At 55.1% G+C, this 118454-nt stretch overlaps 1 protein-coding gene, 2 long non-coding RNA genes and 3 other non-coding genes across 9 annotated transcripts; 1 reads left to right on the top strand and 5 right to left on the bottom strand.

Annotated features, from left to right (window-relative positions):
• The first annotated feature begins 14664 nt into the window (after positions 1–14664).
• UBE3A (ubiquitin protein ligase E3A) lies at positions 14665–73804 on the top strand. 4 transcript variants are annotated; one of them, XM_036232071.1, is made up of 15 exons: positions 14665–14909; positions 31907–31970; positions 33526–33645; positions 34663–34746; positions 36545–36589; positions 47738–48042; positions 51499–52751; positions 59485–59629; positions 61493–61698; positions 62147–62311; positions 63081–63236; positions 63317–63390; positions 70316–70459; positions 70960–72096; positions 72186–73804. In XM_036232071.1, exons 3-14 carry the CDS (start codon positions 33626–33628, stop codon positions 71078–71080), a joined length of 2718 nt encoding a protein of 905 aa, XP_036087964.1. In that variant the 5' UTR covers positions 14665–14909; positions 31907–31970; positions 33526–33625; the 3' UTR covers positions 71081–72096; positions 72186–73804. The 4 variants fall into 4 exon arrangements, with proteins under 4 accessions (XP_036087964.1, XP_016010351.2, XP_016010352.2 ...); XM_016154865.2 differs by lacking the exons at positions 34663–34746; positions 72186–73804 and having other exon boundaries at positions 70960–71719; XM_016154866.2 differs by lacking the exons at positions 33526–33645; positions 34663–34746; positions 72186–73804 and having other exon boundaries at positions 70960–71719.
• LOC118611415 lies at positions 61800–71041 on the bottom strand. Its single transcript, XR_004954386.1, has 2 exons — positions 70936–71041; positions 61800–68843 (listed from the first exon to the last, which is right to left on the bottom strand). It is a non-coding gene; the product is annotated as an uncharacterized LOC118611415 (long non-coding RNA).
• A 13694-nt stretch (positions 73805–87498) lies between the features above and the next one.
• Positions 87499–87617, bottom strand: LOC118611497. Its single transcript, XR_004954481.1, has one exon. It is a non-coding gene; the product is annotated as a 5S ribosomal RNA (ribosomal RNA).
• Positions 87618–90528: 2911 nt separating this feature from the next.
• LOC118611570 lies at positions 90529–90595 on the bottom strand. Its single transcript, XR_004954526.1, has one exon. It is a non-coding gene; the product is annotated as a small nucleolar RNA SNORD109A (small nucleolar RNA).
• Positions 90596–91996: 1401 nt separating this feature from the next.
• On the bottom strand, positions 91997–97637 carry LOC107515752. Its single transcript, XR_001598088.2, has 2 exons — positions 93130–97637; positions 91997–92942 (listed from the first exon to the last, which is right to left on the bottom strand). It is a non-coding gene; the product is annotated as an uncharacterized LOC107515752 (long non-coding RNA).
• LOC118611532 lies at positions 96078–96157 on the bottom strand. Its single transcript, XR_004954493.1, has one exon. It is a non-coding gene; the product is annotated as a small nucleolar RNA SNORD115 (small nucleolar RNA).
• Positions 97638–118454: the final 20817 nt, after the last annotated feature.

Below are 118454 nucleotides of genomic sequence, written 5' to 3'. Positions count from 1 at the left end.
TCCAGTCTGTCCAGCCTCAGGGGGCAGGTGGCATCAGTCTGACACCCTCGCGCTAACGAGGTGCCGAGCGTGCCCTGCCCCACTGAGTCCCTGGTTACTTGGTGAGAAGCCCGTGGGAGCGGACTCCAGCCGGGCCCTCAGCCTCGCCCAGCTGCGGCAAGGGCGGGAACGCACAGGGGGCCATCAGGGCCACCGCACTCCACACTCGCGGAACCGCGGGCGTCTGACTCCGACGTGAGCGCCCTCCCCGGTGCGCGGCGTGGGCCTGACAGGCTCCAGGGCAGACGCCTGCTGGGTCCAGACCAGACAGTGTTCCCAGCGCGGGAACGGCCAGGAGAGTGCATCCCCGGCCCCCACCTCCTCCCGTCCCCGCGGATCTCGCCTGGCCTTGTCCCAGCTGTGACCACCGAAGGCAGCGGAAGCCCTGCTTGGAACGTCCAAGTCCAGGGATGAGGCGGGAGCAGGCGCTTCTGCAGAGGTGACCTCCCGCCGGCCTGGCGCACGCCGCGGGACCAGGAGCAAACGACGCTGCTGTCCGCAGCCGCCTGCCACCTAGTTCTGCCCAGCGTCCGGCTCTGCACCTCACGCCTCCAGACCTCGGCCAGCATGGCCTGCGCTGGCTCCAGCAACACGCATCGTGGTGCACCTGACGCCTCCCCAGCAAGCCAGCCCTCGGCCCGGGCCGTCTGCCCGTCAGCGGCACCATCGTCCACCAGCCGCCCGAGACCATGGACTCAGGCCCCCGCCTCTCATACTTAAATGACAAAACCACTTAAGGCTTTGGAATACAAGTCCTAAAGCCAAAAACAGGAGTCGTATTGCTCCGGGGAGCTGGAGGGTTGGGGGGTGCAGCCCCCCCTTTCTGTATCAGCTCTGGTCCCAATTCTGTTTTCCTGTCTGACATTGTGTCGACCCCTCCGTCTCAACCTTGGGCTGAGAAGAAGCCGCTGTAACTGTCACGCTGCCGGCTTGATGGCCGGGTCTTTCCCATACGCCCCGGTGACCACCGCGAGAGTGTCTGTCCTCATGCCGTGATGCTGGCCCCGTCCACCTCCCTTTCACACCATCGAACCAATCGCCCCCAAAGTATCACCTCACTTTTTACTCTAGCAGCAAGAAAACAAAGACAATAAAAAGAAGGAAAGAAGAAAGAAAAGAAAGAAAGAAAGAGAGAGAGAGAAGGAAGGAAGGAAGGAAGGAAGGAAGGAAGGAAGGAAGGAAGGAAGGAAGAAAAAGAAAGAAAGAAAGAAAAAGAAAGAGAGAAAGCTGCAGTATCTTTTATTGCCAACAGGATGGAATCACCCTCGCCGTCCTGGGGCCCCCCCTCCCTAAGGCCTTCCACCTGCTGCACCCCCCGACCCCTGCTTTTGGTTTTAGTACTTGTCTTCCGAAGCCTTAAGTGGTTTTATCATCTAAGTCTCATCTCTCCAAAAGGCTTTCAAGACCCTTGAGGCTCAGGGCTGCAGCCTGCCGCGCGCCGCACCCCCCCCCCGCCCCCCCGCGACTCTCAGGCACTGCGCGGCGCCGCCCGACGTGGGGCCCGCGTGCCTCCTGGGGGCCGGCGCCTTCACACAAACGCTTTTTCTTTAAAAGGATGAACAATAACATCTTTTCCAGAGCAAAAATGGCCTCGTGATAAAGCTCCGGGTGGGGAGGGGAGCGCTGAGCGGGTCCTGTTTTAGAAAAGACGTGCGGACAGCGACCTCTGCTGGCAGGAGCGGAAGCGTCGCGCGGGGGCCGCGGGGGGCCGCGGGGGGCCGGCGGCGCGGACGTCGGTGTCCCTCCCGCGCGTCACTCTCGGGCCGGCCAAGGGGCCCGTGAGACGCCCGCACAGCCGCCCCCCCGAACCCCCCGCCACGCGGCGTCTGCGCCGGACGCGGCCTCGTCCCGCGGTGGCGTCTGCTTCGCGCCCCTGCGGGCCGAGCCTGCTGGCACCTCGCGCAGCTCCGCGGTCAGGGGGCGACGCCTGTCCCCGACTCCAAGCCCCTGGCAGAGCTGCAAACGACGCCCCGGGAGCACAGCGCCGTCCCTCCACGCCCGCACCCCCACCCCACGTCGAGGGGCCCCCAGCGCCGTCCCTCCACGCCCGCACCCCCACCCCACGTCGAGGGGCCCCCAGCGCCGTCCCTCCACGCCCGCGCCCCCCACCGCACGCCGGGGCCCACGTCGAGGGGCCCCCCAGCGCCTTCCCTCCACGCCCGCACCCCCCACCCCCCATCGAGGGGCCCCCAGCGCCGTCCCTCCACGCCCGCACCCCCACCGCACGTCGAGGGGCCCCCAGCGCCGTCCCTCCACGCCCGCACCCCGCACCCCACGCCGGGGCCCACATCGAGGGGCCCCCGCGGCACCCCACTCCCGGAGCCGCGCGGGGGGTTGCGGGGCAGCAGACGCGGGGTGCAGGGTGCGGACAGCGCCCCTGCGGCTTCCTGCGGCCCCGGGAAGCAGGGCTGTGCCGGGCCCCGCGCGGACCACGGTGCTGGCGGCGCTGGGAAGGCGGCGCCGAAGCCTCCCGCGCCCCGGCCCCCCACCCACGACCACCCCCACGGCCCCCGGGCTTGGGCCCGTCTTCCTGTCTCTGCCTGAGTCCGCATCTCCGGCCACGTCCTCCAGGCCCCAGGCACCTCGCCGCACCCCTGGATGCAGTGCGCCTGCGCCAGGCCCTGGGGACGCACGCTGCGCCCCGCCGCTAGCCCTCCGAAAGGCGGCCCGGCCCAGCCAGCCACAGCGCCCCGTCCTCGACGCCACTCACGGCCCCCGTCACTGGACCCTGGAGAAGTGACATCGCGGGCCTCGACGCGCGCCGACTCCTCTGCCTCTGGGTCCAGCCTAACGTCCCCTGCCCGCGGGCCGCACGCCTGCGCCTCGCCCCCCGCGCCCATGAGCCTGCCCCCAGTTCCACGTCTCACTGGGAAGACGGAGCCTCACACTCTCTTCAGCCGGAAGATGCTCGCCACAGCAGAGGACACGCCCCAAGAGCATCCGTGAGGGCTTGGGCGCCGGAAGCCACGCCTCCACGGATAACCCGCAGGGAAGCTTTAGGGAATGCGGGGGGCCGCCAAGGGGACAGGGGACAGGACAGACGCTGGGATGCGCGGAGCCCCCGTGTCTGAGTGGGACTCACATGCCGTCCAACAGATGGCAGCAGCAACACAGCGTTTTCAAATGGGCACCTGGAAGTCCGAAGCTCTGAAAAGAATCGGTGGAAGGAGATGCAAGATCTTGCTGTCTTCATCAAACGCCAAGTCGGCCAACCCTCCTTCTCGTGGAGCGTGGCATGAAGACAGACCACAGCCACGCGGGCATGCTGCAGAAGGTCGCCTGACAACCCTGATGGCACATCGCAGCTAACGAGGTCGCGTGGTTCGTCTTTTGTAGGAAGGGTTCTCGCCCTATCAGAGGGTTATTCCTGTCTGCCGAATGTAGCCGGCTTCCGCGACCGCTTGAGCAGAGCTTGCTTCCCACGCGTCCGCGTTCCTGGAGGAAAGGAATTCCTTGGCCGCGGCCAGCTGTTCACACGCCGCTTCCTTCTCGGAGCTTACTACGCTTTCGAGCGTCGCTTCAGGTTTCCGGCCTGAGAAAACACACTGAGAGCCAGCAGCTCCCTCCGCTCGGGGTCACGTTAGTATGACTTTCATAATAACCGACTTAGGACTTAAGTTGCAGGAAAGTCAGGTAGATAATGCGATGTGTCTCACTGTAATTGTAAGCCGGAGTCTTGCAATTGGAGTCCCCCGCCCCCCCATTTTCGTTCCCTTTTCCGGAGTTCGCTCTATTTCTATCCGTGACTCTCTGCACGTCCGGCACCCTCACGCAGGGAAAGGGCGCCCACGCCCCCCGCGAGGAGGAAGTTTTCTGCCTCAGCAGATGGTGTCCTGGGTGGCCGCTCAGGGGCCTCACAGGGCCTCCCGGATGTTCTACGTTTTCAGTGGAAACACAGCGCCACCCGCCACACGCCCTGGAACCGGGAGCTCGAGGTGAGTGAGCGCGAGGTGAGTGAGCTCGGGGGGGAGGCCCTGGCTGCGCCGGTGCCCCGCGGGCCGGCAGGGCGAGGTGCTGCGGTTACGAGTGATACCCCAGGGTCTGTCGTTTCCGGCCGTGCGCACGGTTTCTCACTAAGCTCCCAAGTCCGGACGTGAACACTCGCGAAGGTGCCGGAGCTGCCGGCTCCCTAAGGGAGCTGGGAACTGAGGACCGGAAACATCTGGGACCCGCGGCAGTACACGGTCCAGGGGGTGGGCTGCTGTACTCCTCTCGAAACCCTAAAAAGTTGGTTTGAAATATGAATGATGAATGTGAAGAACCTACACAAAAGCCAGACAAGGATGCACCAGGAAGACCCGACCTTGGGTTTGAACCCCGCCTGCCGCTCGCGGGCTGACTTCAGGTGGCCTTCTGGGCCTCGGCTCCCCCCCTCACTCCTGAGCAGCAGACCCTTCCTGGCGCCATGACCACGCACGCGGTCACCAGTGCCATTCCAGGTCCAGCACGGCCCGTACAAATGTCCCCTCCCAGGAGAGAGGCGCTTCACGGGCGGGGTCCAGAGCAAACCAAAAGTACAAAGACCCTTGTTTGAAATGCCTAAGAGGGTGACCCCTGAGCACTAGGCAGGGCCAAGCCGGGGTCCGAGGGTTGGGAGGAGAGGGGGCCTCCGTGGAGGGGAGAGGGACTGGGGTTCGACTCAGTCCCCAGGGGCCGATGATGTATGACGTCTATGGAACGGAGCCTCCACGAAGCCCCAGAAGGCTGGGGCTCGCAGAGTTTCCGGGCTGGGGAGCCAGTAGGCTTCCACTCGCCACCTTGCCAGACCCCGACTCCACAGGGACGGGGACAGGGACTCCTGTTCTTCTCTTCATCCGGCTGTTGACTCCTATCCGAGTTCTCAGAGTCGCTCTAGTAGACGAATCCAGGGCAGAGAGAAGGGTTCGTCAGACTCCCTGACCTGCAGCGGCCTGGTCAGCCGCCTGGGGACAGCCTGGACTTGAGGCTGGTGTCCGAAGTGGGGAGGGGGCAGACCGCGAGACTCACGACGCCGTCCGCTATCGCCGGACAGTGACGGGGAGAGCCGAGCTGCAGGACGCCCGGCCGGCGCTGGAGGACTGTGGGCCCCAAACGGGCCTCGGAAGCTCCCACGAGCGGCTCCGCGCGGAGCGTGGGGCTGCGCAGCCCTCAGCGCGAGGACGCTGGACGGTCCTGTGGAGGAGGGCGCGGCGCGCGAGCTAAAGGGCCCGGGGACACTTCCCTCCCCCCCCTCGCCCCCTCACCCTCTCTCTCCACGTTTAGTTTCTGTTTGTTTATTTCTGGAATTGATAACCTTGCTGTTGTAGAGTTTTGCGTTCGCAGTAGAACTGGGCAGGAAGTCCTGAGAACTCCCGCATCCCCCCCGCCGCCCCTCACGGCGTCCCCCACCCTGACGCCCATGGGTGACATGTGAGGCACCACCCAGGCTCCGGCGCCCCACGTCCGCCGTTCACGCCGGGGCTCGAGCACTCTCAGCCCGAGCACCCCGCCCCCTTCCTGTCTCCACCATGCGGCCCTTTCCGGAGCATGGCAGCTGGCCTGGTCCGGCCTGCGGCCGCGGGCGTCACCCCTCGTCGCTGCATCGCGGGCGCTCCACGCCTGTCCCCGGCCCGGCAGCTCCTCCGTGCGGTGAACGGTGCGGGCCCCACCCCCAGCCCCGCAGAAACGTCCCGTTCTCCGCACAGGTGACACGGAGTGCTGGAGGCTGAGCCAAGGCCAGCCGAACCCACTCAACATCACCTCGCACAGCCCGCGGGTTCCAGAAGCCAAGTGGAGCCCACACAGGATAAACCCCAGGAAATCCCTGCCGGGGACCAAGGGAAGATCTTGAAAGACGCTAACAAGAGATGGCAGGCTACCTGCAGGGGGAAGACTCCGGTGGCGGGGCCTTCCTGCCTCGAACAGCCAGGAAAGGGCGGCCGCACATTTGTCATGTATGGAAAGGAAAAGTTCGGTCACAACATCAGGGAGCACTGTCCTCCAGGGACGAAAGGGAAGTAAAGACATTCTCAGACGGAAAAAAGAAAAGAAAAGAAAAGAAAAAAGAAAAGAAAAGAAAAGAAAAAAGAAAAGAAAAGAAAAGAAAAAAAGAAAGAAAGAAAGGAAAGGAAGGAAAGGAAGGAAGGAAGGAAGGAAGGAAGGAAGGGAAGGAAGAAAAGAAAGAAAGAAAGAAAGAAAGAAAGAAAGAAAGAAAGAAAGAAAGAAAGAAAGAAAGAAAAGAAAGAAAGAAAGAAAAGAAAGAAAGAAAGAGTTGCTAGCAGACCTCCCCTTGAAAACTGGCTGACGCCACTTGTCCGACAGGACGGGACGGATGAAAGAGGGAGCCCTGGTGAATCAGAAAGTTGGGGACGGGGGAAAAACGGAGCCACGGGACACACAACTGGCCGTCCTCCTCCTCGGGGCTCGGCAAATCGAGTTTTTAAATCATCACTCAAGCCCGACGATGGAAGCAAAAATGTTCCCACCACCGGGAGCTCCAGCCAGCGACACCCGCAGGGAGAAAGCAGAGGCCGGGGGCGGGGGCGGTGCGACCCCCACCCCTGCAAGTCGCCAGGTGCGACACCAGCGGGTAAGGACGTGGGAGCCACATTTACGCCGCGATGGCCGAAGTCACCACGAAATGTTTTTCCAAAGAAATACACTCTCAAACACGACACGTAGATCGAAATGAAATCCAAAAAAAACATTGTGCAAGTAACGGAAGGCCTAGGAAACGAGAGACCCAGAGCAGACGGGAAACTGCCAGCGGCGGGGCAGACCTAAGGCCAGCGCGTCTTTCCCTTCGGCGAATAGTTTAGACCCAGCGCTAGAGAGACAGGGCTTGGCGGAGCGGATGAGCGCGGCCTGAGCCCTCGCGAGCCGTCCCGAAGAGACTCGCTTCAGACGCCACGACCCCGGGGGCCTGCTCGCCGGCTCGCCCCGACCGTGGACACGGCCTGGCGATTCGCGGAACAAATCGGAGATACACACGGACTTGCACGGAGCGCCAGAGAGCTGCGCCGAGTGGCAGAGCCAGTCCACGTGTCACATGCGGTGCGATGTCACCGACGCGACAGTTCTGCAGTGACCACGTTCTGGAAATGGAGCCAGTGGCCGCCGGGCCGAGGCGGGGACGGTCGGGGACAGGCGGCGGGTGGAGGCGGGGCTGAGCCCAGGGAGCATGGCCGGCTGCCCCCCGCGACGGCGGCCTGCGCGGGCCTTCGGGGCCGCCGGCTTCTCCCCGGGCCGCAGGAAGCCACATCCGTGATCAGCCACAAACAGGTCGGGTCGGTGACGGGGGACATGAGGCCGAGGCGCAGGGCTGCGTGTGAGCAGCACGGCACCGTCACTATTAACTGCCCCTCTGCACATGGCGGTTTGTCCCACCCCCTAACCAGGGCACCGTCCCCTGCTGCAGGGTGGACGCCGGCACCCCAGGGACACGGGCTTCTCCGGGACGGGGAGGGGCCACCGCCCCTTCGCGGCATCGCCCCCCGGGCAGCAAGGTGACCCTCCCGTCGCACAGCCCCCGTCCTCTAAGCCGCCCGTGCTCCTGGCCCTGCCTCGCCTTTCGGGCATCGCTCACGGGTCTGCCCGGGCCGGACCCCGTGGCCAGTCGCCTCGGCTCCCCGGGCTCTGCAGGACCCTCCCGCGCTGCGGTTCCGGCCCGCTGCCCTTTTCCTGTCCAAGAATTTCGGCAGGAAGTCACCAAGGTGTGCTGTATTGAGTCCCGGTCTGTCACGTGGTCAAGGGCTCCCAGAGACGGGGGCCGCTTTCTGTGCCTCCCGGGCCCTCCCGGGCTCACCTCGCTTTGCCTCCACCTAGAGGCTCGCCCTGGCCCCTGGCGTCCACCCCACCCCGTCGCCACCTGCAGCCCCGGCCAGGCTCCCCCGACCCCCAGGCCTTGGGGGGACGGTCCCCGCCTCCCTCCCGGCTGTGATGAGCAGCGCCCCCCGGCGCCCCCCATTACCACCGAAGCCGCCTCCGGCCTCGCTGCCTGCCTGCCACTGCCCGAGTCCCCAGGCCCGCCCACCTGTGTCGCTGGCCCTGGGCCGGGCCTCATCTCCCGGCCACGATCCTGGCTGCCTCACCTTTCTGGTGACTTTGGCCCCCTCTCCCCTGCTACTCAGGCCCTCACTGCAGACCCCGGGTGTGTGAGCTACCTGGAGCTCCCCCGCCCATCAGCTCCCCGCCCCCGCCCCAGCATGAATGCCCTTGTCCAGCACGGGCTCCGAGTCCGTCCCAGGGCCCGGCCTGCGCCCCGGCCTGCGCCCCGGCCCTGTCCCTTGTTCCCGGCCGTCTCAGGGCATCGCCGTCCAGGCAGCTGTTCGGAAAGGCAGGTCCGGAGCACCCGGGGCGGAACCCAGCGCCGTCCCCAAGCTCACTCTTCACCATGCCCATGCTTCCGTTCCCACCCCAGACCCGGGAGCTTCGCCGCGGCCTTCCCCGGGGGTCCCTGAGGTGCCACTGGGCTGTCCCCCACCAGCCCCGAGCTGTGAAACACACGTTTCAAAGCCTTGAAACGACGGGGCGCGAATCCACACGATCACTCCCAGCCATACCTCTCCCTCTGGTGCCTAGTTTGCTGTCACAAAACCGCGGCTTTGTGCAGCTCCTCCGGGCCATCTGGACAGCACGGGGGGCCTGCGGCCAGCTCGGAATTTGGAGCTGGACTTCTGAACTCGGAGCAGTGGGGGATGGGGTCGGGGGAAAGACCAGCAAGGTTCCTGGCCCCAGGCAGCAGCCAAAGCCGGCACCTAAGGTAGAAGCCCGCTCCTGAGATGCCCCTGCCCCAGGAGGTCAGGACACGGTCCCTACCCTCGGCCCACCGATGCACGGAGGTCTGTGACGGCCCTAAAAAGGTGAGCAAACTGGGGATATCCGTGTGTCTTTTCCTGGGGTGGGGCCAGGGGTTTGTAGTTTCATTAGTTCTGTTCCTTAAAAGCCGGAGGCACCCTGGAACGGAGGGCGGGGGGCGGGGGCTGGAACCCGCCAGGCGCGAGGACCCAGGGCGTCTGCGCTCTCCAGCCTGTCGGGGCGCCCCTCTCCACGCGCCCTGCGCAGCACACTGACCCTGGCCCAGCCAGCGAAGAGCCGGGCACAGACCGAGGCGGCTCGGGCTCCGCAGGACGTGGCCCGGCTGAGCGACGCGGAAGCAGCTGCGGGGCACAGGACGCCCACCGTCCACGAGGGACTTTGCACCTCGCTCCGGCAAGTGCACGCACACCACCCCCGATTTCCTTGTGCGCGACAGGATACGGAAAAAGCGCGTGCAAGTCTCACGCTGATAGGACGTACCGTGCACTATTATTTCAGTCTTCCAGAAATGTTTCAGAACAAAGAACCAAAGCCGTAGTTTTGTCATAGCCCGTCCTTTTTTTTTTCTTTTTAATAATTTTAGGTTTATTTTTAAACCACTCGAGTGGTGACTGGCGTGGAAAGAGCTGTGCACATCCGCTGACCACGACGCGGAGCGTGGGCATGAGTAACGCCGGCGGCACCACCGTCGTCGCCGGCCGCGGACGCCCCGTGGCCTCCCGACGCCGCGCCCGCCCCTTTACCATCGTCGCTGTCGATGTCGCTGCTGCATTTCTGGCGTGGTAACAGCACCAAACATGAGACCTCCTCTCTGGGCGAGCTCTGAGGCACAGCGCTGTGGGCCAGGGGCACCACGCCGTCCCCCCAAACTCGTTCACCTCGCATGACCGGAAGTCTGAGGCCCTTTTCCCTGACGAGCTCAGGGCAGCTCTCCTCCTCTCCAGTTTCACTCTGTCACTAAACATTAGCGTCTGAAAGTCACCAGCGGCTGCACGCAGGCTTCGGAATGAGGAGGAGGCCGTGCTCCTGATACCTGGCTCTGCACCGAGGGTTTCTTGCTGAGCAGGTCTGCCCGCCTCGCCAGCACCCGGGGCTGTCCCCCCCGTGAAGAACTCTCCCTGGCCTGCTTCATCGACACACCCCTGCTGCAGACGCGAGACGCCCCCCGAGCGCACTTGTCCACTGCACCCCAACTCCAGCTTACTGGGTGACCGCAAGCCTTCTTGGGGACCAACACATTCGGGTCCAAACGTTTTTACTGTCAGTATTGTGCTCCTGGAAACCACAAGCCTCGCTACATGGAGAGCTGAACAGTGTCCCTGGGGCGTTATTATTAGGAGTCAGCTCCGAAATCTATAGATAACACGTGGGTGTTTGAGAGGGAGCGTGAGTTCATTTTCCACTACAACTCCGATTCCTTAGCAACACCATTTCCAAGTATTTCCCACCAGCACGATCTGGGAAGCAAAAGGCATTCGGAGCGATTTCCTAAGGTCTCACTTCTCAGCAGAGAGAAGTGACAGCAATGCACGTGCTTTGCTGGTAAGTGTACTACGTGATGTGAACACCCCACCTTATAACTGGGATTTCCACTTGGAATCATTTCGCAACAGAAGTTTTAGACAAAAACAGTTCTTTGGTAAAATGAAACAGGAAAATCACGTGACTCTAGAGCCGCCCGTCCAGTTTGGCAGCCGCTCACAGGGCAGGCGCGGCTCCCTCGGGGAGCTCCTCCGCACTGCCCCCAAGCCTCCGCCTGAACGTCACCTTGCGATGAGCCCGCCTCTTGCCACCGCATGAGGCACCTGCCGCGGCATGCTCTCCTCTTCGCCTCGATTTCTGCTCTCCCCATAGGGTTCTGCCACATCCATTCTGTCGGTTTTCAGAAACGCCACGAGGACAGGCTCGCTGGCCGCGTTCCTGGCACCCAGACCACGCTGTGGCGCCAGCCTACCCACTGGACAGGCACCGCACAGGGGAAGGCAGGCCTCGGTGGCCCCTGGGGCCAGCCTGGTTATTTTTCCCACTTCGCTGACGAGGAGATGGAGAGACTGGCCGAAGGTTCAGCGGGAGGCCCTGCATCTGGCGCGGCGCATCTGGGGTTTGCACACGTGGGGTCTGCGCAGTGGAAAGCAGCTCACCTTGCTACCGCGCAGACCCCAGATGCGCCACGCGCCAGACGCAGGGCCTCCCGCTGAACCTTCGGCCAGTCTCTCCATCTCCTCATGTGGCAGGCAGCGTGTGTCCGGCCGGCGAGCCCACTCCCGTGGGCGACACGGGGCCTGCGTCCTCGGGGCCAGCCGGCCAGCAGTCTCATCTGCCAGGGCTGCAGGAGCACCTCAAATTTAACTCTACCCAAACCCAGCTCCCGATCTCCTGCAACCTGCTCCTCCCCACAACTGTCCCTGTCTCAGAAGCCGGGGACGGGGGACATATCCAGCAGCTCTGTTTTAGACACGCTGCACGTGAGCTGCCTGCAGAACGTCCGGGACGCATTTCCAAGGAGGGGTCGAGGGCGCGCGTCGGAGAGTCTGAGCGAGGTCAGCGGCGATTCAAACCGGACCCCCGAGGGGAATCAGGGATGAAGCCGGACGCACGTGGACGGGCGGCACGGTGGGCAGAGCGCCGAGGCGCACACAGCACTCTGCAAAGCCGCCTGGAGGCGCAGCGCGCGAGCCCGAGCCCGGGGAGAGGCGCGGCTGGGCGGTGCGCAAGGCTGCAGGTCGTCGAGGCCACCCCCGCCGAGCCTCGGACGGGGCAGGCGCGCGGGAGGCGGGGCGCACGCGCAGCTCTCAGCGGCGCGGGAGGGACTCGCGAGCAGACGGCGGCCGCGCGGCTCATCTAAGCAGAAGGGACGAGGTCAGTAGAGGGAGGATTTACGAGCGGGAGCGGGGGAGACTGAGGGGTCGGCCTTGAGAAAACTACCCACCCCCCCCAAAAAAAATATAGCCGCAGAAAGGCAGGGTGGCTCATGCTTCCCGACCGGAGCAGGAGGGGCGCCGACGTCGGGCGGCGCACGGGGACGGGAGCAGGTGGCGATGCCACCCAGTGCCACCGGTGACGCGCTGTCACCGGCACCTCCCGACGGCCAGGCGACGTCCGCCATGGAGCCGCGTGTGCGTCCAGCCCCTCTTACGCTGAACGCTTAGTCTCTTACGACAGCCGAGTGTGTGACATTTTGAGGCCACCCGAAGTGGCAGCAGTAACTTCCATCCCACATCTGATCCTTTTCCATACTCAGGCTGTTCCTGATCCGAGGGGAACACAAAACTGTGTTTTTGCATTTTGAGTTCTCTGTTGTGACTCCTACCGACAAGAAACCTTAAGCACCAAAACAGCCCTGTCGAAAAACCAACTTCATTGGCAATTTAGGGCAAAATGTTTCATTAAAAGACAAAAAACAAGTTTATGCATTTTAGAAGGCACATTCTTAGTAGGTACTCCCACAGTCACTGCAGTGTTGGGTTATTCTGAGTGTCCACGGGTTTACAGGTGTGACTTCCTCTCGGACTGTGAGTTAAGGGCGGCGACAGGGACTGTGGGTCTTCCACCCTCTCTCAAAACCTGGAGCCGCTCAAGGTTAGTAGTCAAAGTTCAAAGTCTGCTCAAGGAATTAATGCATTATGCTAAAAAAGATCAAACTGCTTTCACTTTATGCTTGAAATGAGGAAATTATTACAAACAAGTGGGTTTCGTTTTGACTAGAATAGTCCAAAAATTTTACTTACTTAGTAAATACTAAGTAGTTTTTCTGGGGAAACATACCTGAAGAAAAACATGAGTCTAATTTTTGAGAAAAAAAATTATTCGTAGACGCCGATATACATGGAACACTATTAATTAGTATTCTAAGGGTTCCCGACAATATCCGTGCTAATTTTTACCAGCAAACATTTCGAAATTTAAAAATGGATAAGAGCAAAGAGCACAGCAGGCTCTCAAATCAGGTGTTGACACTGGTGCCTCACGCAAGAACACCTAGTTAATACTAGTGGACTATGGGACTCAGTAATCTCTTCAGATGCCAAGGAGACTGGGATCCTCCTTGGTCTCAGAAAAGAACTGGGTAGTCATTCTGACATTTAACTAAGCAGATTTTACTCATTTTTAGTCTTTAATATTTTTGGAACACAGGGATTTCTGCCACATTTTGTTATACCAGGATATTATAAAATTACACTTCATTTACTCAACTTTCACTTGAGAGGAAGTAGAATAGCTAAAAGTATCTTCGTGCGAGATATTGTGGTAACATTCTGCTTTAATTACTTTAAGTCTTTAAAGGTTTTCATTCTCATTTTATTTTGATAATATGTAAAGATAAATCTTTCAAAGACTTCTAAATCATCTCTTTCATAAAATATAACTGCAAATAGTTTCCAAATGAGGATCTGTAATGGTGGGAAATTAAAAAAAAAAAAAGGGTAAGGAACTGAGTTAAAATTGGACATGATACTGTCATTCATCATCGGTGGTCCTAGATAAAGTTAAATTCCAGGAGCTGGTTAAGTTTTTTATAGTCGGTTATAGTTGAGAAGCAGTATACATATATATATAGCCACGACCATATAAAAAGGGTATTCTAAGAGTGACAGCTAACTACGTTGGTATCTACGATTTTTTATAAAAAGTTTGAAAACCATACGGACGGGATCTCAAATAGTATTCCATTGGCTCCTGAGCGAAGCTGCAAGCTGTTAAGACTATGAATTGTTAATGATTCCACTATAGCTTTGCTAGTCAGAGTGGCAGAATCATTAAAAAAAAAAACCAGAAAAACCTTTTTTTTAAAATGGTGACTTTGGCACTAAATAGGAAGTCGCATGGCTTTAAGCGGGCTTCTCCGTCATACGGACCAAAATCAGCCTCCGTCCTGCTGGGGTCAACCGAGAGGCCACTTTCCCTTTAAGTGCCACCGGGAGGCCGTCAAAGCTGCAGGAGGTGCGCTTTTACCTTCCTGCAAACTAGTGACACGTGTGCTGGCAGGAGCCTGGGCAGGTGACCTTGGTGCCCCGAACGCGGGCCCGCACTCTCGGGCTGCGTCTGCGGGCTTTACAGAGGCGGCTCGGGGCGCAAGGGGGTCGGGGTCGGAGCCCTAGCATCCGGAGGCTTCGGCCCCGCCGCGGGGCTCAGGGCCACCCGAGACCCCTCTAGTACTTTCGATCCCCCACAGCACTGGGAGCGTCCAACATTCGGCACGTTCCTCGGTTGGGTGGACCGGGGGATTCCCCCGCACTCGTGGGAACCCCAGGGGATTCCCCACAGGGCACTCCGTTCTTTCCGCCAGGCCGCAGACGGCGGGGGCGCCATGGAGGCGCTGCGCCCTCGGCTCGGCCCCAAGATGGCGGCAGCCCCTGGCGGGCCTCTGCGGGGCCGCGAGTCACTTCCCCTTCCCAGCGGCCCCCGCGCGGGCGACGACGGCGCGCGGGCGGGGGGCGGGGCCGGCGTGGGGGGCGGGGCCGAGCGTGGCGTCTCCCGCCCGCGGCCCGGCCCCGCCCCGCGCGCTGCGTGCTGGCCCGGCGCCCTCGGCAGGCGCGCTGCCTGCCGGGATACTCGGCCCGCCCCGCCAGTCGTCCCGGCTTGCGCCGCGGCCGCGAGATCCGCGTTTTTCCCAAGATGGTGGCCCTGGGCTCGGGGTGACTGCAGGAGACGACAGAGCCCGAATCGCCCTCGCCGGCGCCCCGACGCACCGCCCCCCGCCCCGGCTCGCGCACCCCGCCGCCGCCGGCCTGCGCGTCACCTCTGCCGACCCGGCGCTCTCGGCCGCGGGCGGCGGCGCCTCCGTCGGCTCGTCGGCGCCGCGCTCGGAGCGGCTCGCAGCCCGGCCCGGCCCGGCGGCCCGCGGCCCCCCGGCGCGGACAGGCGGCGGCGCAGCGGCGGCCGGCCACGAGCGCGGGGTCTTGTGCGGCCCCGGCGCGCCCCTCCCCGGCCTCGGTCCCCGGAGAAGGAGGCGCGGGTCCCGCATGAGCCCCGGCGGTGGCGGCAGCGAAAGGGAACGAGGCGGTGGCGGGCGGAGGCGGCGGGCGAGGGCGACGACGACCAGTGAGGCGGCCGCTGCTGCGAGGGCCGCAGCCCAGGCACGGGGGCGACCACAGGTCAGTGTGGCCGAACGCGGGCCCTGCCCGGGGCGCCGGCACCTCCTCCCTCGTCCCCTGGGCCGCCCGGCCGCCCTCCGCGGCCGGCTCCAGCCCGCGCAGCGCCGCCCCCGCCCCGCCGGGCGAGCGCCCGGGGGCGCGTGGTGCGGACGGGCCGGTGCCAGGAGCAGGCCTCTGGTGGCCGCGGCTGCTGCCGCCGTAACTGTCAGTCCTGGCTGGGCGCCGCAGGGGCCGTGCTGTCGCCCGAGGGGACGCGAGCAGGCCCGGCGGAGGGCGTGCTCGGAGCCCGGAGCCGGGCTCGCAGCGCCGGCCTGGGCCCCGCGCCGGCTGGGCTGACCTCTGCCCGCCCGGCGCAGCGTGTCCTCGCCGTTTTCCAGGTTTGGGCCCTCTCGGTGCAGAAATGGCCAGACGTGGGCTCCGGTGGGTTGGAGTTTGGGGCGTGACCGGTTCAGAGCAAGGGCGGATGGAGTTTTAAATGATTGCCGGGGGTTTGCCAGAGGCCCTGTTCGGTGCAAACCTGCAGACAATTGGCTCCCCCCCCCCCTTTTCAGTTGAAAGGACTTTCGTCGTCGGGGTATGGTTTTTCTTGATAAAGTCAGAAGTGAATGTGCAGGTACTTTAGTCCAAAAAATTGCTTAAAGTAATTTTAATATAGACGCTGTTTGATAAAGCTTAGAATTCTCTAAAGATAATTTAGTCAGTGGAATTTTAAAGACGTCCAGTGGGCATGCTAAAATGTAAACTAATGGTATATATTAACAGTCCAAAGTCACCCTCAATCCTGAAGAAACCTGAATATGACCCATAATTTTGAGTCATTGTACTGTCTGCAATATTGAGAGAGGCAGCAGGTTATTTCCAGATTTGTGTGTATAGGGGAGTGAGGGCCTGAAATGGAAATGACCTGAAGTTTAGAAGTACAGCTGTAAAGAATTAGGTTTCAGAGACACAGGAGGTACCCAATAAATCTTGTTGAATGAATTGGACAGGCTGGAAGAGAAGTGTTTACCCCCACACCCTTAATTGAAGGGATTATTTTATAAACCAGGTAAAAGAGTTTAGAGTTTAGGAGGATGAAAAGAAAGTTTTGTCCTGCATATAGCGGAAATAACTTTGGAATTGTAAATCCTGCTTGTAAATCTGAGCTACTTATCACATTTTTAATGAAATGAATGTAAAACTAATGATGATGCTGATAAACCCAGAGGATGACCAGATGCCCTGTGAGAATAACAGTCGTGACACAACAAAATAAGTAGGATTCAAGAAACGATGACTCTGTTCACGCAATTGGAAGGCCTGGGAAAGGCCCAGTGTGTGGGTGGTGCGTGAGCTCCCTCTGGGCATTGCTGGGCATCTCAGGTGCTCACGTCACGCCCGCGATACTAACTGTGCTGTGCCGGTTGCTTTTCGGGGGCTTGGTGAGCTGCTTTTATTTTATGACAAATTCCGTACTTTTTTTAGTGGCTTAAAAAGTAACTTTCTAGTCAGAAGTGTGAGGACCACACATTCTCTCCCACCGTCCAGTCCATTTGACAAGGTTTAACGGGCCTTTGACATGTTATATTTAATCAGTCGTGTTACTTAAACTCCTGAGTCATTTCTAAATGACCCCTCATCTCCAAAAAAAAAAAAAAAAAAAGAAAAAATCCTCTGTCCCCTCAAAATAACCTGGAATAATCTATACTGTTTCTCTCAATAGGCAGTCAGTGGAATGATACGTAACTATGGCTCATATCTAAATTTCTCAGCCCAAGCACTTGAAATGATATTTTCTAGTGTCTGTTTTTAAAACGATCACTGGTTATGTTCGTCAGTCACGTTGCGCTTTTGTTTAGACCTGTCCTCGTGTAGGAACTTTAGGTATATGTGCAGCCATGAAAATTAGTTTTCTGGTTTTTATGAGTGAAGGCAAATTTTCAAGTGATTTTTCAAATAAAATACTTGGATAAAGCCATAGCTGCTCATTTCATGATTCAGGACAGTTTTTGGCTGATTTTGATAGTGCTCGCTGCAAATATCATGAAAATATACAAATGAGAGACAAGTTGTTTGTTATGTGTAGCGAAAATAGCTTTGGAATAGATCCTGCGTTTAATTCTGGCCTTGCTCTAGTCGTCTGACCCTTGACAAGTTATTCGATGTTGGTGACCTGCAGTTGTGTCATCTGTAAAGTGGGACAGTGAATCCAGTTCAGAGTGGCGAGGCTCAGAGTCCACGTGGGCACTTGATCAGTGTTGCCTTCGACGCCGAGTCGTCCTGCCCAGCTTTCCGGGAGCGCGCGAGAAAACTTAGCACAGCGGCTGCTAGCACATTGTCCTTGACGCTACTTTTTTCTCCCCAGCTGGGAACTCAGTCTCTTTAGGGGCAAGCGTTGGCAAGAGAGTGTGTTACTGGAGTGTGGCTGAACTGGTGACCAGCACCTCAGAACGTGGCCGGGCAGCACGTGCTGGGTGCCTGCTGTGGTTACCACAGTGAGCTGCGCTAGGTGTGGGGGCTGCAGAGGCGAGAACCCTGTCTCTGTCCTTTGGACTCTCAGAGCCTGCTGGCTTTCTCTACATAACTCCGTTTTCTGGGAAGCTTTGTCACCTAGTGGAGCCTCACTGCCCCGTGCCCTTCCAGGCCTAGGGCGGCTCCGAGGACACAGCCCCGCCCGCCACCCCTGCCCCATGGAGCGCTGTCGTAACCCTTCCTTGTACACCCATCTGGCACGTGCCAGATACTTCATATCACCCGGCGTGTGGCACATGGCGCGTGTGTGTGTGCGCACGTGTGTGAAATTAAAAATAAATTTCATAGTTGCCTGTAAATACCCAGATTTTTTTCCAAGGTGTTTACCCTCTGTCTTCTGGTGTAGACTCACGGAAGTTTTAAACCCAAGCGGGGCTGCCCTGGAGGTCAGTTACTCCATCCACTGCACACGTGTGGAAGTTGAGGTGCTTCTTAGTGACTCGGGGGGCAGAGCCAGAGCCAGGCTGCGTCTCTGGGCTCTAGATCAGGACCCCTCAGACCCCGCGGCAGCAGGGGCGTGGGTGACACTTTGTGACACCCTCCACCCCGCGTGTTTGGAGGTGGAGACCGCTCCGTGTACTGTTGCTGGCAGGCACCCTCATGAGGGTCCTCGGTGGGCCTTTTCCGACCATGACAGTTAGTGCAGGAAATAGGCCTCTTCTAACAAATAAAGTAAAACGACAGTAAATAGAAACAGTGTCAATCTGCCTCACTTACAGCCTACGTCCCAAACCCGAGATGTGCTCGCAATTCAGTGTTTAAATGAAATCACCTGCTAATAAACACGTAACAAGTTTTTTTTTGCCAGCTTTCCTTTTCATTTAGTCTCAGAAACTTCACCTGTAGAGCTCTGACCTAAGTTGTCTTTAACAAGCAGGTACCGTTGCAGATAGGTCGAGACGCTGCTGAGGGTGAGGCGTAGCTGGGGATGAAGTGAAGCCAGGCCTTTTTCTAGAATAGCGCTGCTCGCACCTGAGCTTTAGCTGGCAGTTATTACTGTTTGATTCTGAGCCCCATGACTGTGAGCTCCCTGAGACCGTGCACACAGTTCGAAGTGCCTCGGAGTCTCGACAGTTCAGTGGATGGAAGCCACCGAGAGCCACCAGCGAGCGGGGGCGGGCGCTGCCGGTGGCATCCGCCTCCCTCTCCGGCCCCCAGCGGGTCCTGAGCAGGGCAGCGAGCTTTCCGAGCCTTGGTCCTCTTGCTCCTGTCGCCGAGGTGTTGTGGCTTTGTCTGTTGCAGAGGGTTGTTTTCCAAATGCTGTCGTTCTCGAAAAAAATGGCCTGATACTGACTGAGCGACTTACCCAAGAAGACCAGGTTGGTTGGCGGTGGACAGGTGATCGGAACCTCGGCGTGCCTTCACGCTTTCTCCACGGACGTTTTTAACCTTCTCATAGAAAAGCGTTCTGAGAGATACGTAGTGTGTGAATTTATTTTAAATCTGGTACTGACATTTGAAACGCACAGTAGACCTTAGTAGCTCGTGACGCGTTGTTCAGTATTATTTACCCAAAGTCAGATCCCTTCTGTGCTTCTTAGTGACTTTTGACCTCCCCTGTTAACTTGAGAGATGACAGTGAGTCATGGGCTGACCTGAGAGGGAAAGAGGTTCCGGAGATGCAGAGTCTGAGAAGAGATCGGGGCGCGGCTCCCTGCGGGGAACCTACTGGACCCTTGGGAGCCGCAGGTGCAGGCTGCAGAGGAGCATCGCGCGTGGGCCCGTATGGACGTCAGGCCTGTGCCACACAAGAGGGCCTGGGGGGGGTGCATGAGCCCCGAATGTGTGGGGGCAGGTGGGAGGGAGCTCTTGGCTGGCCAGAGCGGAGTCGGGCGTGGCCGGTGGCCCTGAGCAGCTCCGTGTGCCCCAGGAGGCCATCTCCTGCCCCTGCCCCGCGGGCCTGTGGCTCTCTGTTAGTTCACGTGTGTGCGCTCCCCACGGGAGACGGCGCTGCACGCGGAGGCCGCCGCCGGGGCCAGGCGGGGTGCCGCCAGGTCACCCCCAGGTTCACACGGGGAGCAGGGCGGCGCCACGCGCCTGCGGTCACAGGGACGCGCTTCCTCCCCACAACCGACCTTCTTCATTCTCTTCCCAGGTGGCCCCTCTAGCTCTGCAGCTGCTCCTGGGGGGCCCCGGCTCTTGTCAGACGCCGAGCCTGACCCGGTTCTTTGGAGGGAAAGGACGAAATGCCCAGCAGAGTTTTCTGTGTGAACCAGCGGGTCATAGGGAGAGAGACGGGTTATTTCCAGCTTATTAATTCTCACTACTTTTTCTTAGGAATTCTGTTGTATGTGCAAATATCAATAACCTCACAGTGTCATTTAAAATAAGGGTAGTAAATGTTTACCTTTGACAAAAATTTAAAGTTTTTGCATAGGAAATTAAAAAAAAAATACATGTCTTTTGAGCACCTATCATGTGACGTGTATGCTAATTTATAAATCCTGTTTCACACCAACATGAATTGGGTGACGTTTTTCCAGCTTTCCGAAGTGAGCTGACAGCGTGTTGGTGATAGAAACTGATGGTTAAGATAACCGTTTAGAGCTTCTAAGAAACGAGAAGTTTCCCTAGTTACGTAAGCTGCTTCACGTTTAACTTCTTACCCGTTTTGCTGTGTGTATAAGTTTGCTATAGACTGAATGTTGGTGTCCCCCCCGAATTCACATGTTGAGGGCCTGTCCCCAGGGTGAGGGTGTGGGGAGGGCAGAGCCCCCAGGACTCACTCCCGTGGACCCCCGTGAACTAGTGCCCTTTCCCAGAAGACCCCAAGAGCCCCCTGGCGCCTCCGCCCTGTGGGGCCCCAGACACAGGGCCGCTCGGGGGCCACCGAGGCCACCGCCCAGCCTCACACTTCAGCCCCGCGCCGCGGGAAGGAGCCGTGTTGGTCACAGGTCGCCCGGGCTGGGATCTTACAGCGGCCCGGCCGCCCCGGGGCTCACACCGAATGTGTTCAAAGAGGGGAGACAGCAACGTCGGTGGGTGCCCTCATGTAGCGGTCAGGGGCACCTCGTGCTCGGCGGGGTGTGGGGGGTGCTTCTAAAAGTTGAAATGGACGCGTAACTACCACGTGTTAGCAAAACCGAGCTAGTTTTATCGTCTTTTATGCATGTAAAACTAGATTTCTGTGTTTCAGATCATATGTATTTCTTTAAATCTAATTCTTGCTCAGGGTGCTGCATTTCAAATTATCTTCAAAATGAAAAAGTAGAATCCGATGGTCTCATTTTGGTCAGTGGGGAGTCAGTCCAGTCCCCTGAAATTCCTCTTCCGTCTTTCAGGCTGGACGGAGGGTAGGGAGGGGCGAGCCTAAAAATAGATGGAGTAGCTGGGTCACTTGCCTCAGCGCAGTTGGCCATTCCTTTCCTCCTGGCCCGAAGGTCCCGTGAGAACAGGGACACCTTCGCTGTCTGTCCAGTTCCCCCTCATTGCCTGCGCGCGAGGGGGCGCAGTGACGGCGCTTCCTGGCTAGTCGAGGACCGGGTTAGACGCCCGCTGCGGGCTGATGAGCCCAGTTTGGTCAGGCACAGGCCTGGGGGCCTCAGAACGGGAGGCCTAGGGGCCGGCCAGGGCGGGGACCAGCGACCTGCCGGGCCTGGGCCGAGTTCCACTTGCCATTCGCAGGAGGGGCTCCCGCTGCGTCCTCCTCACGCCAGCAGATTTCCGCAGCCCGTCAGGTTCTCAGGTGAGCAGGACCGGCTTCCTGGCGTGTGCCGACCGTGCCCTTCGGAGGCTTCTGTAGGGCAGGGGCCGGGTCGCACGCGCTCCAGGGCAGCCTTCAGCTTGCAAAATAGACGCCCATTTTTGCTTTTTACAGGGACGTGTGGATTTTAATTGTGAAATAATTGAAACACGAACTCGGCCTGGGACTCGAGTACGTTTCCTGTCCCCGCTCCGCACTCACGCGTGCACGTGCACCGTGCGCACACGTGTGCGTGTGCCGGAGCGGCGTTGCCCAGCGGTGGCGTGTGCGTCGCTCACCGGCTCGCTCGCTCGCTCTGAGCCCGCGCTCTGGGCTGCGTCTCGGTGCAGCTCTGGGCTGGCCGCTCAGTCTGGCCGCTGCGGGGCGCGTGCCGCGACGGCCCCCTCCCCGGTACAGATGGCCCCGCAGCCACCGTGTTCACACACGTCTGCGCGCCGGGGTCCCTCCGGGGAGAGCCACGGTTGAGGACTTGCTGGGGAATGGATCCCGAGTACCCTTACCTTGACTCGACGCTGCTCAAGTCTTCTCTAAAATGGTACTTCAGGTCTGTGCTTCAGCAACGGTGACGGGCACCGTAGCCCATTTCCCGCATCCTAGCCCATTCTTGGGATCGTCAAATTTAAAAATTTTTGCTACTGTGATGGACATGAAATGACATCTCATTTTAATTTGCATTTCCTTGATTATTCTGGACGCAGAGGAATGGATATGAATTTTTCGTATGTTTTAAATGTTTCGTAAATTAAAGATTTGTTTTGAAAACAAGGTAAGACACTATCATATAACATTTATGTTGCAAGGACCTTGGAGGTCATCTCGTCCACCTTCCTTGCTTTACAAGCAGCCAGCAAATTGATCAGAAGAAGAAGAAAATGTAAAATCCTACTCATTGCTCATTTGGGTATTCTCTTTTGGGATAGAGAATCTCAGCGTTTGATGCCAAAATCACGAGTCTCGCTCTGTGTTTTTTTTTTTTTTTTTTTTAACAATTCGTGCGTTTCATTTCAGAAGCTCCCTTTTCGTCTCGCCTGCTAATAGCTGAGAGGTTTTGGTGGCGGTTTGTGTTTTTGCGTGCGCGCTCATCGAAAGGGAATGAGGGGTCAGCTTTTACACTAAGCGTCGAGTGTTTCCCCGTCGGGCTTTCACTGTCGCCTGCCTCATCTGCCGCAGACTGCGGTTTTATTTCGGGTTATTCTTCTTCATTTAATTTTTTTTTTTAAATGCCATTACTACGTTGTTTTATTCCAGCAGTTTTATGTTAAGCTCAGCACTGGCTTGACTTTTAGACTTTTACTCTTTCACAATAAAACCAATTTCTCAAGTTCCTTTGGAGATAGTGATTAGAACTTATTGAATATAAAAATCAACTTGAGAGTTGACATGGTTTATTTCGATTCCCTATTTTGCAGTTTCTTCATACATACTTTGCACACATTTTATTAAATTCCTTGCTAGGCGTTTGCTCATTTTTGTTTGCATTACAAACCACACCCTTTTCTCCTGTTACATTCGACCATTCGCTGGTATTGGTTCTTTTAGCCATCAACTTGGGTGAACTCCATCAGTCCTAAGTTCATTTTTTCTTTTTTTGGAATGTTGTGAACAAATAATAATTCTGTCTTTTTAAGCAATCTCTTAAAAATACCGATCTAGCCTCATCAGAGCGCCTAACAGGACCGGCCGTCTCCCAGTGTTTCGAGCTGCTCAGCTCTTCCTGAGCCAGCCCTGTGCCCTGCATTTCAGTCCCCGTGGGACACAGTGAAATCTTCTCCCTGTTCCTACGGGCGCAGCCAACCCGCTCGCCAGGGGAGCCGGCCCGGGGGGCCCGCTTGTGCTCGCCGCCTCAGGGTGTCCTTGTGTTCTGTCGTTGAAGTCTGCTTTTCCTGAGTGCTTCTCTTAACTGAGATTAAATTATTTCTTCACTCCTGATTTGAAAATTCTGTGAGGAAATGTCTCTCTTTTCATGTGCAGTTTCAGATGTTAGTGAGTGCTAGATGAATGAGGAAAATTTTCACAGTAACCTATCGGCACTATATGGCACATTGCTTCTGTTTTCAGATCATAGAATTGTTAACCATAATAATTTACCATTAAAGCCAGGAAGTTGAAATAATTCTGGTAGTTTGAATTTCTAATGGATTTCCGTAGATGATGTTTGAAATCAACACTCAGATGAGATTCACTCACTGCTAGTAAGTCACACAAAACACTTAAGTAAATGTGCCATGTTGGGGGAAAGATGCCATTTTAATATCGTAGGTCACGAGTACCTTCTGTAGCTGTTCAGCTGGGCACGGAACCCGGATGGAGGGTGAGCAGGGGGGTGCCGCTGTGGAGAGCGCCCCGTCTCTTCCAGGGCACCGTGGTCATGCCCCCAGAGTCCTCTCCCGTGTGGGCGACTGCACAGCCCAGACGCCCCTGCGCCGAGATGGGCCCCGTACCCGTCAGCCAGGGGTTCTGACCGCCGCGTGCTTCGTGGTTAGCTGCCCCGTCCACCCGTCGGAGAATAGAATTAATTATTTTCGAAAGTGAGGAAATTCAGAAAACAAGTAAATAAATGTATATTTTTAAGTTAAAATGTATATTTTTATATTTTTTTATTCGACTCTAAAACCTAACAGTTGTTCAAATAAGTGTAGAAAAACATAAAAATGCCTCGCAAATACCAAACACATGTATCTGTATAAATACAGATGCGTGGAGCTTTTTTCTTTAATGGGGATGGGGATTCAAAAAATCATTGCGTATATATTTTACAATTCCAGCTTCATCGAGATGTAGTTCACATGCCAGAACGAGCCCTTTTGAGGTGGTTCGACGGGCTGCAGTGCGTTCCACCGTGTGGCCGGCACCACGAGCCCCGGTAAACATGCCATCCTCCCAGGGAGACGCCCCGTGCCCGTGCGAGGTCGCCCGTGTCCCCTGCCGAGTGCCCCCCGGCCCCGGCGCGCCAACCTGCCGCCTCCGGGCCTCCGTTCCGGCCTCCGTGCAGGTGGAGTCGCAGGACGTGTGCCTTCGTGTGCGGCGTCGGCCACGCGGCGGAGCGTCTTCTCCCCGGTTCACGCCGCAGCGTCCGGCGGGCCTCCCTGCCTCCCTCCTCGTGACCGCGGCGCCTGCCAGCCTGTGGGCGGACGCGTGCCGTGTGTGCCCGGGTGGTGTCCGGTTTTCTCGTCGCGTCGCCGTGAACGGCTGTGCAGACACCCGCGCGTGGACGGGACGTCCTGTCCTCTCGGGCGTTGCAGACCTGGCGCGAGGCCGCCGGGTGCCGGGGTAGCCGCGCGTCCCGTTGTGAGGACCTGCCAGGCTCTGCCGCCGTGGCGGGCCCGCGCGCCCCAGGGCTCTCCCCGGCTCCCCCCTCCCCTGCCGGAGCGCTCTGCCTGTCCCTGTCCTCGTGGCCATCCTTTACCCAGCCGAGGGTGGTGTCGATGTGCAGCCGCCTAATGACCGACGAGGATTAACATCATTGCGTGTGCCCGTCGGCCGTCGGCTTTGGAGAGCTGTTCGGGTCTTTCGCTGTTTTTTAATTGCGTCTTTTTTTAATTGTTGGATTTTAAGTGCTCTTTATATGTCGTGGATACACGTTTGTTAGCACATAATACGATTTCCAAACATTCTTCCCGTTTTCTAGAGGTTATCTTTTCGGTTGCCTGAATTGTCTGCTTTGAAGTATACAAGTTTTAAATTTTGGTGAAGCCCAATTCGTTTTCTTTATTTGGTGGTGTTATCTAAGAAATCATTACCTAATCCAGGATCATAAGGATTTATATCTGTTTTCTTCTAGGACTTTTGCAGTTTTAGCTCTCACATGTAGGTCAACCATCTGGTTCATGTTAATTCTGCGTACGGTGTGGTGTGAGGTGGGGGTCCAGCCTTATTCTGTTACCTGTGGTTGGATGTCCAGTGGTTCCAGCACCATCCGTTGGAAAGGCTCTTCCTTCTCACTGAGGTGCTTGGCGACCTTGTTGAGAATCGCTCGACCACAAACGTGAGGATTGGTTTCTGGACTCCCAGTTTTTTTCCATTGATCTGTCTGTTCTTCAGCCACTAACACACCCCTCTTGATTACCGTAGATGTGTGGTAAGGTCTGAAATTGGGAAACGGGCAGAATCAAACTTTGTTCTTATTTTTCAAGACTGTTTTGGTTATCTGGGGTTTCTTGAATTCCTGTGTGCATTTCACGGTTAGCTTGTCAGTTTCTGCAAAAAGGGCAGCTGGGATTTGGGTAGGGTGTGTGTTGAATTGGTAGGTCTCTTTGAGAGTGTTGCTATCTTAATTTCACAACTTTTGATCCATGAACATGGGATGTCTTTTCATTTATTTGGGCTTCAAACTTTTTTTGTTTTCTGTTTTAATCTCATCTGAGTGTACACATCTTACACTTCTTTTGTTCAAAATAAATGTTTTGTTAAAGGTATTCCTGAGATTTTTATTCTCTTTGATGTTATTGCTGATCAAGTTGTTTTTTTAATTTCATTCTCAAATTGCTCATCGATTGTGTGTGGAGTTTTGCATCAGGCTTGCGCCCTGGACCATTTGCTTTACCTCAGTGTTCTGTTAGACCTCTGCGTGTGCACGGCTGCCCGTCACCTGCCCCTGCCTCAGCACGAGCACCCCGAGCACCCGCTGTGCCGGAGGCACTGTCCTGGCTGCAGGGGAGATGGCGGTGTGCGGAACCCACCCAGACTCCCGTGTTCACGGGCTTAGGTTTAGTAAGGAGAGGTAAACGCCACATGAAGTGTGTCGTATGTCGCATAGCACTGTTAGGGAGAGGAGTAAGGGAAGTGGGGTGCGGTGTGTTCGCGGGTGGGGGAAGTGGGGTGCGGTGTGTTCACGGGTGGGGGAAGTGGGGTGCGGCGTGTTCGCGGGTGGGGGGAAGTGGGGTGCGGCGTGTTCGCGGGTGGGGGAAGTGGGGTGCGGTGTGTTCGCGGGTTGGGGGAAGTGGGGTGCGGTGTGTTCGCGGGTGGGGGGAAGTGGGGTGCGGTGTGTTCACGGGTGGGGGAAGTGGGGTGCGGTGTGTTCGCGGGTGGGGGAAGTGGGGTGCGGTGTGTTCGCGGGTGGGGGAAGTGGGGTGCGGTGTGTTCGCGGGTGGGGGAAGTGGGGTGCGGTGTGTTCGCGGGTGGGGGGAAGTGGGGTGGAGGGTGAGTGCAGATTTGAGGAGGCCCTGAGAAAAGCTCACCGCGGCGGCCGCTCTTGTGGAGAAGTGGCGGCGGGCGCTGCCCCCGGTGGTCGGGCAGAGGGAGAGGCAGACGTGGACCCCCAAAGTGGGAGGGTGCCGGTGTGTCTGAGGAGCGGCCAGGGGGCCAGTGCGGCCTTGGAAAGCGAAGGGCAGCGAGTCGGGGAGAGTGCAGCGTGCAGACCTTCGGTCACAAGGGGTTCATGGCGCCTTCGAGGGGGATGGGTGGCCGCCCAGCCGTTTCGACAGCAGTGGAAGGGTCTGACGCGACGTCCCCGCGGGATCGTGTGGCCGCCACGCCGGGCACAGGCGGGAGGGGGCAGGGGCAGAGCCCGGAGGCCGGGCGGGAGGGGGGCGGCCACAGCGACGCCCGTGGCCGGTGGCGACAGGGAGGCCGCCGAGAAGCGGTCGGGCTGTTGCCGTGTGTTGATGCAGCCCGGAGGGCCTGGAGGCGGCTCAGATGTGAGTGTGCCGTGAGGGGAGGGGCGGCGTGGCTGCGGTTCCGGCCCGGGCAGCGGGAGGACGGACGGGGCGCAGCACCCTTTGCAGTCGCCGCCTCGGACCCACGCGTCCGTCACGCGCCCCGTGCCGTTTGCAGGAGGGGCCGGCGTCGCACTCTGGCCTTTCGTTAGGAAGAGTCTCACGCAGCTGCGAGCTAGCGCCTGCGGTCCCACAGTTCGCGGTGCGCCGTGTTCGCTCCGTGTCCGTCCGTCTGCTGTCTGACGCTTTCGATGCTTTCCAGAGGCGGTCGCAGATGTTGACACACCTCAGCTCTGACTGCGGTGTGTCCGTCGTCAGCTAACCTGAGTTTGGCATTGGTAACCGAACCTGGCGTCTCGTTCCCGTGATCCACTGCTGCAGAACAGATCGCCCCCAACTCAGCGCCTTCAGTGTCGGCAGCCAGGTGTCTTGCTCGCGAACCTGCAGTGTGGGCAGAGAGGGCAGGGATGTCGCACAGGACCGCGGCAGCTTGGCGCCCGAGCCGGCCCGCCGTCCGGAGGGCGGTGCGGGCTGGCGCCTGCGGTGCTCCCGTGACGCCCGTGCGTGCGGCGGCCGGCCCTCCTGCCCCGCGCCCGGCTTCCTCGCTGCCTGCCCGGTGGCCGTGGCTGGGTTCAGGTGAGCAGGGCCGAGTGTGTGGTGCCCCGTGACCTGGTGTCAGGGGCCACAGCGCGCTGCGTCCACGGTCTCGCTCGATGGCCACGGTCAGGAAGAGCCGCTCCGCTTCGAGGGGAAGGGCCCACGCCCGGCCCTGTGGGCAGTGGCGACGGAGCCGTGTGGCCCGGCGTCTCTGGAAGACACCGGCCACACGCACCGCCCACGTGTTTCAACCGGCGCACACAGCTTTGCGACCCAGACCTGGCAGGTCGTGTGGGGTCAGCCGCGTGTGGGGCCCGCCCGTGTTCACGCGTGTGTGCGTAGCTTGCACCTTCGTCGGGGGCTCCCGGGCTGCTCCCGCTCCGGTGCTCCTCGCGGAGCTGCCGTGGCCGCCCAGGGCCGTGCCCGTCACGTTGCAGGACGGGCGCAGCCAACCCACCACCAGGCGCTTTCCCCGGTGGCTCGCGCGGGGCTGGCGCCTCCAGGGCGGCCGCTCTCGAGGCCAGGGTGGGCTCCGCCCACGGTCCCCGAGGCCGCTGTCACCTGACAGGCGGTTCTAGGTGGACGTGTTTCTGTCCCGTTTCTGAGGAGGAGTCTGTGGCCATACACGCCATTCTTTCCCCGTATCTAAAGTCTTCTTGAGCTCTTTTTGACACACGTCTGGAACCTCCTCTGCAGCACGGTCGTCCCCGTGATGACCCTGGCACAGACGGGCGGAGTTCTGCCTTTTTAGCCCGGGAGCTGCTTTCGCCAGTGTGGACGCGTCAGCCGGCGCTTCGTCCTGCGTGCCACGCAGCCGGCCCCCGCGGCCGGGCCCCTCCTCGGGCCCTCAGGCGGCCGCGGTCTGGCTTCTGCGCCTCATTTTGCTTGGTCTTTTCACTGCTCTTTTCTTCCTGCAGTGTCAGACCTCACGTGCTTTCGTTTACGTGTCTGGAAGTCCCGTCTGGTGGTCGAGTGGGCTCTGCCTCAGCCCGCACCCGTCGACGCCCTGGGCGTGTGTGCAGCTGCTGGAAAGCCCGCGGCCGCGCGCCCCAGGGTCTGTGGCCTGGGCGTCTGTCGGTCGGGGCCACGTTCTCCTGTTTGTTTGCACGTTTAGTGATTTTGTGTTGACGGCTGGACATCATGACTGGATTTAGCTTTGATGGCTGCCAGCATGTGACTTGGGCTCGGCTCGACCCCTTCAGGCCGTGTTGGGGTGCGTCTGGAGAAGGCGGACTTGAACGCATGGCTCGTACCGGGCAGGCCCCTCCGCGCCGCCCTGCCGCCCGGCCTCACTCTTCACCTGGCCGGTGGGCACTTGGCTGGCCCGGGAGCAGGCGGGTCCTGCCCCTGCAGCATCGCAGAGGGTCCCCTCCCCGCCAGTCCCGTGCCGACGCGGGGCCCTGCATGGCCGGCCCCTCAGGCGGAACCTGCCACGCAGCCGGCCCAGCTCAGCCCTCGCTTCTCACCCGCGTGACTAGTGACGGGCTCGACCTTCCACGTGCCCTGGGACGCCTTATGTCGTAGAAGCGGTCACATTGCAGGGTGTCTGGCTCGGTCACTGACACACGGGTTAGATGGTCCACGCCGTAGGCCGTAGTGGCTGGTGGCTGTGTGGCATTCGTTTCGGGGTGCACCCGCCTGTTCACTGCCACCGATGGCCAGTTCGTCACGCTGGGCTTGGGGCTGCTGAGAATGTCGCTGCCCGAGCTGTGCGCAGGGCAGGGCTCTGGCGCCGTGGGGGGCACGCGCTCAGTTCCGGCCGACACTTGGGTTCTCGAGGCAGTGACTTCTCCACTAACGCCGCTTCCACTGGACTTCCGTGCCCTCGTGCCTGGGAGAGCTGCTGTCCTCTCAAATGGTCTCGTTCTCACTTTTTTGGTTTTCAGAATCAGCTTTCGTAAAATCAGCCCTGGACTCAATTTGGGTCTGTCTGGGATGAGAGGGTCCCCTTGTTTGTCCGTGACTCGTGTCTGGAACCAGCGGAGAAGCCTTTGCCGGGCCTGGGGTCCTGGCTTCTCTCTCCCTTTTCTCCTTTGTAGAGGGGGGTGTGTGTCGAGAAGACTTAGTCACCACCACTGAGAAATGAAGCCGTGGGTGAGAAGAGCGCCCCCACCCGTCAGCCTCCAGCTGGCGGCGCCGGCAGCCGTGCCGAGGTAGCTGACAGAGTAAGGGAAGCGCAGGGCAGACGTGGGTCCGTGAGTGCGTGCCGTGAGGAGCACAGAGGAAGGCCAGCGAAGACAGCGGTCGCTTAGAGAGCAGCTTAGAGGCCCCGTGAGGTGGGCGGGCCGGCGGAGGCCGCGTCCCTCTGCGTGAAGCATCCTGAGGGCCCGGGTGGGACTGGCCCGCCCGTCAGGTGTCTGGTGGAGCCGCTGCGTGGTGGGCAGCAAGGCTCGTGCCTGTGCAGGGCTCAGTGCCCGGGCCTTTGGCATGTGGAGCTTGAAATGTATCCTGTGGGCACTGGGGAAGCGTAAGAGACTTTGAGCTGAGAGGGACGTGGCCACCCGGGTGCTGGGAGGTGACTCTGGCAGCAGAGTCAGGATGACAAAGCCAGACGAAGCAGCGCGGGGGGCGCGAGGGGTGTGGGGGGACGCGGGGTGGGGGTGTGGGGGGCCCGCGGCGGGAGCCATCCGTGGGTGTGGGGGAAGGAAGCACGAGGCTTTTGAGAGGAAATGTACAGGGTTTGAGTTTAACTCGGAAATGTGGTTCAAGGGAGCAAACACGGCCTTTAGAACCAGACGGGGGGTTGGACCTTGACCTCATCTTCCTGGTTGTGTGGCCCGTCACGACGCGGCTGGGAGGGAACCCCCCTCTTGTCAGACGCGTGTCCCGTGAACGTGGCGAAGCCCTGGAAGGCTGCGTGAGTGGTGGACGCGCTCTGAAGTCCGTGCCGTCAGGGAACGAGGCCGGGCCGGTGGGTTCTGGTGGGTTCGGCCGGGCTGCGTGTGGTTTCATCTCAGGCGTGTGGGAGGCGCGGCTTGGTTCTGGAAGCAGCTGGAAGCCCGGGGGAGGGGCAGGAGGAGGGGAGGTCCCAGGTGCTCGGTGCGGCCTCCTGGCGAGGACAGTGCAGCGTCCTCTTGGGGATGCGGCTCAGAGTGTCCAGGCGGGGCAGCGGGCCGCTGCGGTCACCTCGCCGGGCGGTCTTCCTGTGACTGCTGAGCCTGGGTCCGCCCGTGGTGCAGCGTCTGGCCCGGCGGCGAGGACACCTCCCCCCGGACCAGGCCAGCAGCCCGCGCACCTCCCTGGCCGCGCGCAGGGACAGCCGCCCCGCTCCCGCCGGATGTGTCCTTTGTGCCCATTTCCCCGTCCCCGGGGCAGGGGGCAGGGGGCAGGTCTCTTTACCGCTCAGCGAGCGCTCGCAGCCTGGCAGACGCTTCGCACGGGAGTGGCGTCGGGGCGACGCGCTGCCGGCAGCGGTCGGGGGGCGTCTCCGAGGGGAGCGTCAGCCCCCCGGTGGGGGCGGGGCCGCGGGGCCCCCCAGCCTGGGAGGACGGTGCGCCGGGGCACGTCCAGGGGGCGGGAGCTTGGTTGCCAAGGCCCGTGCGACGTCCACGTGCCGCCCCTCGGTGGTTGAGAGCTGAGGGCGTCAGAGATGGCGCGTCGGGGGCTGTGGGGGGGTGGGCGACTGCGCAGTCAGGTCAGGGGACGGGAGGGGCTCGCGGAGGGACCTGGGTGAGGCGCAGCCCCCTGCTGGCTGGAAGCCTCGGCGGCTGCACTGGATCCACACGTCTGTCCGCCAGGTGTGTCGCGGCCTTCGTTCTCACGGCCAAGCAGCCTCGGGAGGGTCACGTCGCCGACCCACAGCGTAGGAGGCGGCGGCCGTGGCACTCACTGCCAAACGCCGCACCGAGCGGGCCGCGGGCCACGGGCCGCCGGGCGGCTTCTTAGGGGCTCGCCCCGCCGCATGTCACGCCAGGAAACGGGCCTCGGTCCCGGCCCCACGGAGACGCGCCAGGCCGCAGCGGGCGAGGGGCTGGCACGCGCTCGGGTGCTTCGAGCTCCGCGCGGCCTGGGGGTGGACGTGGCGAACGCCGCGTCAGGGAGTGAGCGGCGTCACGCGGCGCCTGTCCTCCGCCGGGCGGCCGCGTCTCTCACGCCGTGTGAACCGCGGTCGCCCACGGCCCGACCCTGGGACCCGCGGGTCAGAGGACCTGCCCGGGCGGGCAGTGGACGGACAGGCGCCCCGCGTGGCACTCAGGGAAGGCTCTGCTGCTGCGGCGTCCGCGGGCCTGGAGCCCGGGATGCACGTGCTTCAGCCGCTCGGGCCGGGGCGAGGCGAGAGCAGAGGGGTGGCCGCGGCCCGGCTCCGGGTGGAGAGGGCAGCGCGGCGCACCTGCGCGGCCTCACCTGCGCGGCCTCACCTGCGCGGCCACCGAGCAGTGGGCCCAGCCGGCTCCCGATAGGGGGGTTTTGGGCTATTCATAAGTATCTGAAAAGACGGATTTGCTTTTATAATGCATTTTAGAAAATTTTTACTTTGAAAGTTTGTTTAGTTGTCTGTATAAAAGAACTGAGCGAGGTGTTTTGTGTTTTAGGTTAAAACTCTATAAGATCCTGACTTTAGAATTCATCAGCTCCTCGGAAGTTTGGCGAATTATGGTATGTTTCTGTTTTTACTTTTTAGAATTCAAAATTGCATGTGTGTCTCAGTGTCATGGCTAGAACGACGACAGACGTGCTCAGCAGGCGGGGTGCCTGTCAGCTTCGGAGCAGCGTGTGGGGCCGCATGGCCGTGCTGCCGGGGGGACCGGGCGGGGCCCGGGGAGGGACATGGTGTGCGGGGCCGGGACGAGGGGCGGGGCGCAGCGCTCTCGCTGGGGTCTGCCCGCGTGCGGGCTCTGCGCCCTCCTCCGCCCCGACACCCTCTGGGGCGCCCCCGCAGCCCGCTGTGCTCCCCGCCCCCGGCCGGGGCCGGTGCCGCCGTAGCTCCCCGCACCGTCTCAGCCGCTCAGCCAGCGGAGGGCGTTTCGGCCTCTCGTTCGTGACGTGTCACGAGGTTGGACTTGCTCGGGCCTTTGAAACCCAAACACTGTCGGTCTCTGGGCCCGAGAGGGGCTCGCGTCGGTTGTGGACAGTGTCTCCTCCACACCCCCACCACGGGACCTCAGGAGTGCTCTGGGCTCTTCTGGGGGGACAGCTCCTCCTCCGGGGATGGCGGTTCCGGCCAGGGTGGAGGTCCGTGCTGTGGCCACCTCCCACGGTGGTCTCAGTCACTCTGGAGGTGCTCACTGTCCAGGGCCCTTCTCCTCCCTCCCAGCTCCCTCGTCTTTGCCGCTGTGGCCTGGGGCCTGGGAACGTGCTCTGGTGGGGACCGTCCGGGACAGAGCTGGGGCAGGAAGCCGGCCCCGATGCGGGGTCGCTCAGGCGTGGGCCTCTGCCCGCCTGCAGCACGGTCCGGGCGCCCGCCGAGTGTGAACCGGGACAGGCAGGGAGGGCCGGCCGGGGCCACGCGAGGGGCCGGCGATGCCAGGCGCGGGAGAGGGGCCCTCCGCGTGTTCTGCCATTTCACGCAGGTTAACAGTAGTGGGTGTGGGGCGGAGAAGGAACACGTTTTCCTGAGGGTTTGGCTGATGTCAGGTGACCCTGTTTGACTGCAGAGTGTGCGTGTGCGCACATGCATGTGTCCATGACACTACCTGGAAAAGTCTGTTAGTCCCACTTAAATAATGCCATAGTTGTGGGGTCCCAGTCCATATTCTGAATCTGTACTCATTTACATATGTTTAAGTCATGAAACTGCAATCAGAAAATTCTAACCCCGGGTAGAGAGTTAGTAGGTCCGGGTTTTACTCTCAGCTTCACCACTACTTCTAAGATTTTGGGCAAGTCAGTTACTCACTCTGAGGCTGCTTGTTTATTTTTTTTAATTCCTGGCCCAGTATGTGCCCTGATCAGACCAGACAAGACACTGTGGCCCAGGGTACTCTATAAACTGTGACACTGTCAATGTAGAAGAGATTATTACCCCATTTTCTCAAGTGAAGCGATTACTTAAGAAAAAAAAAAATGGAAAAAGTTCTTAAAAGTGTTTCTATAATTACTCTTATGAATGTTGCATTGACACCTAATTCAAAGCTTTGAAGATTATTTTTTGAACAGTGAATCGAGTTTATATATTAAAGTGTTCTAACTAAAGATTTGTTTAATTTATTAGAGTTATTAAATCCACGCTCAGATCGAGTTAGCAGCTAGACTGGTGTGACAACCTGTTTTTAATCAGTGACTCAAAGCTGTGATCACCCTGATGTCAACGCATGGCCACAGCTTGTAAAAGGTAATTCTCGAATGTCATTTCACAGCCTTTAGAGGCTGGCGCTGCCGAGTGCAATGCGTGCCACGAGAGAGGAGGGCCCGGGCAGCCGGCAGGCGTCCCGGGGTGGGCCGGCCCTCGCGTGAGCGCCTTCCCAAGCTGTCCCCTGCCGCCCGCCCGATCTGTCCGTGTGAGCACATGGGAGTGTTTCTCAGGATCACAGTAAACTATTGTGCACGTTACAGAAACTACGAACACATTTTAACATGCATTCGAAAGCATGTCACGTGTGTATTGGGAGAACTGGACACTGCTCGAGATTTCACAGCGATCGTAAAGCTAGTTTGCGGGTCTGCCCTCGGGCTTGCGGGGAGGTCGGGGTGGCTCGCGGGCTTGGCGGAGTCCCCCCCCCAGGAGGACTCGCCCGTGGACTTCCCCACCCCGGCCGCAGCGTTCAGATCGGCGGGCGTTTGTGGTCACGTGTTCTGCAGTCCAAATCCAGACCTGAAACAGGCTCTTTTCCAAGATTTATTGCTCGTGTCCTGTTCCTTGGTTATCGCTTTAGTTTCACATTTTCGTTTCCGATTTGTTACTCTGGCGAAGTGCAGGGTAACCCAAGTTAGTGGTTCTTGTTTTTCCTTTGTTCCGAATTTCGTGAAATCGTGAGCATGTTTTGGACCCTTACTTGCAAAAACTCAGCAGTAGAGAGAGACTTGTTAGGGCTGAGGTGGAGCTCGGGGACGACGTGCAGGCGTCCGAAGCTCATAGGTTTGAGAGTTTGGAATCTTAACTTGAGACTTTTTTTGGTAAATTTATTAGAATGTAGAAATATAAGCAGAACGAGTAGACACTTATTCAGACAGGTACTGTTACTTATTCCTGCAAAAGTGTTTCTGCTACTTCTCTGTACATTCACTTTTCTTTTGGCTAAAAAAAGTTTCCATTTTGAGTAAAAACAGCTTGTGCAGACCAGTGTCAGAGACCCAGGCAGACCCAGGTTTAAGGGTCATAACCGCGCAGTCTTTTATTTTGTCCTTTCAGGCGGAGTCCGTTTGGAGTACGCGGCTTGGCCGGAACGCTGCTCAGCAGCTCGCGTCAGCGCGTGTGGCCGTTGGACGGCACCTGGCGTGTGCCCGCAGCGCGGCGGCGTTTCGGTGCTCGTGTTCACGTGTGCCCTCGTTCAGGGAGCGGACGCGGGGCGGCCGGAGGCAGCTGCCCCCGGTGCAAGCCCGTCCGCGCCGGGGCCCCGGGCTTCCCCGCAGCCGCGCAGTCGGCCTCCGCGCCTGCGTCGTCCCTTTTTGCAGCAGCGTTTTACTGTCCCTGCCACTGTGTCCTCCCCCCCCCCCCCCCCCCCCGCTGCCTGCGCGTTTGCAGGCTTCTGATCTGCCGCCTCCGCCTCCTCATGCACGGCGTGACATCCGAAGCCGCAGGGTCGCACTTCCAGAAACGCGCCAGCCCTCAGCTCCTCTGGCTGAGGGAGCCGCGTGAGGAAGCGGTCTTGGGGCGCTGCCCCGCAGGGCCGGCGGGGAGCAGGCGGGTCGCAGAGGGGGTGGGCTTGCTCGTGGGGGGTGTGCCTTGTGTCACTGCCAGGTCCCTGCCACCCCTAGCGTGCCCCCTGGTTTTCAGTTTTGATAGAACTTTGTGTGAAATTGAAAGTGTAGACACGCCGCGGCGAAGGAAGGTCTGAAACGAGCGCCCGCGCGGCGGGGCCCGTGCTATCCCTGCGGCGCGGGGCGGCTCTGAGCCTCGTGAGGAAGCGCGGTTTCGAAACGCCAAGGAATGTGGGAAGCTTTTCTTTTCTTTTCACTTGTGTCTCTGATTTTAAGAGTCTTTCATTGTTGGTCAGTGATAAATTCATAAATTAAGTTCTCGTAATGTCACTTCGAATATTAAGCTTTGGACGTCTAAAAAGTTGTTTTACCCATTTTGAGAATTTAAAAATGTTAGAAATCAGTGTTATGTTAGTTCACCTCAACATATGTTGGCCGACACGGTCTATAAATGTGAGTAGGGTAGCAGGAATGATCTTTTTTCACGGCGTGGTGTGAGGATAGGCAGCATGGGGTTATGCCCCAAAATGGGGGTGGGGAAGGAGCCTCAGTGCTCTGGCGTTCTGGACGCCTTCTCGTGAGGTGGCAGCGGCGCATCTAAAAACCATGGGCCGCCTGGCCGTTGTTGATGGCTGTGCCGGCCCCCAGCGTGCCGCAGCGAGGCCGCGGCGGGTGGCCCACCTTCAGAGAAAGCGCGGTTCCCTGTGGAACCCAGACACTCCCCGTCAGAAGGGTGAATCTGACTCCGGGGCCTCGACAGTCACGAGGCTGTTAGGTTTCAGTCTGTTACCCAGCGCCAGCAAACAGACTTCTCCTTAAAGGGCCAGCTCGTGAGTGTCCCGGCGGGCGGGCCAGGGGTCAGCCAGGCCCCCAGCTCCGCCCCTGTGCAGCAGCAGCAGCAGCAGCAGCAGCATGAGCCGGTGCGGCCGGGTTACTTACCACGCGGGCCGCCGGCCGGGCCGCGGTGTGTCACCCCGGGCAGGCACTGCCGACACCTCATCTAAACTTTGGGGGCCGGAGACCAGTGGCCGCCCACTACGTGGCTGTGGAAAGTGTCATAGCTGTGCGCTTTTTTACAGATATTAGACTTTGCGAATAATTATCGTTTATTATACTGGTTTGTATGTTGGTGTCTAAAAATAGTATTTACAGTTCCCTTCCTTCACAAAAGGCGCCGTTTTTTATCAGCCAAGCCCTCCTAACGTGTTCACCGTGGCAGTCTCATCCGGCCCTTTGTTTCACGGTGGAATCTTTAATTACGCTTACGACCGTTCACGATTGAATCCGGCTTCCCTAGTTGTCTCCCCAGGTGACGCCGGCCCCGTGTCGGAGTGCGGCGCGCTGTGCTCACGTGTCCTCGTTGCCTTTTGCAGGTCGCCGGGAGACGCTCAGCGTGACGACGTGGAAGCGAGCCGAATGTAAGTGCGCCCGCCGCGCCCAGCGGCATCGCCGCGCCCGAGAGCCGCGTCGCGTCGCGTTCCGAGGCACGCTTCGAGGACGCCGCCGGCAGCCGGGAACGCAGCCGCGGCGTTCCCTGCCACGCGAGCCCCTGCGCCGGGCCGCGCGTCCCTGGCCGCGTCTTCTCGACGGAGGACCGCGCTCCCCGATTCTCCCGTCTGCCCCCCGGGCCGCTGTGGGGCGTGGGCCGTCGGGGAAAGCGGTCGGTCTCGCTGCCGTTTGCTGCGCGTGTGCGAGGGGCAGGGGCGCGAGCGGCGTGGGTGCTGGCCCACGGATGTGCACGGTGTGCCCCGTGGGAAGGGCAAGGAGCAGAGCGCTGTCATTGTAGCAGAGGCTGCCGGGGACACCCCGGGAACGTCACGGAGGGCCGGGGCTCGCGTGAGGAAGCTCACCTGGGCGGCAGCGCCTCGGGCGGCCCGGAAGGGCCGGGTTGAAGCTTGGCGTGCGACTGGGAGGGAGGTGGCCGGGAGGCGGGCAGGCGGTCCCGGCCGGAGCAGCGCGGGTCTCGGGGACAGGAGGCAGCCCAGGGCGTGGGGGGAATGGGCTGACGGACAGGCCGCAGGAGGAGGGGGCCAGTGGAGCTCACCGGGCAGGCTGGCAGCCTCGCTGGGCGCCTCGTCCGGCCCCTTGGGCAGCAGGACTGAAGGGCCGCGGGCGGCGGGGCCTGGGCCGTGCGGGGGCCGAGCCGGGGTGGGGTGCGCAGCTCCGTGGGTTTAGGGGAGCCGTCTGGAAAGCGGGACAGCCGACTCTGGTGGTTTGTCATGAGAACCGAGCACGCCGAAGGTGGCGGCCAGCGAGCTCCCGGGGCGCGGGGTGGGGGCCCCTGACCGAGAGCAGAGCCCGTCCTCTGTCGCCGCGGCTGGGGGACGGGCCCGGGGCGTCTGAAGCCCTCGTGACGAGCAGAGCCTGTGGGCCAGGCCAGCCTCGGCGGGGACCAAGTGGTCACGGGGCCACGCGCCAAGTAGCGGAAGACGGGGCAGCCGCGGCGTAGCCGTGGCCCTGAGGTCTTGGTCCGTTAGTTCGGAGGACGAGTCAGGACTATGGGGTGCAGAGGGGCGATGAGACCTGCGTCGCCGTGGCGCCGAGGGCGGGGGCGTGGGGCGCGATGGGGCGTTGGCCGCGAGTTTGCGGGCGAGACCGTTTCGCGTCCCGGCCGAGTGGAAAGCTGTCGCGTGGTTTCCCTGAGCGGCGGAAGGCAGAGCGGCCGGAGGGTAGACCTGTCGGGGTGTCCGGACGAGGGCGCGTCCCAGCCGCGGCCGCCCCTGAGGGCCCCGCTGGTTCTGCCGTGGCCTCACGAGTCTCGATTTTTTTAAAATAGCAGTTTGTATAAAGTTAAAGGATACGTCTGTTTGATTTTAGGGGTTCTCAGTGTTGCCTGTTGCCTGGGGTGTTGACAGGCAGAAAAAAAATAACAGCTCCGCGTCACTTAATGGTTTAGCCTGGAAACGGAACTGCCGCGGTGGCTCCCTTCCGCGCGCGGCGCGCTCCCCCTCGGCCTCCTCTGAAGCGGACCGCGCGGTGCAGGGGGGGCTTTTCGAACACGAGAGTTCACACTCTCGCTTTCTGAGCGACGTCAGAGCCACTCCCAGCAACTTCGGACGTCGGCGTCTATTGGCGCCCGAGCCCCGTCCTGCCCCGCGGGCTGCGTTTGCGGGGTGCAGCCAGGACAGTGACTGGAGCGAGCGTTGCAGGTGTGGAGTGGCTTAGCGCTCGGTGTTTGCCAAGCCCGCGGGGTAGACACTCGGCTTCCCCCGCCTGCCGGGGTGACCCAGGACGCTGCGCTCAGCCGCCACCGCCCTACCCCGGGGTCCGGCGCCGCCGCCTGCACGTGGACAGCTCGCGCTCCTGTCTCCAGCTCTGAGCTACCCTCCGAACCACCGATCAGACCCGCAATTGGACGTCTCGTTCTTAAACTCAACAGAGCCAACATGGAGCCTTTTGTGGTCGCTCTCTCAACTCTGCTTCTCTGCAGTTTTCTTGCCAGTCGGTGGCAGCTCTGCCTTCCGGTTCATCTAGGACTCGGAAGCTTCCTGGGCGCCGTCCTCTGTCTCGCTCACGTTGTCAGCAGATCTGTTGATTCCACCATCAAAATGTCAGTGACTCAACGCCCCTGTTGACACCATTCTCGCGTCTACGTCGATCATAGCCTTCATCTTCTGCCAAAAGGAATTCTTTCCCAGTGGTCTTGCTGCTTCCAAAGTGAAAGCCTCAGAGTTCCCCCCTCTCTGCCCTCATCTCTCTCAAAGGCCCCGTCTCAGGCCCCTCATCTCTCAGAGGCCCCCCCCCCCCGCCCCCGCCTCTCTCAGCAGAACCGGAAGGCCCGCAGGGGCCCATGCAGGCCCCTTCCATTGCCGGCCTCTGCCTGCCTGTCGCCACCCCCCGCCGTGGCCCAGCGCTCCAGCCCCTTCGTCTCTGTGTCCTGCAGATGGGCGCTGGCGCCCTCCTCCGCGGTGCCCGCACGGCCGGCCTTCTCACGGGCCTCGGGGGCCTCTCCTCAGACGCCGCCCCCCGTGACCACGCTTCCTCAGACAGTGGTCCCTGACCCACGCCCCTCGCCTTGCTGCATTTACCCTCATGGGGTTCGAAGCCACTTGACTTGTTTCTTACCGATTTCTCTGGTTTCTGGCGCATTTACTACCGGCCCGGAAGCCCAGTGACAGTCCCCGGCACACAGTGGGCAGTCAGTAGATACTTGTATGAGAGAATGAAACGACCAAATTTATGCAGACTCTTTATTTCTGCCTTTTTAATGCCCTTTCAGAGACGTGGGGATTTTCTGGGAACAGTTTCCGTGTGAGCGAACACGTGTGTGCACAGCTCCTGGGCTCGGGGGATGGGTGACACGCCACGTCCTCGCGCGGACAGGGCGCCGTGCAGTGGCCACGGGCGCCGTGGCTGGGGGAGGGCGCGTCTGCTCCGAGTCCCTCCCTCCTGCGCAGGACTTCCCGCCGCATTCCTGGCGAGGTGCTCCGCTGCCACCAGGGTCCCGCGATTTTCGCTTCTCTGAGAGTCTGTTTCCCCTCCAGTCCTGGAGAGTGGAGTCAGGGGGTGTGGAATTCTGGGTCGGGGGTGCGTTTTCCTCTTCACCTTTCTCCTGCAGGTGAGGCATTTTTCTCCTGTGGCTTCTTTCAGAATTTTTTCCTTATTTTTGATTATCTGTAGTTCGATTATAATGCTTGGGTGTAGTTCTTTGTTTTTTATTTTGTTTTGTTTGTTGGTTTTGCAGTATTGAGCTTGTTTTGTGGACTTCCTGGGTCTGTGGCTTGGGGACCTTCTCAGTTGTCACCCTCTCTTGGGGTTCCGCCTGTGCGTGTGACGCCTGAGGGCCGCCCCACAGCCCGGGGCGCGCTGCTCTGCCGCGTCCGGCCGGGAGCCTCCACGCCGGGGGCCGCTTTCCTCGCTTCCAGTCCGATGCTCAGCCCAGCGCAGACGGCCTCCGTTTGCCGCAGGTGTGTTTTTATTCTTATGTTTTATGTCTTTCTCAGGACGTTCCTCTCTCTGCTCCTTGCACGCTGTTCACGGTGTCCACTGGAGCCTGTGTCAGTTAATCGTATTAATAGAGTCGTTTTAAATCCCTCGTGTGATCATTCCGCCTGCCCGCATCGCACGGTGACGTTACGGTGGCCGCGTCACCAGCAGGTGGGGGTGCTCGGTCCCGCGGTGCCTGCCCGGAGTGGCTTTTTATAAGAGTGCGTTCAGCCCCTCTGTCTTCTGATTGGGGCGTGTAAGTCATGCACACCGAGGGTGATTTCTGGTGGGGAGGGGCTCACCCTTCGCGGCCCTTCTGTTCGCCGTGTTTTGGGTCTTAGTTGCTTTTCCCTCTTCTACGACGTCTCCTTTGTGTTTCATTGGCTTTTTCCCTCAGTGATGCTTCGTTTCCTTTATCACTTTGTTTCGTGCGTCTTCTGTGGCTACCGCGGGGCTCGCATACAACATGCTGTAGTTGTGGGGTCCGCTTTTAAACCGATCACACTTTTAGCTGCACGTGACCCCGTACACCGCTGCCCCTTTGCACGATCGAGGACTCTGATTACATCTCTCTGTGTTTTGTTTCCATTATCATGTAGCCAAAATTCTTTGAATCTTATCTTTTGAATCGGCGCCTGAATCGGGTGATGCGCGTGCCGTCACCTTGAGAGCGCGCGGGGCTCCGGTTGGGCCCGCACGTGTGCCCGGCCCTGAGGGCGCCCTGGTTTTCGGGGCCCTCGTGCTGACCGCCACGCTCCTGAGGCCCAGGAGAGCGTCACGTCTCCTTCCGTTTCGAAGGTCGGTTTTTCCAGAGAAAGTGTTTTGGTCAGCAGGGTTTTTTGTTCCGTTTTGTGTTTTTGAATATATCGTCCCACTTCTCTGTGGCCTGCACGGTTCCTGCTAAGAAATCAGCCCACGCGGTCCTGCGGCGGCCGCTCCCTCCCGGGTCGCTCCTCTCCGACCGTGGCGGTGACCACGCCACTGGGGGCTCGTGCCGGTTGCGGTCCTTCGAGCCTCTGAAGCTTGGGTTTCCCTTTCCCTCCGGTCTCGCTGCCGTCCCCGGTCCGACCGCGGCCTCGTCTCTCTCTCTCTGCGCCGCTTGTAGTGCGTTGCGTTTCTTTGTCAGGTAATTCACAGATCTCTGTGTATTTAAGCTCGTTTTTGGAGTCGTATTTTGTTCCTTGATCCTCTTTTTTAAAATGTTATTTTATTGTGGATTTTGCATTAGAAAAAACGGCCACTTTTCCGGGTCATTTTTGACTACGTTCATAGTACCCATTGGGGCTGACGGGGTCCCCGACACCTGACCCCCCTCCACGGGAGCCTCTTCTCTCTCATGCGTGTGACTTCCCACCCGAGGAGCCGGTCCGGCTCCTTGAGAGCTTGCAGCCTCCGGCCTCTCGTGGGTCCGGTTCTCTGCTGAAAACTTGCCTCTGGGGGCCCCCACAGCGGTCACTGGGTGCTGGCTCCACCAGTCCGAGTTGGGCAAGACAGAAGTGCTCCCTGCGGCAGCCCCTACTCACTCCTGCACCCCCCTCGTCCCCCCCCAAAAAAACTGGAATGTTTGACATGAATTTACTCTTCGTCTCCCAGGGCAAAGCCCGCACTGCAAACTGTGCCGGCTCGGGGCCTGGGAAGGGTCAGCCGAAGCAGTTGGAATGAAGTTTCCTACATTCTCGTGGCCGGTTGGCTTTGAGCTTGCCTGCTACTCTGCAGCTGGCTTCCGGGGGTCTCGTGAAGGACGTTAGACGTATGTTACAGCGTGTCTCGGGGGAGTGAGTCACGGGGCCGCTTTCTACCCCGTGTTACCGACGGCACGCCTGGCCAGCTTCTCGCCTTCCTTCTGCTAGCTGTGGTGTCTCTGCCGTGACTTCGGTAGGAGGAAGAGGCCTGCAGGCCCGTTTCCCACCTGTACAAAGCGCACTGCAGTGTTTATTAAATAGTGTTAGTGTGAGGTCAGAGGTTAGTCTCCAGGCCTTTCTCACCTTACTCTCTGGGAGGCGCTCGGCACTCCTCAGCGTCCTGACATTACTGAGTTTCCCCGTCGCTCCAGGGCTTCCTCAGCTCCCCAACCCCGGAAAGGCCACCTGTCCAGATGCCAAATAGTACGCCACCCAGACCTGAATCCCAGAGTTCACAGCATGTCACCCAGAGTGTGCCGGACAGCCAAACGTATCATTAGTCAAGAAATACGTTTTCTATCCTGCTCATCTTTGAATCGGAAGAACACGCGAAGACCGTGCTTCGTAATCACCACAGGGAATCGGTCGGTGAGCTCCACTCACGCCGAGGTGCGGTTCCTGTCCCTGACCCTTCAGGAGCCTAATCAGAGGGGGCGGATGGGCCTGCATTGTTTTTTGTTTTATTGCAAAGTCACTGTTAATGGGACGCTTTTAAAAAAACAGTACATTAAATGGCCATGCATAGTTGTGGGCAGCTTTTAAGTTTATATGACTTTAAGTATTTAGGTCTACAGTTTTACTTTGTGTTTGCTGTATAACAGGCGCTTGGCATTGAGATTATAAAGATCAGTAAGTTAGTACTTAGCGGTTGTTGTTTAGGTTAAATGTATTTCTAACAGTAAAAACCACTGATTGACATTTAAATTTTCATGAAAACTATACCTGATTCTATGTTTGTGGCTTGTCAGTTGGATCATGGCAACCAGGAGTTCACAGTTATAGCTTTGGTATTGAAATAATCTAGTAAATCACTCAGTTCCATTGTAACAGACCCGACCTTGAACTTGAACTGTCAGGTTTCCAGATCTGTTCGATAAGGGCTGATACAATGTAGAATGCAGTCATGTGACATTCTTACCTGAGCACAGCGTAGGTGGAGGGGCGGGTTTCACGGAGGCAGCACCCAGAAGGGCCGTGGGAGTCGCGCGTGGAGCAGCCGTAGTGGAGACGTCGGCTCTGTCCCCGAGGCCCGGCAGCCTCACCTGCTCATCCGCAGGTCAAGGCCCTCTCAGGGTGCGCAGCGCGGCTCCCTGCCGTGCGCCGCCTCCCCCCTCCCCGCCTCCCCCTCCCCGCCTCCCGCCGCGCCCGCTGGCCGGGCCTCCGCGCTGCTGCATCCTCGCGGTGTGCACCTCGTCTGCCGCGTGTCCGCCCTTGCAGCTTCCCGTTCTGACCGCCGGTTTCACGGGCTCATCTTCGTCCTCGTATTCATCGCTTACCTTCCAACTGCCTGTCGAGTTCAGCCTGAGGTCTTTCCAACGTCCACCTCCCGTGTCGCGGGCGGCCACGTCAGTGCTGCTGACCCCAGGGCTTGGCCGCCAGGGTAGGACCCCGAGCCGTGTGTCCGTAGTGTGTGTCGCCTGGAGGGCAGACGAGGTGCTGTGCACGGAGGTGGTCAGCTCAGAGCTATCGTTATTGTTATTGTTATTATCGCGGGGCTGGTTGGTTTTGGTTTTTGTTAATTACTGGAGTGTTCCAAAGCAGCCGACTCGGCTTTCAAGGTGGCAGAGGTAGACCTGGCGCCATCGATGGCGCAGACGTAGGCGGTGCAGCCGTCCTTGCGGCGCGGCGTCCCGGAGTTGCTGCTCGGGAGCTCCCAGGCACGCAGCAGCGGGCGAGGAGCCGCGGAGCTGTCGGCGTGCGCCGGCCGGTTCTGCCGTCGTCCTCAGTGCGTTTCGCAGTCCGTGGCTGACATCGGCACCGTGCCCCTAACTGAAGCCGTTTCTTAAAAGATTTCCCAGATGTTCTAGGGTCGCTCTGGCCCTGCGAACGTGGTGTCCTCCACAGAGCGTTTATGTGCAGGACCGCGTCACCGCTCTACTCGCAGGAATAGAGTGACGGGGAGCAGTGTCTGTTTGTAGCGCGTAGGTGTTTTCAGGCGCCTGCTTCAGCCTCGAGCGCTCTCACCCGAAGGCCTCGCTCGATCTTCATGCCGCCTGCTGAAGAAAAGCGGCCTTTTACAGAAAATGGGCTTTCGGGGAGCGGCGTGTAGGGGAGTCGTTACAGGAAGTGTCCACGTCCGACTTCTCCGTGGGCGTGTGCACAGGCGGCTCTGCTCGCTCCCTGAGGCCCGGCCAGCGCGGTGCCGGAGCGCACGCCATCTGAGAGACGTATGTGTGACGAGCCCAGCGAGGAACCGGCTAAGCAAGGACGGCACACGCACAGTTGCCAGAGCATCTCACACGTTTCATCACACCAGATCCCGGTGGATTCCGGTCCCGGCAGACCCCCCGGCGGAGCTGGCGGGGACGAGATGCGCAGGGAGCGGGGCCGGGCGCTGCTGGCCCGGACGCTGTCGACCTGCGGGGGCCGGTCGGCGGAGCCTCCTCTTCGGAGCGGAGCACCAGGAGCCGAGAGTCGGAGGAGCGGCGTCCCGGGAGGCCGGGGGCCACGCTCTCTGAGTGCGTTGGAGTCCCGGCCGCCTTATCCTCTGTGAGGACGTCTGCGGTGTCCTGTCAGCCAGCCCCTCGGGTGTCTGTCTGTGTCACACACTTCGGGCAGCGAAGACGTTTTGGGGGGGTTTGCATTATCTGGGCTACACACACACACACCACTGACTGCGACAGTAGCGGCAGGGAGAAATACAGCTTTTAAATTCTTATATCTCACACACACACTAGAAGTCATCATGTTCGCCACTCGGATTACTGGAGCAGTCCAGCGGCCTCTTTCCTGGCAGTTTGGTCATGAATGGCAGCCGGCATGTCACTAAACTGCGGGTCTCCTTTTTCTCCCCCTCTTTCTCTCTCCTCCTCTCCCCTTCCTTTTTTCCATCACTTAGGTGTGGGGAGAGGCGCACACTTCCTGCCTCGGGGCTGAGGGGAGGAGGGGGTGTTTGGATGGCAGCGCCCTGGGGGGCAGAGTTGAGCGCACTCTGGGCAGGGCCCGGCCGGGGGCGTTTCCTCTGGGCCTCCTGCGGGGGAGGGAGCCAGGCTGTGTCCTGATGGGACACCCCAGGCACTGGTGTTTGAATTTATGTAATTTTTTCATGTCATACAATATTCTTTTTCTGACTCTTTTCATTTGAAACTGAAAACCATCCTTGGCTTGCGGGCTGTAAAAAACAGGTGATGGGCTGGATTTGGAGCCTGGGCTGCGACTCAGAGGTCAGCCCTGTGGAAGTCGTTTGCCAGACGGTCGTCGTCGGCCGAGGCCGCGTCTGCTCCGCGTCGGGCTCCAGTGTGGGGACGTGTGGAGGGAGCTTGGCACAGCTGGCTCCCATGGGAAGCGGGGTGCAGGCGTGTCCGGCGGGCCAGGCCGGCTCACCCCGCCGGCAGCGGAGTGGCGTGTCCTCTGACTGCTGCGAGCATCGGCGGGAGGAGGTCAGCGGCCAGCGCGCAGACCGACGGGGCGTGGTGATGCTGTCGCAGGCGGTGGCAGCGGCCCGTCTCCGGCCACGGGGCTCACTCGGCGCTCTCAGCCGCGCCCAGCCCCGGCATGCTGATGGTGGGGACCCTGAGGCGCAGTGAGTCCCGCGGGGCGTGAGCGGCAGAGCCAGCGGGACAGAGCTCAGTGGCCCCTGCCCCCCGAGAGGCTGGCTGTGCCCCACACGCCGTGCGGGAGTGCGGGAGTGCGAGAGTCAGAGCTCGGCTTTCATGGATTTTTCCTAATCTTCAGTTGCACGTTATTTGTGGGGGTTTTTCTGTGCAGTTTTTACTGTGAGCTGCTGTGAGACGCGGGGGGCACGTGACCGAGCCGTGGCGGGCGGGGGCTGAGGCGCGGGGTGCCGGTGGCGCAGCGGCACTCAGCTGGCGGGGCTCCCGGGCTCCCCTCCCGGTCGCACAGAGCAACCCGAATCCAGAGCTGCCAGGAGTCCTAAAGATGGGGAAACCGAGGCCCAGAGAGGCCTCGCTCAGGGTCGGCCGCTGCTCAGAGGCAGAGGCAGCTGTCGCCTCAGGTGGGTCGTCTGACCCCAGGCTCCTTGTCACTGACTTCCCTGTGCGTTAGGTACCTGACTCGGCTCCGAGGGACTTTTTAGGACAAAACCTGGCATTCTTATTAGAAAAATAGCTAGTGTTTTGGTATTTTGAGGTTTGATAATTAATCTTTAAAAATTAATCAGACAATTTAGTAAACCTGGAGGCCACTTAAATCATGTACGTGATGTTTTAAAGCCGTGACATTTCCCTGTTTATACTTCCTAATTTTTAATATGCAAGTAGCATGTTCATTATAAAAAAATATATTAGAAGCAAAAAGAATTCAAAGTCCCCATCCAGTTACATCAGAAAATGACTATTAGCACTTTGAAATAAAAACGGCCTCATGTTGCACTTGCTGCTTGGGAGCTGACTTCTGTCCGTGCGAGGGGCCCGCTCCTGGCCAGGCGGGGCGCGGGGCGGCGTGCACGGCCGCCGTCGTGGGCACGGCCTCACTGAGCACGCAGTCACCTGTCGTGGCGCGTGTTGATTTTCCCTAGATTTCATAGAAACAATGCCTCTTTGCACATTTGTCCAGCGATTTCGCACCAGGGGTCCGCCATTCGTGTGGTTCGCGCCCTGATCCACGTTGAGACGTCCCTGGGGAGAGGCAGCGCGCGGGCTCAGACGCGCTCACGTGGCTCCTGCCTTCGCCTGTCGTCACGCTGGTGTTTTATGCAGCGACTCGCTTGGCCCGTCAGTCTTTAATTTTCGAGGTTGTGTAGCTGCTGTAGTGAGACAGCGTCGCGTTCGCGCGGGTTCTGCGTGTTCGGGGTGGGGGCGCTCTTCTCTCTGCATGCGCCGAGTGGTAAATCTGCAGGACGTTTGGAAAACAGAAGCCCCCGAGTGAGCAGCGTGTGTTTGAGTCACTGCTCCTGTCGCCTCGATAGCTCGGAGGCAAAGTCTTCCTTTCAGGGACAGGCCCGACTGTCACTGTGTCCCCAGGTACTGCCCGCTGTCCGGTCTCTCACGACTCACAAGCAAGACGCAAGCTCTAATGCCACTTGCCACTCAGTGCTCCACAGTAGTAGAGCGACTGCAGGAGCGTTTTGAGCCTAGAATTAGCAGAGGCTTTTTACGGTCGCGACCGTGTGTAGTTCCCGTTCCTGTGCACTGGCCGAGACTGCTGCCGAGGAGCCGGCGGCCTCTGCTTGGGTGCCGTAACCCTCGGGTAGGCAGCACGGCCTCGAGGCGACGTACGCAGGGCGTGTGCGCCCCGCTGTGGCGTTGGGGAGCGGCACCCCCCTCGGTGCCGGGGGGCACCCCGCCGGACTCCGCGCTGGACCGTCAGCCCACACGCGGCGCGTCCGCAGGGGGAGAGGGGGTCGCTTCCCCAGGGAACCCGGAGCTGCCTGTGCCTGTGGCGTGCGCATAGCGAGGACGTTGTTGGTCAGCGGTGCAGGTCAAAGGTCGTGCGATGACAGCATTGGAAATTTTGTTTATAAATGTGCAGATTGTTGAAACAGCGGGGAAAGCCAGATCGATGCTTTAAGAGCCACTTTCTCAAGTGGTAAAATACCGAACGCTGGGGTTGTCACCTGTTAGCAGTGAGCAGTTTAGCTGCGGTCACCACCAGCGCGTTGGGTGAACCTGGGAGTCCGGTACGCGCCGGCCTTTATCGGGCCCCTAGGAGGCGCTTAGGAACGTCCCGGGAAAGCAGCCTCGGGCTGGACGCCCCTCCCGTCCGCGCCAACCCCCGGGCGAGCCCGGCACCCGGCGCCCGGCCGCGCTGACGCGTCTCTCTGTTGACTCGTTGGCACAGGAAGCGAGCCGCCGCCAAGCATCTCATAGAACGCTACTACCACCAGCTGACCGAGGGCTGCGGGAATGGCGCCTGCACCAACGAGTTCTGTGCCTCCTGCCCCTCCTTCCTGCGCATGGACAACAACACGGCGGCCATCAAGGCCCTGGAGCTGTACAAGGGCAACGCGGCCCTCTGCGACCCGCACCCCTCCAAGAAGGGGGCGGGCTCGGCCCACCTGGAGAACGCGGACGGGGCCGCCCGCGCCTCCCGCGACGCCGAGGCGCACCGGAAGCAGGGCCTGGGCGCCAGGGACGACTTCAAAGGTAGGCGGGCCGGGCGCGGGACTGATCCCTGGGTCTCTGACTGCACTGTCGCTGCTCGGTGCCCTCTGCTCAGAGGCCGCCGGACGGCGAGGGGCGGGCATGGGCGGTCGGCCTTCTCCACCGGGTGGGCGTCTGGAGCGGTGCGGTCCTTTTAAATTAGGGGACAGCTCGACAGAACTGCGGGCCACGCGTCGGGGGACCCCAGCACAGGAAGAGGGAGGGGTGGCCTTGTCCCCTTCGGAAGGCAGGACAGGACGCAGCAGTGACTGGCCCTGACGCCCATGCCCTTGCCCCGCGGGCCGGGCGCACGCCCAGGCCGCACTCTGCTTCCCGTGGGGCCCTGCGCCCCGCAGCTGTGAGCACGTTGCTTTCCTCCGCATCCTCAGCGCCCGCGCCACGGCGACGCTGCCCTGCGTAGTGCGGGGCCAGGCGGGTGCCGCGTGAGTGGCGGGCCCCGTCCTACAGAGGCCGTCGTCCTGCTCCACAGGGGGAGCTTCTGGCTTCAGACGGGTGTGAGGGGGAGGGTGCCGCGGGGCTTCCAGGTGCCGGGTCACTGGCACCGTGGGGTTGTGCCACAGCGTGTGCCCTGCGCCCACTAGAAGGTGTCTCCATGACAGTCCACGCGACGGTCCCCTCCCCGACTCGGCCCCCACCGTCCCTGTGCACGCTCTTCCCAGCGGTGCCCTGGCCGAGGGTGGCCCGCGCCGGCACCGTGGGGTGCAGCCGGCCGTGTGCTCGTCTGAGAGGCGCTGGCCACGCCTGGGCTCCAACGGGGCAGTTCCCGCGCATTCCCAGGGCTGCCCCCCGCCCCGCCCCCAGTGCGCTCCGGAAGCTGCGCACTGGCTTTTGCTACGAAGCGGGCATGCGAAGGCCGAGGTGCGAGTCGCGCCGAGCAGCCCACGTGCTGTGCGGCTGGCCGTGACGAGGACAGGCGGCCTGAGCGCGCGTGTGTTGGCCACGCTGACGGGGTCGACACTGGTCACTGCGGTAGGAGACTTCGGGGGCGCCGCTTTGTGACAGAGCCTCTGTGTGCCCCCCGCCCCCGCCCCGCCGCCTCTGCCCTCGCTGCCCGTTTCCACTTAGGTGTTTACTGACGAGTCCGTCACTCCTGATGAAAGGGGCGGGCTAAGACCCTTTCGGCATCGTTTTTTGACCGCTATAATCTCCGTAGAGTTAATAGGGACATATGTCATTGGTTTTCTTTCCTATAAAATGACATATATCCAAATAGTTTATTCAAAACGACAGTATTTGGAGTACTTATTTTTATTTCTTCTATAATTTGATAGTGTTTTTGATGGCCTGTATGGAAAATAGCCTCAAAGTTTTAGTGAACACAATTTTTCTTAATTGGAGGGACAATTTTATCATTTATAGAGACGTGTGTAGTTTTTGCCTGGGAACTTTGACATTAGCTCATTTTGTAGATGTGCACGTAAACGTTACGTGGGTTTTTTTCCTACTCAGAGCGTGAGTTAGTCATGTTCGTCCCTGCTGTCGGGCGAGCAGACCGAGGTCCACCAGGTCCGTGCCCCATGCCACCCCGAGTGCCAGCAAGGGTCGGCGTGCGTGTGTGGTCGTCAGCCTCCCCTGTGGGGACGGCATGCCGGGGCCCGCAGCAGTGTGTGCCTGGGGGTGCGGCAGGCGGTCGCCTGGGGCAGGAGGTCGCCTCGGGCAGGGAGCCCCACCCTGGTGCCAGCCTTGCGCCCGCACGGCCCTGCCCGTGTGGCCTTCAGGCTGCCGAGGCGGCCCTGCCATTCACCCACCCTTACCTAGAGCAGGGACATGGCCGATTTGTAAGTGACGTTCGATCGTCTGCTGCTTAAAGGACATTTTCGCTGACTTTATTGAGTCGTTCGACTTCTGGATGAGAACATTTTTGTTTGTGTTTTCACTTAAGATACAGTCGCGTGTGCTCACTCGGCAGTTACAGCAGCTCATCGCGTCCCGAGTTCCCCGGTGTTCGGGCAGCGGCGGCGTCGAGGTGTGTCCCAGCTTCGGCGAGGCGAGGTTCGCGGTCACATCGGCCTGGCTCAGACCCGGAGAGAACCCAGTGCGGGTCATTTCTGTGTGTTTTTTATAACCATGAGTGTGAGGGTCGTCTGGCTAGACTAGCTTTGGTTTTAAAATTGTTACTTTTTTTCTTCTTTTAAATTGAAGCTTGTGGTAAGTGCTGAGGGTTTCACAGCTCGAGGTGTCACATCTCCAGGCCGTCAGTGATGTCCCTGGTCACTGGGACCCTGGCCTTCAAGTTGAGGCGTCTCACATGGTCCCCTACCTCGGTCACTGTGCTCCGTGCTGTCTCTGGAAGCGTCAGGTGCTGTGAAAGCCAGGGTGAAATTGCACAAAATGATTAATACTTGAATAAGACGACAACTCGGAATTTAAGAGAATAGGATGTCGAAATTCACATTTTTATGTGTGCTCATAGTTTCTTCTCGAGCAAGGGGAGTACGAGGGAGCGGGGGTTCTGTCCGGGTGTCGTGCCCCAGCGGCTCCTCAGCGCCCCTATCCGGGGAGGACGCCCACAGATGTGCCTTGTGGAGAGCGGGCCGTAGGTCTGTCCAGTTTTGTCTGAAGGGGTGACGGTGGCCCAGTGGCACGAGCAGGGGCCGGGGGCACCACCCCTGGGAAGCGCAGTGGACCCCGGGAGGAGCGCAGGTGCGTGGGGCGCCGTGGGCGTTCACCGGTGGCCCGTCCAGCAGCCGCCGCGGTCCGCTCCAGTCTCCAGAGCCGCGGGAGCTTCGTCTCATCTGCCGGAAGGAGGCGGCCCCGGCGGAAGTGGCTTTCTTGGTCTCGGGGGCGGGAGCGGGTCTGGGCGCTGCTCGCGAGCCGCCTGCTCCCCACGCTGCCGCGTCTCTGTCCCGCCTCGCTTCCTGTCACTGCAAGGTGTCGCCTGTCACCTTTGAACTGGGGACATGCGTGGTACTTGTTAGTCCTCCTCGGTCCCTCCCCGAGCGTCCCCTCTGCAAGAAACCACACAGGGCGGTGCGGAGGAACTAGTCGGAGGAGCTAGTCGGGTGTTAACGCAGACGAGTAGCAGGTGCCGCTTCCGGCGGGGGCGGGGCGGGCGCTCGGGGCGCCCTGCGGAGAACAGCAGCGAGATTGGGGAGCTCCGTCTCGCAGGTGGCGGTGCCTCTGCCCTGAAGCGAGGCTGCCGTGGTGTCGGGGTTCAGGGTCACAGTTACCGAGCGTAGCAGGCCCGGTACTGAAAAGCTGCATCGTGTGGACCGCACGTGAAGGCGTGGCACGGCCCCGCCGGCGGCTCACCGAAAAGTGGGCCGCATCCCGGTGCCTGGGAAGCGCCGCGTGACGTCGGGGCGTCTCTGAAAAGGTGGCGGATCGTGAACGGCGTCAGTGCGGAACGCGGGCCGTTTCCCTCTGCACTGGGACTTCCTGCCGGGGGAGCGCGTGTGCCGTGACAGTGACCCTCTCGTCTTGCCTCTCGTGCCCTAGACGTGACCTACCTGACGGAGGAGATGGTGTGCGACATCCTGGAGCTGTGCCGCGAGCGGGAGGACTACTCGCCGCTGATCCGCGTCATCGGGAGAGTGTTCTCCAGTGCCGAGGCCTTGGTCCAGAGCTTCCGGAAGGTGAAGCCGCACACCAAGGAGGAGCTGAAGTCCCTCCAGGGGAAGGACGAGGACAAGGACGAGGACGAGAAGGAGAAGGCGGCGAGCTCGGCCGCCCTGGCGGAGGGCGCGGCCGCGTCGTCCTCGCGCGTGGGCTCGCCGGGCGCCGGCGCCCCCCGGCCGGGCCCCGACGACGTGTCCGTGGACGTGGAGGCCGTGCGGCGAGTCTACAGCCGGCTGCTGTCCAGCGAGAAGGTGGAGACGGCCTTCCTCAACGCCCTCGTCTACCTGTCGCCCAACGTGGAGTGCGACCTCACCTACCACAACGTGTACTCGCGCGACCCCAGCTACCTGAACCTGTTCGTCATCGTCATGGAGAACAGGAACCTGCACAGCCCCGAGTACCTGGAGATGGCGCTGCCGCTGTTCTGCAAGGCCATGAGCAAGCTGCCGCTGGCCGCGCAGGGCCAGCTGGTGCGGCTGTGGGCGCGCTACAGCGCCGACCAGATCCGGCGCATGATGGAGACCTTCCAGCAGCTCATCACCTACAAGGTCATCAGCAACGAGTTCAGCAGCCGCGGCCTGGTGAGCGAGAGGAACCTCGTCAACGACGACGACGCGATCGTCGCGGCCTCCAAGTGCTTGAAGATGGTTTACTATGCAAACGTCGTGGGCGGCGAGGTGGACACGGGCCACAACGAGGAGGACGACGACGAGCCGGCCCCCGAGTCCAGCGAGCTGACGCTGCAGGAGCTGCTGGGCGAGGAGCGCCGGAGCAAGAAGGGGCCGCGGGTGGACCCGCTGGAGACCGAGCTGGGTGTGAAGACCCTCGACTGCCGGAAGCCGCTCATCCCCTTCGAGGAGTTCGTCAACGAGCCGCTGAACGACGTGCTCGAGATGGACAAAGACTACACGTTCTTCAAGGTGGAGACGGAGAACAAGTTCTCGTTCATGACGTGCCCCTTCATTCTGAACGCTGTCACGAAGAACCTGGGGCTGTACTACGACAACAGGATCCGCATGTACAGCGAGCGGAGGATCACCGTGCTCTACAGCCTGGTGCAGGGCCAGCAGCTCAACCCGTACCTGAGGCTCAAGGTGCGGCGCGACCACATCATCGACGACGCGCTCGTCCGGGTAAGTGGCCGCGGCCTGGGGCCGGCACTGGGCGCGAGTTCGTTTCACACGTGACAGGAGAGGGGCGGGGCGCCGCGTGCTGCAGGCGTGGCCGTCAGCTTAGCTGTGAAAAGAGGAGGTCCTCTGAACCCGAACAGCTGCCCCCAGAACTTTCTGTGTTCGGAAGAGGGGCGAGTGGCGGGGACAGGCCGGAGCGCGGGGCGAGGGCAGTGCTCAGCGGGCGTGAACGCAAGCCTTGCCTGGGAGGCGGGGCGCAGGAAAACCGCCCGTAAAGCCCCACGTGGCGTCCCCAGCTGCCACTGTGTAGGTCGAGCTGGGACAAGGGCCCAGGTAGGCGGGCGCACGATGCGGGGGGGCGGGGGGGAGTTCCGGCTGAGCTGCATCCGGGCCCTGCGCCCCCGCCCCCGCCTGGGGGGCTTCTCCCGCCTGAGCACCCCCTGGGCCACCCCGGCCGCGCAGCTGCCTCAGGAACCCCGCAGGTCACGGTGCCTGTCGTCACCTCTGGGCCCAGGGAGGCGGGGCCCGGAGGACCCCCTGCCCCCTGCCTCGCTCCCCCTTCTCTCTGCGGGCCTGGCGGAGGACAGGAGCCAGTTGCCAGTCACGTGCGCCAAAATTTGCATGCTTCCTAGGGCGCTTTATCATGGGGTTTTATTGTTTCGTAATGTTAGACACACCTGCTTTTGCTAGTTCTTCATCAGCTTCAAGTAAAACTGATACAGTCGATCTTTGAGACTAACAAAGGATAAGGACCCACAACAGAGACAACTAGGAAACAGTGATGTTTGTTTTAAAATATCTTAGAATGAATTTGAAACTGAGAATTCAGGAAAGTGTAAACCAGTTTTTGCAGAGTTTTCGTGTCTTTTTTTCTCTTCGTTACTGGGTTTTAAATAGACCAAATATATATATGGTGTTGAAGAAAGAGTCTGCATTATTTAAGCAACTCAGGCAGTTTTTCAGCAGAGACAGAAAAGGACATTCACTGCCTTGAGTAATTACCTACGGTGGTCACCGCTTACTCTCTGGTGCCCTGTGTATATTTCGTTTGTGTGGTTTTGAGCTGCATGAATAATTAACATGCTTAGTAAATGATTGGCAGGCAGCCCCTTAAATCTCTCGCTGTTTAGCAGAATGGCAGGTGTCCCGTGAGGATGCGAGGCGTGTTTGATCTGCAGCGTGCTGAGGTCCCATCCGTCCGTTTGCACCATTCGAGCGGGAGGGCAGGTCCTCAGACTGCTCGTTACGGGGGTGGCGTCTTGTCTCCAGCAAAAGCTGTGGCTGTGGCCTTTAAGAAGCAGCGAAGTCACTCTCTGTGAGATTCAGTCCGAGTCTACAACTCGTGCTTTCCAGCATGCCGTCTCAGAATCCCGCGCAGTCCCGTTCCCCGCCGCAGCGAGGCCGCGAGCTAGCGAGGTCAGGTGCTTTCTGTGTGCTTTCTGGTGTTGTGAACATCGGCATCTAGGATTTTAAGGAAACAAATGGCATAGGTAACTGAGCTTCTTAATTATGATAGTGGATTAATTTCTTAGTTCTACTTAGTTACGTGAGAACTAAATGTTATGAGTTGGCCTCTTGTAACGCAGGATTCGCTGGCTGAGGTGTGAACTCGAGCGTCCGCGTCTCGCTCCAGACACGCAGCGGGGCGCCCCGCCTGGGCTCCGCTGCCCCCACCCGCCCTTTAACGCGGCGTGAAGGTGCGGAAATGGGCATCAGAGCAGGTCTGGGAAGCGAGAGTGGCGACTGGCCTTTTTTGAAGTGTTTATTACTGGTGCTGCAGTCATAGTACTTTAGTCAGGAAAGGCAGATTTACACCAGAAAGCAGTTTGAAGCCATCTCAGGCGAGCTCTCAGAAGTGCCGATGGGTCTCAGCGTCTTTTTCTTGAGGGTCTACCTCGCGTTTCTGGAAGCCTCATTCCTCACGTGCGTCACGGTGGACGGACGCCTGGTGACCACGTCTTAAGCCCTGGTGACCGAAGTGCAGGGCGGGGTCTGGCAGGGGAGAAGCAGCTAGGAGCTTTGCCGGCGAGCGCAGCACAGTCACTGAGTGATAAGGTTATGGACCAGGGGCCGAGGGTCCTTGGGGTTGCCCACCCACCGGGTCGCGGGTGTGGCCCGGAGCAGCGACCGCCTGTGTGGGGCTGTGTCCTCTGCTGGGCCTTAGGCCTCAGTTCCTGGCAGACTAGGAGGAAGAGGAGGGGTCGCGACTTCCATTGTTTGGTTTTTCAGAGAAAAATGCATTCATGGCTTTCCTGTACCACGGAAGTCAGGCTAGTGGTTTCCGACTCGGGTTTTCCCGGGAGCCGTTTTTGACGACAGCGGAGGAACTCGAGTTGGCAGCCTCCACTTGTAGGCGCGCGGCCCCATGGCTGCCGTGGAGGGGTCTGTGCAGGTCCGTGAGGCGCTGTCGCCTGCGCGGCGCGCCCCGGGTTCCCACGGGCCTCCGTGCGGGAGCCAGGCGCATTGCGCAGTCAGTGGCTGTGGCGAAGCGTCAGTTGTCTTTCCAGAGAGAGACACCTCAGAGCCCACGCGGTAGCTGCCTCCTCACCCGCAGGTCACCGGAACGTTCCCCCAGGACTTGCTGCCTGTCCCTGTTCTTTGTCGTCGTCCGTAGGAAATAGCATCGTAACGAACACGCGCTCAGGGTCCGGACGAGGCCTCCGCCGCGTTCGCTGAGGCGTTTGTCACGTGTGCCTGTCTGTGCGTTAAGAGTCGGTCGTTGCCGAGGCTTTCCCACGGGAGGAGGATTTCAGGCGTTTCTTACCGACGTTGTACGTTATGAGACCGAGGTGTGAGGATCGTGGACGAAGACAGTGTCGCCCTCCGTGAGGCGCCCCCAAACCCCCCCACACCCGACGGGACATCTGGTTCTGAGGGAATCCAGGGTTCTGCCTGCAGCTGCCCCGGGCCCGGCCGCGCCAGGCCGCAGACTGGGGCGGTGGCCGTCTGTCCCCACGTCCTTCTCAGGCGGTTGTCACACACGAGGTGCTGGGAGGGTAGCCACGCGGAGGCGGCGACCGGCTCGGACGCGCCGGGACTTGGCACAGACGTGGGGCTGAAGGGAACGGCTGGGACGGAGTGGAGGGGAAGCCCAAAGACACGTGGGGACAGCCCTCCCACCCAGGGGTCCTGCTCAGCCCCCCGAAAGTCATACGCCCCTTTTCTGGGCTCTGACCTGTCTGACCCCAGCCCCCAGCATTTTCCTTGGCAAACGCCCCGAGTTCTTATCCGTCGTCGACCCACAGAGCTTTGCGGGCCGGGTTCCCCGCAGCTCTGGGTCGCTGCCTGTGTCCCACGCGGTCCCATGCGGCTTCCTGCTGTATGACCGTGACCGTCCCCTGCGGTTCGTGCCCGCTGAGATGCAGACCGGCCCCGCCTGGCGGGCCCTCGGGAAGAGCAGAGGGGACCCGCCGGCCCGCGCTGGCCCTCTCGCATCCACAGCAGGAGGCTCCATCTGCCCTGCAGGTCGGGCCGTGGGGCGCAGGGGACCCGGCTGTCACCCAGGACAGAAAAGCTTTCCTTTATCTGTCCATAGAGGAATGAAAAATCAAACCTATCTGGACATCAGGGTCCTGTCCTGGGCCACAGCACAGTGTTGACCGGAGCCGAGTTGCGGCTCCGCCAACCACGCCCAGGGACCCTGGGCTACCCAGCGTCAGGAATGGCTGTTTGAGGTGAATTTCTGTACCATCTAGGAATGTGTTTTCAGCTATGGATCGGGATGGATTTGACATGGGTGACAGCCCACAGTACTATGCGATTTTAAGGGTGGGGTTTTCCTTTTGACTCTTCGAAGTCTGGCAAGTTCGATGATGTTATAGGAATGCTTCGATGTCAGGTCAGCTTTTAAAAGAAAATGATCTCTAGCATTTCACTTAAAAGTTCAGAAGAGGAAGTCACACACAGAAGAGGTGGATGTTACAGCCGGTCTGTTTTCATTTATTTCCCCCCAGTAAGCTGTCCTGTACCAGTCTACGTAGGAAGTGAATACAGAATACACCTCACTTGAAGAAAACATACATATAAAAATTCAGGTCCACTTGCTAAATGAACTCAAGGGTGCATACAAATTTGTTCACTGACAGTACTTTTACAAATTTTGAATATTATACATTCAAGACAGCTTTTCATTTTAAAACTTCAGTTTTAAATGCTACATCTATTACATGAAGTGGTAGACCTTCACAGTGTAATTCCTAAATTATTCTCTAATTGAACAATGGGTCAGAAGTGGCTATTTTTAAGAAAAATAAAAATAAGTGCAGTCTCTTAATGGCCTTTGTCAGAATGCTTATGGTTAAATTTTATGGTGTGGGTTTGATACAGTTGAAAGTGATTTTTTGAAGGCCCGTGCAGACGTGATGGACACAGCGCCTCACAGAACCACGTGCTTCGCCCTCCCCCCCCCCCAGGTCGTCACCCGACACCCTTAGCGACGGGCCCAGAGTCCGCTGCGCTCTCACGTTCCTCTTACATGCTGCCGCTTGAAAACATCCTGATCGCAAAAGTGGTGTACGTTTATTGTAAGATGACGTTTTCAATACAGGAAAACAGGAAGAAGAAAAAGTCACTCGTGACTTTGGAAAGGTCTCGGTGGTGGCCGACCGCGAGGCAGGGACGCCTGGCGGCCGGCGCGCGTGCCGAGCGGGGTGGGCGGCAGCACGGACCCCGGGAGGCGGTCGTGGGAGTCGTGCGTGCGCGGGCGTCGGGGCGGCAGGCGCTCTGCCACCTGAGGACACTCGAGCCGCAGAGCGGGGCGCGGCCGGGCAGGCGGGTGGTGCATCTGGGCGGTGCATCTGGGCGGTGCGCTGCAGCACCGCTGGCCTTGCAGGCAGCGCCACGCCCGGAGCCAGCCCGTGGGGGCGGGGCTCCGCGGGGGCGGGGCTCCGCGAGTTGTGGGACTCCGGGGCGGGGCTCCGCGGGGGCGGGGCTGAGGGGCGGGGCTCCGCGGGGGCGGGGCTCAGCGAGTTGTGGGACTCCGGGGCCGGGCTCCGCGGGAATCGCGCATGTGCAGGTTTCACGGAGAATGGCGGTCCGCGCGCGTCAGCGGTCACCACAGAGTCTCGGTGGAGGGGGGGCTGTGTCGCAGGCCCGCTGAGCCCCGCAGAGCCCTGGAGCCGTGGGCGCGGGCGCAGCTGGCGTCAGCCGCTGTCCCGTCCCCCCGGGGTCGCGTCCCAGCCGCGCCGAGCCTGCGTGTCTGTGTTGTGAGGGCGCACGGACCGAGCTCTGACGGACTCCCAGGGGGGCCTGGCCAGCCGTGAGCCGCGCTGGAGCCCAGATGACCGATTCCGCCTCGGACCCTTTACAGCCCCCGCCAGAGGTGGGTTTCCAGCGGGGACAGTTTCCCCCAAGGTGGTTTTCAAACCCGGCCCAGGCTGAGTCCCATTGTTGTCTCAAGGTTGCTCCCTCAGGAACTCTTTCTCATGGGTCACACTCCAGGCCCAAGCGGCTTTGCGGGGTGAAGAGCCCTGCCCCTTTGTAGGTGAGGGGACAGGCTAACCCGAGTGGCTCGCTGGAGTTTAAAGGTCAAAGTTACGTTGAGTGACCACCGGCCAGGACAGGGTCTCCTGACCCAGCTCTCCACAGCAGTCTCAGAAATGCACGGCCTCAGTACCAGCTGGCACAGAGACGTGTCGGGACAGACGTCCTGTGCGGCCGAGGGCTCCAGCCCCACGGAGTCGCGGACGCCGGGCCGAGGTTCCCAGGTCTTGTTGGTCTTTGCGCTGAAAACGGCTTTGACGGCCTAGTGAGGGGTTTACGCAGCGTCCCTGTGGGCACGCCTGTCTGCACGTGTGCCCGGGCGGCCGCGGGTGGCCGTCCAAGGACCAGGGACGTTGGGCGGTGGGCCCGCTCCGTGGCTCCGTGAGGCTCCTTCATTCGCTCCTTAGCGACTCACACCCGCGTCTGCCTGGTGGAGCCGCCCCAGACAGCAGCCGCTCAGTCCAGGGGCCTGTGCCTTGCTTGAGAGGGCGTAACAGTCTGGAGTTTTCTAGCAGCTGGAAGGCATTTCCGGCCAGCTGTGGACGGCCAGCCAGGCGTGCCACTGGTCAGTTTCCGACACACGACAGATCGCAGTGCACGTAGTCTGCGTTAGGATCCGGGTCACAGCGACCGAGATGAGCCCTGCGCACATCCGTCGTTTTGCAGACGCGGGGGAGGTGGCCGGCGAAGTCGCAGTTACCGAGGCGGCGGGCTCGAGGGCTGGTGACTCAGCGAGGAGGAGGGAGCGGGGACGTGAGCAGGTGCTGGGCGGCCGGGCGCCGTGAGCTCGGCCGTTGCAGAGTGGCGAAGGAGCGTGAGAGGCTTCCCTGCTCGTCCAGCGTCTCTTTCTCCTTTGAAAGTTATGGCGCGTTAGACGTTCGGACTTAGTTCTTGAGTTTCTGTCGGAGCTGCCGGCAGACGGTTTTGAAGTCAAACCTCTACGTTCCGCTGTTTTTGCCGAGTTCGAGTCGCTCGTGTGTTTTGCGGTCTCCCTCCCACGTCCTCAGGCTACAGCCCAGCTTTGTGATGCACGAGGAACAAAGTCCGAGGCTGCGGTCACTCTGGGAGGGTGGTGACCGTTCCACGCCTGTGCCGGCGTCTTTTCTGTTTTCTTTTCCCGTTGTCCGTGAGGCGGAGTCTTCGCCGTCCCTGGCCACTTGCCCGTGTCCCCGCGCCCGGCCCCGCTGCGGTGTCGTTTTGCCTCCACCGACACGCGGGCAGCATCACCGTTTTCCGTTTGTGTCTCGCTCCCTAGCTAGAGATGATCGCGATGGAGAACCCTGCGGACCTGAAGAAGCAGCTGTACGTGGAGTTCGAGGGAGAGCAAGGGGTCGACGAGGGAGGCGTTTCCAAAGAGTTTTTTCAGCTGGTCGTGGAGGAGATCTTCAACCCCGACATCGGTGAGTCTGGCCGGGGTGGGACGCCGCTTCCCGGGGCAGAAGACGGCCTGGCGGGGGTCGTCGTGTGGGGGTCGCCGTGCGGGGCTCGGGGACCTGGCTGCCTGTTTCCATGGCGATGCTGACTCCGCTGTGCAGTGTGCTCCCTGCGAACACAGACGTGCAAGGAAGGACGTGGTGGCCGCGTCTGCCTGGTGTAGGGCGGCTGGGTGGTGGCAGCAGACACGGCCACGGAGACGAGTGGGGTGCTTCCCGCCGGGCCCCCGGAGCAGGGCCCCTTGTCCCCGAGATGCGCTTTCATGCACAGACGAGAGCAGTGACCGTGTGCGTGACGCCCTGACTCGCCAGTGTGTTGCTTTTGAGGCCAGGGCATGCGTTTGTGAGATTTCGTGGTTTATTAATTAATTGTAATTATGTTGGGCTGCCTTCAACCCCGTTACTACTGTATTTACAACCGAAAAGTTCTTAGCATTCCGGTATATGTCGTAACTTAGGCCTATAAAAACTTTAAATGTAAACTGAAATTTAAGTACGAATTAGATGATATTCAGCCTGTTATTTCATGAGCATTAGAAGTGTCCTAGCTTAATTTATGCTCTTGTGACAAAGTGGACATTTTAAAGTCCCTTTTATGTTTAACTTTAGAATTTTTAAGTTTTTGCAAATAGTATCGACTTATTTGTGTGCTGTATTGATTTCTGAAGTTCTGTTGGAAATCCCCTTTTTTCAGACCTAATCCTTAAGCTGTTCTTATACAGTTTCGAGTCGCATCTGAAAAACATTTTAGTAAAATTTTAAAAGTAAAATTAAAATATCATTTAACCTGTTCCTTAGACGTTCGTCTAAAGAGAAGATAATTCTGCCTTAACGATGATTGTTTAGATGGGTTTTCTGAGCAGTGCAGAGCACAGGCCACAGAAGGAAGGCCGCGGATGCCGCTCGACTTGTGTTTTCCTCTTTGGCTCAGTTGGTGCGGGGTCCCTAGACCTGAGCTGAGGATGTACCCTGAGTCTGTCTGACTTCGTTAGAAGGTGTCGAAACACTTCGGGGCCTGTTATGCAACTTAGAGAAAACAACACGCTTTCCCTTAATGGGATTCAGAACCGCTTCCTAAAACTGTGTGGACGAGAGATGCCTTTACGAGTGCAGCATTCTCGCAGCGTGATGGCCGTTGTGGTTCTGCATTTTTCATCCATTTTTTGGTTCAAGTATGAATGCAGACTAACTTCACATTTGTGTTAGATTTGAGGACTTGAATTTAATGGACATTTTTCCTAAGCTTGTGGAAAATGCCACAAAAATGACTTATTACGTGTTTCCTTGGTTTCTTTAAAACTGTGCAGCACTGCCGTCTGCCACAGTTTACGGTAGCTCTGTGTTTGAACTTTGCCTTCTCGATTCCTGTGCACATTGGTGCCGGTGTGGCCATGCGTGCACTGACCGCGGCCTAACACAGCGTCTGGGGCCCTCGCCTGACATGGCGTCGGGTGACATGGTCTAGGGGGCCCTCGCCTGACACGGCGTCGGGTGACATGGTCTGGGGCCCTCCCCTGACGTGGTGTCGGGCAACATGGTCTGGGGGACCCTCGCCTAACGTGGCTTTGGGTGACGTGGTCTGGGGCCCTCCCCTGACGTGGCGTCAGGTGACGTGGTCTGGGGAGCCCTCGCCTGACGTGGCTTTGGGTGACGTGGTCTGGGGCCCTCCCCTGACATGGCGTCGGGTGACGTGGTCTGGGGGACCCTCGCCTGATGTGGCTTTGGGTGATGTGGTCTGGGGCCCTCCCCTGACGTGGCGTCAGGTGACGTGGTCTGGGGAGCCCTCGCCTGATGGGCGTCGGGTGACGTGGTCTGGGGCCCCGCTTACAGGTATGTTCACGTACGACGAGTCCACCAAGCTGTTCTGGTTCAACCCGTCGTCCTTCGAGACGGAGGGCCAGTTCACGCTCATCGGCGTCGTGCTGGGCCTGGCCATCTACAACAACTGCATCCTGGACGTGCACTTCCCCATGGTCGTCTACCGGAAGCTGATGGGGAAGAAGGGCACCTTCCGGGACCTGGGGGACTCCCACCCCGTAAGTCTGTCGCTTCTACGAGGTCTTCTAGACCCAGATTCCGTTTAATTCCAGTGAGAAAAAGTTGACTTAATCTGAAGGAAGGACCACGAACACTTAAAACCTTTTAACTTTCATTTATTTATTTATTTATTTAACAATGTAAAGAGGAAACTTTTCATCTGTTGCTGTCGGCAACGTGGCTTTGTAAGATCGCTTGTGCATGAAGTGTGTTTAAGCGTGTTTGTTTGAACGACATCACATGAGACAGCCACAATGTGATGACGGGGTGAAGCCAGGGCTGCCCTGAGCATGGGGGGCGGCTTCAGCGGGTGTCTGTCCCTCCCCCAAGTCCTCCTGACCCGAGACACCGCGAGTGTCACTGTGGGGTTGCTCCACGGGCTTTGCACTTGGGGCACGGGAGGAGCAGCCGTGTCGCCGTGGTGACCGCGCCCCTTTCCGCCGCCAGGTGCTGCACCAGAGCCTGCGTGACCTGCTGGAGTACGAGGGCAGCGTGGAGGAGGACATGATGATCTCCTTCCAGATCTCCCAGACAGACCTGTTTGGCAACCCGATGATGTACGACCTCAAGGAGGACGGGGATAAGATCCCCATCACGAACGAGAACAGGAAGGTAGTGCACGCATCAAGGTCTGTCTCTTTGTTCACAGGCTCCCAGAGCGGGCGCACGCCTGAGAGGTGTGTGTGATGCAGTCCGCGCGAAGACCCACGAGGTCGCCGTGCCAGGTCCTTGTGGCTGGGACAGCGCCGCGCACCCCTGGGTGTTGGGCCCTGAGCCCGGCAGAGAAGGGCAGGGTGGGAGCGAGTGGGTCCCCTGGGCGTGGCTGCAGCCTGCAGCGAGAGGCCGGTGGGTGTTCTCTCAGCCGTTGGGCAGGGCCAGGGACCTCCTGATCACGGTCCTTGTCACCAGTCACAGTTGTATTTAATGCACACACACAGAAACCTGGCTTGAATACACTCCTGAAAAGTGCTAAATCAGACCTGGGTACAGTGGGCAGCCTCCCCAGTATTCTGGAATACACACGAGGCTTCCGGGTTTGCCCATACGGAACCACACTCTATCAGAACTGTTAGCTTTGCACGTAGATGTGAACAGGGTTTAAGCGTCTGGTGTCCACACACCCAGTTCAGGGAACCTCCCAACTGGGTCGAGGCCCAGCTCTTGTATTCATGCTTTTTAACAGAATGCCAGAGTCGAAGCTCGTGTCGCCGTTCACGTACGTGCACGTGCGTCTGGCCGCTGAACGTCGGCTCTCGCACGAGCTGTGGCATTGTTAAAACCGTTTTCCTTTGTAAAGTCTGAAAGCGAAAACACCTAGAGCGAGGAGGCCGCGGGGCCGGCGCGCGTGCGGCATGCGAGGCCTGTGTTCGTGTCTCTGCAGGAATTCGTCAGCCTCTACTCCGACTACATCCTCAACAAGTCGGTGGAGAAGCAGTTCAAGGCCTTCCGGAGGGGCTTCCACATGGTGACCAACGAGTCCCCGCTGAAGTACCTGTTCAGGCCCGAAGAGATCGAGCTGCTGGTGTGCGGGAGCCGGGTGAGCGGCGGGGTCTGCGGGGCGTGCGGGGCTCCGGGCACACGGCCGTGCGGTGCTGACGCGTGTTCTCGGCCTTGCAGAACCTCGACTTCCAGGCGCTGGAGGAGACCACGGAGTATGACGGCGGCTACTCCAGGGACTCTGTGCTGATCAGGTGAGGCGCCGGGCTCTTCGCCCGGTTTGAAACTGTTTCGCTCTGTAAACATAGCTGACGTTTGGCGCTGCCGGTCTGAGGTGTGCAGCGCGGCTGACGGAGCCATCAGGGACCCGAGCCACCGCCCGCCACGCAGCTGGCGGCCGCCGTCAGGGTGTTCGCTGAGTCTGGGTTTGTGCCCGCTTCGTCCTGTGGACCGTCTGGCCCGCGAGGTGTGTCTCTCTCTGAGCACAGTGCCCACTCGCTGCCCCGTGTGGCGGCGGCTGGTACGGCCTCGTCCTCCTCTGTGGCTGAGTGACGCTCCGTCGCGTGTACGCACCGCCGCTTCCTACCCCGCCACCCGATGTCGGGCGCCCAGGCCACCCCCACGTCTCGCCTGCCGTGAAGGGTGCCGCAGTGCACGTGGGCTGCGTGGACCTTGTTAAGCTTGTGTTTTTGTTTTGTTCGCGTAAGCACGAAAAGCGGCGTTGCTGGGGCACTGGGTAGTTCTGCACCTCCGGACTGTTCTCCGGCGCGGTCCCACCAGCGGCACGAGGCTCCCTCTCCCCACGCCCTCGCTCACGCTCGCCGTGTGTCGTCCTCCTGACAGTAGCCGTCTGACAGGCGAGAGTTCTGATTTGCTTTTTCTTGGTGATGCGTGACATCGAGCATTTTCCTCTGTGTCTGTTAGCTGTGTCTCCCACTCTTTGGAGAAATGTCTGTTCAGGTTATCTACCCGTTGTTAAATTGGGGTGTTTTTGCTTCATTTAATTGTCAGAGTTCTCTGTATAGCTTGGAGATTAACTCCTTAGCAGAGATCTCTAGTCTCCCATCCAATTGATTCTGAGGTTTAATTCACCAGAAGGACGTGTGCTTTCTGCTCTCGACCTCGTTTCTAACTATCCCCAGATGCGCCACGTCGCAGGTTCTCAGTCCGTATCTCTAGTATAGTCACGATGTTGTTAATCTTGATTCATTCCCCGATTGAAGTGTTTTATGGGAACTGCAGGTTTTATTCTGCATTTGGGACGTTTGTTACCACACATCTCCAGTGATCCTTAGAACGTGCTTACTGCTAGTTAGATGACGATGAAGATAGGACTTAACTCTGCGAATCGTTACCCCCTGCCTTCCGTGGCGCTGCTCCTGGGTGAAGTGGCACGTTCTTCCTGAGGCCTCGCGGTGGCTCGCCAACGCCCACGCCTGGAGACGCTGAGCCCCTGGCTCCCACAGAGTGTGGCGGAGGCTCCCAGTGCCGGCCGCTACCAGCAGAGGCGCTCGCCGCCGCCGTCCAGTGCGGGCCGTCCTGCCCTGGGACACAGGCATGCGAGGGGACAGAGGTGACCTCGGGCTCCCTCTGCCGGGCGGCGGGGGGAGGCACAGACACGTGGCTTCCTGGGGCGTCCCTGAAGGTTCCCGCTCACTCACGCGTGCAAACCCCAGAGCGAGCGCCAGGCCTGTGTGGAAATAAATAACGTGTCATGTTACTTTCTGGCCGTTCCTCACTCTGTCCTGCACCGTTGGTGGGTCCCCTACCCAGTGCACCCCGGTCTTTAGCGCCGGTTGTAACTCAGGTTCTGATAATCAGGTTTCAACGGCCACCTGTGAAAGGTTTCGGGTGACGTGGTGGGCAGACGTCGTTGTGAGTCGCAGGGAGTCACAGCAGCAGATTAGCGATCGCACTGGTCAGCTCAGACTTCGTAGCATCTCAGTGCTTCTCTTAGTCAAAAATAGCTTGTGCTTTTCCTTATGGAGAAATTACTTTTTAATTTAGATCTTGATTTTATTGCTAGCTTTTACATTAACGTAATTCCAACTTGATACACTTCAGGTCACTTGAAATGACATACACTAGCTTCCAGCTCATTCTCGCAATTGATATTCTAAAAATCTTTTAAACAAAGTTCAACCTTTAGTTTTGTTAGCATAAATGTAAAAATATTCAATAAATAGAGTCTACAATTAGTAGGAATTTGGTGACTTAGAATAGTGATTATACCAGGGGGATAAAGTGGCAGTGTTGGTACTTTAGGTAGTGTTTAGTTCACGTAAAGTATGGAGAATTCATTAAAATAAAATGAGTAAAGACCTTTGAAACTGTTCAATACATTTCAACTAAAAATTAACGTTACATAATTCTAAAATTTTTACCAATAATTAATAAAGATAAGTTAATTGTTTTAGATTATATTTAAAACATGACTTTTCAGAGTGTAAACATTGGTCCAGGCTGGCGCTGTGTCTCTGGCTGAGGAGGCTGCCCCGGCGCCCCGCCCGCTCCCCCGGGGGTGTGTGTGGGGGGGCGGTGCACGTCCTTTTGGCTGAGAGCGAGCTGCTGTGTCGGGGCTGCGCCGGGTTCGGGTTCGGGTTTGGCTTCTCCCGCTGGTGTGGCTGGTTTCGTCGCCCCCGCCGTCCTGGAGAAGGCCACTCGCTGTGGCCTGTGACTCTAAATACAGGGCTCAGTGTTGATGAGGAATATCGACTTGTAAGTTCCTTTTCTTGTGTATGTTTCTCAGGCTTTGTTCCCATCACGTGATGAATTGAAGAGAGCACCCTTCATTTTCAGAAACACTTGTGTAAGGTCATTATTTCGTTTTCTTAAGTTTTGGATCATATTCACCAGTGAGACTCTGGACCTTTGCAATTCTTTGTAGGAGCGTTTTTGCTTGTGTCGTGACTTCCGTGGATTTTTAAGTGCGGTCGGGGCCCCGTCCCCTCGGCGTGTTTGCCCCCAGCGCCTGCTCCTCGCACCCTGTGCGCCGGCAGCGGCACGGTCCGCGTCCAGGGGCGGAGCCTCACGGCTGCCGTGCCCTTGCAGAGTGATCGGGTGCAGTCCCCGCCTCGTCCCCCGACCGCGTGGAGAAAGCTGTCATCCCTTAACCGTCAGGCTTGACGTGGGTGCAGTCCTGGGTCCACGACGGTCTCCTCCGTGAGGACGTGCTTTCCCGCCCTTGCTGTGTCTGCACTCTGCCGGGAAGCAGCCGCTGCGCTCACGTGCAGTCACCTGCTCTGGGGGGCGACGTTCTCTCTCAGGCTTTAACCTCGCGTTGGTTTCTGAGTTCGTGCAGCGTGCGCACAGCGCCCTCCCGGCCGGTCACAGCACGTCGCCGCACCTGCCAGCTGCAGGTACTCAGACACGTGCCACCACCAGCCCCGCAGGGTGCCGTGCAGGGACCAGCGGCCCCAGCAGGTGGCGGGCGAGGTCACCCCAGGACGTCTGCCTGTCGTAAGTGGCTCGCAGCTCCAGTGGGTGCTCCATGGGCTCCAGGCAGGCCCCTCCCGGGGGAGCCCTCTCCAGCTCCGCCGTCACAGTCCCGGCCGCCCCGGCCCGTGGGCGGGCGCATCAGGCGAAGGGGCTGCTGGCACCGCCATGGCGCACCCGCTGGCTGCGTCACTCCGTGTGGCTCCCAGTGGACTGACTTGGTCATCGGGGGGCAGCTCTTGTGTCCCGGTCGCTTCGTCCGTTCTGTTTGTCTGGCCTCACGGCACGGGCGGGGCCGTCCTGTCTCCGGAGAGAGTGTCCGCGGGGTCTTCCTGGGAGGCTGCCTGGGCCAGAGATGCTCCTAGGGCATTCACGTTAGTTCCTCACGGTGCTGACGGTGCTGAGCTCCGTTCCCGTGCGTCTGCCTTGCAGGAGGAGCTGAGCCCGCCCACCTCGGAGGTGGCGCCTGCGCGCACAGTCCCCAGGTCCTCGCACGTCCCTTTCTGTTCCCGTGATGGGCGTTCTGTTGTGATGTTTACTGGCTTGTTCCTCTTTTGGTAGAATGAGGAACAGCACCTTGTTGCATTTTAAAAACTGACTCTTCAGCATTCCAGTTCTAATCAGCTGATCGATTATTTTTAGCCTCATTTGTTGATTATATTGAAAAGCCAGCTGCTTCGTTCTCTTCCTCAGTCTTTTCTCTCTGGTCCCAGCTGATTGATAGAAACACTGATTGTTGATTTAAGTCTTTTCCTCTTTGTTATTGGAAGCGTTTGCTGCTTTAAATCTCAGTTTCAGCCTTGCCTTAGCCATAGTCTAGATATTTTGATGTATTTTCAATTTCCTTCACATCTGTGTAGTTTCTAAATTGTATTTTGACACTTCTTTGACCCGTATTTAAATGGAAGTGTGTGGCTTATTGTCCGGGGTTTGGGGATATTTTCGTGTTTTCTTTCTGTTGTGACTTCTAGCTCGATCCCTGGGGCACTTCCGCGGCGTCGACGTGGGTCCTGCTGGGCGGCGGTCCTCTCGGGTGCCCAGGCAGGTGCCGAGGGCACCGTGGTGGCGGCCCACCAGCCCTGCCCCCACGCGCGACGGTGTTGCGTGTGCGCACCTGGAGCCTCAGCGTGTGCTTGTGACGCCGTGACCTTTACCCTGTGGCGTCCTTCTTTGTCTGATGACGTTAATTAACTTCTGTTTCGAGATCGTCGTGGCTTTGCTAGTAAGAAATGATGCCGAGAGGGCGCAGGCCGCCCGTCTGCCGCTTGTGTTACTGGTCTCCTTTCGGGACTGCGATGTAAACCAGTACACGGAGCATGTCGCCTTCGGGGGGCTTCGTTCGCTTACCCGGCTGGCTTGAGAGCGCCGCAAGCTCCCGCGGTCGGCAGCTCTGGGCCTCCGCAGTTCCTCCTCCGTGGCCTTCCCGGTCTCGCTGACCGTTTGCCTCTGGAAAGACTTGGTTTGTTTCCATTTTGGAGACATTGTGACTAAAGTCGCTGTGAAGAGTCACGTTCCTTTTCCTCTGTCAGGTGCGGCTGCCGGTACTTCAAGGCTCTGTCATTTGGTGCCATCCAGAGTCGTGTTCCCGGTGGGTTGGCTTGTGTCACTGCACAAGGTCCTGCTGTGTCTTGTAACTTTCTGTGCCCTGCATCTGACATGAATGTCCCATTCCTGTTTTTTTAACGTTTGTGATCGTCTTTCCGTCTTTTTACTTTCCCGGCCTGTGTCACTGAATTTGAAGTGAGTTTTTTTTTTATAAAAGCACATAGTTGAGTCATGGTTTTTTTTTTTTACCCACTCTGTCAACCGCTGCTTTCTGATGGTCACGTTCGGGACACTGCATTTAGGGTGATCACTGACACGACAGAGCCCACGTCTGCCACTTTTGCTGTTTTCTGTTTCTTCCTCTTCATCCCTGTGCTGACGGCAGTGATTTATCTTTTCTTTGTGTTGATATTCTGGTTCGTGGTGTGACAAGAGTGTGGACTGTGCCCGTCACGTGGACTCGAGGGATGTTTGCGTGCTTGGCAGGGCGGGCGGGCGTGCAGGCCCTGGTGCCCGGCCACAGGGCGCTGCCTGGGCCTGGTGTGGCGGGGCCCCCGGCCTGTGGAGTCTGGGCTGTGGGAGGGCTTCAGCCCCCAGAGGCAGAGTTCTTCCTGGGCCACGGCCAGGTGTGGCCGAAGTCGTCTGCGAACGGGGCGAAGTTTTCTTCTGTTCATTCTGCACATGTGCCTGCTGCTCTTTCCCTCTTCGTAAGTGCTGTCTGATCGCTCTGAAAAGCAGAACAGGCACAACATAACGTCCTTAGATGTTTTAGAGTAAGGACTTGGTGCGATAATTTCAGCAGGGGGCTTGAATTTTTAGTTTTGCCTTTTCCTGAATGTTGTCATGAACTCATGGATCTTTTTATATATTTAACGTTTCACAGTTGTTACTCTTAATGATACTCAGATGCTTAATCTGGGTACGCTTTTAACACAACCCCGTTAAATTTTGAAAGTTTTAGCTCACCATGAACATCCCTAACCCTGAGGTAAGCCATTTCCGTGAGAAAGCGCTGCGGGTCGAGTGTAGAAGGTTCTGGGCACGAGGTGTGACCTTTGCTCTTGAACATTCTTGCTTCAGGTCCTTTCCATGGGACAGACCTAGGAAGGACATCTTCCCAGCACACCCAGCAGTCCCCCCGTGCCAGCACAGTGGTCGTCACTGCCACGGGGGGGGGGGGTGCAGAGGAAGTCGTGTGGAGGACGAGGTTCTCTGCGCCCTTCTTCTGTCAGAGGTGACGTCACGGTGAACTGCAGAAGTGGGGCCATGGTGTCACACGGGCGAGCGCGTCCTGTGCCCGTGCAGGCGGGGCGGTCCCTCTGCACGTGGCCTTCCAGCTCGGCTTTTCCCTCGTTCTGGGGGGCGGACATCTTTCCTTGCTGTTTGTATTTTTTAGTCTTGTTCATTTTGCTGTTCACTTATTGGTGGTTTTCTTCATTTTTAGAAACTTTCTGTGTTAGGGAGGTCAGCCAGCCTCTGACAAACTCGCAGACGGTTTTCCTGGTCTGCGGTCCCTGGCGTGGCGGCCTCACAACTGCAGTCCCGCGAGCGCCTCTCCCGTCGTGGTGCCCGGCGTGCGTCCCCGTGGCTGCGTCCAACCTCCGAGTCCCGGGTGGCGACGTCGGCCGCGTGGCGTCCTGTCCCGCTGGCCCCTGCGTCTCCCTTCACGGCGCAACGTGGCGTCCCGGGTCACCTGTTTGTGGCCATATTTCTCGGGTGTGCTTTTTCCTGCTGTAAAGCATTGATTCTCCTGTATTTGCTGGACTTGTTTTATAAAGCCTCACTTTGGATTTGGGAATGCTGTTTTTCTCGTCCACTTCTTGGGGTGGGGTCACCGGCCGTCTCTTGGGGAACCCCTCTCCTGTTGCTGTGGCCCAGCGCTCCCTGACTTCAGTTCCTCGTGTCCTCAGGCCCTCAGGCCATGTGTGCCTTCCGCGGTGAACCCCCACACACACCGTCCCGGCTCGGGGTTCGCTGTTCTGTCGTCTTGTGACGTCGGGCGAGGCCCTGGGCGGGGCGTGCGGCTGCCTTGTTTTTGTGGAAACATACGCGCTCTTTCCATCCTTAGTCTTTGGAGTAGTCGCGTCCTTGGTTCCCTGCAGGGCCACGGTCCCCAGCTTCGCCGTCGTGGCTGATGCTGTGTGTGTGGGGTCCCCGCCGTCCGCACCAGACCAAACCAGTGCTGTGTTTTCTCCCCAGGGAGTTCTGGGAGATTGTCCACTCGTTTACGGATGAGCAGAAGAGACTGTTCCTGCAGTTCACGACGGGCACCGACAGAGCGCCCGTGGGCGGGCTGGGGAAGCTCAAGATGATCATCGCCAAGAACGGCCCGGACACAGAAAGGTAACGGATGCGTCACTGTGCGGCGGCCCCCGAGCCACCCGAACCCATTCAGAGGAAACTCAGCACGTGCGGTGTGCCGAGTCGGGGCTCACGTTTTGGGCGGCTCTGGGTGCTGCTGGAGCCCTGGGCCCTGCCGGTGGCTGGTGCGCACGGCCGTGAGCGGGTCACGCTCAGCGCTTTAAGTGGACAGAAGTGGTCCTGCTTGTGACTGTGACTCGAGACGTACAGGGGTTAGTGTACATGTTACTTTCTCAAGTCACGCACGCAGCCATTGCCAGGAACTTCCCAGGAAGCATTGCAGAGCCTAGACTTTAGAGTCTTGGAGACCGAGTCTGAGTGGCGTGCCCACCTTGGAGCCACCTCGAGCCTGCACTGGTCCCCCCTGGGGTCACGGGGAGGCGCTTCCGCCCCAGCATGGGGGCGGACCGTGTGTGTGCGCGTGACGCGTGCACGGGAGGGCGCGGCCCGGTACTCACCGCTTTCTTTTCTCCTTCGTCTAGGTTGCCTACATCTCATACTTGCTTTAATGTCCTTTTACTTCCGGAATACTCGAGCAAAGAAAAACTTAAAGAGAGGTTGTTGAAGGCCATCACGTATGCCAAAGGATTTGGCATGCTGTAAAAAAAAAAACAGAAAAAAAGGAAAATGACAAAGAAAAACAGGAAAATAAAAGAAAAAGGAATTTAATAAGTCCAAGATGGATAAATTGGTGGTGGTGTCCGTACGGAAAGGCTGTAAGATAGCGACCCCCAGCCATCGCCTGCGCTGGGCCTCCCTTCTCTGCTGGGGACACGTGGGCTGGACAGCAGCTTTCAGCTCATCATATGAACAAATCCTTTATTATTATTATTATTTTTGCGTGAAAGTGTTACTTATTCTTTCACTTGTATGTACAGAGAGGTTTTTCTGAATATTTATTTTAATGGTTAAATCACTTTTGCTTGTGTTTATTACTGCTTGAGGTTGAGCCTTTGAGTATTGAGAAATCATGCCACCAGGCCTGCTCCCCTACGGAGGCGCCTGCCACCATGCGTAGGCCGTGTAACCTTCAAGTACGTGCTCTTTTCGTCCCTGTATCTAACTCGAATCAGGAACTGTATTTTTTTTAACTCTGCTTTTGAAACTTGAAGTCTTGAGAACAGTGTGACGCACCTGCTGCTTCCCTGTCCCCAACGAGCCAGTGGAGGGAGCGGGGGGCCGGCCGAGCCCCCAGCCCTCGCTTTAGCATCAGCACAACGAATTAAAGCGACTCATGCCACAGCCTGTCGTCACGTGTCTTGCAATGAACTGTCTCGGTAGCCGGTCACCTCGTACGCGGAAGGACAGGCAGTTTTCCGTGTGTTCTCGTAAGTTTACTGGGGGAAAGTGCATTTGGCCAAAAGATGCGGCTGCTCAGGCCCGGTGTGAGGACGCTGGGGGCCACGGTCGCGACGAGCACGGCTCGTGGGCGTGCACTTACCCGTAGCTGCGTGCCCCTTACCTGCATCCTCTGTAGACAATCCGCAGCGCTGCTGCCACCCGCCCAGCCACTGTCCGCGGCGCGGGCCGGTCTCCTCCGAGCCCCGCTCACGAGTGTCCCCAGAGACTCAGTTCTGCTTCGGAAAGTGTCACCTGCCCTGCGCTGTGGGGAGACGCAGGTGGGTTCAGGCCTCCGCCCCAGCCCGCGTCTGTGACGGTCTCCTCGGGTTGCTCTGTAAAATAAAAGGATAATGTATTTTTCACCAAGGGGAGGCGTGGTGACGTCCTTTCACGGCCGGCCGCGCCTGTGCCCGACGTCGCCGGACCTGGTGGGATCGTTGTCACGGTTACGTACCGGAGTGCTAAATAGAACAGGGACGCTCTCACAGCTTAGCGGAAAGAGAAGACGCTGCTTGCCATGTGGTAAGGGGGCGGTGCCCGGCGCGTGGCGAGTCCTGTGCTCTGCCTTCCGGCGTCGCCGCGGCATCGGAGGCTGCGGTCGTCACGAGTCCCACGTCGCTGTGACGTTCCAAAGGGTGACTGAGTCTGGTTGTCGGACGGACCTCACCACGTCGCGCAGACATCACGCAGGCTGAAGTGGACCCAAAGACGCCACGAGGAAGCATCACTGGCCACCCCGCCCGGTCGCCGCCATCCTCCTGCTGCTGCGTGCCGGGGGCCCCCGTACTTACAGGTTTGGGGTGTCTGCAGTCGGCCCAGAGTTTCCAGGAAGCTGTGGGGAACACAGTGAACATAACAGAACAATTGGCTTCCCACATAAAATGTAAACGTCTACAGAGAATTTCAAACAGCACGAACACACGCCTGGCTGCTGGTGTCAGCACGAGCCGGTCCCTGACCCCGAGTGCTGTCCCCAGGGCTGCAGGACCATGTGACGGGCCAGGCACGAGCGCCCTGGCTTTGTTCTGGGCACGTTCCCGTGCGGGAGACCACGTCCGAGAGGACGAGCCTGGACGCCCCCCCACTGGCGCAGGTGCCCGTGTGGCAGGGGGACCCCTGGGCTCGGCTCCCGTGAGAGCTTTTCCTCAGGAGCCCCCCAGAGCACCCCCCCAGCGCCCGCTCCACGGCTCGGTCTCCCGTCATGCTCGGCACTTGTTTTAACCTGTCACCGCCCTGAAGGGCCATGTCCCCCTCCTCTGCAGCGCTGGTTACAGGGTGGGTCCCTGTGCAGAGTCCCTGGTCCCCCTGGACTCTCTTTCAAGCCCAGCACCCTGGCTTTTGCCGCCGAGCGCAGGGGACGCTGCCGTCCCACTCAAGTGGGCCTGCCACTGCAGGACTGCACCCGGGTCCCCAGCTCTGGCCTGGGGCTTGCGGGGTTCACTGTCCCCTGCGTCTCAAGCCGCCTTGAGGACACTGCGCCTGGCGCCTCTACCCGCCTTAAAGCCCCCCTTTTGGCCTCATCGAAATCCCTCGTGTCACCTGTATGGTTCATGTCCCCTGCTGTCCCCTCGTTCCTCTGCCACCTTGTCCTCTTGGCCCGGGGCCTCTTCACGGCCCAGACACCCTCGCCGCTCCCTGGAGCACTCCTGCCCGTCCTGCTGGTTCTGAAACATAACTTGTCAACGCGAAGTCCCCACCGCGTGCCTGAGGCCCCCGGGACCGGCCCGTGAGGCCCAGGAGGCGGTGACGCTTCACTCTGCCCAGCGCGGCCAGTCAGCGTCCCTTGTCACAGAACACGTGGAGGTGACTGCTGTGGAAGCTCAGGAGTGAAGGCCACTGGACCGCGCGTCCTGTCCGGCCCTCACCTGACAGGAGGGAACTCGGGGCCTGGAGCCAGGGCTACGGGTGCGGGGCACAGGGATGCTGCTCGCGGCCCCGGGCACCTGCCCGCCCAGTGCTGGAGAAATAAACTCGGCCTTCCCCACACTCCTGTCTCTGCCCTCTTTACTTACAGCGAACCCTGCCGACGCTTCCCGGCGTCTGTCCGTCGGGCCACACTGCTCGGCAGGTGGCGTGTCTCCGTGTCCACCATTGTGTGTGCAGACCAGGCGGAGGGCGGGGGTTGGCGCCCTATGGTTGACGGGGGAAGGGAGACGGGCCTGCACCCCGTGCCGTCCCCGGGCAGCTGGGCCACCGGCCGCCAGACCTGGCTCTTCTGCTCCCGAGGGCTGGGGTCGGGCACAGAGGTCTGGACTTCCTGGGGTGCCCCGCGCTGTCCCTACTGACCCTGTATTGGAGGAACTTTCCTTTCGGTTTCGTGCTGGCATTTGGGTCGCGGAGGTGGCTGCACAGCTCTGCCAGTGGCCCCCGTGGCCTCCTCCCCCTCGGGCCGCAGGAAGCCTTCTCCAAGCCCTGCTCCGGACCGTCCAGAGACTCCAAGGTAAAGCCAGAGCTGCCCTCTCCTCGGGCGGGAGACCTGTCACCGTGGCTGCCACGCCCTCTGGCTTCGTCTGCCTTGAAGATGGCCCTGGGCGCCGCCCTCAGCAGACTCGGCTGAGGGCTGAGCCTGATGGCCCCGTGCCCCGCCCCCCCCCCCCCCCAAGGCGCCGGGCAGTTGGGTAACACGTGCTGGGAGGAGTGGCCGACCAGGTCCTTGCTGCCTAGCAACCAGGCATCATCTGCAAAAAGCCGCCTGCTCCCTGACCTGAGCTTCGTGCCACTTCCTGGCAGCCCTCTCCACAACGCCTTCCTTTCCAGCAAGTTCTTGTCATCCCAGCAGGACAGGCCTGAGCAGGACTTGTCTGCACACACGGAGCAGGGGGCGGCTTCCCTGACAAGCGCCCACTGGCTCTGACGGGGGCTTCTCCGTGAGCTGCCCGCCCAGGTCTGGGCATTCCGCTGCCCCCTGGGGACTGTGCAGCCAGTGTTCTGTCCACAGAATTGTGAGGGGCCTGGCGACGCGTGGACACCGGCCACGGGGCTCCAGCCCAGGCTCCCAGGTCTCTTAGGAATCCAGGGGGCTCACACTGGTGGCCGGGGGCTTCTGCGCATCCTGTCTACGGCAGGCCCAGCTTGCACCCGAAGTGTCCTCCTTCCTCGGGGCAGGGGAAGGGCTGCGCACCCCGCGCGGTTACCGTCCGGGCGTGCAGGTGCTCAGAGTCCCTCGTCATCTGTCTGGCTCCCGGCGGGGTGATGAGGAGGTTTGTGACAGGTCACGGACAGGCCTGTGAGGTTCAGAGTCTAACAAGTGCGTGCAGCTGGGGAGAAAGCTGCCTCGCATGACCAGACTACGTGAACCGCTCGAGGCTGGAGCGGGTCAGCCGGTTGTGGCCAGGCCCTTCGCCAGCGGTGACATGTGGACTGACGTGCACAGGCGGGGTGTGGGGATGAGGCGGGGGGAGACGTGAGGGTGGGTGCCCTTGCCGAGGACACAGCACGTGATGCCAGTCCATCCCTGGATGCTCAGGAACGGGGGCCCCACCTGGACGTGAGACCTCAACACGGGGTGACAGCAGCGTGGGCCCCAGAGCCCCCTGGATGGCACTGGTGGCAGCCTGCAGAAGCCCTACAGCAAGGGCCACCCTCCGGGCCGCAGACCAGTACCGGGCCGTGGCCTGTTAGGAACCGGGCCACACACCAGGTGAGCCAAGCCTCGTCTACCTGCGGCCGCTCCCCAGCACCGGCATCGTCGTGTCAGACGCTCATGGGAGCCCCGGTCCCTGGTCCGAAAAGGTTGGGGACCGCTGGCCTAAATTCCTGACTGTGGCTGTTACCCCCCAAGCCACGTCCTGTTTGCATAAGCGCCTTCAAATCAGCAGCTGCATCTGCTCTACGAGGAGTCTGAGTGTGGCCCCTGGAACGAAGGTCGCGACGTCTTAGGGCTGTTTCTTTTAAAACCCCCACCTTTCAGGATCTGCACTCTCCGTCTGACCACTTCCTGTGCGCTCCTTCCTCCTGTCCCCTGCCTCATCCTCCGCGCACCTCAAGACCAACAGACCCCCAGCTCTCACCACGCAAGCACTGTTCCTGAAGGAGCCCCGAGCCCCCCGTCAGCCACCAACCTTCTCGCTGCCTCAGACTCGCTGCTCTGCACCCCCACCCCTACCCCCAAGTCAGTCCCAGCTCCGACAGCTCCCTCAGCTGCGGGCCTGACCTGTGGCTTACGCCGAGGATAGAACGGCACGCCTGTCAGTAAGATTTAATGCTATGAAATGGCGTTAGAGCTAGGAAATCAGCAAGGCTATGAAGACCTGGGCAGCGCCTGAGCCACCGTGGCCTCGGTGACATTTCTGAGACGCACATAACAGCAGAATACATGGAGTCCTGTGGTGCACGAGGTCCTCCTCTGGGTCCTTAAATAATTTTTTCAAAGTGAATACAGAATGGTGACCTCACTGAAACGGCAGGCTAGGAATTCTAAACTTGTTCTCCCAAGAGGGAACTAGAAACCATCATCTAAAACGACCCTGTAGAAGCTGTGGGGAAGAGACCGGTCTTCAGCAACCATGCAAATGCCCAGCCAGGGAAAGGCCATGTTCGCCTGCCAGTCAACACGGTGGAGTAGGTGACCGCAGTGCCGCCTCCCCCACAACCACCTCAGCATCGCAGCGAAACCGCAGAGCCGTCACTGAGACCTGAGGTCTACTGAACAGTCCTACAACTGGGGACACACAGAGGAGGCCACCTGAGACTGGCAGGAGAGACAGACGCGGAACGGGCTGGTCCCACACCCAGGTGTCGCGGTTAAAGGCAGCGGCCCCCCCGGAGGAGTGAGGGGTCCCGGCCCCACACTGGGCTCCCCAGCCCAGGTTCTGGAGCTGGGGACAGAAGCCCCACACCTCTGGCTATGAAAGCCAGGGGGGATGGTGGCCGAGCGACAGGGCAGCAGGAGCCCCGGGCGTCCTCGTAAGGGCCAGCACCGACTCACCACTGACGACTCGCTCTGAGCTGCGGCGCTGGGGATGCGGCTCGGCAGGTGTCGGGGACCCGTGGGGAGGGACAGTGGTCTGCATCCGGGCGAGGGCTGGGGGATGGGCTACTGTCCCTCTGTGAGGTCCTCTTTCCCCTCCAGGCGTGCAGACGCCATGTTGAGTGTCCATCAGCCTGGTGGGCGCCGCTTGCCTTACCCATTCGGTTCCCTGAGACCCCGCCACTCCCAGCACACAGGCCCCCAAGTCGCCTCCAGTGGCTTTTTCACGCAAACAGCTGATCTGCAGACTTTCCTGAAAGGCCTGCAAACCCCAGACAAGCAGCACCTGCCCCCGCGGGCCCCGCACCTCTTGCTGAGCAGCCCCCAGCTCGGCACTAGCAGCAGAAGCCTCGGTTCACGGCTTGGCCTCTCCTAGGTGCCTCCAAGCCCAGCACAAGTGGCACCACCTGCAGATCACTCTGTAGCTGAGACCACGTGACTCCAGGCAGGGCACGGGCAATGGCTGACCTTGGCCCTTCCAAAAAAATCCCAGAACCAAAACATTCAGTGGCCAGCTTCGGACCACACCAGAGCCCCATCCAACCACCCCCACAAACGACACCCCCAAAAGGCGGACTAGCCAGGCACCAGAGCCCTGCTTCAGTGACTCTGCTCAGGGGTCAGTCCTCACGACCATCAGCCCGAGGGTCAGTCCCTCCTGCTGACGTGCCAAGAGCCATCAAGGCTCCACTACAGCAGGAGGGCACGCGAAGCCCACACAAGGGACAAATGTGAAGCACCCGGCTCAGGTGACCAGGGAGACTCTGCCACTGGGCCTCACAGGACACCTCCCACATAAGGCCACTCCACCAAGGTCAGAAAACATAGCAGCCCCACCTCATACATAGAAACAAACATGGGGAGGCAGCCAGAACGGGGAGAGAAAGAAATGCTTCCCAACTGCAAAGAAAACAAAGCTCCAGAAAAAAAGAATTAAAATGGAAATAAGCAATCTACTAGATGCCGAGTTCAGAACACTGGCTATGAAAATGCTCGGTGATCTCAACGAGAACGCGAAGGGACAGGAAACGTAACAATGGAGATAGAAAACCTAAAACATGGGCCAGTCGGAAGTGAACAGGTTAGATGAAGCAGAGGACTTAGTGATTTGGAAGACAAGGGAGCAGAAAACACCCAGTTAGAACAGCAACGAAAAAGAGAATCTAAAAGCTGAGGACAGTTTAAGGGGCCCTGGAATGACATCTGGAGTGCCAGCGTCCGCCTCACAGGGGTCCCAGAGGAAGCAAGAGAGCAAGGAACTGAACACCCATATGAAGAAATAATGACAGAAAACTCCCCTAACCTGACAAAGGAAATAGACACACAAGCCCAGGAAGCACAGAGAGCCCCAAAGAAGATGAATCCACAGAGGCCCATGCCAAGACACATTCTAATTACCAGAGGTTAAAGACAAGGAGAGAATGTTAAAAGCAGCAAGAAAAAAGCAGTTAGATACCTACCAGGAAGCTGCCATCAGACGGTCAGCTGATCTCCAACAGGAACTTGGCCGCCAGAAGGGACTGGCAGGAGATAATCAACGTTTTGTAAAGCAAGGGCCAGTGTCCAAGACAACTCTACCCAGCAAGGCCGTCATTTAGACAGACAGATGAAGAGCCTCCCAGACAATACAAAGCTAAAGTTCATCACCACCGAGCCAGTAAATTATAGGAAATGTTAAAGGGACTTCTTTAAGAAGGAAATAAAAGAAAAAATATCATCAATAAAATAGCAATTACTACATATCTATCAACAATTACTTTAAATGTAAATGGGTTAAATGCTCGAATCAGAAGACATCGAGTGGCTGGCTGGCTGTGGGATAAGACCAGACCCTCACACGGGTTGCCTCCAAGAGGCTCGCCGCAGATCGAAAGACACACAGGCTGAAAGTAAAGGGATGGAAAAAGAAATTTCATGAAAATGGAAACGAAAAAAATAAAAACCTGGGGTAGCAATACTTATACCAGACAAAATAGACTTTAAAACAAAGGCTGTAACAAGAGACAAGGTAGGGCCAGTGATCCCACTGTGAGTGTTTATCCAAAGAAACCCAAACACCGCTTCGAAGGGACACGTGACCCCATGTGTCCACTGCAGCAGTATTTACAGCAGCCAAGACGTGGAGGCCGCCTGGGTGCCCATCCATGGATGATGGACACAGAGGAGGGGGCGCATGCGCACCACGGAGCATCGCTCGGCCATAAAAAAGAAACGAAATCTTGCCACCGGCACCAACATGGATGGACCTGGCTAGCAGGTATGGTGCCGAGTGGAGTAAGTCAGACAGAGAAAGACAAATGCCAAGTGTTATCTAAAGAACAAAATTAATGAACACATCAGAACAAGCTCGTAAAGAGCATCTTGATGGCTGGCAGATGGGAGGGGGTCGGGATTAAGAAGTGCACATTGGTAGCATGAAAACACCCCTGAGGGTGTGCGGGAGGGCACAGGGAAGGTGCCTGGTGACACTGTCGTAACTGATGGCAGACGGGTGCGGGCTTTACAGGGTGACCACTTCGTAAGTCATATAAACGTCTAATTGCTGTGGTACACTGAAACCAGTACAATGGTGTATGTCAACTATAGTTGAAAAATAATAAAATTTATAAAGACAAAAGGAAATAGCACATTCCTTGAGGTCCGCATTTCATGGCTTTTTAACTCCGGACGCCCCCCTCCGTCTCCCTGGCATGGTGTGGTCTTGGTCTGGAGGCAGAAGCTCAGTTGCTAATTCTTTTCTTCAAGAATGAGAGGAAACGAGAAGAGACTTTGAAATGTAACCTCCCTGGGGGCTGCCTGAAGGGCTGGTCTCTGTCACACCTAACACAAGGCTCATATGCGGAAGAGCAGCAGCCGCGGATGGGTGGTGAAAGTCACAGGATAAACCATCTAAACCCCCACGCGAGACTGGGAGATGATGACATTCAAAAGGACGTGTGTATGTAGACAGGAGCCTGGAGGAAGCCACACAGAGGCATCGGGAAGACCCGACGCTTTGATGCCCAGCTAACCGCTGAAGGGTCGATATGGCACGGAGCTGGCTGTTTTCGCAAATGCTTATTTTCAGCCAAAAAAACCAAATTCACAACACGTTAAAAGAGACGGGAAGACATAGTCAATTCAGAAAAGAAAGTAAAATGGCAGAAACTCTCTTAGAAGCACAGACATTAGACTTTCTAAAGAAAGACTTTAAAGGAACTGTCTTATACTGCTCAAATAGTTAAAACACAGAACAAAACAAACAAACAAAAAAACCAAAAACACTAAATCAGGAAAATTATGTATGAACAAAGGGAGAACATCAACAAAGAATTTATAAAGAGGGACCAAACGGAAATTCTGGGACTGAAAAATACAATCACTGAATTGAAATCTTTACTAGAGGTGTTTAAGAGCAGACTTGAACTGAGAGAAGAAAGAATTAGCAGTCTTGAAGACAGGATAATTGAAATGATAAAGTCTGAAGAGTTAGGAAGATGTGTAAGCCATCGGCAAGTCAACCAATATATGTACTGTGGGGTTCCCAGGTGGAGAAGGGAGAGGTCATTTGAACAGATAATGGCTAAAATCTACTCAATTTGGTTGAAAAACATGAATCTTTAAATCCAAGAATCCCAACAAACTATAAATAGGACAGATTCAAACAGACACATAATCAAAAGGCAAAGACAGAATTTTGAAATCAGCAAGAGAGAAGTAACTCATAGACACAGGATGTCCAGTAAGATAGCTTAATTCTTTTAACCAAAATCTTGTGGCCAGAAGGCTGAAAGGAAGGGAAAACAACAACAACAACAACAAAAAAACTTGTCAACAAGAATTGTTTGTACCAAAACTGTCCCTGAAAAGTGGAGAAATTAAGACAATCCCAAATAAATGAAAGGTGAGGAGTTTATCATCATCAGACCTGCCTTACAAGAAACGCTGGGGAAGTCCGTCATGCTGGGATGTGGGATGTAGGAGAGGAACTCAAAGGCATGTGAAGATGCAAAGATCCCCAGGGCGTCGTGAGACAGCACGTCAGGCAAACCCCACGCGGTCCCTCGGGTGTGGAGTCAGAAACGGAACGGATGTATGACGTCACTGGCCAGTGGGTGGCTGTCAGTGGCGACGGCGAGGGGAGGCCGGGACCAGGAAGCACACACTGGCATCTACAGAGTCGCCATGGGGGTGCGGAGCGCCGCACACGGACACAGCCGGTGACACCGAGACAACGGGTGCCAGACGTGCACGGGGCGTATCGGGGTCACTCCCTACGTCGTAAACGTCTCGTCACCCAAAAGTGACACAACCTGGTCTGTCAGCTGGAATCGAAAACTCGATTTAAAACGTTAACTCAACCTGCAGCCCCGGGATCGAACCCACCTGGCCCGCAACCCTGTGTGTGTGGTCCGGGCTCGTTCGCTCAGAGTTTGATCATTTTTTTCCACTTATGCTCATAAGGGATGTTTTACAGTGTTCATCAAAATTTTCTTTTCTTCCCATTGGAGTAACGCTATTCACTTAGAATAAGTTGAAAAGCATTCCTTTTTCAATTTTCTAGACAATTGTGTAGAATGGGTATTTTTTACTTAATGTGAAGCTCTACAGCCCTGGAGTATCTTTGTGGAAAGGATTTTAATCATAAATCCATTTCATTAAAAAAGTTATGCAGACAATCTACTACTTGACTGAATTTTGGCAGTTTGTGTTTATCAAGAAATTTTTCCATTTTGTCAAATTGATAGGCATAAATATGGGGATTTATGCACAAAAATGTTTATAAATTCCCCTATTGCTATTGTCCTACTACAGAATCTCGAGTGATGCTGCCTCTCACATTTCTAGGTGTGGGTATTTGTGTCTTGGATTTTTTCTTCCCTTAAGAAAAAATCCAAGACACAAATTGGATTTTTTCAAATAGTATTGGTAAAACTCTGGCTAGAGTTTTACCAATACTATTCATCGATCTGTCTTCAACTTTATTCATTTTTCTTTTTATATCTATCTTCACTCATACTTTTATTAATTTTGCTCTTTATTGTTTCATTTTTAACTGTAGCTTTAACTTGCTCCTAAGTCTCTTAAGGTGAAAATACAGTTGACCTTTGAACAACATGAGGGATGGGGCGCAGCCCCCCCGCACAGTCAAGAGTCTGCGTATTACTTTTGGCTCCCCGAAAACCGAACTGCTGGTCGCCTGCTGCTGCCCAGAAGCCCCACCGACACGTTGCACGGTCTGCAACACGTGTCCTCGCATGTATCGCGTGCCGTGCTGACGGCGTCGCGAGGCAGCCGCCTTTACAGCATCTGCTGCATCTCCCGACGCCGTGAGTCGGCGGCGTCCCCGGCCAGTGTGTAATCAGAGCTGTCGGATGTGCCACGAGTAGAACCAACACTAGGCGTCCGCAACGAAAAGGCGGCGTGAGCCAGGAATGCGTCCTGTCTGCGCGCACTGGTGGCCGCGGAGCCTGCAGCCAGGTGGCCCGCGCACCCGCGGGCGAGTCGTTAGACTCTGCGGCAGACGGCGCCACGCGTTTATGACACGGTGCTGGGACAGTGCACTTTGGAAGCAGGGCTCTGCAGCCACCGCCTGTCACCACGATGGGCAGCACTCACCTCAGGCCTCCACCCGCCGAGCCGGCCACGTCCCTCGCAGCTCTGCATGCGCTCTCCCTGAAGAGGACGACGATGACGATGACACAAGCTGACTCTGTCCTGCCGGAGCTGCTGGGTCTCCACGTGAAGACGCGCACACGTCGGACGGGCGCGGCGACGGCGTGGCAGGGTCGCCAGGCGGACGCGGGCGTCGTGACGTGCGTCCTTCACGCCTTCTCGCTGGGGCTGGTCGCACTGTCTGTCCGGTGGCAGGCCAGGCGGGCACACTCCCTGGGACGGCGTCACGGCCGCCTCCTGCTCCCTCGTTTCTCCGAGGACGTTTCTGTCTGGTTCGCTCCTCCCTCCACGTGAGCTGTGGCTTCAGTGCCGAGTCACACAAGGGCCGCGTCGTAAAGGAGTCCGAGTCAGTCCTCGATGACCGGCCCCTCCGCCGGGCTCTCCAGCGTCCTCTGTCCCCAGCTCCGCCTGCTCGGCACCAGGCCCGGGTGGCAAACACTCCATCAAGCCTTCGTCCCTGTGCTGTGCCGTCCTCGTCCCCTCGTCCCTCTCCTCGCTGTCCTCGTCCCCTTGTCCTTCTGCCTCTCTGTCCCCTGGTCCCTCTGCCTTGCTGTCCTGGTCCCTCTGCCTCACTGTCCCCGTCCCTCTCCTCGCTGTCCTCGTCCCCTTGTCCCTCTGCCTCTCTGTCCCCTTGTCCCTCTGCCTTGCTGTCCTGGTCCCTCTGCCTCTCTGTCCCGTCCCTCTGCCTCTCTGTCCCCTCGTCCCTCTGCCTCTCTGTCCCCTCGTCCCTCTGCCTCGCTGTCCCCTTGTCCCTCTGCCTTGCTGTCCTCATCCTCTCGTCCCTCTGCTGTCCTGTCCTCCGCTCTCCAGTTCCCCCGGTCCACTCTGGACACTGTCCACTCCCCTTCTCTGCCACATCCGCTCTCCCATGAGTCCTCGGCGGCTGCTGTAAGCCGTGGGGTCACAGCAGCATCTGCCCACGATCGTCTCCAGCGGGGACAGACCAGGCGTGGTGGCTCTCGCAGCTTTTCCTACAGCAGTGGTGGCATCTTTGGTGATGTCACCCCTCCGGCTCCAATTCCTCGTCAGCTTCTCTCCCTCGGTGGTGACAGTCCTCTCCACAGAGACCTGTGTGACCAGCCTTTAACATCCTTACGAACCCCCGAGCGAGGCTCAACTGGACACGTTTCGGGACGAGGAGACCGCTCTGATGCCTTTGCTGTTGAACTCACGGGCCCCTGGTGGCCGGGGACACCACCCAACATCAAATGAACTTCCAAAGGCAGGCCGCCCCTCTCTTCCTGGCCCTTCCGACCAAGGACAAAGCGGTGATGGAACCATCTGGAAACAGCGTCCTGGTCCAGGCCTCCATGCTGGCCGGGGCCGGCGGCGTCGTGGGGGGCCGGGCCGGCCACGCTTCTCCGAGTCCCGCTGCGCTCCCCTCCCTCCCGGGGCCTCTGGGCCGCCCTCTCTGCAGACTCTCGCCTGCGTCTGCTTCGTGCTCAGGCCGACATCCTCCTTCCTCCCCGACTTGCTCGGTGGCGTCTGGAACGTCGCCGCCGCCGCCTGCTCTGCAGAACTCCTTCTGTCACCCTGACGCTTTCCTAACGAACCTCCCCGGGATCACGTCCGTCTCCTTCCTCCTGCTTTCAGCTGCCATGTGATGGCTTCCCTTCCTCTGGCCCGGCCACCGCGGCGGCCTCCGTGTAGCGGTCCTGTGCCCACACACCTGCCTTCTCCACGCGACACGACGGGTCTCTCCCAGCGAGCCCAGGCCTTCTTCCTGCTTCGCCTCTCTCCTCGTCCCTCCTCCTGGGGTTCTCATGCTGCGTCCATTTACCTGGACGTGGAGGACGCCCACAGCTGCGGCCCTCAGCGCCCGTCAAGCGACGCAGCCTTTTCTCGTCACGTCCTGACCGTCTTCTCGGAGACGCTGCCGGCATTCCTAGGGGCATTGCACGCGGGTCCCACGCTGCTATTCACGGATGTCGGCATTGCACTAGACAAGGAAAGATATGCAAGAACCACAAGAGGTCACTTTTTACTGTGACACAGTTTCCTGGAGAGATGAACTACTCAGAGGCGATTAGCCTCACATGACATTTTCAGTGGGGACACTGAGCTCACCAGGAAAGCAACAGCGGTGGCTCCAAAATTATTACACTGGTATGATTATACGAGGACATACTATAGTTTAATTTTATGTAGCTGAGGGTTAATACTGCATTTCTGCATTTCTTTATTTCTACTGTAAAAGCCACCACGTACGGTCTGTGTGCAAAAGTTTTGATATTGCTGAACTAGGATCTACTTGTTTTATGCATTCGTGACATACCTAACTTTTTCTTTTTTTTTTTTTAAACTTTCTAGGCTATGTAGTTGATCTGCAAATTTATTCCAGATTGCCAAAAATCTCCAAAAATTTTTACAATACATTGAAAAAAAAAATCCACACATGTAGACCCATGCGGTTTAAACCTGTGTTGTTCAGAGGTCAACTGTAAAGTCATTGGTTTGCAATCTTTCTCCCTTGAGAGGCACTTTTAGTGCTATGAAGCTTCCCCTAGATAGAGACAGCTTTGGATGCATCCCATGAGTTTTTAAGTTTTTACTCAATATGTGTTTCACGATTAACAATAATCGAAAATCAATGCAACGCCAGACATCTCTTTAACGTGCAACTAGTCAAGTCTGCCTCATGAAGCTGTTGTGACAGTGCAGGTCGGTGCGTGAGCAGAAAGATGTCTGCATTGGGCGCTGGCAAGTAACTAATGGAGTCGCCCCGCTGAGTCAATTTTGAAAGTCTTCTTCCTGTATCATGAAACTCAGCGGAACCTGTGACTGACAGCTGGAAATGACCTATCCTAATCCTCAGAAAAGTCCTCCTCCCGCCGACCCGGTGACGTGACGCAGCCTGACAGTGGCACCTGCACAGCAGCGCCCCCCGGGGAGCTGCCTCTGTGCCGAGCGGACTCAACCCCCAGCTTTAGTTTTTTGCAGCCGGCAGTGTGTCGCCTCGGAGGCTTTTGCAGAACCGCTGCTCGGCATGGAGATGGCCTCGTTTGGGACATGGCGAAGCTGACACACGTAAAATTAGGACAGAATAAATAATGCAGCAGGAAATGACTTTTTAAGATTTACCACTTACATTAATGGGGCAAAAAGCATGTACTATAAACCTCCTTGGGCAGCTCTCCTCACTGTCATAAGCGGTATTTCAATAGTTTCGGGTGTGCAGCGCACTGCGAGGCGTTTAGAGTTTACGACGTGACCCCGACTAGCACCCCCGGGCGCGCCACGCGGCCGTCACGATACTCCTGACCGTAGTCCCCGTGCTGCGCCCTGCGTCCCCAGGACTACTTTGTAACGACTGATTGGTGCTTCTTCGTCCCTTCACCTTTGCCTCCCAGCCCCTGAGTTCCCGTCCTCTTTGGCAGTCACCAGATTGTCCTCCGTACCTGTGAGTCTGTTTTCATTTACTTGTTCCTTAGATTCCGCATGTAAGTGAATTCGTATGGTATTTATTGTTCTCTAACTCATTTCATACCCTCTAGGTCCATCCATGTCGTTGCAAATGGTAGGATTTTAGTTTTTTTTAATGACTGAGTAATATCCATTGTATGTATGTACCATAACTTTATCCAAGTGGTGGGCACTTAATTTGCTTCCATATCTTGGCTACTGGCTTCAAGATTCCACCAAAACACAGTTAAAACTAATAAATGAATTCAGTAAAGTAGCAGGATACAAAATTAATATTCAGGAGTCATTGCATTTTTATACACCAGTGATGAACTATCAGAAAGAGAAATTAACAATCCCACTTACAATTGCATCGAAGAGAATAAAAAACCTAAGAATGAAGTTAGCCAAGGAGGTAAAAGACTCAGAAAACTAAGACACTGAAGGAAGAAACTGAAGAAGATACAAATAAATGGAAGCGTATACTGCGCTCGTGGGTAGGAAGAATCAACATCGTTAAAATGTCCACACTGCCCAAGGCAATCTACTAAATCTGTGCCATCCCTATCAAAATACTAATGGCATTCTTCACAGAACAAATAATTCTAAAATTTGTATGAATCACCAAGACCCCAAATAGCCACAGCAATACTGAGAACAAGGTGGGAGGTATCACGTTGATCTCAAACTGTACAGCTCAGCTACAGTCATCAAAACGGCACGGTACAGACACTAAAACGGACACACAGGTCCATGGAACAGAAGAGAGCGCCCAGAAACAAGCCCAAGCGTACAAGGTCATTTCATCGATGACCCAGGGGGCAAGAATAAATGATGGGGTGAAGACACTCTCTTCAGTAAATGGCGTTGAGAAAACTGGACGGATCCATGCAAAAATAAAACAAAAAAGAAACTGGATCCGGATCCACCTTGTTACACCACATACAAGAATAAATTCAAAATGGATTAAAGACTTAAATGTCAGACCCAAAACCATAAAACTTCTAGAAGAAGACGTAGGCAGTAAGCTCTCTGATGTTGCTCTTAGTAATTTTTTTCCGATATGTCCCCTGGGCCGAGGGGAACCTAAGAAGAGTCGGCAGACGGGGCTGCGCCGGCGGAAGAGTTTGCGAGGCGACACTTTACCACGCCGGGGCGCGGGCTCGCCGCCCACTCAGCGCACTTTTTTCCTTTAATTTTCTGCCTCCGTTAACATTAAAAGACGTTTGAGTTTTATGTTTAGGGACAACTCTTATTTCTATTACACCACCGCCCCCACCGCCCGCCACATCGCTAAGCCTTGTCGCTAAAGGGGCCGCATGCCCCCCTGCCGTGTTTCCTCACGCTTGTCTCGGATCTGCGTAGACAGACTGGAAGCATCATTATCTGACATTTCAATCTCGGTTCCATTATGGCCACTTCACCACGGTCGCCATCTAACGACCACTGTTTTTGTAAGTCAGTCAGTCATGAATTCACCAGACTGAGTGTGGCCCAGAGAAAATGACCTTAGACTTATCTTCTCACAGACGTGACATTTAGAACATACGGTTATCGGATAATTGTGAAATCTTTTCTGCAAAAGATAATATAACCTGCTGTGTTTGCTGGCCATGCTCGGCCCAAGGGCTCAGTGTATTTTTTTTTTTTTTTAAGCCTACAGCACCTGGTCTTCCTAGGTGGTCTCCCATCCAAGTACTAACCAGGCCCGACCCTGCTTAGCTTCCGAGATCGGACGAGATCGGGCGCGTTCAGGGTGGCGTGGCCGTAGACTTCATTCCATATTTGATAAATAAATCTGAGTCAACATGACCCTGATCACATACACACGAAGCACACTGGCATCCAGGTGACAAGTTCACACACACGAGTCTCATCTGAAGAAACCCTAAAATTTATGGGGTGGTTGATGCGGAACAGAAGGGTGTCGGTGGCTATCAGTCCTCTCAGGGGGACAGCAGTGGCCAAGCCATACAGCCCAGTCTGCGCACTTCTAAAACGCTAAGTAAACAACATTCTAGCTTAAAATTATTTGTATTCTGTGTGATTAATCCCCTTATATTTGCTTTCTTACTTGTCTCTCTCAAGCATGCATTGCCAGCACTAAGGACAGAAAAAAGAAAAACCCATATACCAAATATAAATCTGCTGAAACACACACAATACCAGAATCTTAAAAATTCCTACTGTGGACGACATCCTGATTGATTTTTTTATGTTAACATTTTTTTTTTTTAGTGTAATCAGTTTTACCCTCTCATTGTCACCACTGAATTATCAGAATATAAATTATTATAAATAAAAACTGGAACCTTTATGATTTATCCAGATAACGACTTTCCCCAAAACATCTGAATCTTAGTATACAAATTTTGCTTTGTAATTAATAATAGTACCTACATGATTGAAAATGAAAGGTTATCCCATTATGGCTGTCAGTGTTAAATGCTACTGTGATGTTTGACTTACTAAAAATATATTTAAAAGAGGACACTTTGAGCTATCCTGAAGACATCGGTCACTAGGCCCCAAGTAACACATTAACCACTGAACAGTATTCCTAGGAAACATATTAGCTAAAATATGGACTAGTCTGATGAGGATAATATAAACTTTCTAATGAAACTTGTGCAGCAAAGTACATGCACTAAAAATTTACAGCCCGATAAATTTGCTCTGTCCAAACGCAGCAGGTAATCTACACACAGGTGGGTGTACAGCATTCCGGCAACCACCCGTGAACAGTCATTTTCGTGACTCTCCCACGTGACTTTCCATGACTAACTCACGTTCAGGTCCTAGATGAGTAAATGTACCCCAGATACAGACGCAGTTTCAAAACAGAAGTAGCTGGCATGTACGGAACACTGTGTTCACAACGACACAATTACATGCTAATGTCATTGAGTGCAAATGGAACATTTGCTAAACTCTATCACAGCCTGGGCCATTACACATATGAAATTATTCCACAGTAATAAAATCCATTTTCTGTTTTCTCATAATATGGAATTAAGTTAGAAATCAGTAATAAAAATCAATAGGAAAAGCCCAACTCCTTGGAAATTAAGCAATGTCCCCCTACATAATCCATAATTCAAAAATATATCAAAGCAGAAATTAGAAAATACATGAGTGCAAAATGTCGACTTGCGCTAATACAACTGAAAAGTGTGTTCAGGGAATTTTAGAGTAAAAAAACAATACATTAGAATTCAAAAGGCCCCAAATCAGCAACTTGTTTTATGAGAAGCTAAAGAAAAACAAATATTAATGAGGTTAAAAGCAGAAATCAGAAAAGAAAGCAGACATGCTTACAATATGAAAAGTAAAAATTAGTGACATGAAATAGTATGTCTAAAACCCTACTAGCCAGATTAATCAAGAGCGGGATGTAACACAAAATATTAATATTTAAAAGACATACAAAAAAGAGCATATACTAACCAACTCACAGTTTTTGAGGTTTCGAATCAAATTTTCATCCAACTAGTGAGAATCCTGAGCAAACGATGCCGTCGGAAAGAGAACAAAATGATGTGATTCCGTTTTTATAAACTTAAGAGTCGGGTAGAGGACGCGGCGCGGGGCTGAGCCACGCTGGGCACGGTGCGCCACAGCAGAGTCGCACGAAACGCACGTGACGCGCTAATGTGCTCGCACGACGGCAGCCCGGCCCCGGGAGCCTGGTGACGTGGGAATGTGCCCCACTGCTCCACACCGCGCGCCCGCTCAAGGCTCGTTACTGGTTGAGGATCGAGAGTTTACGGCAACATTTGGCAGAGCGAATTTTCTCTGGTCTACGACTATTTTTCAGCTGTTACTCAGGTGTTTAGAATTACCTTCCATGGTTCTAGAATCAAACTGTATGTAATAAATGGATACTGAAACAGGTACTATTTCATAGAGTTTATGACAGACCTTTGCGTCTCCCGCGATGTGAACCATTGGGCCCCGGGTCACAGAGCCGTCGGCGCGGCGTGCCGAGAAGCGCGCGGCCACTGTCGGGGACGCGGAGGCCGAGGCTCAGTAAGAAACGGTGATGCTGCGTGTGATGTTCCCATCGCTCTCCATCTGATACCCCGGACATGATATTTTTTTTTTAGCCCGCTCAGTATTGAAATTTGAACTATTTTGTGTTTCAAAAGAAACACTGCAATTTTTTCATATAAAAACTTCATGGTTTCAGAGAGATCTGATGAAATGTTACATACGGCTTCCCATGTCGTAAAAACGAGAAATGGCTAATTTATGTCACTCTTCAAAGATTCCAAGAGAAACGGACGTGCGACACAGTGTGGCCACGCAGACCTTACGGGTCACGGGGCGGCTCCTCTGAAACCCGAGGAACTGGGCGGAGGAGAACGATCTGATAACACTGGCGAACTGAGTTTTCACCACGACAATATTTGATCCAATAGGAACTTGCCAGAGAACTCTCTCAATGTCTCTCACTAAGCAAAGCAAAAAAGAGATGGAATGAAAGGGAAAAGGGTCAGGATTTGGTGGCCGAGGGGACCGTGGCAGCGTCTCAGCAAGGAAAAGGGCACATTATGAAAATGCAACCCAGCGAGGCCCTAGCAAGGGGCGGGCTGACCTCGGGCGTCACAGAAGTGACGACGTTCATTTCAAAGGCTCCCGGTTCCTCACCGGCTCTGAAGGGAGAGGCGGGTTCCCTATGAGGGGACCCCAGACCGGCATCTGTAACGAGTCCCTCGGCGTCCTCAGACAAGCGTGCTCATCACTGATGAGGCTCCCCCGGGAGAGGGACAGCCAGGCCAGGCCGGACCCGTTCTCTCTAGAACCTTTGTGATGGGACTCAAGCATAGGCAGGTGTTCCTACAAGGACACGACTTCACATGTGGCCTCGAACCACGCTAACAGAGCGAGATGAGCTCGTGGGGAAAACAACCCTTGGTCACCTGCCGTCGTAGAGGGGCAGCGAGGCGGCGAATCGGTGACTGCAGCACCAGCATCCGCGGCCACTCGCCTTGCTCCCTGGCGAGCGCCTCGGTCCCACTCGGTTCCTGCGGCAAAACATCACAGAGGACACAGGCCAGACCCGGAAATGCCCGGGATTCATGAAGCTTACGGTGCGGCGGCGGCCCGCCTCGGTGGTCACCCGGGCAGCCGCGGCCGCCTGGCCCGGTGGCGCCTGCGCCATTCCATCTATCCGCCTACCGCTAAGTCACTTGCTTCGCAGAGCCCACAGTCCTCTGCCAGCTACACAAACGAGGCAGCAGCTGCCGCCTGAGCGACACCCCCAGAGCTGTCCCCCGCCCACGAACGCAGGGCGCAGGGAGGCGGGAGACGGACAGGCGCCTGCGCCACGGGGAGGCCGAGGGGGGTGCTCTGCGCATCCACACATGGCCTCCGGGGGGCGCAGCGGGCCCCTTCCCTCACTGCAGTGACCCACCCGGTCACAGAGGCGACTCAGGCCACCACCTGGGGCAGGTGGATTTTCTCCGTGTGATAGAGACAGAGAAGCAGGAGGTGATGGTGATCTTGGCTATTTCGCTTAACAGATTACCAGGGGGTGTTACGAGCTGTGCGACGGGAGTACAAAGTGACGGTGCTCTGACTGGCCGGTCCTCGGCCAGGGGACACATGTGCTCACACCCGTCTGACCCGACGAGGAGCGACTCTGCCTCGACACGGAGCACACGAGCCGGCTTTCTCACGGAGTCTCACTTTCCGCAACCCACGAATGCTCCCGGATATCCAGACGTTTTCATGGAAATTGCTCCTTATGACTAACGTGCAACACACATTCCTTTCAGAAGTCTTGGAAGGTAGCCTAATAGAGTGCTTCTGTCATTTCTGTAATCTGGCTGACAGCGCCAAATCTGAGTTCTGTTTAATACACCGTTATTTGCAAGAGCAAAATGGTAACAGAGAGTAATTGAAAATAAGAACCAGACATATCTGATTCGTACATGTAAAACATTAACCACTCCATCAAAAAAATGAATAATCAACAGTTATTGGCCAAAGACTCAAAATACATTAAGAAAGTTACTAAATTTCAAATAAAAGTTTCTCAAGATATGAAGATCTACAGAGAATCAAGCGAATCTCTCTAAGATGTAACTATGACTACGGGAATACGGGCTGCTCGTGGGGACGGGCACAGGGCACACCTGATGGGTCTCTTCTGTTCCACATCCACTCCGCTTCGGTGAAAACGGGATAATTCCTTCTCCCTACAACCACTGTCTCAAAACGAAACCAAATGAAATAAAAGTACAGTGCAAATACACGTCCCCTTTCGTTCTACTCAGAATGTCTGATATTCCAAAAAATAAGATGAAGCGAGGCGACACAATCCATAATCCTGAAAACTGGCAGGTGAGTACGACCGATATTTTGGAAGCTGAAAAAGTTCAAAAATCTATTCTAAAGAATGCATAGAAAACGGTGGCAAGAATGTAGTAATGGGTGGTAGATTCCATGTGACAAATGGCAATTATGAAAATAAACCAAATTCTAGAAATTAAAACAACAATATTTTTAATCAAAGACATCAGATGAAGCAAAATGGAGTGAAAAGCCCCTGGCTCGTGCCTGCCCCCCCCCCACCCAGGCGAACAATGGTCTGGCCGCTCTTTGGGAAGGGAGCCTGGGACCCTGGCAGGACGCCGAAGCCCAGGGCGGCGCTGGACTGAGTGCTGGCCGAGGCGGCCGTCTGCAGCCCCGCCTGCGTGCACACCTGCTACCAGCCCACCTGCCTGTGCCCCCGGAAGCCACTGCCAACCTCGGACGTGACCGTGGACCCCGGCCCCACCCCTGCCCACCCAGAGACGTGGCGGAGAACACGCACGGCCTTGCTCCTGGTGACAGCTGCACCGGCCTTGCTCCCGCCTGTGGACTCCCGGAGCATGAGACCTGCACGCGCCCAGCTTAGCTTGGCCCAGTCGCCCCGGCTGCACTGTGCCCCCGCCAGTGTGGCCGGTAGCAGGCCGACTGACTTCAGTCCTGACCGTGGACTCTGAAGTGGCCTTGAACCTCAATCCCAGCCGCGCTCGGTGCCGGTCCAGTTGGGGGCGGTGCTGCCCGCAGGGGGAACCTGAAGGAAACAGTCTCCACCTGCGGACATTGCTGGGGACAAAGAAACAGGCCCGGCGCCGACTCCAGCCTGCTGTGGCCACGGCCCGTTTACCTGGTGACCCAGCAGGAACCACGCCCGCCTGTCACAGACCAGCTGTGGTCTTGGCAGCCGCCACGTGACCCCGCCCCGGCCCGGCTCAGCCCCCTGAGGCTGGGGCCCGCAGGAGAAAGCCTGTACCGCTGAGGCCGGCGAGCGAGGACGGGAAGAGCTGTCTGTTCCTTCGGATGCGGACGTCGGGGCAAAGCCACTCAGGTCCCAAAGAATCAGGCCCATCGCCAGCCACCAACCTCAGAAAAATGAGGTTTACAGTTATCTGAGAAGGGACTCAAAGTCATTGTTTTCAAGTAACTCGGTGAGTCAGAGAACAAAGATAGACTCCTTGATGAAATAAAAATATAATACATGAAAAGGGTGAGAAGTGGAACTGAGAAATGATGAAAAAATCAAACATTCTGGAGTTGAAGAATACAGTGAATGGAATTTAAAATCAACACGGAGCTATAACAACAACATGATAACAGAAATCAGAGTCAGTGAACTTAATTAGGGACAAGCAATTTGAAATTATCCAGTCAGAAAAGAAAAAATAATGGAGTGAAAAAAAAGTCTACAGAATTTATGGGAGACTGTTTCAGACCATTTGGGCTGCTATAAGAAAAATACCTTAGACTAGTTAGCTTAGGAATAGCAGAAATGAATTTTTCACCGTTCGAGATTGTAGGAAGTCCACAATCCTGACACCAACAGATGCGAGGCCTGGTTCCACTTCTATTCCTACAGGGAGGAACATGGAAGAAGAAAGAAGTTATCCAACTGTTACCGACTTACAATAGACTGTTAAAAACTGTCACAGTCTCGTGGTGACCACAGAGCAAAATCTACATAGATACACAAAACATAATGAGGAAGGGATCTAAGCTTATCCCTAAGTCAAGTCATCGAACTACGAAGAGAGCAGGAGAAGACAAAGGAACAGAGGAAGAACGAAACAGCACGGTGAGCAAGGACAGCAAGCTCACACCTAAGCACAGTCCCTTCACATGTGAAGGGACCAAAAGACAGGGCGAAGACTCGTGAGAGTAAAAGGAGGGGACACGTTCCACGCTCGTGGGAGCTGAAATGAACAGAGGGAGCTGTGCTCAACCCGGGCAAAATGGACTTCGGGACAAACGAGAGACAGAAAAGGGCGTCACACGGTGACAAAGGGTCGCTCCAACAAGAGCGCGTAACATTAGTAAATATGTACTCAACAGAGAAGCACCTAAATAAACAGAGCAAATGTTAAAAGACCTAAAGAGAGAAACAGATAACAATACAATGATAGGAGGGGGCTTGAACATCACTCACTATACAGTTCGTCCAGACATGGAACCGACTGGCCTTACATGGCATGTTAGAGCAGGTGGACCTGACCTATCAATACATAAATCATTCCAGCTGGAAGCAGAAGACATATTCTTCCCCAGGGCACAAGAAACATTCTCCAGGATAAGTCGTGTTAGGTGACAAAGCAAGCCTGAACAAATTTAAGGAGGTTGAAATCACATCGAGCATCTTCTATGACGATAATGGTTTGAAATTAGGAAACAATTACAAGAACAAAACAAATATTCACAAATACGTGAAGGTTAAATACCATGCTATGGTACGACCAATGGATAAGTGAAGACATCAAAAGAGAAATAAAAACAATTAAACCAAGGTTGTTTAGAAGATTCACTAAATTGACAAACCTTTGCCTGGTCTCACCAAGAAGAATCGAATACAATGAGAAATGAAAGCGATGTGACAACCGATAAAACAGAAATACGAAGAACCATAGAAGACTACTAAAAACAATCCTATGCCAACAAAGTGGACAACCTAGAAAAAATACACGAATGCCTGGAAACGTACAACCTTCTAAGGCTGGATCATGAAGAAATAGGAAATCTTAATAACAGACCGATTTTTAGTTAGGAGACAGACTCAGCAACCAAAAACTTCCTAACAAACAGAAAAGTTCAGGACCAGATGGATTCACCGGTGAAGTCTACCAAACGTTTGAAGAAGAATCAGTACAAATCCTTCTTAAACGCTTTTAAAAAATAAGAGGGAACACTTCCAAATTTATTTAATGGGGCTAGGATTATCCTAATGAAAAAACAACTGAAAGAAATGGAGACAGGCATTGATCAGACGCAGAACTCAGAACACTGGTTGTGAGGATGCTCGATGATCTCAGTGAGAACTTCAACAAAACACATTAAAATGGAGATAGAAAATGTAAAAAAGAACCAGTTGTAAATGAAGACTACAATAACAGAAATGAAGCATACCCTAGAAGCCATCAACAGATTATATGAAACAGAGGACTGAATCAGCCATTTAAAAGGCGAGGTAGCAAAAAATGCCCAATCAGAACAAAAGACAGCTCCCCAACACGGTGCTGTAAAACCGTCAGTGTTCACGGTGAGTCCTGATCACTTTATAAACTGCCGTTCAGTTATCGAAATGCTCGACAGTGTTTTACAACTGAGGCTCACAGAATAGGAGAATCTCTGCATTTTAAACTCTGGATGCACAGAGTTTACAGAAAGGTTTCTTGAATTCCAATACTGACACAGCATTTGTAATCACGAAGGATGTGACAGTCATCGGCCACCCCCTCTGCACAAACTAGTAGGACGATTATTCATAATCAGTGATCTTAAATTACCTTTCTTTATAGTCTATTTTCAGGTATAAAGGAGATACTTAAAATGTTAAAGATCCTGTGATAGAGCACTGATAGAAAAAAGGATTTACTGTGTATCAAGGCTTCTGTTTGAGAAAAAATCCAAACGCTTAATTGGCTGAAAGCGAGACCCCTGCACAACCTCACATTGACCGTGGCCTCTAAGATAAAAGACACCTACTCGCCTTAAACATTCAGGGAATGGTGCCACCCTTCCCAGACAGTCTCCGAAAGACATGATGAGAGAAAAAGGTAAGACGCGGCCTTGAGTATGTCCTTCGCTGAGGAAATACCAGCTGATCGGTGAGACATGTGGGAGCCCTCAAGAAATCAGGACCTCGACACCCGATCCCACTGCTCTAGAGGAAAAGAGACGCCCTGGGTGGTGCCACCAACCGTCCGCTGCGGTGGGCCTCGGCGTAATCCCACTGAGCGTGAGTTTTAGGTCCTCATCTCTCCTCACGGCAGTACATGTGTCATCGCTGGCCACAAGGGCAGCCACGGGCATCTGCGCCACTGCCCATCCCCACGCCCGCCCGAGATGGGCCTGGACGCAGGCAGCAGGGTGCGCTTGGTGCCTGTGAGGTTCCGCGTGAGGAACAGGCCAGACGTAGGACCCAGGGGACCACAGGTCAGATGAAACCTTTCCTAGAAACGATCTGGGAAGAGAGAAGGAGACGGCTGTCGACCGCCTCGTCCATATTCCTGGGACCTCAGCGCAGGTGGATTGCATTTTGGTGGAAAATGATAATTCAATGAATAAACAGACAAATGGAACAACGACAGGCTGATCATCTCATGCCTAACACTTATAGTGTTTGATATGAGGAATGAAGAGAACTTGTACAGCTCTTTGTCTTCTCAAACAATCGCCCTTAGTGGAAATGCTGGGCTAGGTCTATCGATCATGGAAAACCAGAGAATGACACCACGAGGTCACATGCTGTGTATTCCATAATGTAGATATCTGGATGCCCTCACTCTTCCTATTTTCTGTATTCCGACCTAACCCCACCATTGCAACTTTCACCCCAGGACCCAAAGCCTAGCTATTTACATTCGGCTCAGTTTTCTCTTATATCCTGCTGACCTCCCCAGCAAAGCAGTGCCAGAATCTTCTTACCCAGACATACAAGCAGAAGTCTCGTCATGCAAAAATCGATGCCCCAGCCGTGATAAAACAATGGTTTTAAAATATTTTAAAAATTATTTCTATTATATTCACTTCCAATGTGGATTCCTATTGATTGTGCCATAGTTTATGGCAGCCATACTCGGAGAGAAACTCCCGCCGGTAGGAGGCAAGTTGCCTACTTTGTTGAAGAACAGAAAAAACTATCCATCAAAAATGACAGGCATTTTCCATAGCTCATAAACGTTTTGAATGTCCGTCTTCTCGACTGGCATTCCGTTATCGAAAAGCTCAGCAGCGTCTGGCATCGAAGGCCCTTTGGGAGGGACAGTTCTGCGTCTCTGTCGCCGGAACCCAGGGGCATGGTGTCTTTCACGGATGGGCCTTTTACATGCCAACACCGAGCACATCCTGTATTGTGCATTTTATGAAAGTTTTCCACATCTATTCTCCATGGACTCTCTCTGACCATTATTTATAATGCCATTGGGGGGGAAGTTACCATTTTAATACTGATTAATTTCAGGTATAATTAAAAGTTCAGAATTTAAAAAATCTAGTTGGAAAAGGCTTATAGTCACGAAGAAGAATTTATTCTGTAACAATATTTAGGTTTGAGAAAACCTAACCAAACATCTTTCTTCCTTGAAAGGAAGCCTCCCGCAGTCTTATCTTCTATGGTCCCTAAGTTAAAAGACAAACAGTCACCTGAAACTTTAAGGCAACGGCGACACCTTACCTGACTGTCCTACTGAAATCCACAAGGAGTAAAACATTACCTAAAGACTGACTCCGAATACGGCCCGAGAAGGAAGATGGAGCGGGGGTGGGAGGGGGCGGGGGGGGTGGGGGGGGAAGCACGGCTGTCACGCAGAGGTGCTGTGTCCACGTGGCAGCTGAGCGGGGGCAGCCCCTGGGGCTCCCGCCCGCCGCGCCTTTCCCGAAGGCCCCATCCTCTTGTTCTTTGGTGTACTGATCCTCCCCAATTCGGCATCACAACCTCCCACCCCCACCCCAATGGCCGCTCTCTGTGTCATCTAATTCGGAGCGGTTCTTAAGCGGTCACCTCTTTTCCAAACAAGGTGGATTCCCACCGTCTCTCTCCACGTGGCACATGCCCACACCTGGCCGAGCACACAGGCGTCGTTTCTAATGCTGGGATAGTAAGGGTGACTTCAGTTTTCTGTATTGAATGCGCTGGACTGATTGCTTGTGGGGCAGCCATCCAAACGGAGATGTCCTTTTGAGGACATTGTCTGGGGGTAAATTGTGGGATGGCTGTCAACAGCCTGATCTGTCACGTACGGGACAGTGGGTCATGCATGCTACTCTGCAGTGCATCATACGATTATTTAATAAATGAGCAAACATTGTGATGTTACCACATTTCTCATGGACTTGGGGCTCATCCACGGTCTTTAGCTATTCTGCAGAAACGACCCTTAAAAGAGTTGGTGTGCCTTTTAATCACTGAGCAAAAGGAAGACGTGTTTTTAAGCTTCGTATAAACGCTCAGCTAGTGTGAGCACACACGAGAGCATTTCATCAGTCAATCTTGTTCTGAACAGTCAAGGGGCCGTGGCACGAGCCTCACAGACGTGCACAGAATCGTGCTCGTTACCCCCTCGAAACTCTGGGTGTAGAAAGCAGATATTGGGGCACGAATCACCTCGAACCTTATAAAATGCTTTCCTGATTACTGCCAATAAACCATTGTATTATGTAGAGAGTCCTCGTCACTGTCTCGCAAGCTTTACAAAAACGGAAGCAAAACCAGTCATCAGTGTGAATACTGTCTACTCATGCACTGAGGCCAGAGAAAATCACGCCGTAGGGTGGGGACCCAGCTCAGAGCACGTCTCGCATTGATTCAGTCACACTTCAGCAAAGTGGTGTTTGCCTTTGAGTCTGTCATTCATTGAGAAAAAGAAGTCACAACGCTCACGTGGTGACACTAGCCAATTCAAAGTGTGAATCGGGGAGCTGGCATCATTAACCGCACGTGTGTGAAATGACAGGCCCTCATTGGGAGCCAGGAGTGTGCGGTGTGTCTCCTCGTGACCACTCTCCATTTTCAGTTTCAAATTTCAGTACTACAGTGACAACCACTGAATCTCCGATCCCCTCTTCAATTATGAAAACGTTGGTGCCCGCACAGTAGCCCGAAACTATCAGAGTCCCCTAAAATCATACAAATACTGATCTCATCACGAACGTGGATTGAGGGATTAAACGTTGTACTGGAAACCAGCAGATGACGATTTTCCTCTGTTATTAATCGCGCATTTGAACGAAAGGCTGTCGTCAAATTACGTCACATCGGTCGCTCCTTCGGGAGAAGATGTCTATTTCCCCAACGCCACAAAGCCACACGAAACACAGAAGCTAGAGACCAGGGACCAGGCTGTTCCTAATGTCAGTTTAGTCTCACATATCACGGGCAGAGCAAATGCCTGAATCTCAAACCCGGGACGCAGTCACCAAGGTCCTTCCAGTATGACCCACAGGTATCACACCTCCTCGACAAACTCAGAATAATCTCACAGAAGTGAATTTGTCTATCTATAATTAAATCTAATCAACTATGCACCATAAAAATACCAACAAACCACAAGATTTCTCAACTTAAAGCCAAGCTCAGGTACAACCTTTTTCTCATGAAGGTCATGTCTTTTATGTGAGTCGCTCACGGGGAAGAATTAGCCATCATTACTGGGCGTGGCGGTATTCCAGAGCAACCTCGATTTTTAGTAATCCTCACCCTACTGGTGTTTTACACCTATTTTTACCGCAATCCATTTTTCAGCTCAGCTCTGAAAACAGATTCGTTCAGGTGCTGACGCTTTCAGCTTAGCTCTCTAGCATTTTTCAGTTTTTAGGTGTTTGTGACCCAGCCCTGAGCACAGAACTCGGTACAGCAGCCTCGTGCCCATCGGCCCAGCTCCAGCCTGCGGTCACCCTCCACACTCGTCTTCTTCCCAGGGGTCCCCTGCATGGGCAAAGCCTGGACACTGCCCCGCCCCCCGCCATGCTGGGGTCAGCTAACACCCCCAGGTGAGGGAAGGGCTGACAGTCTCCACCCCCGAGTCAGCCTCCTGCTTTTACTTCACCAGGATGCACCTGTGTGCGTGTTCCAAGGTTTACCTAATCCTTCCACTTCTGATGGGCAGTTTTCCATTTTGTCTTTGCTGTTGGAAATGGTGCCGCTGCAAGCAGCCGCGGATGTATTTTTAGGGCAAGCATGTGTGAACTTTTGTTAACTGTGTACCTGGGGGTCTGGAGTCGGCATCGAGTTTTCTGAACACACATACAGTTAGATTTAAAATCTTTATACCCTGGCAAGTGTGTATTACTTGGACGATCCCCCGCATGGTTTATAACTTTCACGCGCTCATGATGCATTTGGATATCCTCCTTCACAATGTACCTGTTTAAACGTCTTCGCCTTTTGACATATGTTTCCTATGTTTTTTTTTATAACTCTCCCCTTTTTTAGATATACCTTCTGATAAACAAAAGTTTTAATTTTGATGCAAACAAGTTCATCGCTGTTTTCCTTTATGATTAGTGCTATCGGTACTTAAGTCGAACATTTTGCCTTCACCGAAAGCATAACACTCTCCCAGGTCACGTTCAGGCAGAAGGCTGTTTTGCCCATTTCCTGTATTTCCACATGACACGCAGACATTGTTTCTTTGTGTGGTAGTAAAGAGACTCAGTGTTTCTTTCATGCTGACATCCCGCACGCCTTGTGCCATGTGCTGAACGGACCATGTTCCCTCATCATGTTAGAAGGCGCCTTTGCTACAAATCAAGTAAAATGCTCGTCGAGTCTTTGCTTTTACCCCATTGGGCTAGTTCTCAATCCTTTGTCAGCATCACCATCTTGACTACTATAACGTACAAAAGGCTTTAAATTTTGTCAGGTAATTCACAAAACTGTTCTTTTTCATCAGGATGACCTTGGCTCTGCCTGGCTCTTTGCATCCTGTATTCTTGAAATCATACTGACGATTTACAAGCAACCCAATGGGGTTGGGGTTTGGCATACTATGGGAATCACATCTTTAAAATGAATCTGGGGCAGAATTAACATCTACAAGTAATTGAATCTGCCAGTCAGAGTCTGTTACACCCCTTCATTCGAAAGGTATTATTTGCTTCCTTTGAACCATGCTTTAGAGTATTGGGTGAAGGTCTTTTCCTATGTAATTGCTTTTTCTGATTTCCTAAAACTATTACATTTCTAAATTTTCATTTTTTATTTTCCAGAGATACATTTCGTTGTACTTATTTGCTTATTAATTCAGTTAACTGCTAAATTAACTTAATTGTTCATGTTCATATAATCTTGGGATAGGGTTAGACATTACAGATATAACATACGCTCACACATCCACCCACACTATTTTGTTGCCTGTAACAAAATTTATACCTTTCCTTTTCCAATCCTTATTTACCTTTTAATTCATTTGCCCGTGAATTATTGCACTAGGACATCTAGTCCAGTGTTGAATAGAACTGGTGACAGAAAATTTGTTTTATTCCCAATCTCAGGAGGAAAACTTTCAATATCTCCAGTATCAATGACATTGCCATTGATTTCTTTTGTAAATACCCTTTATCTCTTTTTAAAAGATTGCTCAATGACTAGTCCCATGAGACTTATGAGAATGAGGTTTTGTATTTTACAGTACATTTTGAGATATGTTTGCCCTCTTATGTTACTATGATGAATAACACTGAATGCCTTTAAATCCCTTTAAAAATTACTTTAGAATAGTGTTAAGATTCACAAAAAATGTTGCAAAGATCCCTTAGAGACCTCCCGAACACCCGGCACCCCATGACGCCTATTACTAACATCTCACATCAGCATGACGTGTTTGTCACGCGGCTAACCGATATTGACACATTATAATTAAAGTCTACATTTTATTCACATTTTCATTGTCCTGCTCTTTCAGGATACCATGGAGGATCCCACATGACATGTCGTAGCTGTCACGGCTACTTAGGATCTTCTTGTGACAGTCTCAGAGTGTTCTTGCTTTGCCGAGGGCCCCACTTTTGAGAACCAGTCAGGTGTTTTGTAGATAGCCTCTCAAGTGGGTTTGCCAGTTGCTTACACTGGGAGCTGGACCAGAGCTGTGGAGTGCCCGCCTCGTCACGTCACGGCGGGCTGGTCCATCACTGCTTGAACCTTGATAAACCGGCTGAGGCGGCGCTTGTGAAGTACTGTCCCTCCCCCCGCCATGTTCGTGCTGGACAGCGCACAGCCCGCGCCGAGGGACGATGCGCCTCCTGGCAGCCCGAGTGTCTACGAAGGTGACGTCACCTCTGCATGAGAACTCTGTCTCCCCGCCCCTCCTCGTTCACCCAGCTTTTTAACATTTCTCTGCTGGTGTGGACTCGGGGACACTTACTGCACACTTTATCCACCTGCTCCATCCTCTGGGTTACCACCCAATACCGTGCTGCCCATGTTGTTCAAACTGTCCCAGCGTCGGCCCCTGGAAGGCCTTTTGGTTGGCTCCTGTGTCGCTCTACGTGCACGTGACTGGCATTTCCCCACTCTCGGGCACCACGAGATGCCCCTGGCTCTCCGTTACATTACCCGGCCATTCTGGAAGGGCCCTGGCTTGCTCGGTTGGAGACCGGCATTCGAGACCACGGTCTGGCTTCCAGGTGTGGCTGCTGCCACTGGACTGTCACTGCATCCAGGCTGTCTCAGCCGACAGCACACAGGTGTGCACGGCAGTGCGCGCACACGCCTGTAACCACGCGCTCAGCTGAACAGGAGCTCGCGCGGGCGCTTCCGGCTGGCCCGTGGTCCCGCGCTCGCCCTACGCTCTCCTTGCCTGCGACCTTCCACGTCACAGTGAGGCACCTCGCGCCAACCAACCGCTCGTCCACAGCGCGCACGCCCGTGGCTTCAGAGCCGTTGGCCCGCACATCGCCGACACCGCCCTGTCGGGCAGAGGGTCGCCCTCACGGAAGGTCACTGGGGTCGGCGTTTTCTCTTTCCGACCCCATCTGGGAGGATGCTACACATGCTGCGTGCCACCCTGGGACCCCTGCCCTCCCAAGTGACATGCTAAAATTTGTATGCACTAAAGCTCAGTGCTTGTGCCGTAAGGCCTGACAGGTTCCGGCACGCGCGGGGCGTCACGTCCACAGTGTCGCAGCCTCGGACGCAACAAGCCACTGCGTGTTGTGCACTTGGTCCTTGTCCTCGCGTGGTCAACCACCGACACGTGTACTGTGTCCTCAGCCTGGCCTTTTCTGAAACGTCCCGCGGGTGCGAACACACTGTACACACTGGCTTCTCTCCTCAGCAAGACGGATTTGAGGTCCACGCATTTTTTCTAGATGTGGCTGTGCCGCGGTGATTTTATTAATTCACTTACATAAGGACAACTTACTTTTGGCTAAAATATGGCAGTGATGTTATACCCTGTGATTTTCGTGTGGACCTAAGTTTTCGACTCATCTGAGTGAACACCTAGGAGGTCGGCCGGGTGTGGGGCGGGACAGCTCGCTTCTTCACTTTCCAAGACACTGCCACGCTGTCTGCCAACATGGCCGAACCATTCACTGCCGCCATCGGTGACAGTCTCTGTTCCTCGCTCTGTCACCGACTTTTGGCATCGTCGGTCCTTTGGATTCTGGCCATCCTCCTAGGCGTGTGGTGGCAAATTCATTTAATGTGCATTTCCTGAATGGCAGAGAACGTGGAGCATCGTTACGTGAGTCACCGGAACGGTCCGGTGCTGAGGTGTGCGTTCAGGTCTTCTGTCATTTTTAATGAGTTGTATTCCTACTGCTAAGCTTGCAGAGTTCTACATATATCCGGATGGAAAACTTTCATCAGATGTGTTTAGAAAACATTTTCTCCCAATTTCTGTCTCGTCATTTCATTAATTTAACAGCATCTTTTACCAAAACAGAGTTTTTAATTTAATAAAATCCAACTTCTGGTTTTTTTCATGGAGTGTGCTTTTGGTGTGATATCTAAAAATATATCACAAAACGCAAGATCACGTAGATTTTCTTCTGTTTTCTTCTAGGAGTTTTATGGTTTTGCATTTCACTTCGGTTCTATGGTCAATCTCGAGTCAATCTTTATAAAACATGTGAGGTTTGCGTCTAGGTGTCCTTTTTGCATAGGGACATCCTAGTGTTCTAGTTTCACTGAAAAGTCTCTTTTTATGCTCTGAATTGCCTTTGTGCTAAGATCAGTTAAATATATTAGCCCGTATCTCTACTCCGAACTATTGATTGATATGTCTATTCACTTGCCAATACCATACTGTCTTGATGACGGTAGATTGATAGTAAAAGTATTGAAACAGGTAGTGAGAGTCCTCTGAATTTCAGCAGTATTGTGCTGGTTAACTCTAGTCTCGACTTTCTGTGCAAACATTAGAGCCAGTTCGTTGAGGTCTACAAGATAACTCACTGGGACTTTGAACAGGATTGCATCGAATCTGTAGGTCAAGGTGGGAAGAGTTGACTTCGTAACAATATTGAGTCATTTCATCCACCGAGAATACAGAATGTCTGTCCACTATTTGTCTTCTTTGATTTCTTTCATTAGAATCTGGCATTTTCTGCATTTAGGCTATATATTTTTTCCTGTATATACATTTTTTCCTTTTTTTTTTTTGGTGTAAAATTTATTTAAACTTCAAATTGTTCACCGCTGACATAAGGAACAGCACCTGGCACTTTATAACCTATGCCCTTTAACCGGGTCCCACTCGCTGAGCTTCAAGATTGGTTTTGTTTTATAGTTTCTCTGGGGTTTTCTACATAGACACTCATGTCACTTCCGACTAGAGTACCCGGCAAAGGCTTTTAGTATTGTGGCACACAGGACTGATGCCTTTCTCCCCAAACAGCTCAACGTCTGACCAGCAAGTATGATGGCAGGTATAAGACTTTCTGCACGTGTCCTTCCCTTATCAAATTGAGAAATTTCCTGGACCCCTGGTTCACTGAGGTCTTATCATGAACGAGCATTGGGTTTTGTCAACTATCTTTAGGGAGTTATGACGTGATCGTATGACTTGTCTTCTGTAGCATTTTGATGTGATTACATTCATTGACTTTGAATGTTAAAAAAACTTTGCACTTGTAATAAATTCCATTTGGTTGTGGTGTACAGTTTTTTATACATTGATTTCGATTAGCTAATATGTTGAGGATTTTTATGTCAATACTCATCACAGATACCACTCTACAGGTATCTTTTCTTATAATGTCTTTATCTGGTTATGTGTCAGGGTAATAATGGGTTAATGAGTTAGTGAATGTTCCCTATTTTCTGGAAGGAATGGTGGAACACTGGTATTATTTCTCCCTTAAAAACTTGATAAAATGTACCAGTATAACAACCTGGGCTTAAGGATTCCTTTTTGGAAGGTTATTAATTCTTAATTCCATTTACTTGATATATTAGGGTTATTCAGGATATGTTCTTCTCCTTGTGTGACTTTGGTGTCTTTCAAGGAGTTGGTCCATTTCATTGAAGTTATCCAAGTTGGGGGCACAGTTGTTCTTAGCATTCTCTCACTATCCTTTTCATGTCAGTGGGATTTTAACTGATGACTCCTTATTTCTGATACTGCTCATTTGTGTCTTCTTTGCTTGGCCTGGCTAAGAGGTTTGACCATTCCACTGATATATTTTTTTAAACTAGCTCTTGTTTTTATTCATTTTCTCTACCACTTTCCTGTTCTTAAATTCATTGCCTTTTAATTATCATTGATTTTCTTTTACTTGCTTTAGGTTTATAGTGTCTCTACTTTTCCAAGGTGCATGCTTACCGTATGAATTTTAGATATTTTATTTCCCTACAAATGTCCTGTAAGCAATGCTTTGGCTGCATCCCACAAATTATGATAGAATTTTTACTTGGACTTAGTTCGAAATAATTTTAATCTAATGATTTTTTTCTTTGATGTGTCTGTTGTTTAGAAGTGTACCATTTTAATCCAAATATTTTGGGATTTTGCAGCTTTACCTTTATTAATTTCTAGTTTTATTCTATTGTTGCCTACAGACTTACTTTGTATGATTTCTAATCTTTTACATTTGCTAAGGTCCATGCTATGGCATATGAGAAGATCTATCTTGGTGAACGTTCCGTGTGAGATGTTGAAGAACATGTGTTCCTCTGCTGCTGGAGGAGTCTAATGTCAGCCGGGTACACTTATGAGTAGTGCTGCTCAGATCACCTGCATGCTGGTTACCTGTATGCTAATTACCTGTATGCTGATTTCCCACCTGCTTATTCAGTCACTGCCAAGGAGTGACGTCCCTAATGATAATAGAGGATTTGTCTACTTCTCCTTTTACCTCGTACATCCGAACATGTCTACGAATGTTGTATCTTCTTGCAAAGTTGACCAATTATTGCTGTATAATGCCCCTTCTTCAAGCCTGATAACCTCCCTCATTCTGAAGTCTGCTTCACCTGATAGTTTGATTAGTGTATCTCTATCAATTCTTTTACATTTATCCTATCTAAATATTTACTTTCTAAAGTTTCTTGAAGGCATTTAGTTCAGACTTGCTTTCTTTGCCCATTCTGACAATCTCTTTTAATTTAAACCATTCATTTAAAATGATTATTAATTTTGTTGGATTAGTATCTTCTGAATTTATAAATTTCCTAGTCATTGCCTTACTATCTTTTTATTCCTATTTTACTGTCTTCTCTGCTTTTAGTTGACCCTCTTAGTATATCACTTTTTCATCCTTTTACTGGTGTTCCTAGAACTTACAATACCCATTTTCAATCAATCCAGACTTTTAAATTACACTCTAGTGCAGTGCAGGTCCATTATGTCAGGGTATGCGCAATTTCTCCCTCCTCTCTTGTGACATCATTTTCACTTATTTCCCTAGCCATATGCCATAGTCACCCAAACCACTTATTTCTCTAGAAAATGTTAAGATTTATGAATGAACGCTGGAACTAGTGACTGCATTTTACCCCATTAACTCTTTTGCTGATGCTATTTTCCTTATGGAGATGCAAGTTTCTGTCCTTTATAACTTTGCTTCTGCCTAAAGAACTTTTTAGACATTTCTCATGTGAAGACAGGTCTATCAGCAACGATGCCCTCAATTCCTGGTTTGTCGGAGTCTTATTTCTCCTTTACTGTTGAAGGAAAATTTTATTTGATATAGAGTTCTGGGTAGATGTTTTTTCCTGCGACACTTTAAATGTTTCATTCCTCTCTTTCCTATTCTATGACTTCTGGTGAGAAGTCCACTGTAATTCACTGTAATTACCTATAGGCGACACACTGTGTTTTTCTAGCTTCTTTTAAGAGTTTGTCTTTGGTTTCCCACAGCTGAAGAGGATAGCCTAGGCTTTACTGCGCTTGCTTTTTCCCTCTACATTTTCCCAGCTCTATGCCGACTTCCTGCCCCGGGGGTTTGCTGTCTCTTGTTCGTTTTAGAACCTTGCCCATTATCGTGTCAAACACCTCTTCTGGTCCATGCACCCCCTCTTCTCATTCTACTATTCCAGTCGTCCATTACAATGTTTTAAATTGCCCAACAGTTCTTGGGTATCCCCTTCTGACTTTCCACTTTTTTTCATCTTGTGAAATTTCTACCGAGCTACCCAAGCCCGTGTTTTCCTCCACTGGAAGCATCCTTTGTTCAGGCTACAGGAGTTTGGGCTTCTAGCATTTCCCTCTGGTTCTTACCCCTAATTCTCATCTCTCTCCTCAGGTAGCGCACGTGATCTTGCCTGGTGCCTTCTTTTTCCATAAGAGCCCTTAGCACAGTCGTCCCAGTTATTTTAAATTCTCTGCTTGATCATCTCGGCATCTGTGTCCCGAGTTGGGCTCCACTGAGGGCGTTGTCTCTTCACGCTGTTCTGCCTTTTTCTTGCCGTGTGGCACACACTGTAATTCTTTTCTGAGTTACATCCGATGTTAAGAATTCAGATGAAAAGGCCTTCAGGGCGAGATTTACGGCAGGAGTTGCGTCCTGTGTTGCTAGAGGTGTCGGAAGTGTCGACTTCCTCGAGTGTTTGCTTCTGCCTCTCCTCTCCCGACTCTGGTCCTGGTAAGCGCTTCCTGTAAGAGAGCTGGCGTCTCCGGCTCCTTCAGCCGGTGTCCGCCGGGACCACTCTGATGCGTCATTACACTTGGCGGGAGGGTCAGCTGTAGGTGTTGAGTGAGCCACAGCCTTCTGAACAAGCCTGCTTTGGTGTGCCTGTTTCGGGGTTGTGACCTCAACAGACATTTCTCCAGCAGCATGGCTGGTCTCCTCCTTGACCCTAGCCTTTCTCCTTGCCCTAATGTCCCCAGTCTCTTTCCTCAAAGCGTCGACCTCTGTTGACATGAGTGTGCGCGTGTGCATGTGGGGGTGCGTGCGTGGGCTGAGACGGGATGGCTACGGGAGGCGGTCTGCAGTGAGAGGGATGAACGCCCTTCCCCTGAAGACCAGGACAGGTGACGGAAGATTCTGCGCGGATCCCACGATCCCTCTCTCCAGCCCAGAGGCAGGAGGGGTCTTTCTCCAGTCCTCATCGTCGGAAGCCTGCGAGGGTCTTGCAGCGAAGGCCCGGGAAGTGTGGGTGCTCCCGGGGCCCCTGCGCCATCCGTCTGGCTGCGTGTCTGCGTCCCCGTGCCAGCGTTCCCACCACGTCGCCTGGATTTCAGGGGACGAGTCTGCCCCTCAGGTCTGGGTGGCAGCGTTCCCTGCGGCCTCAGATCTCTGACAGATCCAGGAAAGTCGCTGGTTTTCATTTTGTCTAAATCTATCTTGTAAGGACAGAAATGACTTCCCAGCTCTTCACATGTCAGAGTTGAAAACAGAAGTTTTTGATACATGTTTGAATGTAAAAGGCAACTTTTCATTATGTACGTGAACCCCAAAGGTTCTAATGTATTTTAAATACTTCGTGTAATTTGATTCACTATTATTTTTTTAGACTGTTTGCATCTATGTTTGTATTAGCCAATGTTCTGTAAATTCATTTTTTACAGTGCCTTGCTAGGGTTAGCTACTCCACTGAAGCTATTGTGAGAAAATGAGAATTGACATCTTTTGCTTTAAATGTTTCTGAAAATCCCTGCGTGTTTCATTCAGTGGCCCCTTCCGCTACCTGCAGGCCCGCTTGGCCCCTGGCAATTCAGCACGTGAAAGGTTTCTGCACTTAAGGTTGGGCTCCGCTTCGACTCACACCCTGGAGGTTTCTGAGGGTCCGGAGACCACGCGCGGAAGCAGGTCACTGCCCGAAGCGCGCCACACTGGAGTAGTGGCATGTGGCGGTGCCAGCCACGTGACGGCTGCTGCTCGCGGTGGGGACCCCGCATGGATGCTGAGGGGTGGGCTGCCCGCCGCAGGTCCCATGGCGCCCGTCCTGGGCTCTACACATTAGACTCAGTTAAGCAGGTCTACGCGTCTCCCAGCAAGACGCACGTGGCCAAGACGTGAGAAGACACCCCACTTCCTAGCTCAAGGGAAATGCAGATCCGAGCCGCAGTGAGACTGCGCCTCACACCTCTGAGGATGGCTGTCACCCACGAGACAAGTCACAGCAGTGCTGGACAGGCTATGGGGCCAACGGACCCCTCAGATGCTGCTGGTGGGAATGCGAGTCGGTGCAGCTGCTAGGGAAAACAGGGTGGAGGGCCCGCAAAATAAGACTAGAACTACTGCGGCCCAGCAATCCCTCTTCTCGGTAGCTACCCGAATAGTCTGAAAACATTTAACCATAAAGATACATGCGTCCCAATGTCACTGCAGCATTATTCACGGTGGCCAAGACGCGGAAACAACCGGAGCGCCCTCCGCTAGGTGACGGAAAAGACGACGCGGTCCCTTCTCGGCCACGGAAGAGATGGCACGCCGCCACGCGAGACAACACAGATGGGTCTGGAGGTGATCGCGCTGAGCGAGGGAACTCGGGGAAACCGAGACCCCCGGGCTCCACTCACGTGTGGGATAAAAGCTGAAAGCAAGAAACGAACAAGAAAAACACTCACGCACAGACGACAGGTGCGTGGTGACCAGAGGGCGCGGGGAGGAGGGAGGTGGTGGGGGTGAGGGGGTCACACCCATGGGGACGGAGGGGGTTTCACTCTGGGTGGTGACCACACAACGTCACACACACGACATGTTACTGAATTGCACACTTGAAACCTACACAGTTTTATTACCCAACATCGTCCCAATAAACAATAAAAAAAATGAGTGGACCTAAGCCTCGCACTGCTGCACACAGGGAGGTGACAGACACGGGTGGAGCATGTGGCCGGCGCGCGGCAAGACCCGAGTGACCTGTGACGACAGGGCACGCGGCGCGATCGCGGTCACTGCCGCACCTATTTGCTCCTTCGACAGAGGACGTAAGTCAACAACGAGTCGCCCCGCAGAGGCAGGCGCCGTCGGTCTGAGTGCAGACAGTGCCACGTGTTTAAAGACGCCCGTCAGTGCCTCCGAAAAAGTTAAATGCTAGCTGTGGGCTCTCTCCAGACACAACTCTCTCTCATCGAGGTGCCACCTACGGGGAACGCGCCACAGCCGGCACGGAACACGCCCGTGGCCCACGTTCCTGGCGACCCACTCGCCAGCGCCGCGGCCCCCACGCCAGGGCTCGGGCCGGACGCGAGAAGGGGCGGCGCGGACTGGCCGCTTCCGAGGCACGCGGTGCTGAGCCGTCGCCGCTGCCCTGTGCGCTGTGTCACCGCCGCCCGCGTCTGGCACGCGCCTCGGATGCGCTTTCGTCGCTCTGCCCTCTGAGCGCCACACCCCTTCCCTACGCACCGAAACGCACACGCCTGGACGGGCGGGCGGCGAGTGTGGAAACGCGCAGGGACCGCATCGCGACACCGCCGCTCGCCGAAGGGCCACTCAGAGGACAGGAGGTTCCCCCACGCCCCCCTCAGCTCTGCCAGCGCCGACGCGCACTGTCCCCGACCGGAGCAGAGGCCGGGGATTGCCGCGGGCGCCCCGTGCTCTCGCCCCGGCTCTGGCTGCCCCAGGCAGGATTTGGGGGACAGGAACCGGAGGCCGAAGACACCCGGCGCTGCCACTTTAATCGCATAGACACGACGCGCGGCTGGCGTTTCCCCCGGTGACGTGCCCGGGGCGCCGGGCCCTGTGACTCCAGGCCGAGAGCTGCCAACGCGCCTGCGACTGAAACCCAAAAAGCTGCACTTTGCCACCCGGTCCCCTGGCGTCTAAGGCCCCATGAACACAGCTCCTCGCGGCAGCCGGACGGGAAGAGCGGGACCGAGCCGCGGGACCTCCTTGCCCCCCAGGCTTCACGCACGCGTGGCGGCCCTTGGGGTTGGGACCGCCACTGCCGGGAACTATCGCTACGACACACGGTCACCAAGACTTGCGTAGCACGTGGTGCCCGGGCGACGCGTGGGGGCGTCTGTACTGTGCGGCCGCCTGGCCATGTTAGCAGCTGAGCCCCTTCCCTTCTCTGGGACCGTCTCCCCCAGACTGCGAGGCGTCTGGAGGCTCCATCCCTCCACCGGGGACGCCGCGGATGACCCGGAGCATCCCTTCCAGGGTCACTGAGCGCCTCGGCGACCTGAGCCAAGTCCACCCTCCCCTCCCAGACGTCCGCACAGAGGAGAGAAAGGTCCACATGTCACTAAGACCACAGAGCGGATAAGTGAACCCCGGGCCCCGAGTGGCCGCCTGTGCCGCCCACAGAGAAGAAATGCACTGCGGGAGACGCGGGCCAGGAAACCCGCGACCACGGCTCACGGGTCCCACCGAGATGGGGGTGACGCCCACTGTGGCCACGCAAGCTGTGGATTCCCGAGCTCTGTGTTAGGGTATCACGCCGCAGAACTGTCACTTGTCACAGGGGTCTGACCAAGACAATTACGAGGAAGAGCACAAAGAGCGAATAGTATCAAGATGAAGAATGATATTTCCAGAATGTTCCTGGAGCAATTCTTATTTAGAACAGAGCACTGTCAGTGGGGGGCGGGGGATGCAGAGCCGTGTAAAGGGGGCTCCACCGAGCAAGAGGTGACAACCGAGCTCTGATATGAAACTGACTGTTGGTCACACGCTGTCGAGCGCTGCTGAACAGGATGCAGGGAGGAAGTGAATTCAGTAATTTGACTTTGTGCACTTTGATGTATCTGTACAGACAGATCAACGCCTGTGCCATGTAACAAGCAACCACGGGATTAAAATCTCAGCTGCGCTGGCGACGCAGAGCCGGGCTGTGGGCAGCGCCACGGCGTAACGGTAAAGCACACAGTTCCGCGGTTCTGACCCACCCGGGTTCAAACCCCGTCCCAACCGGTTCTGCGAGGCTCCGGAGCTTGTGGCAGGTCCTGGCATCTGCTCCAAGCCCATCCAGCCGGCTTTACCTCTATGCAGCCAGTCACTATGCCAAGGGCAGTGTGAGCACCTCGCGACTTAGACACACGGATGTACTACAAATGCCTGTCAATTTGTAACGTCCTCATACATACCCCATGGAGTAAGGAGAAGTTTCTAAACAGGAGGTTTACGAACATCTTAGCGCAGAATCTGCTTGTGTTAAATATATATTGATATCAAAACACTTGTTACAGCCGTTGTTTTACTACATAAATAATAAAAAAAGATGTCTGATTTTCTTCTTTCAAACAAGGGAGCCTCCACTAGGTTAATCTCGTAAGAAAAGTTTGTTTCACCATGTAATTTAAAGGTATGTGAAACACTGATCAAAACGGACATGAAAGATCTCTTCTAAACGAGTGGAATGGAAGTCAAGTTATGTAAAAAAAGATCAAAGTCAAATGGAACACCACACATTACTTAATAAAAGTATTTTTAAAAATAAAGAAAAAATTGTAAAATGGCAGACAAAAACACTGCTTGTTGTATAAATAAGACTAAAAGGGTTCTATTACTTTAAAAAGTCACATGAAATTAAAAAAAACCATAATGCAGTAAAATGTTTTACAAAAAAGGGCACATCCAAGACTAAAAAGAGATTTCAAACAAAAATAAGACAGTTGCTTGTGATCAAGTCTGATCTATTAAAATGTTACATTTATCATTGTCCCATCATGTGCAGTAAGTTATAATACAGATTGAAATTACGTATTATAATGCCCACATCCCAGTATTATCATTTTAGGTTTCAAGAATTATATGGCTTTCGATATAGCCAATAACATGGCAATAATCATGTAAGGTGCCGGGTGGGGACTAGACTAGAAGGGGGACCACGTCACACATTAATGTCCTACCACTATGCCGTGTACCTGAAACCAACACGAAATACTGAATGTCAACTATAATTGAAAAATTTTAAAAAGTGGGGTGAAGGGGAATAAGAGGTTCAAATTTCCAGGTATAAAACAAACAGGTCACAGGGGTGTGGTGCACGGCATAGGAAAGACAGTAACACCAGGATAGAGTCACGTGGTGCCAGATGGTTGCTGGACTTAGCACGGTGGTCACTGCTTTGGTTGTACAGACATTGAATAACTATGGTGTACACTGGAAACTAATGTAATATGTACACTGGAAACTACTGTACTATTTCATTAGTTATATTTTAATTAAAATCTTTATAAAATATGGCTTCCGCACACTGAAAGATTAAAAAACACCTTTTATATTAACCAACATATTTCCTAAATTATTCTTTCTGCCCACTTGGCCTCTTTCTTCTTCCAAGAATCAATTGAAACATATCTTTAAATGACTCAGACATGGTATTAATATATATGGCTATAAAGAACCCCTTAAAATATGTTCAAAATGATTTAAGGAAAAGATGCTCAAAATGGATAAACAGATAAGGATATATGCAAAGAAATGAAAATTATTAAAATGAACCAAATGAAAACTCTAAAACTAAAAAAGCCAAGCAAAAAAATTTTAAAGTAAAATTGGGATGAGCAGAAGAAACAGTCTGTGAACCAAAGACCTGCTCGATAGAGATCAAGAGTTCACCACATTGGAAAATCAAAAAACAGTTAAAAGAAATCTTTACAGCATCACTAATCTTTGTCCAGCCCAGGTCCAGGTGCGTCCACAATGAGGAGGGGGAGAGTGGAGAGAACACTGGAACGAACGAGGGCTGAACACACCCCAAACTGCACAAAGCACATTCGTCTACAGATCCTCTCAGTGCACACCAAACGAGATAAAGTCAAAGAGAACCACATCTACACACAGAGGCGCAGAGAAGACCGCGAGAGCAGACAGGGAAGCAGGTGCACGACATGCACTCACGCGACGCCGCGAGGGACGGCTGAATCCCCCCCAAAACCTACGAAATACTAAGGTCGTGAAAGAATGAATGTTATGCTCATAGACGAAGGTGACGTGTCTCTGCAGACCAATGAAAGGTGAGAAGTTGCTGTAATTACCCCCCCGCCCCCCACTAAGGGAAGGTGAAGAGCAAAGGACAGAACCAAGCAAGAACCAGGGCAGAAATGGTAACTACATGAGATAAAATATCCTCTCTATTTACGAAATGTTGATTGTAGAAAAGAAAAATTTTAATAGATTTTATATCCTATGTAGATAAAAACATGACAAAAGAGTAGGACAAACGAGTTCCCAGTGTGACTTTTTGCTGCAAGGCTTTTACGATTTAAATGATGCATACAATATTAACTCTAAGACTGTCATTATTAAAGGTACATAGTATAATCCACATGGGGACCCCTAGACAGAAAGACATAGAAGTACAGCTAAAATGTAAACAGAGAAGTCGATCTAAAATACTAAAATATATTTAATAATTTACAAGCTATTCAATTTCTGCAAAATGAATGAAGCAAAGCAAGGAGAAAAGAGCAAACAAAAAATGAAAAATAGGAACAATAGCTAAATAGTAGGTATATGTCTAATTATGTTAATAACTAAACTTAATGTAAACAGACAAAAAGTCCCTAAAAGATTTAAAAGGCATTGATGGCTAAAATGGATAAAAATGCTGTCTGCATAGAAACACTATAAATATAATGACACAGGTTGAAAATAAAAAGTTGAAAAAAGATTTATCAGAAACAATAAGCTAAGAAAGTTGGTATCATTATTCCAATACCAAAGTAGACGTCAAGACAACAAATATATCTAAGGCGAGGGGAGACTACCAAATTAGGGAAAGAAAAAAATCAAGAATCATGAGAGTCATAAAAGTATAAAAAATGGAAGATCTTCAAACTTCCCACCTTATAGGGGAGAACTAGCAGTTATTTTAAGTGGAATATTTAATTTCTAAATATTTGAGGCTTTTCCTCATTACTTATTACTGAATTACATTTTAATCCTGTTATGGTAAAAGAAAGTACTCTGAAATATTTTGGCTTTTCCATGTTTATTGAGCCTTGTGTTATGCTCTAGGCATTTGGTCTTTCTACTTGAGTTATTTTTACTGCACATGTATTATTCCTTAAATAAAAATTAAAAGTAACATGAAATGTTTTAATTATAACTGACGACGCTGTGTTATACAAAATTTCTTAAAATGACAGATCTCATGTGTTCTTACTAAAATAAAATACATCAAAATAAATTGCAAAGGAAATAAGAAAACATTTGAATTAAATATTTGAAACACATCAAAATTCGTGGGATCTATTAATTCAGTTTTTACATGCCCTAAACATTTACATTATAATAGAAGATTCACGAGGAATGAGTCAGGCTTCAGCCTTTAAGGAGCTACCACAGAAAAGCATATCAAATCAAGGTAAGAAGATGACATGCAGATAAGTTCAGAAATCAGTAATATAGAAAACAGACTGACAATACAGAATATTAGCAAAAGTTGGTTCTTTTAAACAAATGGGGGGGGCTGGAAAAAGTGATTCAAGGAAAATTAAACTACTTACATCAAGAATGTCAAAAGTGACATTTCCACTCACCTTACAGGTGTTATAACGGTGATAAAGCAATATTATAAACAACCTCACGCCTCTGAGTTTGACAAACATAATGATAAAGACTAACTCCTTGAAATACACAACCCACTAAAGCTGATATTAGATGAAATAGAAACACCAAATAATCCTATGTTACTCAGTAACTTGAAATTGTTACTAACAACAACAAAAAAAAAACCACAAAGGAAACACCAAGCTCAAATCAGGTCACTAATGAATTCTACTAGTCAGACATTCAAGGAAGAAATATTAGAAAAATAGAAAAAGAGATGATGCTCGATGTTTTTTATAGAGTCCAATGCCAAATCTGACACAAATAAGCAAATCTCAGCTTTAGAAAAGCAATTAGTTACCTATAAGGAACACCCATAACACTGGCAGCTGATTTCTTGAAAGAAACCATGCAGGACAGAAGGGCTTGGCACAAAATATTCAACATGATAAAAACCCAGGATCTACAACCAAGAATTCTTTATCCAGCAAAGCTATCGTTTAAAGTGGGCGAATAAAGAGCTTCCCAGACAAAAATAAGCTAAAGGAATTTATCAAGACCAAGCCAGTATTAACAGGAAATGCTGAAAGGGCCTCTTTAAGAAGAAAAAAAAGTATCAAAAACAGAACTAATGAAAGGTAATAACTACATTCCTATCACCAAGTTCCTCAAATGGAAAATAATTAAGTGCTCCAAAAGAGAGAGTGGGTGAATGGATAAGAAAACAAGCCCCCTACACATGCTGCCTACAAGAGACTCACTTCAGATCAACAGGCAGACAGACTGAAAGTAAAGGGATGGGAAAATATACTGCCCTGCTGGACCTAGTATTGAGCTGAATGAGACTGGGTTGATAAAGACTAATCTCGCATGATCTCACCTACATGTGGAGTCTTAAGAACAAAATAAACAACAACAAAAGTGGAAATAAACTCATAGATACTGAGACTATTTTGAGGGCTACTAGATGGGAGGGGGGTTGAGGGGACGAAGAAAAGGCGCAGGGATCAAGAGGTACAGATGGGTCGCCGCAGAGTGGACGTGGAGGTGCAGAGTGCAGCATGGGGGGAGATGGCTCCAAATGTCCAAATAAATCCATAAGGGGGAGAGGGGAATCAGATTTGGTGGGGCGGTCGCTTTGCGAGTTACGAGGATCTCTGATCACTATGCAGTACAACTGAAACTGGTATCTCAGTGTATGCCAGCTACAATTGAAAAAAGAAACTCTTCGAATTGTACAATGTAAACATGAGCAACTAATTGCTTATTATGTTTCAATAAAGTGGGGGGCGGGGGGAACGCACAGCCTTTAAGAACACTGATGAAAAACCCTGAAGTAACTAGTAGGAAACTGAAAATAGAAACATGTACATATATAGAATAGTGACCCAGAAGAATTTATACCAGGAATGCAATGTTGGAGTAACACTCAAAAATTGATCCATGTAATTTCCCATACGAGAATAAACAGGAAAACATGATATCAATAAGTGCAGAAAAATATGCAATAAAGTTAACACAGATTTATTGTAAGAATTATATGGAAGCTGAGACTAGAAGAAAAGTTTTTTGAAATGGTCTAGAGCATCCACAGAGAAGAGTTAAAACCTTTAATGGTGAGAAGCCTCATACTTTTTCCTAAGACTGGGGGAAAAAGACAAGGATATCCACTCGCATGTCTGTTCAGTTTTATAGTGGAAGCTTCTGGCAATGCGGTCATAAAAAAAAAAAAGGTGGGGGAACTATACAGCTTCAAGAGTAAGTAACAGCTGTTTCTATCAACACGTGACAGTCTGGCTTATGTAGAAAATCATAAGGAATATAAGCACCAGCTGCAAGAACTGACAAGTTAACTTCATAGGGTAACAAGTAATAATTTTAAAAAATTAGTTTTGTTTTTATATAATACCAACAAATTCTGGAGAAAATTTTGATGTGTTCATTCACAGTATTACAAAAAAGGATACATTTAGGAAGTATATTCACTGAAAACTACAAAGAATGCTCCAATCATAAAAAGTACAGATTTCTGTGAGAAAGTAGATGATCCGACCCATTTTCATGGATCAGAAGACTCAACCTTATTAAGATGTCGACTTTCCCTAAATTGATTTATAAGTTTGACATAATCAAAATCAATACCAGCAGGTTTTTTCAATGTTTTTTAGGAAACAGACAAGTGAACACAAAAAATTAAATGAAAATACCAAGGACCTCGTAGAGCCAGCTCCCTCCTCTGCCGAAACTTTCCAATAGAACAAAGGTTTGCACTCACACTTAGTTCGGCTACTGTGACACTTCAGTGAAAGAGAGTGACATTAAAAGGGAGGGTTCAGGGCGACAAGCACATGCAGTGGATCCTCGGACGACGAGGGCGGCAGGGTGCCAACCCCGGCAGAATGGAAACGCCCCCTGTGACTAGCTAGCCACCCTCACCTGTCCATTCCCACCCCCGGAGCTGACTCCTGCTCAACTAGCATGAATTGTGCAGGTCGATGTCACTGTGATCAATGAAAAAACAAATCCGCAGGTAAGTGGACGCATGCAATTCGAACCCTTGTTTTCAAGGGTCAAAGGTATGGCCAATTTATTTTTGACAAAGGCACCAGGTATTTCCATAGAAGAAGTCTTTTCTGCACGTAGTTCTTGAATAACTGGAAGAACACGTGAATAAAACGAACCTCGACCCCTGATCACACCACACATGAAAATAATTTGAGGTAAAAGTTATACTTATGTGTGGAAGTTATTAATATAAAT

This window comes from Rousettus aegyptiacus, unplaced genomic scaffold (assembly GCF_014176215.1).
Source record: "Rousettus aegyptiacus isolate mRouAeg1 unplaced genomic scaffold, mRouAeg1.p scaffold_m13_p_14, whole genome shotgun sequence".
NCBI lineage: Eukaryota > Metazoa > Chordata > Mammalia > Chiroptera > Pteropodidae > Rousettus > Rousettus aegyptiacus.
This window is presented reverse-complemented; position numbering and strand designations above follow the sequence as displayed.

Excerpts from the sequence above, each read along its gene's own strand:
- UBE3A (XM_036232071.1), top strand. The coding sequence starts at position 33,626 with ATGGCCACAGCTTGTAAAAG. Across the intron at positions 36,590-47,737 it reads GACGTGGAAGCGAGCCGAAT|GAAGCGAGCCGCCGCCAAGC; the intron begins GTAAGTGCGCCC and ends TCGTTGGCACAG. Across the intron at positions 48,043-51,498 it reads CGCCAGGGACGACTTCAAAG|ACGTGACCTACCTGACGGAG; the intron begins GTAGGCGGGCCG and ends CTCGTGCCCTAG.